Genomic DNA, 121,896 nt, shown 5'->3' on the forward strand with positions numbered 1-121,896 from the left:
ACACCAGTATGTACACACCTTCAGGATCTGTGACATCAGCAAAAGAAAAGCGCAACTCAGTCAACGGCCATTAAATTTAAACTGTAACTATGATGTTTTGATTACAAATATTTGATCTTATATGAAGGTATTTCCTTTAAACCTGCAACAAAAGTATTTTGAAGGAAGTCTTAAGTAACTACAAGATGAAAATCCACTAAATAAAATATCGGTGTCTAATTACAGCTATTTAGATGCACATGCAGAGGGCAACAAAATTAGAATGTAATGTTTTCTTTTTGAACAAGAAAAAAAAGTACAAGACTTAAGACAATTAATAGATTTACTGTCTGATACAAAAAGGATAGGCCTTTTTTGGGATCGCTTCATTCTTCACAGCTTCATTCTTTAATTTTTTTAAGGAAATATGTCTATTTTTTTAAATGCTTATTTCTCCTATCTAGACTAGAGGATATCTTATATAACAGCAATTTGAATATGTCTGAGTGAAGGGGCCCACAAAAACCTCAGGACAGATACAAAACATGCATTGGTCAAATAAAACAAGCTCTTAAAAACATCCCATCTTGACTTTCTACCATTTTATATGACAAACAGTTAACCAAGAAAATAATTGGCACATTACTTATTAACCAAACAATTGGTAGCTGGTGCTCTAAAAGAAGCTGTAACTATTGCAAAAATACCAAAACATGCAAAGCGTACAGTTTTCATGCTTCTACAAATACTCAAAATCTATTGATTATGAATACATTCCCCTGATATTAAAAATGAATGCAGCTGTTCTGGATTGTCCGTATTCATGAGCTTTGCAATGTGACCTTTAAGTGTGACTTTTGTTCCATTTTGTTTCCCACCACCATGGATAAGGCCCCACAGCAACTCGCTGCCTCTGTGAACAACAGCAAAGTGACATTTCACAGCATCGCTGCCATTTTGCCATGCAGAGAGCGTGAGGTCACATCACATGCCGGAGGCTAGACTAGGCCAAACCTCAGTCGGGGGGGAGAAGATGTCCACACACATGGAACATAAACAATCATGCATATATACAGTGTATGACAATGTCCGCATAGTAATTTAATCACTAGTGCTGTAGGTGGCTAATAATAGTTCGGCAGACTCACAGATAATTATTCTCACTAGTGTGGTCTAATTCTAAATATAGTGCACTAAACTATCCTTTACTACCCTCGTACAAAGTCACGTTGTCTATTATCATGGAAAGAAAAAAGCCTGGTAGCAAGCTGTACTGACATAATAGGACCTTATTAGATTTGATACTGAACACCAGCTGCGGCCCCTTTGAAGAATCAGTGAAATGAAGTTAGAGGAAAAACTTGCAGGCCGAAGCGACTGCAGCCTCGGGCACTGGGTCAGCCGCTGCTGTTTGTTGATGCTACGGAGGATGTGAAAGATGTCACTTTGCTGAAGTGAGCAAACATATTTAGCAAACAGTCATCCGTCTTGTCCTCACCTGGCTCAGTAACATTCCACTCAACATCCAAATGATACCGCGGAGCGCAGTGTAGCTAATGGCAACAATTTCTCAGCGATTGTCAGATGCTTCCCGTTAGGTTAGGGGGGTTTGTGTGAGCTGAAACAAATGGGCTCAAATACGGCAGAACTGTTAAGATATAAGACCACAGAGAGAGACAAAAACATTGCACTCTAACATAGGCAATGCTCTAAAATCTTCCCCATTACGGCACCTGGTTTTATATTTCATCTTTATATGCACAGGTAATGTGTCTGCATGTAGATGTTATAGTCAGAGTACAGCCGAGTTTGTTTATATCTACAGTTGTCAAGCTAAATAAGACAGAAGAGGCCATGTTTTTCACATTTAGCAAACATTGGCCAGATCCACTTACAGTAAGAAGAGTATAATGCAGTTTCTGGCATAATCGCAACCAGGAATGAGTCCTTTAAAAACCTTCCTATGACCATGTAGGAGACGAGTGCCAAGGAAAGAAAAATGCAGCAGCTGGGTAGGAATGTAAAGTGGATTCAAAAGTGCACCAAATGACAGAGAACAACAAAAAAGAGAAACAAATAAGTTGCAATTTACAGGAGTCTGATGAGACGTAATTCTTAGTTTGAGCTTATTGAAGAGGGATAAATGGGAACCATCACTCGAATGTATGAAGAAGAAAAAAGCAATTAAAAGTTTCATCTACCGAGTGGAAGGCCACTCGGTAGATGAAATGAGCCTTTGTATTGTGATGATTGTCATATTGAAGGTGAACCTACTGTAAGTAGGGGAGGGCTATAATTCTAGAAAATGCCAGTAATGAGTTCAAATTAATCACATATCCGTAATAACTCCATTTTCAGCTTTATTTTGTATTCAGAGTCGGCTTATCTTGGCAACTGGCATATATGTGAAAGCGCAGATATGTGCATTTTCACCTAAAAAACACACTGAGAGTTTATCATCAAAACCATGTATGCCATTATGTGGCCAAACTGAATGCACACAATCAATAACTCATTTGACTGCTGAATGTCTGAAAGATTTTAAGGAAAACTTGCCACTTAATAGCACATAAACAATAATGAGTTGAAAGATGACCACTCACAAAACCCACAATTCTCCACGTATTATATTGCTTGCATTGTTGTAAGTCACATGTGGCTGTATTTAACCATCCCATCCATCCATCCATCCATCATCTATCCACTGCTTAATCCTCATCAGGAACGCGGGGGTCCTATCCCAGCTGACTTGGGGCGAAGGCAGCAGTCGCTCTATTCAAGGGTTACATAGAGACAAATAATCACTCCTACGGACAATTTAAAGTTACCAATTAACTAGCATGTTTTTGGACTGTGGGAGGAAGCCAGAGTACTCAGAGAAAACCCACGCATGCACAGGGAGAACATTCAAACTCCATGCAGAAAGATCCAGTGTACCAGGAATCTTCTAGAAAATACTAACCACCAGCCCTGTATTAAACCAGCATGTTCTAAATGTTTTGTCAATACCATCAACAAGCTACTATATTTCTATATCCAGGCAGATCACACAACATCATACTCGCTTTGCAGCATGACTGACACAGACACAGACAAAAATAAGTCTGCTGCATGCTGAGAATAGAAAACTCAGTATTTTGGATAGACTGAAGGCCCAAGGTGGACTGTTCACAGCTGCTGAGCATGTTGATGAGCACCTGCAAAATACAGCAGAAGACCTAAAGACAAAGACTAAGAGAATGAAAGATGAGGTGACACATGCCAGGAGATACCTCAGTATCACTAATGTCTTCAGGGTGTTCAACGATGAAAGGACGAACAGTTTGAACTCCTGAACAGTTTGGTGATAACCTTAAGGTTCTATGAGGCAGGACCAAAGATAGGTCTGAGACTTTTGTTTGGCCATGGAGCAACTCCCCTCAGATTAGGTCCTGGATGAATGAGCATAGCCTTTCATGTGACAGACCTACAGGATGCATATTGAACCTTCTCTGGAAAAATAATGATTTTGAGCACAACTGTGGTATTCTATAAAATGCCAGTAGCCGCAGGAAGCAAGATCATACAGAAAAATAAAGCTAGGATATCTTCTTGTTCTACAAAAAGATTGATTCAAACTTATTACCGGGTGTTTTTCCTCCCAATAGTATTTATAGCCTCCCCCTACTGTAAGCAGCCAGCAGCCAGGTAGAGATTTATAGTTTTTAACAAAGCTAGCAGATGGACTCTGGACTAATCGCCTGCTTGAGACTAAAATATCTCAACAACTACTGGATGGATTTACATTAAATTATGTACTGACAGAAAGTCTTGGTGTCACTTGAGGAAAAGTTGAAGGAAATTGTTTAAGTAGATCAGCATGGTCGTTTTTTTTACTAGAGCAACGCCACTGATTGTACTTAGATTTCTTGTCTAATGCGCAGATTAGATAAAATATTAGCTGGACAAATAGACAAGCATCCTTCACATCCTCCACACACAGAAACACTCAGTGCAATAGAAAGCAATCAAGTGGTTGATGTATGGAGTTTATCAGAGAGGGAAAAATCAGAAAAGTAAAAAAGAACTGAATAACTGTGGATTGTGATGTAACTGTCTGTGTAAAAGTGGCAAATATTTGTACCTCACGCAGCAAATTTGCAGAATCATCTTCAAAATGAAGGCACTTGAAAGTCTCGAATTAATTTATGTCGTACTCCCCAAGGAGAAAATTCTCATTCAGCCTGTGTTTGGGACGGAGGCTGAGCTGAACCGTCCTGTTGCAGAGACGAGTAAAGCAACTTTCACAAGGATACTCAGCAGTTTGGGTGTCTGCAGGATTAAATTACTGCTCTCGGGTAGGATGACGACTACAATTAGACAAGTGCTGCTTTCCAATCTTACCATCTAATCAAGGGGCATTTACCTGGAATGCGAGGGGAAAGTGTTCCTCTACCAACAACTTTCTAATCCAGTCCAGTCCTTGCAGTACAAAGCCCCTGCTACTTAAACCAGCCACATGTCAAAGAAGAAGAAGAAGAAGAAGAAGTCACACGCGGTTAGGTGAAAAGTTCACATATAATTATGGAAATACTGACATGTAATATTCATTATGGTTCGTTCACAGGAAAGTTTGCTCACCCACTTTGCCGTGAGATGGGAGTCTATCTAGAGGTATTGCTTTTTTCCTGCATCATTATTATTTGCACCATTATCTCCATGCAAACAAAGCTTGCAGGGGGTCCATTTTTCATTTTAATTCTGCTGTAAAGTAGCACTGATCAGTGACCGCCGAGGCTCAACCCTTCTGCATCTTTAATGCTCTTCCTGCTTACACAGTGTCAGCGGCCATAAAACTGCACCCCAACGCTGCGAGGGTGGAGGACGGCTGACAGCAGCGCTCTATTATCAGTTCACTTTTATCCAGATCTCTGCTTTTAACATCACAAGGAAGAGGGGATTTAGTGAAAATAAGGCTGGCAAACAAGCATCAACCACCCAGTACAAGTGGCACAATAGCAACGGCAGGATAATGGTTGCTGTGTCAGTGGGAGAGCTTGCCATTAAAAATGCAGCAGCCATTTAAACAGTATGTAAAATTGAGCAGATTAAAAATATATGTGCCCCACGTCCACGAGGGCTAAAGCTTCCTCTGCTCTCTCTCTCTCTGTGCAGCAACGAAGGCGGCACATTCACAAACCAAAACGCGGCCGCACACGCACAAAACAAAAAAGGGTGATGTTTCTGAAATTGAATTTTTACGACGGCGGAACTCTTGCAAATTTAACAAAGCTCAAACTGGAGAGCACGACTTGTTGAAAAAACTATTCAGCGTCCTTTTTTCTGAAGGCTTTGAAGGCGGGACCGACTCGTTTGCAGGGAAACCAAACCGGTTGGCCTTCCCAGAGAGCTTCCCCCCTTTCATGACCTGGCTTTAAGGACTTCGCTAAAGAGACACTTGCAGACAGTGTGCGGGTTGCAGCCAAAGGGTGCGACCAAAAATACTGTTAAGATACTCTGGGAGGCTTCAGGCAAGAAACTAATGAGGATCACAGCAGCCAAACGTGAGAGCAGCCAGGGTCATCATGGACAAGTGCACTCATTATTCACAGCAGCTCGACTACAGAGAAATGACATGGACGTGGATGTAGTGGGTGCAGGAGCATCTGATATATCCAAACCAGAGGAATTAGAGCCAGTGATGCTAATCAGATGCACATTTTGTCTTATATCTCCTCATTTTCTTCCAGCTTCCTATTCTGTGTTGGTATAGAGTCTGTAAATGGGAAACAAAGAGGCTCGGACTGATCCACGCAACACTATTTCAGCGTTGTCTCTGCTTTCAAATTTGTGTACATTTGTGTTCATGCATAGGACAGATGGAATGGGGCAGTGGGAGCAAAAAGTATAGTAAATTTTGCACGTGAAAACTAAATATAGTAACTGAAGCTAGCTAAATATCAACAATCTTTCCCCAGAATCACAGATTCCACTGTTAAAGTCAGCAACTAATATAGACGCATGACTGCTAGAGGTAAGTTTTTACATCAGTATTGACTGTTGTGAAGATTTTAACCAAAATTTGTCTGACCAATATTACATCACGAAGCATTTTTTTTTTGTAGTAAAACAGTTTTTTGTGATTATCATTATTTAGCAGAATAAGGCCTTGTTTACACCAACAAAGATATTGTGCAAAACCAATATTTTCCCCGACGTTTTGAAGTCCCATTCACTTGCAAACACTGTTTTAGATGATTAACCCTCCTGTTGTCCTCATTTACGGGCACCAAAAAATATTGTTTCACTGTCTGAAAAAAATCCAAAAATTCAGCAAAAAAAAAAAAAAACCCAAATTTGGCAAGAAAATTCTTGGAAATATTTCCAAAAAGTGAGCAAAAATCTTCAAAAAAAATCCTAAAAATATCTAAAGTGATTACAGATATATCAGTAAAACTTCTAATATTTTCTTTAAGAACATTCACAAAAAAAAAATCAACCAAAATCCAGCAAAATTCATTGGATTTTGGTTGATTTTTTTGGTGAATGTTCTTAAAGAAACATTTTTAACATTTATTTTTTTCCACCAAAAAAATTCCCAAAGATTTCCCAAAAATGCTGAAAATGTGGACATCAGAAGTTTCACTGTGAAAATTCTATTTTTTTTCCCCATATTTTTAAACTATAAAACAGGTCAATTTTGACCCACAGGGCAACAAGATGGTTAAAACTGAGATTTTCCAAAACACTTGCACCCAGTAACAAGTTTACAACTCAACTTGGCATCCATGCTGCACCACTTCACCGGCACACAAAAGCCTCTCTTACTGCTTGCGTAATATTAATGGGTCCACAGAAATCAGAAATGATGAAATCCCAGTATTTTCTGCTATTTGATGTTTCATAGACATAAACTGGACTGGCATGCTTGTTAGAGTGTCTGCACTCTTTTCATGCATGTGTACAGAGATTTTTTTCGTAAAACGATGGCGGTGGAGACTGGATTTCTGTCTCTTTTTTTGTAACAGAGTGAGGAAAATCTCTGTAATAATGTATACAAGGCCTGAAACTGTCATAGCTGCGGGACTTTCAGGATCAGCTTGAAATATAAACAAAGAAGAAAAACTATTTTGGAATGTAATCAGCTAACATGCCAGCTGCAGGTGGGTGTGGGTATAACCTTTACCACGGTTAACATTATATTTTGCAATACAAACATTTGCTAATCAGCACTGAACAAAAGTTACAGCTTAATAAGAATGGTGCTACCTCTGCAGGACAAATTACAATTTTGACTGATTACAACTTATCCTAAATGGAAAACGAGTCTCTGCACAAAATTTAAAGCCAATCCATCCAACAGTTGCTGAGATATTTCCGTCTGGACCAAAGCGTTTGATTGACCGGCCAGCATTGCCAACCCTGCAGCTGCACCGCTAATGTTGCTGAAATGAATTAAGCAGTAAATCTATTATTAAAACTGTTGCACATTAATGTTCCTATAATCAAGGACTCCATTAATTGGCTTATTAGTTTAGCTCCATTGGAATGACTTTGCCAAGAAGGGAAACAACAACACGGCGTCGGGTGGTTCTGCTCTTGTTTCCTTCAGCACAGTGTTTGTGGGCTTTTTTAAGCTCTGGAAGGAGATAAAGAACAATCCCACGCAAACGCATAATCTTGTGTCACTGCAAAAAATAAGAACAATCACTCTGCTTAAGCCAAATTTAGCCGGGGGGGTAAGTCATTGCCCTCAGGTGTTGGAAGCAAATGGCTGCTTGCTTGTACACGTTCGCATGCATGCGCACAGATGTGCAGTTTCACACACAAACAAGTACATTGAAACATTCCAGATGGCCAAGCAGATTGTTTTGTGCTAATTTCCCCTGTGAAACAGAACTATCATCCATAGTGGGATCCCCTGGTTCACCCTGGTGATGCATTAAGAGTTAAACACGACAAGTATTCAACCACTAACCTATCTTTTTTAAACACAAAGACGTACTCACACATGCAGCTTTAATTCACTTACTGTTAAAGAGGATGTGACACAGGACTGTATTTATACAGAGAAACCACACCTTGTGACCAATAATTATATTTAAATGGCTTATTCAGCGCACTGTAAATAACTCAGAGCTCAAATTAAAGGAGATTTCTGTGCCTGAGATGTGTTTGGTGGTAAAATGAGCTCCAGAACTCTTTATATTTGCCACCCATCATGTTCCAAATGTGTGATTCTGATCTGATTTTTGAAAATATTTTAAATATTCTCACAATTCATACAATTTAACAGTCAGTGCTTGTGTCAATTTGGTCAAATTTACATTATACGACCAGTTGGAGGTAGAATTAGACGTTTCAAGCATGTATCCATTACCTTTAGCCTAATATTTAAGTATTTTTCTATTAGTTATGGATACTTCTCAATTTATCCATCATTTTAAGGAACTATTTTAACATTTTTATCTATCACCTGTTACAATTATAATAATTTCCTATCACTTTTAGCATTGTAATTAATCAGTTCATCTATATCTAATATTAGGAACATAGTTTAACAGTATAACTGCTGCTTTCAGCTTCAATCCAGTATTTTCAGATGACTATTTCTTACTTTTAGGTACCAATTTCAACCATTTTTTAATTGCATTTAGCTATCTGGTTAGACTTATTTGCTTTTCTGCTACCAGGTTTTCATGCCTGCATGCAGTAGTTATTAATCAAACAGGAATTTCAGATTTCTTTCAAACTAATTAAGCTAATATTTTCATCCACCCTTTAAAAACAGCAGATCTACCTCCTGAGCTACAATTACTCCTGATGGGAAATTACTGCCATAAGATGCTAAAAAGGACAGGACAGTCGGTGGTCCGGAGATGTTTGCGAGGATTGTTTCACTTCTATTCATGCTTCACCGCCACCTTAATTGTGGATTAGCCAGGATGACGACAGCTAGAGCCCCCACAGCGAGCTTTAAAACTGCTCTTATGGAAAGCGAAGGGTGACATCAAAGAGAAATGTAATCGTTTCTAAATGTGAATCCTCATATTACTTTTAAAAGAACTAAAGACAAGAAAAATGCATAATCTGCTCAGCCTCAGTCGGAAGACACAGTCTGATAATTAAAGGCTGTGTCGAGTGGTTCAAAGCCATAAAGAATATCTTTCAAACTTTTCCATTATTGCTCTCTAAACATTGTCTGCAGTATAGAAGGTCGACTGTGGTCAAACCATAGATTGTATGCTAATTTTTCCAGAAGATTGCAACATGTTAAAAGAAAACAGTGTCTTCCTTACAGTCACATGCATTATTTACCAAAGGTTTATATTAATAAAATATGTCTACATCAGCACTATAAAACATATTGCTTCTTATGGCTCTATACATACATACTTATGCAGCCATATGCAAGAATCTTTTCATAAACATTTAATTATCTATTTACAAACAGGAATTAAACTTGAAACCTCAATAACCGCACATTTATGACAAAGTGACATTTTCAAATAAATTTTCCAGCTCTGATACTAATTATTTGACTTCCTTGCCTGACCCTAATGTTTAACTGAAAAGCTTTTTTGTAATGACATGCATTGTAGCAAGAATGTCCTCTTGCCAGTCAGTTCATCAGTTTGGGCTTGACTGAAAATATAAACATAACCAGCGATTATCATGAAATGTTGTACAAACATTCATTTTCCCCAGAGGACAGATCTGACTGACACTGAGCATCCCTTGACCTTTTCTCTCACTCAACCAAGTGTTTGACGCCTTAGTGATTCATGGTGCCCCGAGGATGAATCTTGATGACTTTTGTGACTCATTGACTTTCTAAAGTGTCAGTAGCAGGTCAAAGTTAACATCCTGATGAATATCTGATGGTTTGCCATTAGGTTGGGCATTCAGGATACATTTTATGAGTTGAAACTATTCATCCTGTGCCATTATCAAGTCTAAATTTACTTTATCAGGTCCTGTGGTTTATTACCAAATAACTGCTCCACACACTGCTGTGCCTTAATACGGCCTCACAGAGACATTTGCATAGCAATACTCATGCTCTTGTTTTTGTTCTTGTTTGGGCTGCAGGCTTGAATTAAAGCAAATTTGAACAATACTCATTTTTTTTGGAAGCGTCAGAATCGCAGTTACTTTTAGTGCTAAACACGGGTTCAGGTTATTTGCTGATACTAGAATAATGAATCCACTTCTTGTCACCTGACAGCTAAGAAACTGGATTAGCATTTCTAAGGGCCACGAACCTTTTTGCCTCAACGCACTGAAGCTGCAGTCTCTCAGCTGACTGTACACGGAAAGAAAGCAAACAGTGTTGCATTGTGCGAGCTTCTGCTGTGTACCACGCAGTAACCCCAGGTCCCATACAGAGCAACGGAGCTAAATGTACGCCTGGCTGCAGCTCTGCATTGAAAAATCAGCTGACTGGAGGAAAGCAGCGTCCTGGCACACTGGCGTCTGGCACCGCACATCTGGCATTTAAAAGGCCTCGGAGCAAACAAGCTGACATTATTGTTTCGTGTGGGCTCATTCTCTATTTTCAGCCACCTGGCTTTTGATATCTGTTGTTGTCATAGCGATGAGTGACTACGAATGAGGCTTGTGTATTTATCCCGCAACCAAATGCCACTGACTCAAATTGCAAAACAATTATTGAAATACGTTTATGGGGGGAAAAAACATGTTCTCGTGGCTTTTTGTTTGTGTTTAATCAGGGTTGTAGGTGATTAAGTTAATAAAATCGCAAATGTATTAGTCCACTTTCAGCAAAAGTGCTTGACCCTATCAGCTTTTTCAGTCTTTAAAAACAAAACACAGCATGGTACAATCACCCCTTTGATCTTTAAGCAAAGATCCATATAGGCTTGGTACAGTGTCGTCACTCAAGTAGATTCATGTCCTTCAGGCACACTTGTTCCCTTCTCATTCTGCTTGAGCATCGCTGCTAAAGGCGAATGGCTTCCTGCTACTTCTCTGCCCTTCAAACTCGCTCATTTCCATGTTGTTGGAGAGGGCTACGTTTCTGCAGGTCAGGTTTAAGTACAACACGAAGCTCCGATTATTGCATAGATTAAAATCAGCAGCATGAAGGCCGTCAACACATCCTGAGGGATCTTTAGTTGGCGGGAATCTACATTATTAAGGAGGTGCGCTTTGCAAAGAAACACTGCCTACATATAACAAATGGTCTAACAAGTGAATGTGAGGGAGGCGGCCTGAATTCATGAATGAAATACTGTGACAGCCACTTGATTTCATAAACTGTTTGATGATGCATGTGCAAACTGAGAGCTACAAACCATTCTGATATACATCAAGTTCATCTATTACAAAGATAAAGCCAGGAATCGGTTGTCTTAGCTCCAAAATTGAAACCAAGCTTTGTTCGATCGCAACAAAATCTGCCCACAGGCATCTCTAAAGCTTATTATTCAACATGTTTTATCCCTTTTGTTGAATCCAAGCAAAAAGTTGTGATCTCTAGATGTGTTGGTAGCCAGAGTTTTTATTTTTATTTTGACTAAATATACACAAGTGTGGTCTCTGTCATGTCATCCTACTCTCAACAAAGATAGAAAGTCAAAAGGTATTTCCCAGAATGACTAAATAATGCATAGCTGGCCAGTCCACTAATTTCCTCTTACAAAGACACAGTCTCAAACCAGTTGTTTGTATGTTGCATTATATTAAATAAATATTTCTATCCATCATTATCAGCTGAGCCAAGAGTGATATTTTGGTGTACACAGACAGGCCATAAAACCTCGTAAAAACCCTTGTAATTTTAAATATATAATGAACCCTGCTAATTTCATATGAGAATGGAATTTGCTGACACTGGCACAAAGCGTTTGGGAGCTTGAATCCCCCCCGTTTTCACTTAGGACTGAAGTTCACCTCTGGAAAATAAAAGATAGAAAACAGAAGTGGAGCTGGTGAGGCAAGAGTGATGAGGATGGAGCGGAACAGCTCCCACAAACTGGATTTACAATGGGAGGATAGATGGTCTCCTCAGAACTATATCTGTGCTGCGTTCAGTGTTTGTGCTTAAAATGAAATGCATCTATTTCATTTTATATATACGGTTTAGTTCAACCAGCCCTTGATTTCTTATGAATGTTTTGAAAGCAGAAGTCAGTCAGATATTATTAAAAGTAATACATGAAATACTTTCCCTGCTTTAAACAATTTGAGAACAGACATACAAGACAAGCTTTCGGTTTCAGAACTCTAAGATTAAAACTGAAAAACTCCACCATCAAACAGCAGATTTCCTTTTTAATCCTGCAGTATAATTAGTTGCCATCTATGAAATGTAATCAAAGCCAATTAACTGTTAAGGTACATTCACACTGACTGGAAAATGAGTGGCTCAACAATATTGTTTCAGTAGATTTTAGAATAAAATAATGGTCAACAGTACATACACACGTGGACAAAATTGTTGGTACCCCTCAGTTAAAGAAGGAAAAACCCACAATTCTCACTGAAATCACTTGAAAGTCACAAAAGTAACAATAAATAAAAATTTATTGAAAATTAAATAATCAAAAACAGCCATTACTTTTGAATTGTTGATTAACATAATTATTTAAAAAAACAAACTAATGAAACAGGCCTGGACAAAAATGATGGTACCTCTATAAAAGATTGAAAACTATTTGACCAGAGTGACATGATTAACTCAGGTGTGTCATTTAATTGACATCACAGGTGTTTCCAAACTCATAATCAGTCAGTCTGCCTATTTAAAGGGAGACAAGTAGTCACCCTGCTGTTTGGTGAAAAGGTGTGTACCACACTGAACATGGACAACAGAAAGCGAAGGAGAGAATTGTCCCAGGACATCCGAAAAAAAATGATAGACAGACATCTTAAAGGTAAAGGCTATAAGACCATCTCTAAACAGCTTGAAGTTCCTGTGACAACAGTGGCTCATATTATTCAGAAGTTCAAGACCCACGGGACAGTAGCCAACCTCCCTGGACGTGGCCGCAAGAGGAAAACTGATGACAAATTGAAGAGACGGATCGTTGGAATTGTATCCAAAGAGCCCAGAGCAACCTCCAAAGAAATTAAAGGTGAACTCCAAGGCCAAGGTACATCAGTGTCAGATCGCACCATTCGTCGTTGTTTGAGCCAAAGTGGACTTCATGGGAGACGACCAAGGAGGACACCACTGCTGAAAAAAACTCATAAAAAAGCCAGACTGGAATTTGCAGAAATGCATGTTGACAAGCCACAAAGCTTCTGGGAGAATGTCCTTTGGACAGATGAGACCAAACTGGAGCTTTTTGGTAAGGCACATCAACTCTATGTTCATAGACTCAAAAACCAAGCATACGAAGAAAAGAACACTGTCCCTACGGTGAAACATGGAGGAGGCTCAGTAATGTTTTGGGGCTGCTTTGCTGCATCTGGCACAGGGTGTCTTGAAAGTGTGCAAGGTACGATGAAATCTGAAGACTATCAAGGCATTCTGGAGAGAAATGTGCTGCCTAGTGTCAGAAAGCTTGGTCTCAGTCGCAGGTCATGGGTCTTCCAACAGGACAACCATCCAAAACACACAGCCAAAAACACCCAAGAATGGCTGAGAGAAAAGCGTTGGACTATTCTAAAGTGGCCTTCTATGAGCCCAGATCTGAATCCCATTGAACATATGTGGAAGGAGCTGAAACATGCCATTTGGAGAAGACACCCATCAAACCTGAGACAACTGGAGCTGTTTGCTCATGAGGAGTGGGCCAAAATACCTGTTGACAGCTGCAGAACGCTCATTGACAAATACAGAAATCGTTTAATTGCAGTGATTGCCTCAAAAGGTTGTGCAACAAAATATTAAGTTATGGGTACCATCATTTTTGTCCAGCCCTATTTCATTAGTTTGTTTTTTTAAATAATTATGTTAATCAACAATTCAAAAGTGATGGCTGATTTTGATTATTTAATTTTCAATAAATTTTTATTTATTGTTACTTTTGTGACTTTCAAGTGATTTCAGTGAGAATTGTGGGTTTTTCCTTCTTTAACTGAGGGGTACCAACAATTTTGTCCACGTGTGTAGCTACTAGTTAAGAAAGAAGTGAATGCTTCTGAAAACTAGAAGGCAAACTAGAAGGTAAGAATGTTGCCGTATAAAATGAAGGCAGGTCAAAACGTTACATTTACTGCAACGGCGAAATTAAATTTGTTCATTTGTTTGGGATGCCAACAAGATTAAACTGTTAAACCCAATTTCCGTCACAAAAAGGCTCACATCGAATCAAATTTGTTCCTATTTAGTTCTTCTGCAGAATTTACTTCCCATCCACCAGCCTCCAGAGAAAAAAAATGGACAATGTGTTATGTAGTGAACCAGGTTTTGCTCAAGGTTTCTTCCCATTAAAAGGGAGTTTTTTCTTGCCACTGTTGCCTTAGGGCTTGCTCTGGGGGTTTAGGTATACGGGTTCTGTGAAGCATCTTGAGACAATTTGAATTGTAATTCGTACTATATAAATAAACTTAAATTTTTTATTGACATTTAGACAGTTTAGCACCATGAATAAAGTTACAGCATACAAAAACACTAACTTGCTAAGTTTGGCTAGTTTAGTTTAGTGCAGGACACGATTAACTGAAAAGAGAAGAATAATCAGCCCACCATTAATAACCACGATGTGCACGACTAATTTAAATATCTTTGTATTTACCTTTTGCTTACAAAGCCTGGCACACAAACATGTTACAGCAGCACAACTTAATGCGGTCCAATCTGACACACACCATCATCTTCTCCAGCTTACACGGGATACACGATGCACACCGAGGGGCCATTTTTCTCCCTTCATACGACCTGTTCCTGTAAATCTGCTCTGTTGCATTTGATTCCCACTCCAAGGCTGTTCAATAATTCAAGAAAAATCCTGTGCAGAATATGTTGCAGCGTGCAGACCATGTTCAGAAAACCTACGGATTTCCAGAAAGCTGACATACACGAGGGATTCAGAAACAGCAATAACAGGACGGCGGAACATCAGTGGGAAAACATCACAAAGCAGGGATGGGAAAGAGCTTATTAAAACACAACAAGTCTGAGAGGAGACATCGAGCAGGAAATAGTCTAAATGGTTTAGTTTCTAAAATCCCAAAGGAGGATACTGAGTGTGTAGGGAGAATGCTTTATCCCCCAAACAACTGTTTTAAATACACACTTACAGACTCTCAGGTATTTTTTTTACAAGGTCCCATGCTTTGTGCAGTAAGTAAACAAATTATCTCATGTCTGTAACATTTGGTTCAATACACTTATGAAGATGTTAGTTTTTTTGACCTGATTTAGAAAACACCTGCTGCGTTATAGACTTTGATGGATGTTTGTGTGCTGTGCCATAAAACAAACAAAAAGAAGACTCAATTCAAGCATCTTCTGCTGATTGAACTTTATATACATCATCTTTTTCACGTACAACGCACAGAATAGAACAATGACAGATTAGTTAGCAAATTTTACATTAAAAATGGAAATATAAAACAGGTCGGGAGAGGACTGCGTGTTACGGTGTGTTCTTCTGCTCATGCTGTGTAATTGTTGAAGTTTTGCAGCGTGTAGGTCGCAACCGTGTCCAACAGCCAACCACGGCTCACAACTGTGGCTTGTCTGGAGAGACCTGTGGAGTAGACAGCAGTTAGGTACGAGTAAAGGTGGAAGAAAGTATGAGCAGATGCAAGATCTAACAACACATGAGTGCAGGAATAAATCTAGAGAAAAATCATTTAGGGTTTAAAATGCTTAATAGAGGTCGACTGGTAGTTATCTCAGAGCCAGTATTGATACGGATTATTTCGAATCATGGAAGCTGATAATCGATGTTTGGAATACTATACACAAACTCCAACACAAACCTTCATTAAAATGCATTTGTGTATTTACATGTTTAGTTAAAAAAAAATCCTTCAGTGTTTACAGCCTCGTCATATGTAACCAATCAGAAAGTTCTGTAGAGCAGTGACTACAGAGAAGTCTTTAGAGACATGGGATATGTGACATGCCTGCTTCAACAATCTGCTAAAATAATGTTCTGTCATTCAGACATAAGTCATGTTTTCATTTCTGTTACTCATGACTCTGTTCAGACACACCCACCACAGTGACAAAAACAGCCATAGAGCGCACACAATATTAGTCATTCATGCGACATTGAACAGCACATCAAGCGATGAATAATACATAATAAAGCGCTAATAAACAAAAGGCTAAATCTAAATTACCAGCGAGCTAATCAAACTGCCCAAATAACTGATTGCCTAGTTTATTATGCTTACCCTAATTACTGAAAATTCTGCATTCGGTAATGATAATCTAAGTTCAGAAAAATATTCCAAAAGCTGTAAAGGAGCTCAAGATTCAACTGAAGGACAACAGGGAGGTGTCAAATGATTCAACAAAAGCCTACAAACTGTGACTCTGTGTGACTTGTCATATATCTAAAGTGATGAAAAGCACAAGTGTGACTTGCCATTTGACCAGGTATGAGCCTGTCTCCAGGTCGGGGAAAATTTATTTATTTAAAGAAATTTCCAGAGCTGCTGTTCTATTGTTCCAAGTGTGTAAATTTGCAGAAATCTCTTGCTTGTGGATCCTGCTGCTGTTGGACGCTCCAGCTGTTTAAAAAAACTCAGGAGAAAGATTCCTACAAACAGCTGGAAGCAACAAACTCAGCTTCAGCGACTGTTAATTCATTTTTGTTGAGTGTTATCAATCTAGCGTCTGTTTCATCACAGTACGTTCTATTTTTATGGACATTTCACTTATTATTGATGTCAAATTGTAGAGCAAAGTCAATGAGAGAGGTGTTTTTGACTCGGGCACATAAACTCAGGCTTTTGTGCTCTCTGTGATGTTTTTAGACCAATATTGGTGCTGAAACTCGGAAAAAGTGTTCCCCAAACCACTTTACACAGCTCCAAGTACATCACTTGTGCATGCTTATCTGTTAATGTGACTGCATGCAGTTCAGACTTGTGCTGCGTTGACAGTGATAAGAAAATGTCACGAGATACGACCTCGTAAGATTGCCACTGCAGTTTGTAGGGAAAGGTGAGCTCATTCAGACATGAAGCTCACATGTTCAGTTACTGTCAGATTAACAGACAGGAGTCTGTAACGGGTTTTATAGAGAGCAGGGGCTCCATCTGAATGACAATAGTGGATTTCTAATTTGATTTTATTGGAAATAGGTTTCAAAAAATACTGGGAGAAAAATGCTCAGTATGAGACGTGATGATTGGCAAGGTCGATAATCGGTCGACTCCTATTTTGTATTCATATGCTGTAGCTTTTACATGATATTCAGAGCTTACAGTTCTGGCAGTAAGTCAATATTCATCGTTTACAGCTAATGCATGGCTCTCGTGTTTCTCTATATTTTCCGCAAATACCATGAAAAGACCCACAATTTGTTCGTCCATCCCTAAGTACATCCCTTCTCTGTCAGTGGCACTCAGCCCCGAGTCCACTGGTACTGCTAAAGATGTGAATCTATAAAAATAAGCTGTAAAAATAAAGTTTCAATTACCTAAACTCAATAGGTGATATTGTTTTTGCTGACACAGGAGTGCAAACTGCATTTGTCTGGCACGGTTTTCGGCTGTGGATTAAAACACACTGGTGCCCTGTAGAGTATTTATGGGACCATGATGATGTATTTGGGAGTGACTCCAAGTAAACAAAGGGACGTGTCAGCCGATGCGAGCGAGGGTCGTGTTTTACTTGTTTTTCAACCACAGTGGAGCAATACTGGGGCATCCCTGTGGCTGAGGGGCTGAGATGCTTCCCACAAACCGCAACTATCCTGATTTGACTTTGGCACACTCTCTCTCGCCTTTATTTCTTCATGCATCTCTACTGATGTCTAAAGAAAGCAGAAGCTACAAAGGGAAAAAACTAGAGTAAAGAATCGATGCATTGCTGGTTTTGGGTTTCTTCGTGGGGTTTGTGACGAAAAGATGAATATACAGGAGGACATCGGCAGCCTTATTTTTTAAGTTTGTGTGGTAACAACTTAATAGTTAATAACTTAATAATATAAGTGATACAGGTCTGATCACCATTGCAGACTTGAATAATTGAGGATCACTATTATAGCAAAACAAGCAAAATCAAGTGGCAAAAGCAGGGGAATTTTAAATGCGTCAACTTAACCGACCAAGAAGATGTGCAAATATGTCAGATAAGAACAATAACCTGTGTCTCATAAAACACATTTATATATTGACACACAAATGCAAACTTGTGATTTCAATCAGTAAAGCACAAAAAGAGCACAAATGGGAGATAGAGAAGGGTAGAATGGAGGGGCTGCTCGATTACCTGGTCTATAAGGAGGACGTGGAAGAGGAAAAGCGGCATTAAATATGCAGCAGTGCAAATTAGGATGCGAGGAGGAGGGAGTGGGGGAACTCGGAGCCACTTGCTCCCTCTGTTTCAAACTGTCAGCCTCTCTCTTCTGCGGCCAACTTGTTTTGACATTCCCCCCGCTACAATCTGACATTTTCTCTTGGCCATTTTTCTGCTGCCTAACTTCCTTCACACATGCTTTCCTGGCAAGTCACTCTCCTCGCTCTTGTTGGGAACCTGTCTCATTTTGGTTGGCAGCATCTGTCATTGCCGGGGCACAAGCGCATCCAAATCTATGCACTAATGGACAGACAGGTACACTGACAAGCACAGCAGCCAAAATGTCTACGCTTGTGAGGACCGTCTGTTCACTCCATAAGAAATATGACCTTGAACAATATTATATCCGCTAACTAATACAGGATATTTAGTGTAATATGTATACACAAATGTACTGATTTTAGCACAAAGCAGCTGAAAAGGGGGATTAAATTGGTATAACCTTGCTGTGAATGTCGAGATATTTAGGGGACGACAGTTGCAACAGTGCTTTCATGGGATTTTTTTCAAACATCAAAACCTTATGTGAGAAGATAATTACAGTTTATGTATATATATTAGTGAGCTTCAACAGTGCAGAATAAAGTCATACTTTGTCATGTGCAATGTTTTAAAAAACAACTATGACCACTGATGAAAGGACATCAAGAGCAACTTCAAACATGACTTTTTTTCTCCAACTATTTAAAGACACTGATTAAATGTTCACGTTTAGACGACATTTCAGTGGGATTTCCAATATTGAAAAGTTTTATCATCTATTGTGCAAAAATAGTAGCGCATTTTAACTGCAAATCCTGCCCTCCCCACCACCAACAACAAAGTAATAAGGAAAACAATGGTCCAAGCAGTGGACACCCACAATCTTATTGTTGCTAACTGCACCCAAAGCTGGGAAGTGAACAGAAGAAGAAACACACTACAGAGTTACACTGCTTATACTGGAAGGACAGAGGCCATTTTCCACCTTCGGAGCAGCTGAACCTCTACGGCAATTTCATATATTACACATTAGACAACTGCTCCTGCTACGACGTTCCTTCAAGCTTCTTGGTGGCAGCACACCACCCATAGCTACATATTCAAATGAAATAATAAATACATCAAAATTGCATTTGTGGCTACCCCACATTTTGCTTACAAGTGCAATAAGTCTTTGGAGAAATACCTTCACACTTGTGTCCTACTAATGTTGTACACACAATTTTGTTGGTTAAAAACAGAACGAAGAGATTATTTTGACGTCGAGACAAAATATCGATCAGTTTTTAACTCAAAATCAACACTAAAATCGTGGTTGGAGGGTAATATTATACTAGATCCAGAGCTATTATGCAAAGTTCACATCCCATTATCAAACAATAATAAATACACTCTGGTCCTGCCTGTATTGGTATGAAAACTGTTAAAATGCTGGCCCTTTGCTAACATGTCATTTATTTTAACCATATCACAACAAACTGCTTAATGTAAGAAAATTCTACAAATGCAAATAAACAAACATTAGTAACTTTTCAGCATCGGAACAAACTGTTTCCTGTTAATTTAGCTGCCTTATTTGAAAACATTAGCAATTAAGGTGCCTTCTGCCTCCTACGAAACACTGTCTTACTACATACTGCAGGCAATCTTCAATAAATTATCTTAATTGCTTCAATTATTTTCCTTCAGTTATTCAAAAATAGCCTCCCGCCCTTTTGCTTCTTCATTAAGTGTTAATGCCTTTTTTAAAGAGTCTGATTGTAATATGCAAAACAAACAGACTTCATGGCAGGAAATCATTTGGTGACATCTTTTTCTTTCATTACTAACTCGCAAAATAAAATGTTCTGACTAATTTTAAAGGGATTGTGCCATTGCTAGACAATAACATGATATATAGCAATCCTACCTTAGAGAACATTATTAGCCTCTATTGGTACATGTCCCATCACACAGGGTTTCTGTGCGACTGTCCATCAGTCTGCCCCTTTGTCAGCTCCAACCTCAGGGTGAAGCTGTGCATGAATTATGTAACTAGTCCCTGCTGCTGCTGTCAGTCTAATCTGTATCTTTATTTTTTATTTTTTGCTGGATTCTTCATTGTTCCTTTGTGTCTCATTTTTGTATTACTTTGTCTCGTTTCGTGTTTCCTTTTTTTGCTCGCTTGTGTTTTTTCGTTTTATTTTTGTCATTTTGTATTTTGCTTTTGTCAGTTGTCATTTTTTCTCATTTTTTTGTTTCTTCATTTGTTGTCTAAATTTTTTGCTCTTTTTTGATTTGCTTTGTGTCATTTGTCTTATTTCTTGTCATTTTGTTTCAATAAAAAAAAAAATCTGTATCTTTATGAACCCTGTATGTGTGTCAGTACTGTGTGTGAACATGTGTGTGGGTGAGGGGGAGCGACAGAAAGTAAGTGAGAACAGCTCGAGTGTGTTCTTTTATGATGTTGTGTAAAAATAGAAGGTGATAATTAAATGTTTTCGGATGAGACTCACTGCTGTATGCAGAAGACGACTCTGATCGAGGCTGTACAATGACCAGTTGATGGGACTTCTGTGTAGCAAAAAGAAAAAAACATAAACCAGTTTAGCATTACAAAACAAACAACAATTATAACATACATCATACAGTTAGAGCCAGTGAAATTGGAAACATAGCATTCAGACTATTTGCTATGATACTTAAAATTTAGCTCAGGTGCCACCCACTCCTTTTGATCACCTTTGATATGTTTTTCAATATGAGGCTATGATAAACAATTCTTATATGAAGGAAGTTTGAAACAACAAAGTCTCTTAACAGAGTTGGCCACCCAGTCAAACTGAGCAACTGGAGGAACATGTGACCAAAAACCCGATGATCACTGTCTGAGCACCAGAGATCAGGAGTGGAGTTGGGAGGAATTTCCAGAAGGACAGCAATCACTGCAGCACTCCACCGATCTGGGCTTCATTGCGCAGTGGACAGATGGAAGCTTGTCCTCCATGAAAGACATTTAGAAGTCTGTTTGGAGTTCGTTCGAAAAAAAATAAAAACACTGCAAGAAACTAGATTCTCTGATCTGATTAAAACAGGACTGAAATGTTTGTCATGTCCCCCGGAAACCAGACACTGCTCTTTACTGGTCTAATATCATTCCAGTGATGAAACACGGTGGTGGCAGCATCATGCTCTAGGATGTTTGTCAGGAGTATAGAGAAGGGGGCTGGTCAGGGTTGAGGAAAAACTAAAGCAAAGAGATATCCAAAAAAAAAGTTCAGTAGCATAAAGGACCTTGGCTTGGGCTGATGATTTAGCATCTAAACCAAATGTTCCGAATGACCCGAAGCACACAGTCTTGGAAGGGTCTAAGGACAATTCTGTGAATGTCATTGGAGGCACAGCCAGGAGAGACCTGAAAATCGCTGCCCACTGACAGTCTCCAACCAACCAGAGGCCTGAGCTTGTTGCATCTTAACCAAGACTGTTAGTGTTATATAGAAAAGGGAAAGCTATGGGTTCATTGCTTATTATCCTTCCAGCAATGCATTTCACCAGATAGTTAAAATTACTTACTAAGAAGACACTGCTCGACATCGTACCACCAACTGTTCAGCTGTGATGTGTACTCTGCTACATGTGCTGCAGTGCTGAGATTATTGTGGAGTTGGAGCTGCTCGGCTGGACAAACTATCAATTTTCTTAAATGATCCAAACCATCTTTATCAGTATTATGTTCTGTAAAATAAAGTTTTCATATTGCCATATATTGGGCAACATGTACAGAGTTACTGATACATCTGTGACATCAAAAATAGGCCAATATTATCGAAGCAACAGAAATACTGGTCAGGTTCTACCAAGAAGACGTGAGGTACAACAGCTGCCAACAGTGCTTCAACTTAGCACTGAGTAGAGTCTGAATACTTACACTCAACAAAAATATAAACGCGACACTTTTTTTTGCTCAAAGATCTAAAACTTTTTCCACATACACAATATCACCATTTCTCTCAAATATTGTTCACAAATCTGTCTAAATCTGTGATAGTGAGCACTTCTCCTTTGCTGAGATAATCCATCCCACCTCACAGGTGTGCCATATCAAGACGCTGATTAGACACCATGATTAGTGCACAGGTGTGCCTTAGACTGCCCACAATAAAAGGCCACTCTGAAAGGTGCAGTTTGTACACAATTCTTGGAAGCTGAAAACATCCCAGTTAGCCCATGGCCAGCATACTCAACGGACATGTCACCCATTGAGCATGTTTGGGATGCTCTGGATCGGCGCAGTTCATCAGTTTTTATGAGTTCATCTCATAAAAAATGGGAGCAAAAACAAAAGTGTTGCGTTTATATTTTTGTCGAGTGTATGTCAGTTTAATTCTTCAATTTTTTTTTTTTTTTACATAAATTTGCAAACATTTCTAAAAAGCCGTTCTTGTCATTATGGTCATTATGGAGTATTGAGTGCTAGTTGAGAAGGAAAAAAGAAGGTGAATTTGAATGATTTTAGCACAAGACTGCAACATAACAAAATGCGAAAAAAGTGAAAGAGTCTGAATACTTTCTGAATGTACTGTATTTAATTTTGCCTTTTCGGCCACAATAAATGTCACATTTGCTGAGCAACACGGCATTAATGTGCAATTTTCAAAAATAAAATCAAAGCCTAGAGACAAATAAAAGGCATTAATGCAGCTTTGTGAGGCAAAGAGTTGTTGTGGGAGGCACTTCACTGACTGTTGCTTGTTTTTCTTGCAATATGTGTCCATCATGAAAATCCTAAGCATTGGAAGCATTTAAAACTGAAACAACTCATACAGGATTTAGGGAAAACGGGAATTAGATAATTAGAAAAGCCCTTGTTGACAGGTCTCCTTCTGCTTTGATAGATCAGCACTCACCTGCAAACTTAAATGCCACTTTAAAGAAGCACAGATTGCATTTTTACAATTATACTGACGAGAATGAAGGCAGCAGTGACTACTTTTTCAAGTGGCAGACGATAGATACTCTTACCTGTTTGCTGTCGAGGAAAAGTGGATCTCTAACTACAGCTGCCCCACAGAGCTCCACCATCCACTCCATTTCATCTATGATAAACACATAGAAAACTGTTGAAGGTAAACAGAAACTGTTTGGGGTACTCCAAAAAGTTATCAGCAGCTACACCTAAATTTTATTCTTTCTGCTTTCATCTCTTTAACCCTGAGGGGATACAGAGCAGACGTATTTCAAGCTCAGACTTCCTTTGATCACGGGAACGGAAAACAGGTCAATACCACTCAAAGCAATAAGTGCACAGCACTCAATCAATCAGCACACATTCAACTTGGTTTAGAAAAATGCATCTATGTGCCTGGAAATACCAAACACAGCTACAAAAAGCAAAAAATAAACAACTTCACTTGTGTGGTATCCTTTACAGGAGACACATGAGGGTCAACTTGTAGAGGCGGCATATAACCTCATCACGTATCATACAGAAACTTCTGTGGTTAAATAATGAATGAAATCTTGTTGAGTTGAAGAAAACAGACTCCATCCTCGTGTTTGTGCCATGTAAAAGAAAGTCTTTAAGCTACTCACGCTAGCTCACAGATGTCAACCCATTAGCAAAGCTTCATCGATCCAGCAGGCAGCAGGAGGATGCTGCAGGAGCACTTAAAGAGCCCCAGGAAGAAGAAAACCGAAGAATGCTGCCTTGTGAGTTCTCAAGCAATGTGCCCCCTGTGACCTTCACCGTCATTCAGCCACGTGGGAAGGGTAAAGCAAGAAGTATTTTGTATGACGGGCAACTAAACTCCTTTTAACCTTCAACTTCAAGGTTATTAACAGTTTAAATCCTGGAGACCAAAGTTCACAAACTGAGCTTTAGTTAAAAATATAAAACCATTGTATCTGTGGACAAGGGAGAACTGCAGAGGCATTTTGTCCACAAGTGAAAGCTCATTTCCGTTTTCTTTTCAGAAAAAAATAATTTCCAGGCAGCTAACTGGCTCCATAGCAACTGCTGTGCAATGTGACAACACCGCACCAAAAAACGCCTCACAGAACTCGGTAAGTCGGTATTCAGTCCACCCACGCGATGGAATCATTTGTCATTGTTCTCCAGTGAAAAAATGACTGGGGTTAAAAACAGCACAGGTTTCAAGCTAGTCTCCGTGTCAGTCAAAAGCTGTGTGTGCTACTTTAAGTGTCCTTCTTTTTATTGTCATGTTTTTCTCTTTAAAGCGAGGTGGGTGTCTATCGGAGTCCTGCAGGAGAGACATCAATAAGAAGAAACAAGTGTGGCTGAGAAAAGTAATTCTTGAGTGAAAGAAGAAGTGCAAACAGCATGACAGTAAGAATTTAATGAACAGCCATCTTATTGTTTAAAGAACATGCAAAAGGGAGTTTTTGAAACTTCATGTTTGTGATCAGTGACATCAACGAGATGTTGTAATTCCTGTGGTGTTTTTGTGCTGTGTTCTTCAGACAAACCCAACAAGACTGGACCACAGCGAGAGAGAAAACTGAAGTAATTAGCAATGTCTGCACAGTGAAAGATCAATAGGTTTATGATTTTACTGACGTTTAGCAGTCTTAGCTAACCTACACCGGTTTAAAAAATAAAAAGCAGTTTGATCCCATTGGGGTAACTTCAGATACCTGAATGAATCCTTCTGATCATAATATTTTTTTTCTAAACATCAAATTTTCAAAATGAATTCTTTTAAGTGACTAGGTCTTAATCATTTAATGCACAACATGGGACAAAAGTGACCCAAACCCAATGGAAATTGGGTGTTTCCTGACCCACACTGTGTATCAAAGAGTTAAAAGTGGATGCAAGGAATAATACACTGTAGTAGAAAAATGCCAGCGACAAATTTGCATGAAATTAGAAGCAGTGTTTGAATTTATTTCTTTGTTTCTGTATGAAATAGTGACGAAAGTGACTACATGATAACCATTTTATAGCTAATTCTAAGCTGCTGCTGTGCACCGCTAAATTACTGTTTTTATAACAGCGATGTTGTCCGACAGCCTCACAATAAACGGATAAAACAGTTGTTAATTTGGCAAAATTTCCATTTAACAAGCGCAACAGAAAGTACACATCTCACACAATTATTCTTGCCTGTCAGCTGTTGTGTAGTCAATCGTTTTCTTTTACACTGTCAATCACAGACACAGAGAGAGTCTTCTTTCTGAAAAGGGGGCGGGGACAGCAGCAGCGTAGCTACATTTAAAGCTACAGATACTAAACGGGGCTTGAACCGCGGCTATAAAGCCAATCTTGTGGTGGGCATCCAAGAAAACTTTCTGAGAATCCAGGTTAAAAGAAATCTGGCATTCTGAGAAGGACTTATGGTTTAAAAATGAAAGCAACTGCTTGCGTCTACTGTGTTTCTCTATTAAGTGATTCTCATTGTCAGAAGGTGGAGACAAAAGTACTCCATGTCAGGTTTAAAACTCCTTTTGTGATTAATTTATAGTCAACTAATATACCAAACAAAGTCTCTCTAATAGTTGAACAAGTATGGATACTTACATAATGCCAAAACAAGTCATTTCCCATGTCACATTACGTTATTGTTCAGATTTACCTGTTGTCATGTCTGTAAAAGGTCCTTGGAAGCAGATCTTGAAGCCTCTCATGAGTAGCTGAAGGCAAAAAGAACATACAAGGTAAAGATAAAATAACCTACTGTGAAATGTTTGAAAAACTCTATACAGTTTCTAAAGTCAGGCAAAAGAAGACATCTATACAGTGAATTTAACCCTCAGAGAATGTTCAGGAGCACTGTATGAGAGCAGTCATCGCTGCTATTACCATTACAGCCGAGTGTGTTTCTGAACTCTTCACCTGTGTAAGGGTTACACTGGGAGAGCTGAAACACTTCGCCAAGTGTCCCGCAATTTACAGCAGGGCTTCCTCACTTACCGTGTAAAATAAACCCTCTAGACCTTGTTCTTTTTTTTTTGCCATCGCTGTTATAGTGTAAATTCAGGGACGAGTCGAACAGAAAAAGCCACCTTCACTGTGGTAATATCGCGCTTAACACAAAGAAAAACGACCCGCTCGACACCAGGGACACATTGTTTTATTGCGCTCAAGGTCGAGAAGCTTGCTTGAAATGGGAATGTAAACTTGTTTCCTTGAACCATGGTAACCACAGAAAAGGAAATGCGCAAGTCATATCACAATCGCATAAGCAGAGTTTGGCCGGATGAAAGTGTTCAGAAGATAAATGTCCATGTGACTGGAGAAAAGAAATACTAATTTCTCTCTCCACCCTGTATGTCCATAATGATCATTAGCCAGAGGTGCTTGGTGAGATGAAAAAGTGTTTCTGTTACAGATTTTTAATTTAGACAACACCTAATGTCCTTCAGGAGGTATTAGAGTGTGATAACGTGCACACCTCTCTCTTTCTCTCACACACACACACACACACACACTCAGATTTTCTTTGAGTGATTTCCTGAGCATCAACATTCTGGTGACAGACTCCCTGCCTCTCCATTTCATCTGTTAGTCTGTTTGTCAGACCGGTGCAGGTGACAGAAAGTGAATATGAACGGGACAATCTGTCTGGCTCCATCAAAGTGCCGGTGCTGCGTTGAAGCCACTTAAATAAGCCTGAAATTACTAGCTAATTCAATTAGCAGAGGTTCTTCAAAGGCAGCGATACGGCCAACATGACATCTAGCCATTTCTAATTTTCCCCCTCAGTGGCAACAGAACCGGTCCTGCTGGCCTTACACCAAGAGGAAAATTACAATTAGGTTTCACAACAGGGCCTGAGCTAAGAGGCTGGTGCAATAGGAAGAAACAAGTTCAAGTGCTGCTTGTAATTGGGACATTTTATTTGATTTTCTTCACAGAATCAGACAGTTGTTTGCGGCCAGAAATTGTGCTCTCGCAAACAATAGAGACGGCAATAACTGTCAATAATAGCAACTGTTAATGTGTTGATTTGGCTTGCTATTCTTTCGTTTTTGTTGCTAAGAATGACTGCGTTTCAACTAGTATTAAATCAGTCAGTTCTTCAGAAACACAAATGACTGCTGTTGACATGTGTAGAGTGACTGGCTGCCTTGTGTCACTACACAAGATCTATAAACTACAGTACAGTACAGAGAGGGATGATAATCTGACAGAAAGAACTAAAGTGGAAAATAACGCCAGTCATTGTTTTAAGTCCAAAGGGTGAATGAAATGGAGCGTAAGCAGCATTTATATGGTGAGAAAGAGCAATGCCTCATCACTAGATACTGCAAAGCTGTTTTTGGCTCACAGCAGCGCTTCGTAAACAGCAGGCTTTAGGGATAAAGTCCAGTGGTATGATTGGTGAATTTTATTATTATATTGAATAGATTAGATTACATTTTTCTTGCTCATTAACAAGCATTGCTGTAAGTGCCTTGGACACATCAGAAGATAAAGCTATTGAGATCACTTATAAACATGCATGCAAAAAGGGGGAAAATTAGATAATTATTTTAAAGGACACTCTTGTATTACATCGTCTCTCTCTACTGTCCAATATAACAAAGGTAAAAATTACCAGAAATTAGGAAGGATTTTTACATTTGTGTTTCTAACGGACCCACAATTTTTCAGTGCTTTTTAAAAAAAATGGTATACAGTTGCCATGTAGGTTATCTGACAATTTTTACTTGTCTTGTTTTAATGTAGCCACACAAAAGTTTGGATTGAGACAGACAACTTTTACAACCACGATCGGCAGTTCTTTCACTCAGACACAAACATGAACTTTTTTGACACCCACTCTTACATTTACCCCAGACTGCAGAGTGGAAGAAGCTAGTAGCTTGATTTGCATTGTATAAGGTTGCTGACACATTTCATGAAAACCAGCAAACTAAAACTAAATAAATACACAAAGAGCTGAACTGGTCTTTTTTTCTGATTTTCGGACAGGTTGAAATATTTTCTTATTGTTAGCAGAAGCAACAAACCACATCATGATTGAACGTTTTGCTGAATGATGAAGAACTTAGACTATCTCTCTCTATTTTTTTTTTGTATTTTTGCCATTATTGGACAGAGACAGTGGAAAGAGGTTGGTCAGGAATTGAACCAGGGACTCACTGCTCCAAAGCATTTGCACCCACATGGCAGGGCCACCCCTTCGAGTACCGAACTTGACTGGATAAATTACTGAATTGATGTTTTTGGCTCTTAAAAAGCAATGAGCCCACCTTTTAAACATATCACAGCATCAAACTTGATCCTGTTCATTAAGTTGTGGGAAGCCAAACATATGATCAATATGTGATTTATTGTGCAGCCTTAATTTCCAAGTCACTGTCAACTAAATCTGATCAAATCACATCCACACAGCTGTAAAAAGGGCTTAAGTTTTAAACTCAAAGTAGGCTACGAGGATAATATTGTAAAGATGTTTTTTTCTAAACCTTAACTGTGATAGTTTCTTTTTTTTATTTTAATGTTAAAGAGAAAGGCATGTAGCTACTCCTGAACTTGCAAAGTGACAAGAGCACAATTTTGCCTTTTTTTTATGAAACCTTTATTCGACACGAGCTTTGGTTGGGCTTGCATTTCAGATTCCTTCTACTTATTTGGAATAAGGAATAACCAATAAATATAATAGTCAGATAATCTTTAACATCTGATTATTATATTTATGATATTTTTATAATATATCTAAATACTATTTATATTGTTGTTATTATTAAATATTAATGTTGTTGCTATTATTATTGTGTTCTATTGTTGCTTTCTTTTAATCTGCTTTTATTTCTTATTTTACTGTTTGTTTTTAACTGGAAAGCACTTTGGTCATATTGAGTGTTGTAAAGTGCTATATAAATACATTTTGATTGATTATTATGCTCTTTTTGAAAAAAAAGCCAACATATGTGGACGCCAGGTCTTAGGAGGTTAAAGCACATAAATCTGTCAAACCTGAATTTTGAAAATAAAAAAAATGAAAACAACTTTCAAAACATTATTTTAAATCCACAATATCAAGTAAATAAAATACAATGCCATTAACATTCTGGACTAAAGCTTGCATATGCTACTTACATTAATTAAACACTACATAACTGACAGTCCTGTTCAGTGCATGCGGGACTCACATTGCCGTCGTCGGTAGTACGAGCTCTCCGGGGACCCTGGTGGTTGGATCCATTCACCACATCGCCTCTCACCTCAAATGGACTCTGTTAACGAAGAAAGTGAAATGACTTCATCATGTGTACGTGAATCTGTCACAATGATGTAAAACTTTCCTGTTGTATTATCTTTTAAATAAGTCAAGCAATTATTCAGTCTCATCTAATACAGTGACTAAATGCAAATGAGTAGTCTGCCAAGAGTTATTTTAGTTTTTTCAAGAGCCAGCCATGCTTTTAAGAATACACTGAACATTCTTCACTTTGACAGTGCTCATCTTTTAATTGTAATGAGTGCATTTTTACATAGACTATATGATGCATGAAAAAGCTTATAAAGTGGCACAGATGACGGAGAAATAATTAGAAATTAATGGCGGTACGAAACAAATCCTGGCAAAGGAGTACAGCGGCATATCAAAGAACCAGATGTAGGGATTGCTAAAGCAAATGGATGACAAATAATTTATGAGGTATCACAGCAAACGGCATGGAAAGATTCATCATGCAGCCTTAATTCAACATCGAGACCGGGAGAGATGAAACTGGAAATCACCGGCGCGCAAATTCAAGGAGCACACAGGCGAGCGTACCTCATCTAAGAGTTTCTTTTGTTTGAAGCACTCAGTAATCCCTGCAGAGAGGAGAGAAGAAGAGAAACTTATGAGCTTATTGTCGCAAGCACAAACACTATTCCGGTGGCTCCTGTATTATGTAACAGTGCTTTTATTCCAGCCTGTCCCCCCACATCACGCTGTTTTGTATTTAGTCATTGTTCCTCAGCGCATCGGCGATAGCGCTCCACAATAAAGTAAAGTCATACTCACACTGGAAGCTCACCACCCACTTCCTGCCGGCAATGCCAAGGAAGTATTTCAGGGTGCGCTCACAGACCAGTTGTTCATCTGGCAGAGAAAAGAGAACAAGCAGAGATGTGTGAAAAATGTGCAAGAATACATGTATGCCCTCTCACATGCCTTGATTTAGTAACCTAGAATTTAAGTGATATAAAAAGAGGTTTAGTGTGACTGATGGCTGGATATGAAGGTTCAGAGACAGCACATTTTGATTTAAGTTCTGCTATTCTGGGGATATTTTATAAGTAAATGTAAAAATATAGATACAGGAGCCATGAAGAATGTAGTAAATGACTCTTGGGGTTTACCAAAGTGGTGGTGCTGGTATTGAAGAGATGAGTCAGAACAGGAAAAAAAAAAAAGACTTGACATGACAGTGACACAGAATGAGTGCACAGTACATTATAGTACACAGACACAAACGATCATTATGTGCAGATGAGAAGCCCTGTGTGCTGTTAGAGACGATGCCCGGAGCGGTAATGTGATGCAAAAAGAAAAAAAAAAGGGGAGGGGGGGGGAAGCACAATATATGGCTGTATCTACTGCCCACTCTTCCCAGAAATTACATTTTTACTATGTTATCACTTATATTGATTAGATTTTAATTACTTGGGTAAATCTCGGTGGTAAGGTACTGTAAAGAACTAAATGTTCTTCCGTATCATTACGTTTGCAAGTGCAGTGACACTTTCTTAAACTCACAGCTGTAAGATATTCTATAAATGCATCTTAAAACTTTTTATTTTAAGAGATTGTATTGTTGTGCTATAGTTGTAATAAAAATTAGGATTCACACCGATGCAGAAGGTGCAATTAGAAGTGACATGGACTAACGGGTAACTTACTTACTGAACAGATTTGGGATTTCTTGTACAATATCAGTGTCCTATGGATTAAAATTAAACTAACAAAGTTTATTCTGATGACTTAAAGCAAGACATTCTACATTTTCTGCTCCTGTGATTAAAAATACCTCATATAAAAGAGGCTTGTTGAATAGGTCTATTGTTAGGCAAGACTGTGACTGGATTACATCTGTCAAAAATCTTGATATGCAAGTCAAATGGTAAACAAAGACAGCAAAAGACAGCTAAGTTTAAAGTATTTCTTAGAGAGACTCATTGCAACAAACTTGTGTGATGTTGAATGAATTTCATTTTGCATTTAATAAGAAATTTAAATACACTCTTTCTGTCGTTGCGCAGTGTTGTCATATGGCACTCAAAGCACAACCACCATAAAAATTAAACATGTTAATTAAAGTCAGTCTAAGTTAGAGAATAAAACACTTTTCCCATGGTGGTGTAATAATGTGTGAAACAGAGGGTTCATTGCTGGATAGTTTTATTGTTTCAAGCCCTCCAGAAATAATCAAATGCGACAATTTGGTCACAACTCATTAAGCCTGTGACAAGGGAAGACAAAAAGTTTGTCTTCCAAGCATGAGTCAAGTGCTGGCTATTGACGTCGCTCAAAGGAAAAACATTTTGGAAGATTTCCAATTAAATCCTGCGAACAGTTATAATGCGAGACCTACTGCTCCTTTCCAACCTTTAACCATAAGGATCAAGAGACCCACCATTCCCGTGTTTTGGTTGCCTGGGAAACAGCTGCCATTTAAAAAAAAAAAAAAAAAAAAAAGACTTCTTAAACAGTGACAGTTAATATGGTGCTTTGGAGACAGCGAGCTTTGAAATTAAAAATAATCTATCAGAGAGGGTAATTAGCAACAAGCGGATGAATGGAGGAGAGAGTGTGTGGGTGAGGGAGCAACGGAGAGCTTATCTCTAAGGAGCGCTTTAGAAGACGCACAAAACAAGCTGTAACTACATGTAGAGAGAAAATGTACTTCTGCAAATGCAAATGTTCGCTCTCGAGAGAACGTGTTAAAACTAGAAGTAGAACTGGAAACAATTAAAGTGAAACTTGAGCCAATTTAATTGTTCTGTTGTGTATCAAGCAAATTTTAAACCACATATTAAAGTCTAGTGGATCAATGTATCACTTCTAGCAGTCAGTAAATGGACAGAGCATTCTTACCTGTTCGCATTATGATATGAGTCACATCTGGGGTCACCTGGGAAACCACACGGGCACCAACTCTCTTTGCAAACTTTTTCACCATTGTCTGTTGGCAAAAACATCTAATTGGCTTGTGCATTCTACAAACGACTGAGCTCAATAAAAGTATCGATCGGCTGAACAGGCACCTGCTCATTGGGGCCTAATCCAGACGACACAAGCACCAGCTTAGCTTTGCATCCATCTTTGGGAGGGCTGCTGTTTTCTTTGTCTTCTTGCTCATCTGATGGTGAACTGCAGTTCTTTAGTGCTTTGGATGCCAAAGTTGGACCCGGCATTTTGGAGCCTCCAGTGTCTTTTACACTTAACCCTGTGCAAACTGAGTGCTGCACTGCTGAGGAAAGAGACAAAAAGAGGCAGAGAATCATCAACAGTTAGACAGAACTTCATCTGGCCAGACCCATTTCTCTTTTACAAACCTCATTACCATACAGTCAGGCACCATGCAGCAGACAAATCCAAATCACAAATAGCCTTACTGTTCTCTGCGATGCCGCCATGCTTTGACAGACTGGGCTCAATGACTCCTGAGTTTGGGTCTTGTCCTGCATCTGGAACATGTTTTCTGCAAAAAAAAAAAAAAGAACAGATAAACTTTGTGAAACACTGCAGTACACTTCTCCATCAGCAGCTTCAGGGATGACCTAAACTGAGCTGCTTGACTGGGGCTAAACACATTTTTAAACTGATTCTTTAGTCCCCCTCTACTCAAAACACGTTTTGGTCAATGCTACCTCTCCTCTGTCTGACCTCCAAGTGCAGAATGATGTACTATAAGTTCAGGGTTTGACACTAGCCTGCTCTCAGATTATTCTGGTAAAAAGTTTGGAGTTTAAAGCAAGAAACTTGAAGCCTGCATTGCAGACTGAGATAGGACTTTCAGTGATATACGGTGACATCTTGTATCCAGTGGGTGAACTTTTGAAATGCAAAATATTTGCACAGGCATAGATTCTGAGCTCTTCAATAAGGAGGAAGGTGTGGATGTTATTTTTATGAATTTTCTAACCAGATGATTGAACTTTTTTAATGGAAAAATCATATCAGACACACATTATTATTCAAAGCAGGGTATTTTTATACATTTTCAAACAGGCTGGTGGGTGATGTTTAAGGCTGATCAATTTCAGATTGAATTTTCTTATGTTTAACTTCACATAGACCAGCTCAACTTGAATATTTTGCTGATGCTTATCACATCCTGTCCAAACCAACAGTCCCAGACTGGACCGGACAGCACCTGCACTGGATAGGACATAAAACACTATACAGCAGGGAAACATCAAAGGAAAGCTGTGGCCCAGGTTATATATAAATATATATTCCTTTGGCTTTAATAATTCTAGTGGAAGTTCACTTTAGGATACAGTGCAGAAAGTAATAAGAAAGTGACACACTCCACTTGTGCACAAGACATCTGAAGTGAAACAATGACTGTGATCTCTCTTCATTTTCATTGTGTGTGTTTGCATCCACATAAGATGAACTCTGCAGCCCTTTTCATACTTTCAGTAGGCAGAGCAAACTGGACAAGAAGGAACACACTGCAATTAAGTTTTATTATGTAATACTGCGCTGTAAATACTTCCCCGGTGATGCCTGAACAGGGATGTACTGCAGTTTGCAGCTTTCATCCCTTTTAAGTCTTTAGTAAGAGAAACTCATCATCATTTAGATCAAGGACACGTGACTGACCTAAATTTTACACTTTGGCCATAAAAACACATCTAGGGTTACCTTGTCTGCACATTTCTGCTCGTAATTGTGCTGCATTATGTTGTAATTGCAGGTTTATAAACTGTAGCCATGCAGCTGAATAACAGCAATTTAAACACAGAATAATTGTGTCGTTTTCAAGCAACAGAAAACATATCACAGTAAAAACACTGAGTCAGAAAGTTGATTCCAATATCACAGGCCATCATTTAGTCTGAAAAGATTACAAGCTATTCTATATCTGATATAAATAACATTTCGGAAGTTCTCTTTGCTTGTCTGTTCTTTTTTTGTTTAGGTTTTTTTTTCTTCACTCAAAGATTCCAGTATTACTGATATCTGGCAGCGTGCCTGCACTTAAAATTACCTGTCCCAAAGTGATAGCAGCTCATTGAACACTTATACTCCAGTGCCAGCTATTCTTTTCAATTCCACTATTGCATTCTTTTCTAATTTAGAACTTGTACTTGTAAGCCCCTCTGAGTTTTCATCCAACTCTTTCCACCGCTCCCTCTTTCTTCTGCCCGGAGGACAGCACTTAGAACCCTGCGAGGCGAGAGGTTGAGGGGAGGCGGCATTCAGGCGGGAGAGATAAATTACTGTGGCAACACAAGTTTCCCTCTAAGTGCTCTAAATGACATATAAGATGCAGTCAGTAATGACTTTTTTATTCTCCACAGCATAAGCAGATTCTGGGTTCATTAGCGAGATTATCCGCCTGTCCTCTTGAGATGCATCACCCTCTGAGAACAAGCCTAACAACACACACACACTCGCAAAAAATCTCTTTCAGTTACAGACTGAAAGAGACCAATTACATGCCACTTGCTCCAGTTATTGTACTGCTTAATGTGGCTGTGTTGAAATATAGCTCCATTTGAAATTTATTAACAATGTATACAACACTCTTGTGGACAGAAATGCGACGCACTGAGGCAGCTATGATTTAATTACATCTCTTATTGAAGCTTAAGTTTGAAGATTGTCACAACTATGACTTGAGGTCAGTATCAGGCCAATGTTTGGTTAACTGGCCTGCTCACTAAATAAAGAAAACCTCTTCTGCTATTATGCTATTTTCATATTCCTTGCACATTGAGTGGTCCGCTTACTTTTTTTTGTATTTAATGTTTATTCACTGGCTGGCAGAGAGTTTGCTGAAAAGATCAATAACGCTCTCATATCTGGATGGCAAATTTGAAGAAGCTGGTTAACTCAGTTTACTACAAAGAGCACAAACAGGATGAAACAGCTTTATCATCTATGATAAATCTGCATTTTTCCCCCCCCAACGCCTCAAACTGTTGCTTTAAATGTACTCACTGACAGTTACTACAAACACAAAACTAGTCAGACCAGAAAGACTAAAAGTTGCTTCAAAGCTCTCTATCACTTTTATTCAGATTGGTGAATGCAGAGGATTGCCAACATCAAGAATGTCTTCTCTGCAGGAATGCAGCTACCATGTAGAACAGTCCAATTCCTGACGATCACTTAGCTGCGATATCATCAGCTCCTCTAATCACTTCCTGCATTTCCTGCCAACTGGGACTTGCAGCAACATTGTGCAAATATTTGACCTCAAACAGCTCCAGAGTCATGTCGATGACACACTGAAATATAATAAAGAACAGCACTTCTCTCTTGCCTGTGAAAGTTGTCGACTTGCTAGTTTTCATCACGATTCAAGTCAGCCTATTTCAACAAAAGAGATAGCATCTGCTTTACTCCACCTGTAATACAACTTCCAATACTGACATCCATGAAAAAGCGTGTTGAAGTGGCAGTTCAGTGCGAGAATCACATTTTTTCGTTCTTTCTGTGCTGTGTTTGTGCTGTGATTCAACATCCTAAAGTTAGAAGGCTGAACGGCTCAAAGTAAACTAACATTATGCAAAATAGCAAGTTTTATTCAGCTGAAGCCCACATAAAATTAAGTTGCCTGTTGCTACAGACAGGAAAATTGCTGGTTTCTATTCAGAAGATGATTTTGCAACTGCGTTCCAGTACCCTTCACCACTCGAATTTAGAGGTCAGCGGAATTTAAAGCACCAGAATCCCGTAAATGCCACTTGTGGCCGCGCTGCCCCTGCTCAGCAAAAGTTAATGCTGGCCAGCTCTCACATTAGACAGGAGTTGCCTTAGCCCTGTTGCAAGCCGCTGGCACACTTGTGCATGTGAACTGTGACGTCAGCAAAGTGTCATAACCTTATATACTCGCACCTCAGGCATGCTTGACTTGCTGCTGACAAAATTACAACCTACACTGCTAAAATAGCAATAGCAGAGGCACTGTACAGAAAGCATGCCATTTAAAAAACAAACTAAATAGCTGTTCTTCTGCAACTTTCTGGAGTACATCTTTTCTTTCCAAATGTTTGCAAGAATCTCCCTCTTTGAGGTTTGTGCCTTCTGGAATCCCTATGCTCCCGCAGAGATGGATACAGATGCCTGTAGAGACAGACCTGCTCACAGATTTGTGCCTGCAGCTCATCCATTCTACAGATGTGCCACACCTGCCTTACGAAAACTAGGAGGGGCGCTACCACACGAAATGACACTAAACCACACTGTGCACAGCTACTAATGATATAACTTGCGTAAATGTAGCTCAGCTGGCATTTATTTGAGATAGGCTGTGGTTTTACGTAACGCCAATTACCACAATTCCTACCACAATTAAGCCATGAAGCTAAAATAAAGGAAAAATTTCACCTTATGGATAAAATATTTTTGTCTTTTTGTCTTGCTAAACAATTGTTTGTTCAGAGGGATGTTGACGATCACTGTGAACACAGTTTTTTCTTAGATTTAGTTTATACTTTGTGTTGATGGTTTTGGAGATTTTATTGTTGCAATGTGATGAACATTTCGTTTATGCTTTATCAATTTACATTCTGCATTTTACTCCTGTTTATATTCTTACATTTATGTCCACGTTAGCTATATTCTCAGGTTTGTGCCGTTATTTTTGAATCGAGTAAAACGTGTAATGAAATGTGCTATTTAAATCAAACTTCCAATATTTTCTTTAACATTTATGTGTTGTTCAGTGTCATGTATCACTTCTTCATTGCGTTTCATAACCAAACAACTCTTCTCTTCATAAATGTAGCAGTACATAGGAATGAATTACACATTTACTTACATAATCTCTATGCAGAAATAGAAATGTAAATTCAGTATCATTAAATAATCCACTCCTCCATGTTTTACTTACCCGTCTAACCCTTGGCCTGCGTCCTGGTCACAAGCATGAGATTTGTGAGCATCTGGGCCTGAGGACATGAAATTACCATCAAATTAAAATCCGCCTTGAATACTTGCACAAAGCCTGAGCATGAGCTGAACTAAACTAAACACTTTGGTTTGCCAAGACAGTCAAACACATTCCTTTGAAACAAGGCAAAGATACAAATAAGAGTATCTTCATTTTGATCTGCTCTTCATATTGAATTTAAACAGCGGGCAAATATTCGTGCTCAATAGCACCAAAGTCACTAATTCCACTAATAGCACGGATCATCTGCAGATTATTTTTCAATTAATTATTTTGTAAATTAAATGTCACAAAATAGAAAAAATGCCCATCTCAATTTCTTACAGCCCAAGGTGATGTCTTAAGCTTGATTGTTCTTCCAACACTCCAAGATATTCCAATTAATTTATCAGAGGAGACTAATAAAAATCAGCAAATACTTACAGTTGAGAGGCCATAAACAGGGAATATTAGCCATTTTTGCTTAAGAAATACCTTAAACAATCATTTAATGAATAAATCTTCCCAGCTCTAGAAAAAAACACACATATTTACCATCAGCTTACCTGTAGTTTTGTTGTCCTGATGGGTTTCTGAGGTGACTTCACATGCTGGACTTCCTTCTTTCTCCTGAAGCACCTCTGACACCAGAGCCATCAGCTTCTCCAGCCTCACCAGCTCATTCTTCATTTCTATCTTTTGCTAAAAGAGCAGACAACATGGTAAAGTACAGCAGCTTAAAATTCAAAATGAGTCACACAGTTGATTTAAAAAAAAAAAAAAAAAAAAAGCTGCAGCAACATTTAATGCCCCCCCCCAAAAAAAGAAGACCACCCACTGGCTGCATATTTGGAGTCTTGCACTGATGTATGAAAACAATTAACAACTGTCAGTCAGTGACAGCTACACTCATTACTAGAAGGGAATGGGTGCTTTTTGTGCCAGAGAGCAGATACTGTGCCGAACATATGGCAGAATAAGTGAGTGAGAAGACGATTGTGTAATATTTATATGAGAGAGAAGTGGCATCAGCTTTTTCAACGGAGGCTGAAAGAAAAAAAAAAAAAAAAAACAGTCTGTTGGTTTATTACTGTGGGTTTTGCTTCACTAGACTAATGCTTTCATTATTTTAATTTCTTCCTTGGAGTTTACAGTGCCAATGCATTGATTATGTATACAGACAGACAACAAAATAATAGCAGAGCTCTGTGTGTAATCCTGGGCCCTTTCTAAAGCCCAGGGCGTGAAACTTGAACTCCCCAGTCAAATACGGTCGACAGATAAAAGTGAGCGCGCTGGAAGACGGATGAGGTAGAAAACAAGAATCATCTTCTAGGCGGCATTTCCTCTAACGTAAATGAAATGCAATTTAGAAAGCTGCTGAGGGGGACATTTTTCACTGAGCGAGGTAGTCTGTCATCCAGAGGCTGACAGTTGGGTTTGGGGGAAATGCGGTGGCTGCCCTCTATGGGGCGTAAAGTGACGGTGCATCACTGGAGGCACAACGAAGACAGGTGACGCTGACCAAGCAAAATGATTCTAATGCTGGAATTAATGGAAAAATCACACTCTGGCAAGGACTGAATGTTGTTAAGACACTGAGTTGATTGCCGTTTTTTTTTTTTAAAACAAAGGCTGCATTCAAACCATACATGAAAGCAAAGAAAGAATAATTATATTTACCTGTGTAACAAGGACTTCGCTTGAGAATTGTGATGATTCAAAGGAAACACTGGTGTCATTTACTGGGACATCACCTGCAGAGAGGAAAAAATCTGATTGCTTTGTGTCCCCAATCTTTATGCTTGTATTAAAGCCCAAAGACGCACACATTCTTGCAGCAGGAAACAACACAGCAAACACATATTGTTTAGATTGGTAACAAGCCTAAAAATGAAAACCGAAGAAACTTCAGAGAATCAGCTTACATTCATCTGGTGTTCCGAACAAGTCCACAGACCCTTGGCTGGAGTGAACACTGTTGGGGCTCAACGGTTCTGCTGTATCAGCTGTAACACAAGCTTCCTCACATCTGTCAGCTTCATTAGACTCTTTCTGATCCTGATTCACAGCAGAGGGACGAGTCGGCATTCCAAAGATCTGAGTCAAAGTTGGTAATTCCTCTTTGGATCCGCTGCCGTCGGACTCGGATGAAGACTCCAGCTTCTGAGCCCTTTTCGTCTTCCTCGAGTTGGTCTTGATGGAGGAATGGCCACTCACCTCTCCGCTGCCGTGGCTGCTTGTCTTTGCTTCGTGGACTATTTCCACAGATGGAGATACCAGGTCGTCATGGATTAATGACGCCTCTGCAATCACAATATGTTCAGCTGTATTGACTGAACAGTATTTTACAGTAGCAGCTGAATTCCTCACTGAAATACTATCTCCTATCTCATTCCCTTTGCTAGCATCCCTCGCGGTGCAATCGAGCTGACTGTCTTCGATTTGAGAAGACTTTGAGGCTTCGTTTGGCTCCTCATGTTCAACTGTCGTGAACCGAAGCCCAGAATCTACTATTTGAGGGACAACAGAAAGTTGAGGACTTTCAGTATCAGATTTTGTCACTTTGTTTGGACTGAGAACACTGCTAAGACTGTTCCTGAGGTTACTGGATGCACTGTCCTGACCTGAACAGCTGCTATCAGGGATCAAGGCTTCTATCGCCACTTGATCTGGCTTCTCAGCGACTGCTTTTCTTGTTTGGATGGGTGAATCAGAAGGCGGGATTAAATCACTACAAGATGACTTTCCAGTGTCTCGTAAAGCCTCTTGGTTGGTAGTTTCAGATGTCTTTGCAACACCAGAACAATCAGGCTGGTCCTCCTCTGCTTCAGTAACAAGCACGTTTTCTTTGTCAGACTGGCGGCTCTTTTTCACATTTGGACGACCAAGATGGAAGGACTTCCTTTTGGCAGCTTTAAAGCTCCTGAGTAGCTGCTCAGTGTCCAGCTCACTGTCATTCTTTTCCTCCTCGTTTTCCATTTCAGCGCATTTAATCTCGCAAACTGAGGCTTCCAGCTGAACATTGTTTGTTATAGTATCTACTGGCCTGACATTTTCAAGAGCTGGACCTACCACAGCTGCATCAGGTGGACTTGAAGAACTTGCGACTGCAGAAACACAAACAGCAGCACTGGCTTTAGCATTTGGTGCATCAGCAATGGACTCTTTAACATTTTCTGTTGTCTTCAGAAGAGATGTTCTCTCAGCAGACTCCAAGTTTTCAATTCCTCCTATATCTTCATCATAAACGCATCCGTTTCTTTTAGCTGCCTTTGTCATGTTGTCTTTTTTAGGTAATATATCATCCAGAGTTTCACCTTTTGCATTTTCAGATTTCTTTGCAGCGCTGTTGCTTTTCTCAGGTAAATTTGCTTTCAAGTTTGATTTCTTGAAGCCCTCCTGGACTTCACCGGCAAAGAGCTGAAGTCTTCTACTTCTCCTGTTGCTCCTCATGACAGGAGTTTCTCGGTCTTCGCTGCTTGGGTAATTCTCAATTTGTACGTGCACTTCTTCTGATCTTGCTGTAGTCTTCGGACTAGTTTCTCCATTTTGAACTTCAACCAGAACAAGGGGCTTTGGCATTCTTGCAGGCTTGCGTTTATTTGACTTTTTTCCTTTCCTCTTGTCAGCTTTCTTTGGCTCAGTACATTCAGATTTTGCCATTGCTGATTCTTGCAAATCATAGTCAACATGTTGCAGAGGGTTAGGCATCCTTTTCTCTCTTTTTGTTACTGGTTGCTGTTGTTCAATATCAGACACAGGACAGAGACCTTCACCTTCATTTCTGTCATTTTCTGGGAAGTTGTTCAAATCGTCCACATGTGTGTCTGTGTTATTTTCTTCCCTAATCTCCATCTGTTCTGCTACTTTAAAAATATCACTGCTGGTGTCATTTATTTCTTCTGTCATTTGTTTATCTCCCTCTGTGTTGTTTTCACAATCAGCAGGCGTAAGATTTTCTTCCTCCATTAGTATGGAAACACTTTCATGTGTCTGTATCTCTGAAGGTGTTGGCGGCTCAACGAAAACGTTAAGTGGAAGAGAGACAGCACGGTTTCCTCTTCGCTCTCGTTTGTAGACGGCACCGAACACCTGTTCTTCAAGGGCTCTAGCTCGCTCTTCTTTCTTAGGAATCAAGTCCCTAATGTGTTGCTTGATATCTATTGTTGAAGTGGAAGAACAGCTGTCGGAGTCATCTGCGTCTTCATCTGGTTTCTCTAACTCGAGACTTCCTTCAGTTGGGACTTTCATGAGCCACTCAGCGACCTTCTCTAAACTTTTCTTCTGTTTCTGCTCAAGAATCTTGTCAGGCTCCAAATCCTTTTTCCGCTTTTTCCTTGAGGACTTTCTCAAAGGTTGGGGTTCGGTCTCATCTGAAACTAATAATGGACAAGGGTTCTCTGAGTTGACAGATTTTCTTTTGCTTCTAGTTTTGTGCGTTGATGTGGCTTTTGCCACTATGTCTAACATTTCTGTTTGCACTGGGTCCACATTATCTGTAGGGCTGGACATTTTCTTGTCAGACGGCGGAGGAGCACCACCAAGGCCGCTATCCAGACCTTCGTTTTCTGTCGCCAATGGAGCTGAATCTTCAAGATCCATGAGTCTTGCAAATCCATTCTGGGCTAAAAGGAAATGAGAAAATGACAAATAATGACAAATACTGAACCTTTAGGAATACAATATTCTTTTAAAATAGGATAAATAATGAAGTTACGCTCATTCCTATGTCATCTAATACTAAAAAGTCATTACTGGAGAAGTGCCTCAGGTGGTTTAAGTAAGAGTAAAGTGGGTTTTTTTGTCTTTGGAAAGGAAACTCAAGCAGGACAAATCTGTGCCACTTTAATATTTTGTGACCGGACTTTATCATGAAATCAAATCACAATAACAATACCAAAAGACAAAGTATCCTCCCACACAGAGGAATTTTATCTTCATCCCAAAGACTAAATCAGTAGCACTAAAATTATATTACTGAAAATTTAAGAAAAAAAGCTAATTGGCTTTGGGGCTTTATTGACTCAACCACAACAGACACTTTTGCTTATCAAACAGTCTTAAAAAAACAGGCAAATGCATAGCTTTCTGTCAGTCTGTCACATAAGACTCATTGCCTTTGCTGAACACGCATCAATATTCCTGTCTTGGACAGTCATTCTAAGCCAAGAAAACTCTGGAGAAATTCCAATTTTTCTCATGTATCCATTTCAGACTGTGCTTCAGAGCTGCAGATCCACACCAAAGTGGCATAAAACAGATTAGAAATAAACACAGCAGTTGATTTTAGGTCATATCTTGAAGAGCTATCCAAGAACTCCAGATTTTACCTTCTGCAGTTGATGAGTGGGACTGTGGAAGATCATCATGGTCTGCACTTTGCACGTTGTCCTGGCCAGTGCTGAGAGTATCTCCAGAGGATAGACTATGAGGATGTTTGGTAAGTTCATCACCTGTGACACTGGAGAAAAATACAGAATACAATAATGGAACAGACAGAGAGAATAAAGGAGCACTGCTCATAACGTTGAAGGTTAATGGGTCTTACTTTGAGTGTTTTTCTTGCTTGGGCATTCCAGTGAAGTCTGAAATTGTTAAAAATATAATGTCAGGTGATGCAACGCAATTCATTTCTGTAAGGTCATTTTAATTAGTCTGTGATGTCGTCTTACAGTTTGTGCCAGTGTCATGTTCATATGCCTGTATCATATCCTGCAATCCTGCTACAAGTCTCTGAAATCCAGGACTCTCTTGCAAGCTCCTGCAGACACACATATGAAAGTATAATGATGCAGGTATTAATAACAATTGGCTGTCAGGGACTCAAGTAAATGCTACGCTGTCATCCCACTGATTCTGTCCAACCTTTTGGTTATCTTGGCTTTACACACAGGACAGCTGGCCCTGTTTTGTTTGGAGCTGTCCAAAAGTTTCATCATACAAAATCTGGTAGAAAACAGAAAACAAATATATTATTCATGAATGCATGGTACAAACAAATAAATAAAACTGGAGTTGATTTACCAAAACGCTACAAATCATCTCAGTAAAGAGGATGCATCAGTTGCTCACTTGCAAAATTGATGGTCACACTTCGTGGATACAGGCACAGTCATTAAATCCAAGCTACAGGTGAAAGAGCACAAAAAGTCAGTTTGGAGTGTGACAGTTCTTCGAAATGAGTTTTCACTGTGCTAGAAAAAACAGATATGATTTTTTTTCTTTTTTTACTATCAACAAATCTTGTTGCAAATGACACTTACCAAATGGGACATTGTAGTGTCTCCCAGAGGACTGATATCCCCTTTTTCACATCTGCGGCCTCTGGGGTTTTCATGGTGACTTTTAAAGGCTGCAATTAAAAAATAAAAAATAAAAAATCAGAGCCCACACAGAAGCTGCAAAGGAAGTCGACATGCAAGACTAAGTGTCAATATTGCACCAATGACAGTATATAGTGAGCAATGTTGCTGGTATTTTTGCAATTGGTGCTGCTTATTCAGTAAAACATGATTCAGTGATAGGAGGTGTAGCAGCATTGCTATGCAAACACAGAAAGTATGAATCATTTGTTTGTTCTCCAAAGTTATAATATCAAAATCTCTCTCCAGTCATTGATTAAACCACTAAAACCATCTCTGTGTATCAAAGTTAAAAAATGTACTGTTTAGAAAAAAATTATGATCCTCTGAGGTAACTAGGATTGCACAGCACATGGTGTCCTAAAAATAATCTGACATCATTTCATCACCTAATAATTTGCTTAAAATTTGTTTGCTCTTTTCTGCTCTAAAAAGTGTAATCATTTATGTTTTTTCTGCTTTCAGGAATAGCCATGCTGTTTACTGCAACAGAAAAGGCGTTCTGTGTATTGAAGTATGCCCAAACTCAGTCAAATGTGAATGCGCAATGTGAATTTGTCTGAAAATTTCATAAACAAGAGCCAACAGGAAAGCAGATTTGGACATGGCATTAGAAGTTTCAAGAGGAAGGCTGTTTGGGTCAGAAAAAAAGGATCTGGGCGGCTGGTCGTTTCAGAAGTTTAAGAAGCAGTGCACACTTTGAACATCTGCAATAACTTTGAAACATTATAAAATTACCATCCCCCAGCATTTTTCATTTGAAATTTGCAGAATAAAACATTTTATGTCCAAAATAAATCCTGCTAAGTATCATTTCTCCTGACCATGTAGTCACTCCGATACGGACATCCCAAATGATGTCAATTTTTTGAGACATTTAGGACTATATATATATATATATATATATATATATTTTTTTTTTTTTTTTTTTTTTTTTAACTGGCATTGTGATATTTTCTTTCCTTGCAAAGTTATAGTGATATAGAAAGTCACAAGAATTCAGGGGGACATCACAGGAAGTCAAGTGGCTTTAATTTGTGGCGGCTTTGTGATGCAGATTTAAAGGCTCCAACAAATTAGCTGTGGTTCCCCATACATGGTACAACCAGAAACCAGTTCTTGACAAGAATAATGAGAGGGTTGGTTTCGGTCATCACCAGTACACTGCAGCTTCAAGGCTGAAATGCTCTGCCATGGCATTTTTGACTGCACATTTTGAGCATGATATTCCAGCACATAAAAAACAAAATATGATTATGTGAAAAAGGTAAAGTGATTACTATGAATCAGCTCAATCGTGCAATAAAACAATAATCTGGGCCCACCAGGAACCATGAACCACACCCACCCTATATGCTCATTATTATTAGTTCTATTTCACACTGCGCCTTTTTATGCTTTTCTAACATTACGTTTTATTGTAAATATCAACAACCTGTGCACATCTTCAACCAGCACGATTTGCACATTAATTGCAGGTTCTTTTGAACATTGTTTTTTAATCCATCTTGTATATAACATGTGTGAGCTACTAAATACCTTAAATTTCCCCAGATGGATTAATAGAGTTTCTATCTATCTATCTATCTATCCATCTATCGATGTTGATTAACTTGCATTATCTGAACCATTAACATGTGAAATACAGCATAGTGCTTTAAAATAAAACACTAAATTGGGAGTTGTGATGTACTGCTTTGTGTTTAAATCAACAAAACAAGTCTGACAGATTTTACGCACTTTCCATTATCACACACACTAACAATAGGATTTACAGACCTGAACGGATGCTGATATATACAGTAAACCAACGATGAATTAACAACTCTTTATTATGGTTATATAATGACTCACTCACTATCCACACCATGTCTTTGAAAGGTCCTATTGTTGACTGAATGGTGAACAACGCAGTCTAACCTTGACAGATCAGTTTTGAACCGTGTGTACTTCGGTCACTGCTCACACAGCTTCTATTGTTATCCTGGTAGACGTGTAAAAAAAAAAAGGAGCTACTCAGGCAAGTTTCCAGTATTCTGGAGGTCTTACCACACATGTGCTCATAAAAGGGTTACACAACACAAAATCCCACTTGCCCAGATGTGCTTTTTTGTGCATTTGGCTCCATTGACAATGACTTTCATTAATGTCAACGCTTTGTTTATGAAGTGTTTTTCGTGTCTGTCGTTAAAGTTTTGGTTAAATAACAGTAAACCAACGGGACATTAGTAATAGTAAACGTGTTAAAGCAAAGTAGAACCCGGTGAAGTTAGTGAGAAACATCCAGTGACAATATTCCTTAAATTTACTGTAACGTTATAAAGCACAGTCAATTGCTAAAGTTGGAGTTAGTTAAAGCTAAACTAGGGGCTTGCTAGCGGCTGTGATTTGTTTTGGAACGTTAACTTACGGCACTAGTTTGACACTTTCAAAATTGAGATACAAAAACGTTAAAGGAGTCCTGTTTGACCGAAAGAAGTAGGTCGTGCAAATTGGTAATTGTAAAGAAAGTAACATTTCCGAATTTACCTTGTTTTGTTACAGGTTGAAGTTATCCACACAGCAAACATCCGCTTCAGTTTTCCCGCAACTATCGTCTTCTTCTGTTGTAGTTTTACAGCTGTTTGCGTCTCATGTCACCGCGCCGCCTGCAAGTCAAGAGGATGAATTACACACAGCGGTGACTGAAACAAACAGGCTGCTTTCTGCTTTTTAAAATAGTTTGGTGTTTTTTTTCTGCACTAAAATAAATAAAAAATACATGCAAAAAGTGGTAAAGAGAGCAGTTTAAATTACATCAAACCGGCGGTGCCACAAAAAGTGTCACTGCACAGTGGCATTAACCGTGTCACTGCTCGCTGCCAGTGCCACAAATCGGACCTGCTGATCTCGTTTGTTAACTATTACTATGGTAAAGCATGAGTTTGACTCATATTTATGGTACTATAATTTGCAAATACTTATGATTTAAAGACTGGATATAGTATTGGTATGGAAAAGATGTAATGTGTTTCTTTTTGCTTGCAACCCTTGCAATCGCCATGGAGAGCATTATGACAAATTGTCTTGGCTATTATTTAATACATCATTTTCTGGAACCCTTAGTCTCTGTTGTTTGTGCTTAAAACCATAAATTCATAACAGTTAACTTTTTTCATGAATATTTCTAGTCAGTAAAATTAATATTTTTGCTATTGTAAACCAGTATGTTATCTAAACTATTTACATTGAGTCTTGATTTTAACACGTGACTTTCCCATCAACGTCATAACCGCAGTAAACAACAATAAGGAAGGGGAGTCGGAAGTCCTGAGGTGCAAAATGAAACAGTCACGCTAAAGGTGTCTGGACTGGATTATTATTTCCGACGTGGATAAATTGAAAGTATAATGCAATAACTTTTAATTTCGACAAGCGACGGTGAGTCTATTTGGTGCTTACATGTTGTGCGGTTGAATGCTGCATGTACGCTAGCTGTAAAGCTAACCATAGCTGGCCAGCTCTATAACAGATTAGCCAAACAGCTAGTTCGGTAGCGAGATCTATCGTGTAGAAGTTTATTTTTAGGCTTTCGATAACGAATGTTATGCAGCTCCAGTTCTTTTCATGCTTACAGTGTCCCGTTATTTCTCATTGTCATTCTGCAGCTAGCGATGGAGGGCTCCAAGTCGTCGAGCACAACCATGCAGGTCAGCTTCGTGTGCCAGCGATGCTGCCAGCCGCTCAAGCTAGACACATCCTTCAATGTGCTCGATCGGGTCACTATCCACGAGCTTATTGGTATGTAAACCTCTAAGGATTTGATTAACGACACAATAAGATGTAGGAAACAATGCGGTTTAGCCGTGTTGACACTGTTTTATTTGCCATGTAGTGATTCTAAGTGTGATTCTTTCTTCCTCAGCTCCACTGGTCACAGTGACCCCAAGCAAACAGGCTGACAACAGTGAGGCAGAGACAGCACCAGAGGTACGTTTTTGGTCTTCATTAATGCTAAACTGAAATCTTGTGTCTTAATATTTTACTTATCTTAGATCTCTCAGTCATACCATTAAAGAACTCCTGTGATGAAAGATTTCATTGTAATATCTGTGGTTGTTATAGACTTGGATTTGTAAAGTTTATTTCCACCCCAAATGTTCTGCTGAACACTTAAGCAGCCCATATAGAACAGGACTAGAACCAGGGATTATGCAGTCATGGTAAATTGAGCTGTCTCTGCAGTATTTTGAGCTGACAAACTGAAAGGCACATTCTGGGGACAAGTAAGCCTTTGATTAATTTAATGAGAATAGTCACAGTTTGCGATCTTTATTGTGACAGCATATCACTGGAGGTCACTGGGACTGCTGTGTTATCTACCTACTGTCATGGTTCACCCATCATCCCTGTTGTTACTGATGCTACTGTCCATGTGCATGTATAACTAATGGGATAAAACTAGTTTCCCAGACTGAAAAGATGATACAGTTACTTCAGGGAAATGGTACATTTGCATGTGGTACAAATATAATTTGATATTCAATTGATATTTGATATAATCATTTAACTTACTAAGAAAAGCAGCACACAAGGTAATCACGTAGTGCTTTGTTTATTAATGTCACATATCTTTATGTGCTTTACCTATTGCACAACATTCTGATGTGACTGGATAACACATTTTGATTCTGTGCTGAAACATGTAATCTGCGTGTTTGTAAAGGACTGAAATGAATCTTTGTTCCATTGTGACAATATTTCAAAGCATACATGAGTCTCAGAATTCTCTTCTTCTAGGAGACTTTTGTGGAAAACAAGCAAGATGGAGTGTCAAGAAAATACATCCCTCCTGCCAGGTGCGTCTTTTTATTTAGACATGTCTGTGAAGATTCTCAGTCATCCAGGTCATGGTGATCTCAGGAGCTTCAGTAAAAATCAAATGGACTTCTCTTGTGGTTTCTTGAAGATATTGTACCTCTCATCCAAGAGGCTACTTCAGTTTGAATTGACTAATGGGGGTTGCAGGTCTCATGGCTAATGTTTACATATAGGTGTTTGATAAGTGGTGTCGTAAACCCCCTCCTCTGTTTAGAGATGGCTGTTCCAATTTGACATAGATGGCGTCCTTCACTCCTCTCTCAAACCATTTATTTAGACAGCTATGCAGAACACTGATTACAATTTATGTCCTTTCAATTTTTTCTTAGTTGATATATTCTTGTGGCAAATAAGGCTGTGAATGCATTTGCCAACGCAGCATATCCGACAAAGTAGACAGAACTGCTGAATCTTGAATTCTGTCCTTCCCTTCAGAATGATGTCAACGGAGAGCGCCAACAGTTTCACGCTGATTGGAGAAGCGTCCGATGGTGGCACAATGGAAAATCTTAGCCGTAGATTGAAGGTAGTGTTTACTTTCATACTGCAAATAGATGATGTCAGTTTACTCATCATGTGACTCAGACAAGGTACATCCTCACAATAACAGATGTGGGGTTGTAGCTTCAAACAGCTTTGTTTTGTCCCTGATCCTGCCCCATCCAGGTAACCAGTGACCTGTTTGACATCATGTCCGGCCAAACAGATGTGGATCACCCGCTGTGTGAGGAATGTACCGACACTCTGCTGGACCACCTAGATACACAGCTCAACATCACAGAGAACGAATGCCAGAATTACAAGTGAGCTGGTGCACAGCAAAGTGAAATTTCTTTATGTATCAGGTTCCAAAGAGGTTTCTGAGAGACAGAAAATGCTGTAGGTGGTACCAGCCTGCCTAGTACATTGAACTACCTAACTTGAAATGTGTGTGAATGTGCTTTCAGGCAGTGTCTGGAGCTGCTGTCACACCTACAGGTGGAGGAAGAGGAAACCTTGCTGGCAGAGCTGCAGCAGCTGAAGGAGGAGGAGGAGGCTCTGGTCCAAGAGCTGGAGGCAGTGGAGGAGCAGAGGGCTGCTGTGGCCCAGGACCTGACTCAGAGCAGGGTCCACTCTCAGCAGCTGGACACTGAGGAGCTACAGTGAGTGACTTAGCAGTGACGTAGACACCCGACAGCAGAATATTAGAAATGATACAGCACCCAACAGCCCCTCCACCCCTTATTATTTGCTGCTTAAAGGTACCAAAAGGAGTACAGCGAGTTTAAACGGCAGCAGCTAGAGCTGGACGATGAGCTGAAGAGTGTCGACAACCAGATGCGTTACTGCCAGATTCAGCTGGATCGCCTGAAAAAGACCAACGTCTTCAACGCTACATTTCACATCTGGTACACACACACACACAATCACAATATGTTGGCTTAGGAATAATTTGTTTTTCTGGCCACAAATCAACCGTGGCTCTGCAAATATTTAACATCGGTCCTCGGCCCAAAATGAATCAATAGCTAATGACCGAGTGTCTGAATAGTTTCTCTTCTCTTCCAGGCACAGCGGCCAGTTTGGTACCATCAACAACTTCCGTCTTGGTCGGCTTCCCAGCGTCCCTGTGGAGTGGAATGAGATAAACGCAGCCTGGGGGCAGACGGTGCTGCTGCTGCATGCCCTGGCCAACAAAATGGGGCTGCGCTTCCAGAGGTGCACACGTGTTTTAATTCGCTCGCGTTCAGCACTGACCGTTTAGTTTAACATGTATTTTCGGTTAAATGTTCCGAGCAATGCAAATTTATTTACGTTTCTTTCTAATTTTAGAGTAGTACAATCCTTCATTATACCCTATTACCTTGCATCTCTTGTTTTTTTTTTTTTTTACTCATATTCTGACAAAATTGTTCTATGTCTTAAATATGACCTTAATTCTCTTGCCGTTGTGTTTTTATGGGTTGGCTTTATCACAAACATGCTGTATTTTTCTCTACTAGTCAACACAGCGAAGTTCAGTCTAACCGACACTTCTCTTGTCTCTTCAGATATCGCCTCGTCCCATATGGAAACCACTCATACTTGGAGTCACTGACAGACAAGTCAAAGGTAGCACATCCAGTATTCTTACACTCGGTCCTTTCATTAGTATTTGAACAGTCGTCCAGGCTACAGTTCTGCCCTTTTGTCCTGCCGTGTCTTTGTCCAGGAGCTTCCACTGTACTGCTCAGGCGGCCTGAGGTTCTTCTGGGACAATAAGTTTGATCATGCTATGGTGGCCTTTCTGGATTGTGTCCAGCAGTTCAAAGAAGAGGTGGAAAAAGGAGACACTGGCTTCTGCCTCCCATACAGGTCAGATAACTGCAGACCGGCTCCATAATAGGACGATTTTTCCGTTACATCTTCGCAGCCGTTTGAAATAAAGCTGCAATTATCCATCAAGTGTGAATGCAAATTTTAAAAAAGAATAATTGTAGAGGGGCTTTACAGAACTGACTACTTTAATCTGACTTGTGGCAAATTAGGGACATTTGGGAAACCTCTGAATGTTTAAAATAAGACTTCCAATTTGATATTTTTACAATACACATACTTGTAACCAACAGTCACATCTCAAATCTCAAGCCCACTGTATATCTGGCATCAGTCCAGCATAAAAACAGTCCACTTCACTCAGTCTGCACTGGTGCGTTACTTGTACTAAAGCCTGCACCATCGGGGAATATCACCTATTAAATCCAGGGTAAAGGAACTGGTGGATTAAAACCTTCAGAAAATCAAAGTCTTTCAAGCTGAAAGCAAGTTATAATTCTGTTTGTATGACATAATTACAGCATGCCGTGTTCAGTGAACTGTGTATACAGCACTGTATGACCTTTGGCTCAACGTTCCTAGTTGCAAAACTTTCAATATGTAGGATGTAATGAGGACTTTAGCTTTGAGAAACCACTAGTAGTACTGCTGACTTGGAGCAAATTTAAGCGTATGAGGCAGCACTTACTGTTACTTGAAGTTATATCCGTTTTCTCCTCCACCAACCAGAGTATCTTTAAAATCTCATTAGTTTGTGTTACCAGACTGGAAACAAATGTAGAAATATAGGTTAAATTTGGTCACAGACATGTGGTTAAGGACTATTTAGGCTTCTTTAAATGTGGTACAGATCTTGGATTTCTGTTGTTGCTCAATTATTTTGACATTTCAACCTCTAAATTCTACATTTGTGGAGTCAAAATACACCTAACTTGACTCTACAGGTCTCAGTAGAGGTTGGAGACTTGTCTAAACTGATGTTTTTCTCCCCCCCTTGTCTCAGGATGGATGTAGAGAAAGGCAAGATTGAAGATACAGGTGGCAATGGAGGCTCCTACTCCATCAAAACCCAGTTTAACTCTGAAGAACAGTGGACCAAGGCCCTCAAGTTCATGCTTACCAACCTGAAGTGGGGCCTGGCCTGGGTAACCTCACAGTTCTACAACAGATAAACCTGCTGGACAATGCCTTCGTATATTGACTTTACGTAGTCCTGTGTGTCTCTAATGAATGGATGTCATGTTTTTCTTGTTTGGACACTTAGCCAAAGGAAGAGAAATGGTCATGTTTGCAGGATTCTCTGTACTAAAAGCATTCAGCAGTGTCACGAGCTTCAGTCCAGATTGTGTTCCTCGTGTTACAGACGGGTCATCTGAATTCGTTTTGCTGCAAAGTGGACAAAATGATTTGTGGGCCCATTGTGGAAGAACTGTGGGCAAGCGTCACATCTGTCACTAGTTACATTTTGGTATGTGCTTCACTAATTAAAAACTGGCATTTTCTGAAAAGCTGATGTCACAAAACTATTCGCCGTTCTTCAGACTAAAATGTGCTTTAAGGTTAATTCTGCTCCAACATATTTTCAGGTAAAGCTATTCTGTCTCCTGCTGCACTGCACCTTTTGAAGTCATTTTCCACAAATATAAAAGCCGTAAGATGTGACACTCACAGTTAAGGTCGAATTTTTTATAGACTACATCCAAGTATTCAAAGTGTCAGCATTTCAGTAACGTTGAATGCGGAGGTGCACTGAAAAACCTACTTTGTGTTCATACTCTGCACCATTACATGCATTTTTCCGTTCTAGTCAATAAAATTTTTATGCAGTGAAAACTATCTGGTCAAGTTTTTTTTTTAAGATTAAATGTGTTTGATGTGTATTGGTGTAATTGCAAACACAGACACGTGGTGAAAAAAAATTATCTGCCCCCTAATTTTCCCAAATCAAGTATGACACCACAACGTTAACGAAATTTTTTTTTTTTAATGTTTTCATTAATTATTTCTGTTGAATCTTACCTCGCATCACAACAATCACTCAGAGTCAGCCCCCCCTTTAAGGTTAACAACAACATTAGAGGGGGTAAATCTCATGGAAAAATATGGACTTAATTAAAATAATGAGCTGACTTCCAGTTATCAAGTAAAATATTTAAAATAGCTCAAAACCAGACAGTCTTTCCAGAATCAGCCCTCCTCTGTGTCAAGTCACTTCTGAACCTCTAATGGTGTTGTGTCATTAAAACAGGCCTCCAACTTTGGTCATCAGTCACTCCTCAACCACTCCAAGGAGCCCTTCCTAAAAAGTTCCAGGTTCATTCCTTTAGGGATACATATTTGAAATTGACCACTCTAGTTCTGAAAAATACTTTGATAGATGATGTGTTTCAAGCAGTATGGGATGAAATTTCATTAATGTTCCTCTTCTAAAACTTCCAGAGTATAGGCAAGTGATCTTCCACACATGGCATACTTCTGAGCCTGTCAGTTGTGCAATTTTTCAGGTGCTTTTAATATCTATCATGTAAAAAAGCCCCTTGAAATGAGACAAAGTTTTTGTTAGTGCATGCATATGGGCAAATCTTTGGGTTCTACTGAGCCCACAGCCACAGGCTGGCCCTTCATTGTTACCACTTGGACAGACGGTGGTGGGCACATTTACTACTACATCACCACATCATCCACCATTTTGGTTCGTTTCACACTTTTAGGATCCCTCCAACCCATCGTGCTTCTCTGCTCTTTTGCCATCGAGAGAGCAAAGGAGGAGTTTCATCAAGCGTGTAATGTCTCCATGTGGCTTTGTCCTCCTGGGGTTTTATTCCAGTTCCTTTCAGCTTGCTTCAGTTGGAGGCACTGCTGCCGAAGCAGCTGGAGGTGGAGGGAATGGGAGGTGCCAGAGGTGTGCTGTTTCCCAGGGTTTTTCGAATGTGTGGCATTAGGAAGGGGTCACTGGCCAACTGCAGCACATCTACCCGATCCTCCTTGTGGTAAGCCAGACAACGTCGAATGAAGGCCTTTGACAGGAAAGAAGGACAAAGAAACTGACTTATTACATCTGGAACAATGTTTTTCTTTCTCGAATACTTGCCGTCCTGACAGTGTCATATTTCTGACAGGTATATTAAAACAAACTCATGCATAACTCAAAGTTAAATTCTTTCTAAAGACTAGAAATGTAAATAGCTCCAAGGGTCTGGCTGCTTAAGACACCTGTGTACTTGCAGTATACACAGCCTTATCCAATAAAACACACAGTTCTGATTTATCCCTTATCCCCTATTATCAGATCAAACAGGCTCATAAAAATATCCTGCAGGTATTCCCCTTATTGCTGTGATCCTGTTTGAGCGGGAATTAAGTGTCACAAACAGTGATACTGTTTAGATGTATTGGACTTGATGTGAGGAGTGCAGTGAATTGACAGCAGTTCAGAAGAAGTCCCACACCTTTGCTTCTGTGGTGACCACAGGTTTGGGGGGAAACTGCACCTCCGTAGCTTTTAGTATGGTGTTTTCTTGTAGGATATCCTGCTGCGACTGGTTATGACCAAACGGCTGGAAAAAGACAACACAGAGTATATTAACATTTTGTTAATGTCATTTTGTTCCAACAGAAAGTGAAATCCAGTGGTTACCTTGCGTCCATATAAGCTCTGATAGAAGATGACTCCTACTGACCAAACATCCACCTTGTTGGATATTTTCGGGGGCTCCTTGCCCACGACAAAGCACTCAGGAGGTAGATACCTGTAAGCCACATGATCACAGCATGAGACTGAATTAGATTTTCCTGTAAATGTCCTCCACCCACTTTTACACTACTTGCTGAATGGAAGGAGGATATAATTGCAGTTCACTCATTTCACTGCGCCTCCGCTACAAACTTGTGAAGCCACACTGGTTGCTTGGTTACTAAAATGCTGTGAAACGTGTGTCTGTGTACCAGTAGGTCCCTGCTCCTTGTGAGGTCAGCTCCATGCCATCTGCAGAGTTGTAGCTGTCATCATCCATGATCTTGGACAAGCCGAAGTCGGTGATCTTAATCTCTCCGCAAGCTGTGCCGTTAACCAACAAGATGTTTCCTGAGAACGGCACAAAATCAAGCAAAATGAGCTCTCGCAACACATTCCTATGGCAACCGTGATGGATCATTTAAGGAAACGGCTTTGAACCACAGAGATTACTATCCTCTGTACTATCCTCTGAGGATTGCAAAATGACAAATGAAAACTCAATGAGACTACCAGGCTTGAGGTCGTAGTGGATGATGGGAGGCCGAATCTGATTGAGGTACTTGAGGGCGTTGACGAGCTGCATCACAATAGAGCGGCCCTCTTTCTCCGTCATCAGCTTATTCTGCTTCAAGTAGAAATCCAGATCATTGCCTTCACAGTACTCCAGTACTGTGCAGAACCTGAGAGAGATAATCAGACAGATGGGTTAGTTGGGAAGGTGTTACTACAGATCACATACACACATTCACAGAAACCCAAAGATGCTTAAAAGTAGTATCAGGATATTAATGATGCCATTAGATATTTACAACCTGTGTAAACAACCAGGAGCATTATGTGCCAATGAGTCAGATTACACTGGAAATCTGCTAGATATATTTTTGTTGCATCCAGAATTCCCTTTTCAGCAAAATGGCAAATAAAAAATGCCTTCTGGATTAAATCTGCTTGATTTACAAGTGTTTCTTTAGACTTACAGCCAGGTATCTCAGCCTGTCTCTGCCCAGACTTTTCCCTCATCACCTCCATCTCCTCTACCATAAACTACAAACACCACATCAAATGACAGCTTCAGAGTCTCTTCAGTACTCCGGCTGACACCTCAGATGCTTTTCTACAGTCTAATGCTGTACAGCTGAGAGCTACTGCATCGGAACACCACAGAACAGAAAATCATTTATTAAGACTACACTTCTACATTTTTATTGGCACAACTTCATTAGCTTTATGAGGCGCGAGGCACTTACGAGTCTGTGTCGAGCGAGAAATAGTCGTAGAGTTTGACTATTCTAGGGTGGTCAAGTTCTTTGTGAATTCTGTACTCTCTACAGGCGTGTCTGAAAAGACAAATGAAAGGATCATTTAGGGTAAATCATTTAGCAATTATAAAAAAACATCTTGAAAAGGGAACATGTTTTCAGTGATGGAAGAGTGAAATGAACAGTTTCAAACTCACTTGTGGTAGTTTTCTTTCTTCTCCTCCCTCCAGTTCTTGTTGAGCTGATGAATTTTAATGGCCACATACCTCTGCTCCGTCAAATCAAAAGCCTGCAAAAAGAGCATTATACATGAACAAGAGCAATGTCAGATAAGAATACCATCACCAGGAAGTCACAATGAATTCTGTACAGAAGCTGCTTATTGCTGCAATGGCCTTCCCAAGTGTTATTCAAAAAATCCTTGCAAATGTTACAGAATTAAAGAAATAAACTGGTGCTCATGAAGAATGACAGCCAAATCCATGGCTCACGCTTACCTTGAAAACTTCACTGAAGCCACCTCTTCCGAGTAAATGTAACAGCAGGTATCGATCATTCAGCGTGGGGTGGTCTTTAAATCTGCAGAGAAACATTTCAATAAATTGCTTGACTTTATTAAGCTGTGTTTATTTAAGCGAAAAGGACACTACAGAACAGAACTTGAGTAAAGCATGTTAAACTGAGATGATACATACTGTGAGTTGTCCTCGTTGTGGATTCTCTTCAGCTCTCTAATGTGCAGGTTTCTTACCCGCTCCAAATGTTCCAGCTCTGACTGGATCTCTGCTTCTTCCTGCATACAATCGCTCAAATTCAACACCAACTCATTCCCTTTGGTAGACACGAGTCTAAAATACAAACTAGGAAACAACAGAAAGTGGGTAGTGTTGAGCAGTTACCTTTTTTAGATGACCAATTCGAAGCTTGAAAATCTCCTCTTGCTCATGATATTCTGCCAGCGACAACCTGTGTGGGATGGTGGAGCAAAAGGTCAGCATTTTGAGAACAAAAAGCAGTAAGTTTACTTCAGATAATAATAATAATTAGGTTTTCACACAGACTACGGCTACCAGGCTGACCCAACACCCTGACGAGTAGTGTTAAATCACCAAGTATCAGTTTGAGATTCTACTGATAAAAGTAGCAAAATTAAATGTCAAATTCCAAACTTAGTATTTGCAAAGACAACCACACACACTTAGATTACATACAAACAGAGGTATCTCCTGTCTGAACTGGGCAACACAATATGTCAAGGATTCATGTCACTCATTTGCAGTGCAGTAAACCACATTACAATAACTACACCTCGCCTTAGCATAAACCTTTTCCCTAGTCCATCACCTGTGTACACTGACTGATTTGCTGCTTCTGTTCTTACGTTTCACTCTCCTGGCCATTGCTTCTGCTCTTTCGTTTGTTCTGCTCCAGGTTGGGTGGGGGCGTCAGGGTCATGGCGGGAGGTTTCCTCTTCCCCAGCAGCTTCCTCTGCCTTTCGATGTCCTCCCGCTGAGAGTTGATTCGCTCTTGCTGCCTAGAACGTGCAAGAACAATCTGGTGTGAACGTTTCTGCACGACAAAACGCAAAAAAACATGTTTGTGCCTGATATGCATGCTGACTTGATGAGGTTCTGGAAGGCATATCCATCTGTCCACTGCTCGGTGAAGGACGCGCCGTGACGGACGGTGGTGAAGTGGCCCAAGCGTAGACGATCCTGCATGCTCTTGTCCCTGCAAGCCATTTTCTCCTGCTTCGACTACAAAAGAAGATGATTTATCAAAAGCGTGTACGCAATCGCAAAAAAACAACTCAGAGGATGTAAAGAACTGAGTATTCCTGCTGAGTTCCATCGTAATGAAAGAGAAACCATTAGAAAGCTACATGAGCCAAATGTTCACACATAAATGATAAACAGACAACTGTTCTGACTTTCCCAAAGAGGTCCCAACACATGACAAACAGAATCTATCAGACATATTTTCCCAGATTCCTATTCATTCCGACCTTCTCGATTAGCAGCTTCTTGCTCATGGTCACACACTTGTTCAGCCGCTCCTTGTAGCGCTCCAGAATCTTCTGCTGCTCGTCCACCTGCCGCCTCAGGTCACAGTTAGCCTGCAAACACAAACAGTATCACTCTGACAACTGATTCTTATTACGGAAAGAATGCCAGGATCCCTAAAGCGACAAGATGCAACAAACGGCAGTGTTTCAGCTGGGTTTGGTGACATTTCACCGATGCAATTTAAACAACAATGGCATTTGCAGGTTAACAAGCGTCATTCATGATGAACTGCAACCAGGTCGGTGCGGGTTAATTACTGGGATCGTCGTGACAAGTGGAAGCAAGTTTGTCTGAACTCTGAGGAGATTAGCACAGCCACATATATAATTGTTTTTAGACACACTCAATTGTGTGTGGTGTCTGCTATTGTTGGTAAATTAATGTGTAATTTAATGCATAAAATAATAAATTCTTTCATAATCCTACTCCGGATGCTTCAAATTCTCCAAACTAACATGATTTTGTCAGATTTTTAAGACAAATTTGAAGTATTTTCTTATTTTACCCTCAGTAGGTCATCTATCCTCCCTTCTTTCTTTTCCAGGTCGGAGTTCTTGTCCTTCTCCAGCGCTGTCAGTTTCAGGAGCGTCAGTTCTGACTGGAGAAGTAGAGCACACACCACAAACCAACAGTTAGCATCACATCTCCATCACTTTTAATTTACTAAAATCGACCACTGGTGTCCTGAATATTAGGTGCGAGTTCCAAATGCTGACCTTTAATTAGGCCAATTAGTGTAATTTGCAAGGATAGCTGGACGTGCGTTACTTGTACTGTGTCAGATGAACAGCAGTGTGGGTGGCAGGGCCTTTCAAAGTTTGACCTTTAATTGCTGCATCCACATCCTGGCCAACTAGTGCAGCCTTTTATTTTTGTGTGATCCCTACAAGTTTTGTCAGAAGGCGTTTTTTAAATTGGTTTGGAAACAAAGCCACTTTTCACTGGGTGAAAATAAATGGGAGCACCAAAACTGCTTCAAAAGTAAAACATCAAAAGCTGAGTAAGACTCAAAATAAAACCGGGTGTCAAGTGGTGAAGCAGGCCAGTCAGTTACCTGGATGGCTTTGTGTGAGCAGGAGTGTGTGGGGTTGGTCTTAACGGAGCTGCAAGATGAAGAGTCTGTGTGGGCTGAGCCTGTGGACGAAGGACTGCCATGCTGAAACTGAAACCCGGAGACGGGAAGAAAGCAAAACAGTAAGACTTAGGGAGTAAGAAAAGCAATTATGGAACACAGACAGCATAAAGAGATTATAGAGTAGCTAAAATGATTTCAAAATTGAGCAAATGCTGCAGTTATTCGGGCTTATAGACTTGAAATAGAATCTACAAGAATTTATAGTAACTGTTCATTCCAAAAAAATGTATTGGACAAAAACAGAAATAAAAATTTGAGTCTGCTCAAAAAAAAAAAAAGCATAAAGGTGTGTTAGTAATGAGAACAAACTGCACACAATAGTAATTATTTGTAGGAAGATAACAGGACAACTACAAAATGGTATGATATTAGTTTAGAATTTCTTACAGGAAAGGCACCTACAGAGTGGTGTAAAATCCCTCCTTTTTAGTTAATTGAAGTTGTTGTCAGGGTTGGTCTAAGAAACAAACATGACTGCATCTTTCACGATATACGATAGTTATTTCTAGGGCTGGACCCGAATATTCGTTCGCTAAGGCACTATCCGCATATTAATTTTGGTATCCGAATATTCGCTTCCCGTGTGTCGAGCCCCTCAGACGTCACGCTTCACTTCGTTGCATAAACAGAAGACAAGATGCTGAAGACCGGTGTGTGGGAATTCTTCAGTTTAACTAAAGACTAAACGAGGGCAAAATGTGGACCCGGGAGACCAGACGAACGGATCCGACTATTCGGGCCGTCTCCGCCGCCGCGCCGCCACACGAACCACACAACCGGATCCGAATATTCGGGCTGTCTCCGCGCCGCCACATCCCCCACAACCACCACCACGGGGCGGAACGAATATCCGGATATTCGTCTTTAATAGGGCCCGAATATTCGGAGGCCAGAAACCACTATTCGGGCCAGCCCTAGTCATTTCATCAAATAAATTCAGAGTTTAATTCTGGAAAAACAACTGTACATGCAATTTTCTTCCTTCCTTGCAAAATCTGCTGCACTATATAACATTATAATGTCCTATTCAGACAGACATTAGAATGTGTGGGAAAAAATGAAGCCCCTTCATTCATTTCAATGCTGGGAATCAAGTCTACTTTCTAAGTGAGCAACAGTTCATTGTTAAATAAACTCATCTGAGTGGTGAGATAACAATGAAGGTATTATCTGTCTCTCCCTATCAATAAGGAAGTCTTGGGGTAAAAGGTTGTCAAACATATGTAATGTTTCGTCTTCAGAGCGACATGTACTGCTTGTAAAAGGAAAAAAAAACCTTCAGAATTGGGGAAGGACTGAATTGTGATGATCCGTTTGGTTCTCCTCAGTATTGAGCTACAATTTCCCTGCTGAAGACATATGGGTCTTTCCAAATTCCTCTCAGGACGAGTCATAACTCACAAGATTTGCATCACAAACGATATCACTTTGTTGGTGCTGACTGAAGGCCTGCAGCTAAAAAAAAAAAAAAAATGCGCGATCGCCTTAGAAAGAGTTAAACCTGGTTCACCGTTTGCCGCATCTTTGCTACAACAAATTTGAGCTCATTTAACAGCACTGGCAGATCAAATGAATGTAAGCACACACTCCTGGTTGGTTACTTTGTAACATGAACAAAGAAAACCCACTGTTTACCTTGAAATGGTCACATGAAGACATAAAACAAACAACTTCTGTTTCATAATGTTAAATGCTCAGCAGTCGGTGTTTTTGCATCTCATTGGCTTTCAAATTCATCAGTTGCCCGAGTCAACTCATCAAACAAGCCCCATGTCTTTTAAAAACTAAAATGGTATACTAAGTATGTTTGGGGCAGAGATTTTGAAAAAGCTGGAAGTCAAAAGTTTCAATGAATCAAGTTTCAGGGTCCAACTTATCCAGCAATCAATGGTATGATTAAAACACCTAATCACTCTTCCACACAGTTTGTATTGTCCTTCTGTGCTATGAGACACCAGCATTCACTTAATGTACACCTTGAAATTTCACTGTATATGAAAGTGTGCAAAGACAATAAAGGTCTGATTGATTGACAGCCCTACAACTATAACAAATGTTCACATGTTTACTTATTCAGTGAAAATGGTTTTGTAGTTGTGATGAAAGAAGATGCCAATCTAACATTCAATGAATGAAAAAGACGGGTGAAGACATTCTTAAATACAGCTATTTTAGTGACTGATTTCTGAGCACTGTCTGACAAAACCACTACTAATTTGAAAATCTATGTGAAGATTTCCAGAATACACAATTGTTGTGTACCATTTCATGCCGTATACGTCAGGTCATTATGTAAAAACCTAAAACAAACATGGAAACACCTGAAAGGATGACAGCACTAGTAAAAACATTACCATTAACGACACTTTCCACTTGTTAGTGAGTGTATCCTATATTAAAACTTCCCAGTTAATAACTACCAAGCACTCAACTGTTTTGTTAAATGTCCTTTAAAATTAATCTAGAGAACATATTTAATTGCTTTCAGGCTGAAATGATCCAGGCAAACCAAATACATTTCTTGTAGGCCTGAAGTGATCAAAACAGAAACATAAACAGATGCACGACTCTCCCAATTCTGCCCAATTAAGAGGATAGTGACACTGTGAGAAATTAGGATGAGGACTCAAGTAACCACCAGTTAACACTGTCTAAAGATTGAACAGTTGGCAAACAAACAACAGACCAGGTGAGAGTTAATGGAGATGGAAGCTGGTGCTCACCGGAGGATTAGACAGTGAGTGCTGTGGAAAGGAGCGCACCAGCAGAGGGATGCCCCGGGCAGGACTGGTGCCAGAGCCACTGCTACTAGCAAACTGGCCACGGGGCAGTAGACAAGAGTGTAGAAACAAGACAGAGAGAAAGGGGACAGAGTGGTTATTTAGAAAAAAGTTTGATGTAGGACCATAGAGAGACAGTCAGAACATGAGTGTGAGACATCACAGTAAAGTCTGAGAGTGTTTGGAGGCAATGCACACCAAAATGGAGAGAATACAAAATGCACTCAAAGCCATATTATGTCCGTATAGTTTGTACTCACCTCAAAATAATCACTTATTTTGTGCCCTTTTCCCTTTCCTATAAGAAATGAAACGGCACAAGTGAGAAAATGGAGCCACTTGATTTGACATTACGCTCCTGAGCATTTGAATTGTGCACTTAAAGTAAAACTAACTTCTGGAATACTTGTGGCCATGAATATTTAGAGCCAAGAGGAAAGAAGTGATGAAAGTGAAGCTCAGGGCAGCTGCACATTTCTGAATATAGAGAGCCATTTCTGCCGGAGAGTGCTGATTTTGGAACCCTTTCAGTAAGTAGGCTAGACTTACCTTGACTGTTGCTGTCATAGATGTCTCCTTTTCGCTTCCTGCTTCTCTCACTGGCCTTCTTTTCTGGTGTCTGAAACGAGCAGAGAAGCTGTTTATATTCTAAGTTTAGTTTATTCCATTAAATACATGAACATAAGGGCAAACCCCCTCCTTTAAGTTGCATGGCTAGAACTGCGCTCCTCGTTAAAATTTTATTTTGTCCATAATATGAGATTTAAAACATATTCCTATTTTAGTCAAGTATTTCTGAACTATGAAAGTCAGTGCTTACTGTGGAGATTTTAATTTTGCCCTTTACAAAGCGGTTTGTTTGCCATTTTTCTGTGCCATCACCGAACAGCAAATGGGTCCAGGATCAAAACTGGGTCATGGACTCTTTCTGTCACAACTTAACATGTTTTCCCTGTGTTTGGGAGGGTTTCCTCCAGCCATGCCCCAAGCTAAACTGAAATCCACTCCAGTGTTTATTGCTCTGATCTGCTTTTAGTTTCTCTCACAATTTTTACCCATGGAACCTTCAATATATGCGAGAAATGAACTACTGAAGGCGTTTTCCAGCTTTTTTCTTTCCTAAAACTCATGCACAAAACCCCTCTTGTGTCCACAGCTAAGCAGGAACAGACAACAGTTGAATAAATCACACACTAACACTGCACAGTACCAAAGTGTCAGCAAGCATCGCTGTATGCAAAATATTTGACTCCTTGTTAAAATCACAGTGACCATCTAAAGTTGAAAAGTGTGAACATGGTCAAAGGACCTGAGGAACAACCTGTCAATTTTTATCTTGACTGACCTCTAGTTCCTTGTCACTGAGTGATCCAGCGCTGCACAGAGACTGGTTGGATGATTCGCTGTTGGCTGAACTCTGCAGGACAGAACAGAGACAACAGACAGGATTGATTAGTCGAGTGCCTCTCTTGTTAGTGCAGCTGAAATCAGAGATATTTAAATGACATGCCATATTCTGCTTTATACTGAGATGTGGATGCTGTACTCATATAAACCAAGAATTTTTTTTTAGGTCTGTTGACAGAAAATCACTAATTCATTTGCAAATTTCTACACAGCTTTCAGATGTGGCAAAGTACGGCAAACATTCAGATTTTAAATCCCTTTATGTTTATGCATGCATACTTTTTTCACTCCTTGGACCTTATCTTTGTGGCAATTTCAGCATATGCATCTTACAGTTGCAGCTAAAGAACTACTGTCACTAAGCTAAAATGCTAAGCTATGACACTACAGTTGGCGTATAATATCCATTTCCCTGTTAATCTGCAGATCTTCAGTTCACATTCAGTCGGTAGAATCAGTTGATCTCATTCATTGCCAGCTGCACTGCCTGATGAGACTAAGAAGCAACAGCAGGTTTACTAGGGCAGAAGGCTAATGCTTTGAAGGCCTGCTGGCTTTCTGCTACTCAAGGTCACACGTGCTGTCAAGAAACTCTCTCTTTCGTTACATCTGCATGTACACTACCCATGTACTTTACAATGCCTTGAATGGTACTGAAATGCAATATTTACTGCGTCAGATTACTCACATTCACGCTCTAATACCACAGTGGGCAGGCCAAATGATTTATTTCAGGGCACCATATAGGCCGGAGCATGAATAATAGTGATTGCTTTCTCAGGGGTTGCCATTTTGTCAAATGCGCACCCACACAGAGTAATACCCAGTTCAACAGCAGGGTTGCAGCATAGCACGCAGTCAATGCTGTGAGCTTCAGCTGCGGTGCCATTTCAGTGTCACTAGTCTCCAGTGAAACAAAGAGCTGCTGGCCAGCTTCTATGTCAGCCAAAACAGAGCTTGTCTTGTTTTACCTTTAGATCAGGAACAGATCACTCCACTGAAGGAAACTCCTGAATATAGAGAGCTGGCTATATATAGAAAGGATTTCCGAGTTTTTCGAGAGCTGAACAATTGCTCGTGTTTGCATTCAAAGTGTCTGTTACGAAATGGACACCCTCAAAAAAAAAAAAAAAGGCATCTACTCTTTTTAATCTCTGAAATCATTTCAGTTTTCATAAAAATGAACCATCAGTTAAGTTTTTAGGACAGAATTTCTCAACATTATATTCAAATCAAATGTCACTATAACTTATGTAAAGTCCAGCATCTGCAGATACCATCTGATCATTACTCAAGCAAAACAATTATTATGTAATTAAGATGTGCAAACCTTGGCCACACCAACTCCAGTGAACCGAGCCTCAAGCAGTTCCTGTCTGCGTGGGTCCAGGCTAATAGCCTGGCTATGAAGTCCTTCCATCATGCCTGGAAAGTGGGACACACATGATGAACAAAAGTGTAACTTATGTGGACTAGATGGGTTAGTGTCGCACAAGATGCATGTAAAATCTTAGGTCTGATTCAAGCAAATGACATAATCTAGTCAGTCTTGAGGCTTAACCAGCAAATTGTGACACTTTTAATAACAGCTACAAGGAAGCCTCGATCTATAATGGATCAGTAAATTTGGACAGTCGGCTGACAAAAGAGAACCAGTGCTCAAAAGACAGACACAAGGCAAACTTGACAAATTTACTCTGCTACTTAGAAAATTATTTCACGTGATTTCACATGACAAGGTTGTAAAAATCCATCATGAAAGAACTCCCATGTCTGCCTCTTTAGAACGCTTGCTTACACTAGTGAGTTTATGATTAACTTAATCAATGAACCAGCAGCAGAAAATTGCTTAACCCTGACAAGAATGTAAGGAAAGCCTCTGCTGTACGTATATGCCAATATTAATGTATGATCTTTCGTCAGTTTCACTGGTATAACTCCAACATGTTCAAAAGGCTGCATTTAAATTTGATGCAAAGTAATATTCAAAATGATCAATCAACTAAATGAGTAATGAGACTCATTGAATCTGGTGAGAGAAGCAACTCTCTATTGTCATTAGATAATTTGATAATCAGAAAAATATAAAGGACCAGGAAACATTTTTTTTATTGAATTTTCTTTTCATTTTTGTGGTAATCATAAATGGCAGGACAAGACTTAATTTTGTCATTAGGAATACCTGGCAGGGAGTCCATCAACTGGTGATGGATTAATCTGAGGACACACAACTGACGTTTCATAGTGTAGACAACGACTGAAAATCAATCTCACAATAACAACAGTTGAATAATACTAATTATCACCAGTTTTTTACTCAGGCAGCACCCAAAGCCCATCAACTTGTTTGTCAAAACAATGCTGGTCTGCAAACGTTACCTACACACAAAGAATATCCAGCTCCATTGCAACTTTAAAGACAAAGCAGTGGACTCAATATTATTATATTTAACCGACGTTTCAGCAAAACCGACTTAATGAAAGTTGGAAAAACCACCGTTACTATACTGTTGTTGACTGACAAGTAGATGAGGAATGCCAAACTTGGCTAACGCTAACTATGCTAATGAAAATGTTGCTGTCGTTACAAGAAAGAACAGGGAACAGTTATCATGCACTGACGACTAATTGTGTATCAATTAACACTAGAATTTGATTAATGCTAAGAGCAGCCAGCATGTTGCTGGTTACTAGCAGGTTAACTAAACTAGCTAGCATTAGCTACATTACAAGTCTCACCTGGAGAACCTTTAGCAGTTTTCACAATCCTACAAAGGATGTTGTCCGTCCATCCGGCGACTGCAAACTCCTTAGCAGCTCCCAGTCCCACACGCCTCAAATAAAGCGGTCTGAATTGAGAAATCCATTTACAATTATTTCGAATTAAGGGAAGACATTTGTTAGCTTAGCCGATGCTAGCTAAAAAGAGCAGTGTGGCTGGCTCCTGCCGGTGTCATCCGGACAGGAGGCCGTGATCCTCGGGGTTTCCTCGTCCGTGTTGGTGCCCCTGCACGGGCAAACCGGGAGCTGTCAATGCTCTGAAGCCTCCTGACAAGTGTTGTCACATTTCTGCTTCACTCGGTCTTTCTTTTGTCATTATCGAGCGTTTGCACCGGGAGTAGTCACCTTGTTAGAGTCCATTCTTTACCAGGTAGTGACAGATCATAACCCCCCGCAGCAAGGCCGCTCAGAGCTCAGGGGAGAGCTTTAAGTGATGCTTCCCAGGCGCTGCTTTAACACATAATGTGGCGCCTCAGGTCAGAACCACCCAAAAACACAGTGCAGCCAGTAGTCAGGGCTGGATCACCAACAGGGCGACATGGCAGCCTCCTCAGGGCCACAGACCTCCAGGGGCCCCACAAGCCTCGGGTTAAGTGAGAAAAGCTGACACATTTGAAATTTGGATATTTGCATCACAAAATGGTAGCGAGATGGTGTATTTATTGCGGCTTTGTGCCCTTGTTTTCTAGGGCTGTAAGGCTGTGTAGTGGTTTAGTTTTGTAACTTCCCACTTGAATGAAAAACTTTAAGTTTATGTCTATGGGTCATTACATGCCAAGTCTCTACATTTTAGAACAATTTCTGTTCCGCCATCCCAAATGTTTTATAGCATAAAATATGAATACTTAAAAATGAAGACATTTCAAAGCTTTTGGCCACATCTTTCAAAGTGGCCTTTTATTGTGGGCAGTCTAAGCCACACCTGTGCACTAATCATGGTGTCTAATCAGCATCTTGATATGGCACACCTGTGAGGTGGGATGGATTATCTCAGCAAAGGAGAAGTGCTAATCACCGTAGTTTGTCTGTGTGTGTGTGTGTGTGTGTGTGTGTGTGTGTGTGTGTGTGTGTGTGTGTGTGTGTGTGTGTGTGTCTTTTTGTCAGTTAACAGCATAACTCAAAAAGTCATGGACGGATTTTCACCAAATTTTTACAGGATGTCCGGAAGAGCACAAGTAAGAATCGATTAGATTTTGGAGGTGATCCGAATCACCGTCTGGATCCAGGAATGTTTTGAAGGTCGAAGGACAATTGAGAGATGGCCTAGCGGCCATCTCTCAATTGGACAGAGAGCTCTTCTGGACATCCTGTAAAAATTTGGTGAAAATCCGTCCATGACTTTTTGAGTTATGCTGTTAACAGACAAACAGACACACACACACAGACAGACAGACAAACGGCATGGCGGAGGTATGCGCTCTCCGAGTGCCTTTCTAGTTATCACAGATTTAGACAGATTTGTGAACAATATTTTAGAGAAATGGTGATATTGTGTATGTGGAAAAAGTTTAAGATCTTTGAGTTCATCTCATAAAAATGGGAGCAAAAAGTGTTGCATTTATATTTTTGTTGTGTGTAAGTTCTAGCACACGCTTAGATCAAATGTATGCCACTGAAATATTTTAACAAAAATGCAATTTTAATAAGTTCTATCTATTCTTTTTTAAGACAGGGAAACAGTATTTGTTGTTCCAACACATGGCATCTCTACAGCAGAATGGGCATCATGAAACAACCAAATAGGCACTGTGCTGGAAATGATAATAGGCAGACTGAGAGTGGAGCCATAGAACAGAAATTACAAGTCAGGCATGCATGTGCGACACCTAAAGTTAATGTCTCATTCTTCCTGAAGGGTTTGGCAAAAATAGAGGACATTTTTACTGTCAAATCATGGACAGATCAAAGTATCAGACGTGTCAATCCAGAGCTGTTTGAAGCAATTTTTAGACAACAAATGATGGCATGCCAACATCCAGTATGCCAACAGTGTGTTCTGTTTTTCCCATGTCATCTGTGACTTCATGTCACTTGAAAAAAAGCTGCATTTTAAGGTAGCGTTACCGTCCATATACTGGTTACACTATCTGATCTTTGTGCTTTAAAGCTACACCTGACTAGAGTGTGGATTAACTGGGGTCAATAATTTGTCATCAGTTGAACAGCTTAAAAACCTTTCATGCACAATTTCAATTAGACGATCAACGTTTTGTCTCAGACGTCAGTCCAGTCAGAAAAAGAGTAATATTTGCATGCTGCACTTTTTGTTTTTTGTTCAATGTAGATTGAATGTATCAATTTTCTAAAGTATATTTTTGACTCAATATTGTTTAACACATATCTTAGGAAAAATAGGATCTTTAAGTCCTGTTAACTTCCTTAAAGGTCACACTTTTTCTATCCTTATTTGAACTCTATATATCCTCACAAAGAGGTTAGTCACTCTCACACATGAGCACTAAGGGAGCTGAGAGATACTACTCATAAATCAGCAGGATTTATTTTTAAAGCTGTGGTGATGATGTAGGACAGTATAAATTATTAGATTTAAATGCATATGAAGTGCCTTTAGCGAACTTGCAGCCGTACAGGTTAATGCATGCACTATGTGTGTGACTTATTCTAGCATTGTATGATTGATGACGCTTTAAGTTTAACAAATCGAATCACATAAACTCCTCTTGGCTTGCTTATTTCTTAACATCGGGCTTCATGCATTAAAGTCATTCATCAGTACACATCAATCCTGATCTCTTCCACTTAAACTGCAGTTACTCTGCCCTATGCAAAGAATATAATTCACCTGGACTTGCTCATCCGGTATATTTCATAGGATGTCATTTGAGCTATTTTTGGAAGATGAACTACGCTTTGAACAAAGACCAACAAGCTGCACTTACAGTTTAAGTCCAGGAGGTGGAAGAAATGCATTGCATTCAAAGAGCTCTGCACACAGGAGTGAGAGTTTAAGAGCACACAGTAACTTACCAGCCACATTTAATTTCTCATTTCAAGCCAGTTTAATTTCTTTTGCTTGATCTTGTAATCCTATTTTGTATAATTAACACTTTAACACTGATCGTCATGAATTTGTATCATACAGCTTGCATTCAGACTGCAGCCGAGGTAGTGTATGCATTCTCCTAATTCCAGTTTGTGCATATTCAATACATACATTGGAACCTTTTGCAAACACTGGTTTCTGGTAGGACCTACATTAGTACTCTGCTAAGGAACGCCGCAGAATTATGTGACAATTGGCATATGTTTGACTGTTTTTCTGTGCGCAACGTTACTCAAAAATGGACTAACAGATTTGGATGAAATTTTCTGCGATGGTCAGAAATGACACAAGGACCAAACGATTAGATTTTGGTTTATCCGCTTATAGTCTGGATCCACAGATTTGTTAAAGATTTCTGTATCTTTGCGAGGTAGCGGTGCGGCGTCACTGTAACTAAGACAACAAGTGAACACTGCATCAGCTGCCTGCTGACGGTCAAATGATTGCGATCCTACCACAAATTGACTGCTGTGAACTCATCGGAACTTCTCTGTCGGAAATCAGACAACAACAGAGCCGCCTTGACAGAGTACTGCGCTCTCTGAGTGCTTTTGTCATTATATATCTGTTATTATTATTATTATTATATATCGATTCTATGTGCTATGAACAAATAGGCAAACTCCACTTAATTTAGCATCAGCTTGAAAGCAAAAACACAGATAATAAATTTTTTCATACAATTGTAAATGTATTCAGACGTCAAATTTTTAAATTCTTGTGAAACTCCTTGCCATGAACCCAAACATTTCTGCTATTGCATGAATTACATGAACAGTTCACGTTAAGTAATTTGCATCCTGAGTAGGCAGCAACGTGTAAAATTAAATGTTGGCAAGTTGAGATGAAGGCTTATCAAAGGCAATAATGTCACAGCAAGCAGACTTTAAGTACAATACACATAGAAGGAAAACACATCTCTGATTTTCTGAATTTGATAGTGAGTTTCATGGAGGGACGCTCAGTTTAATTTATCAGGTATTCAGCATTTAAAACAAAAATACAGCAGAAATTAGTTACTGTTGTACCTTTAAAGACAACAGTCATTTGCTTATTATGTCAAAAAAATATTACTTGCTAAATTTCAAATCATTTGCAAACCAGTGTCTCTGAATCTGTTATCTAAAATATCCATTTTGTAATAACACACGAGTTGTCTGTACTTTAACAGCTTACTCCAAAACCACACTGTGTCTTTCGAACGTCACAACTGAACTGTTTTATATCACTGCACTGACACAAACAGGAAATCCCAACATTGTGATAAGGAAATGAAGCTTGTTCTGCGTAACTTTATCTGCCCTTCAGTCCCTCCACTGACATGAAGGATCAGCCCACACTAATCACGTATTTTTTGTATGTATACATATCATTTTTCCCACTTAGGCTCAGTGGTTTACAGTCTAGGGGATTGTTTTGATTTTATAGCCAAGAAAATATTCGTCTTGCTGCCAATATTTTCCACCAGCGGTCAAAAATATTGTCAGTATTGGCAGTGACTGTAGGTACTTCTGGAGTAACTGGGATGAAAACGCGATGTTGCTGTTAATGCAATTTCTGCATGCTTTGAAGGGAGAAGTTCCATTTCCCATCAATACACATTCGAGGTAAAGCTACAGTAGCAGATATTCGGAGTCTGTGGAATCCCAAAACATATATTTCCCAATTTTGCTCACTCAGTCCACATCTTGTAGGATTTTGGTGCTTGGCAAGGATGGATACTATGGTAAGGCAAACAGTTGGGGTGAACCAAACCTTTATTCTGACCTGCACAACAAAACGAATCTCAGTCAATCACACAAAAACAGTATTTGTCAGTGTAGTATTGGTGGGTGCTTATGACAAAATCCCTGATAAAAGGTGTCCTCGGAATCATTTCTACATATTTACAAACAAATAATTATTAATTATTGTCTTGTGACAGTAGAAGCCTGCACATGATTCGTTGCCTTCTCACAAAGGATGCTTAAAAGTCCATTATTTCATCCTTTCGTCTTTGTTCAGTAGCATCAGTCTTTTCCTCTGTATGTGATGTTTGTGAAGGTAGATGTGGCTCCTTTGTAAAGAGGATTGTGCCCCTGTTGGTTTAAAAACACAAAAAGAGAAGTTTGAGTAAATTTCAAAGATCGAGACTGAATAAAAAAATAAAACACAGGAACTTTACAGGTCTAGCCATTATATTTCATCACCTATACTTGACATCCATTCATTTCTGGGGTGTTTCTTTGTACATTGCACATATTATGTTGAACGTGTGGCTTCTGTTTTCACTTCCACTCCTCAGTGAGCATCTTAAACCTACTGTGGTTCTTTGTGGTTTCAGATCTGTGGGATTCGGGTGTGTTTTTCGAGGCCACAAAGAGACCTATTACCAGTAAAGGCTGATTAGCTAATTTAAACCCAGCCCTTCCGTTGACTTTCCTTTTGTTCTGCTGGGAGGAACAGCATGCCACAAAAATAATAAAAACCATCTTAAGAGACTCGAGGCTGTGTGTGTGGCCTTTGGCGTGTGTGTGTGTGTGTTGGTGTTTGTGTATCTCAGTGTGTTCAAAGAGTATAAAGGAAGATTTCCAGGTGCCATTCTCGGAAAGGGTTTTTTAAAATTCTAATTTCAATCTAAACTAATGCTAACTCCTCCTTCTTACTTTCTAGATTAATATAAAACAATCAGCGCACTTGTAGTTTCAGAAAACACAATTTCAGATCACTTTCATGCCATGCCGTGCTAAATTCACTCACTGTGTCCCACTTGGCGCGAGCACGTTCTTCCTCAAACTTGGCAAACTCCCGCCTGTCATGGATGGTAACCAGCAGCTTCCAGATAAGCAGAGCCGCCAGGCCGAGGAACAAGATGGCTCCTGCCACCGACAGAAGTACCACCAAAATGTCTGGACCCTTGGGGCAGTCTGAGTGGAAGGAGGAAGAGATAAAGGAATGAGCAGAGTGGACACACAGAGGAAGATAAGCTGATTTCATAACCCAGTTTCCTTCCTGCCTCTTCCTTTAGTCACATGGATTTGAAGTTGCATTTGCCGCAACTCCATTCTTTGCTACATGCAGAATGCCTGTCATGCCGGTCGACATGTGGCATAGAACGGAATTGTGCGGTTCTTTTAGCTGACAGGTGGCATCAGATCTGAGAAAGTGATAGAAGAGAACAAGGACAGCACAACAGTGGTGAAGAGACTGTTAAATACCAAAAAGAGGCTAGACTGAAGTGGAAAACAGTAACATCGTACAGCCAGGCCACAAATCTCTCTCCCCTCATTGTGGTCTTGGCAAAACTCAACAGGCGTCTGATTTGCACAGTTTCAAGAGGGCGACAAGACTGACAGAACTCTCTTTTAAAGAGGCATTAACATGAACCGTTCCATCACCAGAATGGAATAACACATCACTTGTTTTGCTCTCCTGGGTCATTTTTCCCATCATTAGTTGTACCAGAAAACGTTCTCCACCAAAATATGTTTTGAGTAAACCAGTGGGAAGTAATGGGCCGAGTCATTCTTCATTCTACGCCTACATCAGTAGTTGCTTGCAGGAGGAAACAAGTCATCATCTTAACACTCTGTACTTCATTGACTGGTTTGACCTCTAGTTTCTTGGCTTTATTGGCTCTTAAAGGTGCCCCCTCGATCCCAAACATCAATCCTAATGCAAAAACTTCAAAAACTTCAATGTGGACATGAAGCCAACCTTCTGAGGCAAAGAGAATGCAAGTCAAAGGTTTCAATTATGGTTCTGTAGAAACCCTTAAAACATTTTTTTCTCGGTCACCGTCTTACTTTGTGTGTTTCGGTCAGCAAAGTTTGAACAATTTGTGTTATTGCAGATGAGAGAAAGTTGCTTTTGTCTGTGGTCTTCCTCCTCTTTTGGACTGAGCAGGACTAAACAGAAAAAACTGAATCGCCAGTTTAGAATTATGTTAATCAAAATGAGTGGTTGTTTGCTGATTCTACCCAAAACCCGATCAAATCTGATCAATCCACAACTGCACGGCCCCAATGAAGCAGACCAACTGAGTTTTAAGTACTACAATATTATAAATGTGTAGATAAACTGATTTCTGGTCACTCTTAGGCAGCAGCAACAAGTTCTGAACACTGACTTAGCAAGCTTTAAGTTTACAAAAGGAGACCTAGCAGACAGAGCAACACTAGCATTAATTTGGAGTCATCTTTTTGGCCACCTGTTGAATCAAAGTTAAATATTTAATCTATTGGAGGCTCTGCTTTTGGGAAGTGTTTGATGTTTTAGCTACTAAAAGCTCAACGTTTTCCTGCTAATTTCCAACTTTTGCTATATGATGCAAGGTAGTGTTGAATCTTTGATGAAAAGTTTGAAGAAAACTGTCCAATTGCAATCTTTTTGATGATATTGTGATTTGATTTGGGGAAAAAAGTGATTTGATTTGCCATATACTATATACACCACCAGTCAAAAGTTTGGACACACCTTCTCATTCAAGGGTTTGTATTTATTTATTTTCTACATTGTAGACTAACACTGAAGACATCAAAACTGTAAAAGAATACATGTGGAATTATGTTGTAAATGAAAAAGTGTTAATCTTCAGCATTAATCTACAAAGTAGAAAACGATACAAATAAATAAAAAAGCACTGAATGAGAAGGTGTATCCAAACTTTTGACTGGCAGTGTATATATTCTAAATCCTGCTTTAGTTCAAGATTTGCTTTGCAATAGATTTAAATATGTTATGGAGCATTGCAACTTGTGGCTGTCAGACAAGGAAGTCGTGAATTAATCTGTAAAACCATTGACACAACAGTGTAAACCCTGGGTCAGTTATTTTGTGTAAAGTACATTCAAAATTGCAGTCCTTGCAATTTTCCAATTGCATTGTTTCAAAACACGATTTCAATTAGAAACTGATTGCTAAACTTGCATCGTGGGCATTTTTCCCACAAAAAGCAGCTACAGTCTGACTGAAAAAGACACTCGAGTGGCAAGTACGAACACAAATTCTAAAATTAGAAAACCAAACAAGCTGGAAGATGCCAAAATTCTCAGTCAATAAACCTCAGAGTCAGGTGGTAATAGTCTGTGGATTTGTCACTATGTGCAAATAGCCTCACAAGCAGTCATCTGATTATCTGACACTATCAGTGACTTGTAGCTAACAGAGATAATGTTTGTTTGTTTGCACGATTGGATGCACGTCACTCGTCATTGCACGTCATTGTCTGTGCGATTGCGTGCATATATGCTTGTGGATGGTGGTGTTTGGTAACCAAGTGAGGCAACCAGGCTCAACTTTTACAGCCAACATCAAAGCTCCTCTCCTCTTCCTCTCTTCCTCATTCCTACTTTGCTCTATTTCCTGCTCCTCAGCTGACCCTTTTGATCCCTTTAACCTCGACCTTTGCAGCTCATATACACACCATGCAATAATTCTGCAACACTACCGATTAACTTCTAAATACCAAAAATGCTTATTCTCTAAAAAGGATGAGTGTTTCCCATTTTGGCTTCACCTTTTCTCATTCCTCTTCATAACACAGCTTCATGTTTCCTTTCTAAAATTGTTCCTTGCCTGTCTTTTGCTTACTTAGTTTCTTTTCTCTCCCTCTCCTGCCTTCCCTGTCGAGGATATGTAGAGTCAGCGGGTTTCAAGAGGAGCTGGGCAGCTGTTTACAACCCTCTTTGACACGGCAGGGTGTACCGTGTTCAAGGCAAATTGCGGCGTACGTCTCTGATACCCAGTTGTGCCTAAATTAAATACACACATTCATTAAAGGAAACCTGAGGACAGGCTTTCTCTGCGGGCAGTCTTGGCCATTAAAGGCTGTTTTACTGCCCAACACTCTTTCTGTTTGGCCACTTAACAAGCAGATGAAGAGCAGGCAGCAGGGAAGTGACAATTTGTACTTGGGGGAAGTGAAACACTGATTTCATGTGGCAAGGAGATGTGCTATAAGTTAAATATCACAGGTAATGTTGTCACATTGGTGGTTATGGATTTCAGCTCTTCCTTGTGTATTCTTAGCCATATTGTCAGTAAAGTAGTAATAATTGATTTTCTTGGCCACTTAAGGACCACCTGCAAACACAACTATGACTTGCAAATCTAGCAGACACAGCGCAACGTTAGAATTCATTTGGAGTCATTTTTCTAGCCCCCAAACCAATTTTAGTCTTCCATCCTTTCTAATTTTAAATTTTGATCTACTTTTCACCAGTTCTAAAAGTGAAATATTTGACTTTGTACATACTTAATGCTCCACTATGATTTCCAGCTTAAAGTCCTTTTCTGCTTGCAATTCGTTGTAACTCTTTGTGCATTTTCTTTTTTGTTACATGTGCTCTATTTTATGTCACATGTATTCACTTTATCCATTATTTAATACAAAAATATTGATGCTTTTAGCCTTATATGTCTGCTGGGTCAAGTATCTGCATCTGCATCTGATGGATCTCTCTTACCTGGCTCTTTGACAACAAACAGGATGGATTTGCCACTGGCATCCTCGTAGTACTGGAAACGTTCAACACAGTCATCCTCGTCCTTGTAAGTGCAGTTCACAGCATTTGTGTCGTGGAGCACTGTGTGAAAAATATAGAGGAAATGGTTCATCAGTTTGTCAAGGCATGTATCTAGGGCTTTGTTTTTGGTGTGAATGATAAAATAAAAGGTTTAAAATTACAGACTTATAATAAAGCTTGCTTTGAAGTTCCATTAGCAAACGTTCAGAGATGGATGTAGCTTCTGGGTCTAAAATGTAAAGAAGTACTTCAAAACTGCATTCCTATTAATGGCCAGCAGGGGGCGACTCCTCTGGATGCAAAAAGAAGTCGGAGCCCAGAAAATGACCCTACTTCTCACTTAATTTGTTTCTTTAGTGAACATTTTCCTAATGAGTTTATGGTTTTGTTCACTAGCTTCAGTTCTCCATGAATATAGCATTGGATTAATTTAGCATATTATGGTCCCACACAAAGTAAAAAAGATGATAAAATAGAGGATGTTTCAAGATAAATTGCTGCTGTATGTGCATTTGTAGTGTCCTTATGCTCTCAGTCAGATTGACTCCTTGCTTTTTATGATTGGTTTCAGGACACCAAGATCGTGACATCCATATTGAAAACTTGAGGCTTCAAAATAATAGTCCATAAACCAGACAGTCTGTGGAAATGACCAGTAGTTTATAGTGGTTGGAGTTGCAGCAAACATCCAGTAGATCTTTCATTGCAAATAACTTTACTGAGTTAGTTTACAGGCTTTACACTGTTTTAGTATTTACCATGATGGCTGATTGAAATGGTGTAACTTCATGTTTCTAACATGTCTGACTGACAATAAACCGAATTGAACTGGACTAAATCAATGAATATTACCATAGTTTTTTTACCACATAGGTAGAATCTTAGTAGTGATGGTAGTTTTTCTCAGCTGGACAACCCGAAACTCATTAACGTCTTCTCACAAATCTACACCATCTTTAAGCACCAGTGAAGTATTATTAACCATTATTAGGGGCTACTCACAGAACCTTTAAATACTGTCTTACTAGAAATAGTTTCAAACATTTGAAGTCTTGTTTTCCTGTCTGTAGTTATGGTCAGCTGAGTGTCTCACCTAATTCATCCACAAGCATGATCTCATCCTTGCAGATTCGGGAGCAGGTGTTGTCCTCAAACAGCCTGCCTCTCTTGAAGTGCTTACACTCCACACACTCTCTAAAACACATCAACCAGAGATTCAAATCATTTAAAACAACCTTCTGGACAGAATGTAACAACTCTAAAAACAGACTCGTGTGTTTTCAAGCTCACTTCTTCATGGTGCAGGCGTCGGGGCAGGTGGGGCACTTGTCACATGTTGCCCCGTAGGCTCCTGGTTGTGTGCATTCACAGGCCCCACAGATACACTGGCCTCTCCCGCTGCACAGCAGACCCAGGTTGGACATACAGGTGTCAGTCCGTCTGGAGCAGTTACAGTTCTCACCCTGCCAGTCGGGTGCACACTGGCAGAAGCCACAGTTACAGACACCGTGACCTGTAAGGGAAAAAAAGACAACATAAACAATATCCTGACAAAGCTACTACATCATACATTATTATGATTATTATAGCTTTCTTTTCCGTGAAAGGAATTGCAACACATCAGGTAAAAGGATGAAATATGAAGAGAATAAACCATTTGACAAGATAAATTTAAATTCCTTACAATTTGCAATAAATATCTTTCGTATGTTATATTAATATGAGTTTATATTTGGTTCCTATAATGTGATAAGTAGGTGTGAACTCCTCAATATCCTCTGTTCCCATTCCTTTCAGTTGCTTTATAGTGAACATAATTGTATTCCACGTTATTTTGAACAGCATTCAGAGTCAGCTTGATTGAAACATTTAATTTCAAGACTCTATTATGAAACACGCAGTATCTTTGAAAAAATTCTTAGGAACTTCAGCAGACTTTAAAATAAAGTTATGTGGGTTTGAACAATGTTTCACTGGTCAGCATGACTTTGTAATGAGTGACCGCTGCTTGTTAAGTGGTTATGACTGAGTGAACCACAAGCTTGTGTCACAGTCTTCTGTATTTTCCTGCATTTTGCTTTTAACCCTCTGAACCCCAGGCAGTTTGTGGGCGTTTTTTTTTTTTTTTGTCTCTGTTGCTTCATTGTGGATTTTTCACTTCAACATAACGTCCTGGATCTCCATGGAAACGGCACAACCATGACTAGAAGTAGAGAGAACTCAAATATGTCTTTTATGCAGTATAGCAAACTTATACTGCCATTAATAATGAGAAAAAAGTTAAGTTGAACTGGTTATTATTTTACATAAATGGAAAAAAAAGATAAATTTTTCAATGTTGACAGGTGTTACCAATATTGGAAAGACAAATGGTGGCACTACACAGCCTGCAGTTCAGCTGAAAAGTCCCTGAATTTTTATCATACGACTTTTAGTCACAGCTGGGTCACTAATAACTTCTCAGTAATGTTGAGGAGTTCAGAATTTTATGTTTTTTACCGAATCTGGTTAGTGAAAAGATTTTATTTTTGTCAATTTAAAAAAAAAAAAGCAACAAATAAAATTACTTGAATGGAAATTTTAAGCTTGGATATGGTTATGTTTTCTAATGGCACGGCATGTCACAGATGAATCATTCAAGGACTGTCTAGAAGTGGAAAATTTGTCAATTCTATTTGCTTTTAGGGTTTCTGGCTCTGATAAATGGTGTCATCTTGGTGACTATTTCTTTAAAGATCATGTTTTTCAAACCTACTGGTGGACTTAGGGGCTCAGAGGGCTGAACTCTTACATATTCAAACATGCTGTCCTTGTTAAAATCAAACTGCTATTACACGGTAATAGTAACAATGTGCTTACATTGATCTGAGTGTTACAGTTTAATGTTTTATTAGGAACAGTGAGTGTTATTTCTTCAGGAGATCTCGTGGTTTTGTACGTCTGAAGTTTTGGACAACAAACTGGAAACACTGGAAAGCAGAAGTGTTTTTTTTTCACAAGCTGCTGTACCCTGTTTCATTGTGTGCTTTGTGGTGTCTGCATTATTTCTGGCAGCATGATTCAAGCGCATGTGTTGGTGAATCTGTGCACGCTGGCTTGTTGTTATTCCTCGTATCTGTGCGTGTGAGCGCACATGCCACGAAGAGTGACAGTGCAGAAAACACTGTGGCCTATCGCCGCAAAAAACAATGCCCTGATAAACAATGAGACAGGAAGCTGCTTGGGACAGTGTGACTGGATAAAGGATGATCCATGAACAAACTGTCATTATCACTTGACCACAGGACCACTGGCTTTTAATTAGACCAGTTTGTGGTGGGAGGAAGAATGGCCCTGGCTCTGAATAAGGTATTTCAAGACAACAGCAGACCATGTTCTGCACACACATACTCTCAGAACATTTCCCGAACTCTCCCACTTGGCCCTTTTCTGACCAAAGATGGGTTTATTTTTAGCCTCATTAGACCACAACAGCCAATGAGTAAGTCGAAAGGTATTTTCATGTTGCGCTATGGGCTTTGGGGAGTACAGCAAAACATTTCTCAGCGAGAGCCGCCGAGGGGTGGCTGAGTGATATATGAGATGTGATGATGTAATGAAGGCAGAAAAACAGTCCGCTGCCAAAACATGGCATTACGCAATTAGCAGCGCTCAATTAAAAATATTCCCCGAGCAAACACAATACCTGTTTGTGTTTTAACTGCTCATATATAATAAAGAGGGATTTCCTAAATGAAGTGGAGCAATTGGAAAAGAGGCGTGTAAAATTTGACTCCATTAATCTGACATATTAATGTTAAACATAACAGTTGAGCAACAAGGGAACTGTTTATTCAGCTTCATTTTAAGAGTTCAGCGTGAGGAATGGTACCACACTCATGTCTGACTCTTTGGTAAGGATGAGGTCTGGATTAGATTAGTGTACCTAGCATGACGAGTAAAGTCTGGCCCTGCTCATAGTTGTTAGTTTTGTGTAGTTTGATTGAACAAAGGAGAAAAAACATCTTATTAAGTGATCTTTACATGTGTTGGCAGGTGCTTTTGTGTTCTTTGGACAGACTCTAGCTAGCTGTTTCCCCTGTTTTCAGTCTGCATGAGAAGCCAAGCATGGTCCATGAAGTGTGGGCAGAATAGGGAAAACTTCCCCTCATTCCTACTTTTGTTTGTTATATGTTTGTAGCGGTTCATTACCAAATGAAAGCAGATGTAAAAAGTTTGCAGTTCCCTCAACCCTCTGAACCTCAAATCCTGCCAGTAGGTTTGATAAGCATGTTATCTTTTTAGACAACTTATTAGGGCCAAAAACTGTAAATACAGACAGCATCACTGAATATTTATCTTCCTGATTGTCCTTGAACTCATCATTGGTAGAGTTTTGCTGGGAAAATGAACCAAATCTATGCTTAAAATCACGATTCTACATATCTCAGTGAAAAACCTTTCCAAAACATGAGTATGCACCGGATTAGCTTTAGTGCTTTTTGACAAAACTGAGAAACCATGAGCACTTAATCTGTGGCAAACAGTCACATGACAAAATTTCAGAGACTATTTGGCTGAACTGCAGCGTGTGTTTACACGATACAGAGAAGGGAAAACTGTGTACACTAATTAGAGAGAATGAGATCAAAATACAACATACTGAAGCAAATAAATAAATACAGCATGACCTCAAAACTAAATAAAAAGAAGAAAGTTGTCGGAAAATAAATTGAGCATGATGAAATATCTCTTTAGAGTTGATGTGCAGAGTAGATGTAGTAAAAATGCCAAAAAAAAATCAAATATATAGAGCATATTTTGCCCATTTTTTACAATATTGGTCACACTTGTTAAAAATTAGAAAATTGTTATACATGTTGATTCAGCTTTTTTTCTCTCTTTTCTTTATTAAAAATAAATGATCAAAGAAATTCAACTTTCATTTTTTTTTGTTTTTAGGATTAATGACATTTTAACTTTGTTATACGGAACAAAAAAAGACATTATTTTTAGTGCTCTGTGCTTCAAGTCATTATTGTGCTGTTTCCATAGAGATTAATATTTGATATTGTTAATATTTGATTGTAAATATCTGTTTATTATTTTTGTAGCCTAATGTACCATGGTGTTTTTACACTTAGGTGCTAAACAGAGTTGGAACTTATATTACCGGAACTCAACACTAATGTCATGGTTGTGGTATTGATCTTCTCCTCAAACTCTTGGCCAAAAAGTTGTGAATTGCTGCCAAAATGTCAAACTATGCTTTTTGATTTGAATCAGTTATGTTACAGAACTAATCATAAGGTATTAGGTGAGACGGGGGGGAATAACTGACTTGTTGAAGTCAGCTCTTCAGCAAGGAAACAAGCAATTTTCCTGTTGCGCTACAGTAGACAAATTTTTTATAAATATGTGTCTCTAATTTTGTCAAACATTCTTGCATGACTGCAGCACTGTAATGTAACTGTAATGCCTGTTGGTGATTAATGTAAACAAACTGGCTGCATTGTTCTGTATAGTGCACTATAAACAGCTAAATTCCACAAGGAAAAGTCATTCATAAGCTCTCAATTACCAGCATCCTCAGGGTACCATCATGTGTTTTGACTCCATGACATACTGTCTGTTTTGAAACGCCAAATGAGGAGGAGGATTGTGAGGTTTCGGAGTTAAACCTCTCAACAATTACCAAACACAAACTCATTCCCACTGTTTAAGAATCTCAACCACAGCAGAGAAGTCACTTCTGACTGGAGAAATCCACCATCAAACTGGAAAAAACATTTTGTGTTTGAATCCTTTTGACCTCGGTGGTACAAAAGCTTGGCTTGGCTGACACAAACACACAACCTGAGCTTACACTCACACACGGTACACACACACACACACACACCATATGTTTATTGTGAATGGAGCCCATGTCCCAGGCAGAGGGGAGAGCTGTTGTTATTGTACCTAATTCTTCCCAGATGAGGTGGGTGGCAAGTCAGTGTGGTGAACGGGACTGCCAACCACATCCCCAAAGGTACACACTTATTCTGAAACTCTAGCACAACCGTACACTATATTCATGGAATTAGTGGGCTATTTTAACCTCCTTCACCTTTCACTTGTACTCATGCAGTGTGCTGTTTGATATGAAAACAACGTCAAAGGAATAGTTCAAGTTGGCTGAAAAGATCAACGCTATCCTCGCATTTCTGCTAAATCTGAAGCTACAGAGAGCAGCAGGTCAGCTTGGCATAAAAAATCTTGAAGTTGTCCATGTGTAGGACTATTTCTCGGCTGGTGCTGAGCAATTCTAGCCTAGCCGTGCTAGACAACCCACGGCAACGAATTTAATTCTCTGCCAGGGAGGGTCTAGTTACCCTCCATAAGGCTCGAGGCTGGATTCTCCTATAACTGGCCGGACCAATCACCATGAAGTGTGGAGTCAGAAGGCGGGCGTAACGAAGTCACGACAGAGGCGTGACGATTCTGACAGAAACAACCAGCGCACAATAAACAGTTATCTTTCGACTCGGCTTTGGCCGCAGCCCTTAAAGATTTGAAGCTAAAATTCAACTTGAAAGATAAACAAAGGACGGCACTGAAGTGTTTCATTGAGAAGAAAGACGTATTTGGACTTATGCCGACGGGATATGGCAAATCCTTAATACACCAGTTGGCTCCGCGGCTCCGCTGGTTTGGAAGCTAATGGGACTTAGCCACACAATCCGCCGGTGCTCTCGGAACTACGTCAGCCTATTCGTTGCGTTGATTGGTTATATACCTACCCAATTGCTGCAGAGGGATTTGATAGACAACCTTTTAGCCCGCCTCCCTCCCTGTCGAGCTTCCCTCGACCCTTGTGCCGTCAGAAACATGGGATTTAGCATGGCTAGGCTAGAGCAATTCTGCAGTTGGCAACTTTTACCCGATGACTTTACAAAGTTACTGCACCTAAAAAAATCCCCTAAATTAAATCATTTATCAAGTCCAAAATTGCAAAAACAGAGTGAATCATCTGATTTGTAACTTTCCAGCAGTCCAGGAGCTTATCTTCTGTGATGTGTTGTTTTGTCAGGAAACTTAACCAAATCTAAGCGTAAAATTGTGATATTTCATCACTTACTTCTGCATGCCTCATTTAAAAAAATACACCTTTTGCTCTTGATTCTGTGAAGTTCCGAGGAACCAGGAAGCCATTAGTGACTCAGCTGCAACCAACATTATGTGACAGAAATTCTGGGACTTTTCAGCTGAACTGCAGAGTGTTTACCCAAGGAAAATAGGAGATGCGTATGGAAACAAGTTAATGTGAAAATGTAAGTTGTAAAATATCTATAGCATATAGAACAACCATTTTTCATTCTTTTTTGTAACACCTGGGGAAACGTGGAAACAAGTTGTACATGTTGAGTTTAGGTTTTTAACATTTCTATAAAATAATCAAAGAAATTCAACTTTTGATTTCTTTTTTGATCATTTACAGCATTAAAGCTTTGTAAGACTGCATAAAAACGGTTTTGTGTTCTCTTTGCTTCTAGTCATGGTTGTGCTTTATACTGGCCCACATGAATAAAAATGTGAGAGGAGCAAAAAACACCAGAAACTGCTTGGGGTTCAGAGACTTAAAAAGTGAACTTCATCATATACTGTCAAGAAACTTTTACATTTATAGCCAGAAAACATTAAAAATGACTATCACAATTGTGCTTTCTAATTCCTTCTTTTGTCTGACCTACAGTCCATGAATACAATCAACGTAGAGGTATTAAACATGGAAAAGTAGCAAATCCATTCATGAAAACGTTAAAACTCTCTGGTTCCAGCTTCGTCAAAGTGAAGATTTTGTGCTCTATACAATTCGAAAGTGAGTATTTTGGGATTTTCGACCGTTGATTGAAGAAAAAACATATTTGAAGAGACAAATTCGAAATTGAGAATATATTTGGCCAATTCATCCATAATGAAAATAATCAATTAAATTTTGTCAATTTAAAAATCTTATTGATTCCAGGCCTACTAATTCAGCTTCAAATCTTAGAGCAAATTGATTCCACAAGAAATATGAACCTCTTCCTCACTGTAGCTCCGAATCCTTACCTGAGCAGAGTTCTCCTTTGTAGCGCAGACAGTTGAAGTCGTCACACTCGCACAGTTTCCCCCAGACTTTTCCAAAGTCGCTGCTGTGGCAGACACACTGGCCACACACACAGTCTCCTCTTCCGCTGCAGATCGCTGACTGAGGCCCTCCGGTGCCTGCAGGTCCGCTGCAGCGGTCCTGCTCGGTGGGATTATAGTCGCCCTCTGCACACTCGCAGTGCGGCCCGAGGCGACCCGGGTAGCACTGGCAGATCCCACACTCATAGGTGCCGTTGCCTTGGCTGCATTTGGGGCTGCTGGGCTGAGCTTTGGCCTGGCACTTGCAGTCGCACTCGAAGGTGACGGTGATGGAGAGGGAGTCCTTGAAGCCCACGGGTTTGATGACAAAGGTTTTCTTTTTTTGTTTGGGGCAACCGCGAGCACGAGCCTCCACACTGAAGGAGACCTGAATAAGAGGACAGAGATGAAACTGTCAAAATTTTTAATGAAACTTTAGGCTAAAGCATGACAAAGAGATTCTGCATCCAGACTGATGTTCATTTAATAAGCGTTCAAGTTCTCAGCCTTATCTAATCAGTGTCAGCAAAAACAGCACAAAGGCAGGGAAAGCCTCCAAATGTATTTAGTCAAAGTACTTGTTCATTCACCACTGCATCCAAATCTGGTAAATGTCCAAAACTGGGCAGTTACTACATCTGGAGAAACAGCCATATATGGAAATAATAAGAGGAGCTGAGGCAGGGAGAAAGAAATGTGTGGAGGCCAGAAATGTCACCTGGAGTGAGGAGAGACCAGGGGAAAGAGCCAAAGCAGCTGAGATAAAGAGAAGGAGAAGACAATTAACTCGAATGTAGCTGGCAGAAAAAAGATGTTAAGAAAATGTCAGCTATGAAAGACAAACTCAGAGACAATACTGATCCACGTTTTCCAACATCTGCTTTTTGATAACGAGGAAAAAAAGAGGGGAAAACCAATTTTAAGGACAAGTAGATAGCAGCAATAAGGGAAACGGAAAAATACCAAAAAGACAGTGAAAAATAGCATATGGAACTAACTGGCTAGGTATTTTTGTAATCATGACGCTATTATGGTCGGCACCAAGCTCTTGATAGTGTTTTTACAGCATAGAAAAGACACATTGAGGAAGAAGTGGCAGAAAAAGTAGATTTTTTGTAACATAAAGTATAATCTGTGTAAATACAACAATAAGGCTTAGTTTTTATAGAAACACTGTCTCTGCTTGATGTTTCACATGCAAACCAATTGACTTTTACTGCAATGTATGACAAAATATGATCGAAAAAAAAGAAAAATTGGGCAATAAATAGATTTATCACATCAAACAACACCAGCAAATATTTCTTGAAGGCTGAATGCGAGAGTTTGCCTTGTAAAGATGAACAATTATGCAGCACATTTGCCAGTCTGATAAAAAGGAGCAAGAAAACAAACGTGTCAAAGATAATATTAACACTCGAAAATAAGACGTTACTCTTTCACAGACTTTATCAGACAACTGGCTGTGTGCTTTTGGACAAAAATTCCGTTTTGTTAATCACACAACAACATTGTTTTATGCAGGAAAAGGAATGTATATAATCTACGTACTGTTGCTTCTCTTTGCTAGTCTATTAATTAAAATCAGGCCAGCAAGGTCTTGCATAACTAACCGTATCTCCTATTTTGAGGCCAGAGCAGGACTTGAGGCCTGGGATGAGCTCTCCATTCAGGCAAGTGGCATTAAAGGACAGAGACAGCTCCTCTGGAACATCCTGAAGCTCCAGCTCCACCTTGGAACGGATTTTCTGACCAAACCAACAAAAGAAACCAGTTTTTAGGCAGCTTTAAAAACAGTTAATTCCCTCTTCTTTTTTAATTACAGGAAACCAATACAAGAAGTGTAAAATTACAAAAAAAACTTCTATTACAATAATGTCCATCGTCCAGTTTCTGTTCATAACACTGTTCTCTAACTGGCTATACTTATGTTTTTAAGGGCACACAGTGTAACAGGTGCTTGTACATGCGGCTGAACAAATACCAAGTTTTCAGCTCATTCGCCTGTCGTCTGCATAATAAAGTCATGCAGGGTATAAATATTGAAGTGCAGCCAGGAGTCGCCTACGTTTGGTCAACTTCACACTTCAGCCACTGTGGAATTTCTGCTAAGACTCTGGCTCCGCTGCGAGCATTACTCAGACACTGTGGGTGTGTGTCAACAAACACATGTCATCCTCTCAAACACCGTCTAGTCGAGGATGTGTGTGTGTGTGTGTGTGTGTGTGTGTGTGTGTGTGTGTGTGTGTGTGTGTGTGTGTGTGTGTGTGTGTGTGTGTGTGTGTGTGTGTAGCACTTACAGCATAGGCCTTCAGAATGAGCTGAATAACGTTGCCCGAGTCGTTGGACAGAGTTCCCACTGTGGTGCCAGGAATCAGCTCACTGTAGTTCTGCGAGACACAGAGGCAGGAAGAGAGTTGTCACCCGACACACTCTTTTGAAGGACTCTGAGGCCGAAACCATGATGCACTAAACAGAGCATCTAAAGCAATGAAAACTGAACTGACACTGAAGGTAGCAAGTCAAAAAATGCACTATAGTTTACATGTTAAACTCCAAAATGTTAAATCTCTCAGGAAAGAACAAAAATACATTTAATTCTGGACAGAACAGCCCTGCCCAGAGAGCATGGGTGCGTCTGCAAAAGGGACAAATTAGTCCTGACAACAGGAACATGACAGAGGATGGCACTAAACGGGGCCTACAGACTGCAATACCAAAGCGAGTTTGTGAAATTTGAGCAAATGCTCATTTAGCTTAGTAAAATGTGGTGACTGTTGTTGAAGGAAGATTGATGATTAGTTACTGTTATCATTAATCGTTAATATATCCTCAGGCACAAGAATGCTGCATATGTCATGAGCAAATATCCAAATGAATTCCTTGTCTAGAACACGGGTGTTAAACATGTGACCCGCAGGCCAAAAGCAGCTTCCAGAGGGTCCAGTCTGGCCTTTTTTAGTCTGACTTTGGTCGTTTGTCTCATGTTTTTTTCATTTTGTCTCTCATTTTTGTTGTTTTGTTTCCTTTTCGTCTCGCTTGTGTTGTCCATTTTTTTTGTTGCTTTGAAACTTTTTTGTCTTTTTTTGTCTCTTTTTGTTTTGCTTTGTGTTGTTTGTCTAATTTTTTTGTCATTTTGATTCTCATGTTTGTCATTTTGTGCCTCATTTTTGTAATATTTTGTCTTGTTTTTTGTCTGACTTTTGTCAATACTATATCATTCAGTTCCAGATACCTGTGACTAAATGTTGTGTTCCTTTGTAGATACTCTGATCTGGAAGTTGTAATGTGTAAATGACAAACTGAGGCATAATGTTGCTGAAATTGAATTTATTTTTCTTAAGAAATTTCACGTTCATGATATTTTGTAAGAACATAATTCTTTAAATCTGAAAATTTTCAGAATGTATTTTTTGACACTTAAACAAAGGAAACATTTGGAGTTGTGGATATTTATCAGTTCCTTGTGCTTCGATTTTACTGGTCCAGTCCACTTCAGATCAAACTAGGCTGAATGTGGCTCCTGAACTAGAATGAGTTTTGACACCCCTGGTCTAGAACATTGTGGGGAGATGATAAAATAATAAGTAATATTAACACAGTATGTCATTTTTTTCATTCTGGTGAGTTGAAATTATTTAAAAAACAAACTCTTTTAGCTGATAAAATGTTTTACTGCACATTAAAGATCCCATATTGTGTCCTTTTCCATCAAGTTAATAAAAGTCTCACATTTCTCCACTATAAGTCTTGCAAGTTGCAGTTTTTCAAGACTGTTAAGTCCCCGCCCCCTTCAGGAAGAAGACTTTCTCTCTGTCTGCAATTGACAGCGTTGAGCAGAACAATCGAGTGCCTGGCAGCGACAGACATGAACCAATGTCTGAGACTAGGACTTTCTAACGCTTCTAACTTTCTGTCGGAGGGATTATTTGACAAGGAAATGATTTATCAGACAATGTTGTGGCTACAAAATCTGTACTTTTGTGGTACAGAGCAGCAGCTTGGAAAAATCTCTGAAGTAGTTGCTGGTTGTAGCCTTAATAAGCTGCATTTCAGTCATTATTGCGTACTTATATCGTTATCTGACAATGGAAACAGACAAATAGAGAACGATAAATGGTAAAATTGTTTTTCACCATACGGGACCTTTAAAAATTCGCTTCAGATGATTTACTGACAGGAAAAGGCAGAATGAACATAAAAAGTTAAGCTAATGGCTGCTACTGGATCTATTAGGAGAAGTCAAGCTGGTTACACTGGCTCAGTAGTTTCTCAAAACCTCATGAGAAACACGTATCTAATACATCAATCATATAGTTACACAAATGTGTAAATGTCCCAAAAATGCAGAAGTGGCACACACCCAAACTCAGCCCGTTAAGCTTCAGTGTCCCACCCGCGGGACGCTTTGAGATCTGCGTAAGCATTTCCTTAAATGTCTGAAACTGCAAACGCGATTATACAAACACTATACGCCGATGGAAAGCTTAGATTCTCATGAATCTGCCGGTATAAACCACTTTCAGATGTGATTACCACAGCGGGTAATATAAACACATTTGTCCGACAAACAACGGATATCCATCCATCCTTTCTCTGTACACGGCTTCAACGTACACAGCGCGACTCACATTTCCGGGTTCATTATTACACACAGATGAAAATATTCCACAAAAAACGGCCATAATCCAACCTTGGACATCCAGACAAAACAAGCCAGTAAACTATTTTGCCCAAAACATGTCTTGAAGTCGGTATATACTCCACGAATAGGTCGTTTTCGAGGAAATGCACCTCGCGATGCGCGTCCAAAAGTCCCTGTATTTCTTGTCATATTTTTATTGACAAATGAAATATTAGCGATTTTTTTTGTACTTAAAATGGCTGGAATTGACTGCAGCTTAAAGGGTTAACAACAGTCTGATATATGTTCAACTGTTTCCATCCTGCAGCCACAACTATAAATTTCATATCAGGTCATGTAGATACACAGTTGGTTGTAACAGTGTCTCAACACTGTGTAAAAGAGATTCTTTTTGAGTTTCCATTCTTCCTCTAATGCAACATCCAAAAAATCTCCCTTTAAAACCAATGAGGTTTAGAGGACTTTAGTTAAAACACTCCCTCATGTGCAAGATGAGATGATTACAGAGTGGGACTGGTCATCATCTCAGTCGCAGTTCAAAAATGCATTTGTATTTTTGTATTGCACTGTTTAATGTGAATTTAATATGCTGCACTTAAAAGTCAGAAGCCAACTTGAATGCGTCCTGACCTGGTAGAGAGGAACCACAGGGTTGGTGACTGCAAAGATGAGGTTGATGTTGTTCTCCGACATTTTCTCTGTGATGAGAGCAAGAGATGGGTAATCCTGTGGGGCCAGACCAAACAGTGTGGTTAGAAAAACAAAGACTACAAATGATTACTTCCTCTATTACGTCTACAGGCCTACATGTTTGAATCAAGTCTTTCCTTCTCTCTAACAAGGTATCCACTAACCATGGTGGTCGACATGCTGTACATGTTGTCAGAGCTGAGGTGACACCGTCCGTCATTCGGCTGCACGATTCCAGCCAGACGACCGTCCAGAGCGACGTGAGTCTTAGCGTCTGAGGTGAAGATGAGGAGGTGGGATGCACCAGGTCGCCAGCCAATCTGCTCCTGGTTCCCATCAAACCGTAGAAGAAAACAGGGTAAGACAAAAAATTTAACTCGGTTTTTGATCAAGGGATTTTATTTCTTTTTCAGTTCATGCTGGGTTCTCGCTAACTTCAACACTGGCTGCTTCTCTTGCAAATTCAAAAAGTTTCACAGAGTGTTTATGTGTGACAGAAGAGAAAAAGAATGTAGAACAAAATCATGTGTGCGAGACGGCGAATGTGTGTTTGCACGTGTGGCCGGTTTCTTCACCTTGCACACAGCAGCCTGGATGATGGCATCAAAGCCTCCCTCGGGGGCATCTCGGTTCCTGGACACCATCTGCTTCTTTACTTCTTCTGTGAAGCGACCGACCTCCTCCGTCAGAGAGAGAACGTGTTTGTAGCCAAACTGAGGTAAGCAGGTGGTATTAATGCTGCCAAGTAAACAGAGATTTAAATGTTTAATTTAGCAGTTAACCCTCGGGATCCCGAAATCTGCTGGTGGATTTAAAAGGCATGTTACGGTTTTTGAAAAATCACCCAAATTACACCATTTGTCAGAGCAAGAAACTGTGAAATCAAAAAGGTCTAAGGGTTTTTAACTTCCTGACAGTCCTTGAAGTAATCTTGTGTGGCATGCAGTTTTGGCGGGAAAAATAACCAAATATGAGCTCTAAATCATATTTTATCAAAATCATTTCATTCTGAGTGTCTCGTTTAAATAAGGGCCCTTTGCACAAACAAAATTCTGTAAAACTTAATAAAATTATGCATTCATCGGCACACCTGAGAAACCATTAGTGACTCAACTGCAACCAACAGTCAGAAGTAACAAAAATTCACCCAAATTCGGCTGAACTGCAGGCTGTGTTTACACAGAGCAGTAATAGGACAAGTATGGGAATAAATTCTAAATGTCACTGTAATATATCGATAGTATGTAGAGTCGCCGAGTTTTGATCGGTAACACCTGTTGGCACTCCAAAAATGGTGCATATTTGGTGTTGGAAAAATAAATAATGGCATTTTTTTTATTTTTGAAAAACAATCAGAGCAATTCAACTTTTGTTTTTTCTGTTTTTGTGTTTTATGGCATTGTAGCTGTGTTATACTGCGTTGCCATGGTTGTGCCATTTCCATAGAGGGGGGTGCAGTGAAAAATGAACCCACAGGGAGTAAAAATGAACAGGAGCAAAAACACCTGTAAACTGCTTGGTGTTCTCCAATTCTTTGAACTAAATGCTAAATGTTGGACAAACATTCCACTATCACAATGCTAATGTTCAGCAGCGATAACATTTACCACATGTGCCACCACTTCACTACTACACTCAACAAAAATATAAACGCAACACTTTTGTTTTTGCTCCCATTTTTTATGAGATGAACTCAAAGATCTAAAACTTTTTCCACATACACAATATCACCATTTCTCTCAAATATTGTTCACAAATCTGTCTAAATCTGTGATAGTGAGAACTTCCCCTTTGCTGAGATAATCCATCCCACCTCACAGGTGTGCCATATCAAGATGCTGATTAGACACCATGATTAGTGCACAGGTGTGCCTTAGACTGCCCACAATAAAAGGCCACTCTGAAAGGTGCAGTTTTATCACAGCGCAATGCCACAGATGCCACAAGATTTGGAGTGTGCAATTGGCATGCTGATAGCAGGAATGTCAACCAGAGCTGTTGCTCATGTATTGAATGTTTATTTCTCTACCAAAAGTCGTCTCCAAAGGCTTTTCAGAGAATTTGGCAGTACATCCAACCAGCCTCACAACTGCAGACCACGTGTAACCACACCAGCCCACTTTTACTTCAGTAAGATTCTTCATGCAAATGTTATACTTGTAATGGAATGGTTTTTACATTAATGTATTAGTACTTTTCATTACAGTGACAGTACCATACCCAAAGTCATATGCAGTGTGGCCAAATTTAGTGAAACTGCTCTAAAAGTTCACTTCAAAGCACATTTACGAGTTTTTTCTTCCATTCTTCATTCATTTTGAAAACAATTTTCTGCAACGTGGACCACTTTTTGTCTCTCTGTTGTACACTACTAGACTGAAATTCTTCTGTTGTCTTATCTTTTATCCAAACATTCCTGGAGGCTGGATCTCAGCAGACTGTCTGTAGGCGGGAAAGTAAATGACCCCAGGAGACATTAAACCGCCAAATCAACCTCGGTGGAGCCTTTGGGTGGAGTTACAGCGGCTCACATTGCGACACTCTCACTCTAAATTACCTGCGGCTGATTCAGAGCAGCTGACCAAGCACTTGGGAGCTACTGTGAGCCTTTAACAAGTGCTGTGACTCGGAGGCTGTCTGCATTATTACCGAGCAACGCTGTGTTTAAAGATGTCCTCACAAAAATGACATCATCTGCATAATGAAGCTACTTCCCACATGCAGACATAAACAGCCACTGAAATCAACACCAGTAGGCACACGTTAGGAATGCAAAACTCTGGTAAATGTAAGAATGTAGCCACTAAAATAAACTTTCCATTACAGTGAAGTCTGGAGTCAGTTGAAGTGTTCTTGTACGGACACTGAAACAGGTTCATTATTAGAATGTATAGAATTAAGTGAGCAGGAAGGAGTAATTTTGGGGGAAAAATCACTTTAACCCTCATCAGTACACCTGGGGTCCATGCAGATCCCAGGGGTATAAAACTTGTCATATTTTTTTCTTTACAAGTTGGATTTTTCAGTCCCTTTAGGCTCAAGTGAACTGATGAAGTAGGTTTTGCCACGTGCACTGATGAAGGTTAATTTAACTAAAGACTGTATGAGCAAAGGCCACAAAATGTCAAACTATTCCATTAAATATCTTATATTTGCTTTTCATATGGTTAATGTTATATGTTGTTATATTATATGTTCCTAAATTGCAGGCAAATAGCATTGCAAAACCTTAGTACTCTGGTAGAACTGGCCAAAAACCAGGGAGTGGTTTCCCATTTACAGTACATCATTAAATCTGAACAAATGTGCTTAATATTCAACTATAAGGAGGAAATTACACTTAAAACTGTTGTAACTGTGACAATACAGTCCTATTTCCTCTTGTTCATTGCCAAATAATTCAGTTGATGGTAGTCAGCATTATTAAAAGCAGGAACTTAAACGTAATTTTCTCTTGTGTTTGTCAGCATGGCTGCTCAAGATACTCCTGACCTGACAGTGGGTACACAAGTTTAAGTTCCTCCTGCATTATTTCTTTTACCTGTAGCAGGGGTTCTTCACAGCCTCTTTGGGTGAAATGTACATATAAGGCGAGAGCGGCTTGTCCACAAACGCACCAAAGCCCATGCGCAGGTTGCTGGTGGTTCGGTTCATGGCCTCGGCCAGGCCTCTGCCCAGCGTCCTCAGGCGGAAGAGGTCATCATTCATGGAGTAGGAGAGATCCATGAGGTAGTACAGATCGACGGGGTAGTCCTCCACTTGACGCACCTTCACTGTGAAGCGCTTGGCATCATCTGAGAGGAGAACAATGCTGATGTTATTGGTCTTTTCATTCACTCACTGCTCATGCTACGCTTGGATCTAAGCAAGGAGCAAGTACCCAGCCTCATTTCCTGTTTAGCTCCCTCTAAATCGAAACAACATGTCTGATCTAAACAGTACAGAGGGGCTCACCTGGCCTGAGGGTGATGTGCAGTTTCTGTGGTTTTATCTGAGTGACCTGTGCTGCTCCTGCCGCCTTGTTGCTGAGCGGCCGGTCCTCGATCACCTGCAGTTTGCTGGTTGGAGACTCCAGAGCTGATGTTGCGCATCCTGCTGCCACCAGGTTGGCCTTCAGATCACAGCGGGATGAGTCGGCGACCCCTTGGCCAAAGTCCTGAAGGAAGAGGCAGGTCATTCTCTAGAGAGCAGCAGCTCCCAGGAACATTTGGTAGTTTGGACGTACTTGAATATGTGAATTTATGACGATACAGAAGATGCATCTGTAATAAAGACTAGAATCCAGAAACAGCTTAAGCCTGTGAAAAAACTGTGCTTAGAGGCTAATTTCACCTTAAATGTAAATGTCTATCCTCTTTGAACACCCTTAAATAGTTTGATGATTCAGCTTGGAGACCTCAGGCTGAAGTCATCCTGAAAAAGTCAAAACGTTGACTCCCAAACTGTATTTTACAACATTAAATCATTGCCCTCATGAGTTCGAATCAGGAAATATGACTTTATCCTCGTGCACCCACAGGATGTCCGTCACATAGGCAGCTGTAAGTGTCCCTGAAGCAGCTCAAAAAACTTCATCTGCATCATTCGTGTTGCTCTAACAGAGAAACAAGAAGTCCAAATCTAACTGTTCTGGATCATACAAAGAGTTTGAGGGTAGATGTGACCTGAAATAACCACTGAGAGAGTGTTCTTCTCAACCAGATTAAAAAGGGCTGATGAGGAGATTGGTACCAGTCTGCACCAAGCACGCCTGGCAGAAAACTCATTGCCTCACTGAAGTGAAGTGGAAAAGGAGCCCACCTCTTGGAAGCACCATGCGCAGCTTGGGTGAACAGCCAGACACTGCTTACATGTGCTGGCTCCTCTGGAAGTGCACACATTTGAACCTGGATCCAAGACAAGAAGAAAAAAATGTGTTTGAAATCTAGAAAGATTCAATAAGAAGAAGACAAGAACAGATGAAGTCTCTTACATCCTTGTGTGATTATAATGTGTAAAATTTGGACGTGACACTAGAGTTTTAGTTTATTTTTATTGGAAAGTTGAAGAACAAAGGCAAGTCATATATACAGAGTTTGCGTAGACCTGCATTTCGTAACGTTTTGCCAACTTCTACCACTATGCTACTTTTACCCAACAGCTGTCATTATTAAGATGTTACATGGCAAACAAGCTTGTAAAATTCAATTCAGAGCCCTTTTTGTTGATACCCCTTGTCAATTTCTATACAAACCTCTAACAAGGTTCTTTTCAATATTTCAACATCAATTCAAAACCCAGATGCATTAAGTATCCAATGATCAACAAAATGTAAACAGGAGACTTTTGTTTTTTTTCTACTTCCTGTCCTATTAATCATCTTACAACCCCAAAGATTTATGTGTGAAAGACTGTGACCCCTCAGAGAGGCCTGAACCCTCAAGGGGAAACACTGGACTAACTGAAAGCAGTGACAGAAAAAAGGATTCAGATATAGATGTAAGTACTACTACTATTTAAAATGTTCACAACCCAAAGCCCTACTGTTCACATCCTATGTAAAAGTCTGTAACTATTACCAGGAAAATGAACTTTAAGTATAAAAGCATTCATTACACACCTATACACCAATGCATTATTACTGATGAATTAAGATGCAAACACCTCTTAAATATTGCAGCAGATTGAAGTAGAGCAGCATTTTATAAACTGTCAGGTGGCTTAATTTGCTTTAAATTAACAACTGATTGTTACTGAAGTCCTTATCTGTTGTAAGATAGCTGTAGTAACTAAAAAGTACAATAATTCCCTCTAAAATTAGTGGAGCTGAAGTAGAAAACACACAAATACGATCTTTAATTACAGTATAACTACCTTACATTTTTACTTAGGTGCTTAACTAAACTGACTTAATTATTTTCCCCCCTGCCTAAATTGCTTAAACTTGCACAACCACAAATGCAGATACAGTTAAAGGATGTTTATTCATTCATTAATGCCTTGATATTATCAAATTTAATAAAGTAAATCACTCACAGCAGCCAAATACTTTTACTTTAATACTTAAGACAATTCTGTATCTTTCTTAAGTTCATTTCATAGATACAGCTATTATGACAATACTTCTTCCACCATTGTGTATAGAACACTATGTATGATAAGTTCTTCATCATTCATTTACTTGCACAACTTCTTAAAAAAATCTACAGGTACTCAGTATGATCTATCTTTAACGAAACGCATGAGAGTTGCCTGTTATTAAATGACACTGGCACCCTCAGTTGGACATCATGCTTTTCGGACCAGATCTGAGAACATCATTTTCACCTTTTTTTTTTCTTTTTTTTTTGCTGCCTCTAGATTGACGCGTTTTGGATAAAACGAGAAGAGGAAAAAAAGGAGCAGAACTCACCGCAGACTGCTGTTATTCCCGCACAGAACAAAATCCATAAGAACATGCCGTGCGTAAGGAGAGCACCCATCCTGCTCTGGGCTCTCTGAGGACGCAGCGCGCCAGTGAGCTGCCGAGTGAGTAAGAACAGAGAAGAAGGAGAAAAGAAAAAAAAAACTTTGTTCATCTGTGATCCAGACAATTCCAAATAGAGTCAAACGTCTTAAAGCCGCCTCCTCTGCTCCCCATCCACAGCTCTCCGTGTCGTAGTGCTAATGCAGGGGGCGTGGAAAGCGCAGCATCCACAGCTGCGAGTTGGAGAAGGTTTGATTTGGCTGGAGGGCGAGTTTGAGCATCAAATATGTCAGATTATTGAAGCAGCCGGAGTTTTGTTTGCTGCTCTGGTGTCTGTTGAAAAGCTGGCTTCATTGAAAATTAAAATATGATTAAAAATATACTAAAAAAACAATTATTTTAATCAAATAAAACTGAAAAAAGTGAATATTAGTGTATCTAACAGCGTGTCTAACTGGCTTAACCACCAAGTTAGGCTTCATTCAGTGACGCAAATGAGTAAAGGGCTTAATATTCACTACTTACTGCATGTAACCAAGTTTCTATGAGGTTTGTGGTAGTACACACTGCCCACTAGTGATCAATAGCTGTAGTGTCACTGTCAGCACAACACTTGCTTATTTTAATGTCAGACTTCAGCTGCAGGATTTACAGAAAAAAAAAAATCAAATATCTCTTTTTAGTGCTACAAATGACCGAATAATTTAAAAATTAGTTGAAATATGAAAACATGTCCTGAATATGTCAACAGAAGAATTAAAGTTTGTCTCATTAAAGGACCAGTATAGGATTTAGGAGGATCTATTGTCAGAAATGTAACACAAGATGCTTTCCATCATAATGTTTGCATGCATACTCATCCAAAGTTTAGGATGTTTTATTATCTTTTAAATGAGGCCTTCATATCTGCATAAAGAGTCCAAAATGTTGCGCTGCCACGTTTCTACAGCAAATCAGAATGGACAATACTGGCTTTAAAGAGGACTTTCCTGTGTTTTGCAAACACAGTAGAGTTCCTTTACACACTTAGAAACACAGGGTTATGAATCTGCAACCAGCATCTGCAACCAGATTACTCATTCTCCATATTGGATTTTTAAATATGCATTTGATTGTTGCTTTAAATAACACTGATGCTTTTAAAAACATAAAATCCAACTGAGGTTATTAGGGTCCGAGCACTGACGGTGCCGAAGGACCCTATTGAAACCTCGGGTTTCTTTTTCTTCTTCTTTACTCTTTCCCGTCTTTTCAAACTCCACTTTGGCGGCCTAAACATACCCCAAAACGCATCAAACTTTGCATGCACATCCAGAATTGGTGAAAAATTTGATATTTTATGTCAGTTGCGCCCATGTGTGGCAAAATGGCTCCATAGCGCCCCCTGTAAAATTGAAAAAGTGGTCATTAATGCTGATATACAGTCATAGCGCCACCTTGTGGCTAGACAGTAAATAGTGTATAAGTGGCCTATACATGCTCTAATCTGACTGAAATTTTACATGAGTGATCAGAGTTTGGTCCTGATGTCATCAATAGATCAATATAGAGTCAGAGTCATAGCACCACCTGGTGGATGGACAACAAATGCTGTGTAACTGCCCCATACGTGCGTCAATCTGCCCGAAATTTTACATGTGTGATCAGAGTCCAGCCATGATGATATCCACAGCCTGAAATACACTCTCGGTCTCAGCGCCACCTGGTGGGCATGTGTGGATTCGCCGACCAGCAACGATGCGAGGACCCATCCAATGCTGCTTGCAGCTTTAATTTAGATTTCTTCCTCCAAAAGTTCCACAGACTCAAAATACAGATGATTATTGGGAAGAATATTGATGTAAAACCTTATTGCACACTTTCTTTTCTGTAGGTTTTTTTCTTTTATTGTGTCTACAGTGAGCTCTCCACTGCTTCTCCTTGCTCGTCCTCTGGACTTCAATAGATTTAATCTGATTAATGCACAGGTCAATTGTAATTGAATGAAAGAAGGTAACCTAAAGCACAGGTCAAACATAGTTTTTGTTCATGTTGTAAATGCAAAATATCAACTAGCTTTAACATCGTTATTACTCAAAAATATAGTTACATATAACAATAACTTATAGATGTATTATTCTAAACATTTATATGTGCTAATTAAACAAAACATAGGCTAGTATTCCATAACAAAATCAACCATTGTCCATGGTTGTAGTGTCATATATGTCCACCAGGTGTCATTTTCTTACAATATGTGGCCTTCAGAGCCACTGAGAGCATCTGACTGAGTGAATGATGCATCTACATGTGAGAATCAGACACATTCTCTTGCAGGTTTTCAGCTTCATTTTCAGACTTGGAATTTTAGTTTCAGCAAAGACGATCATGAACACTTAATGCATGTTTGTTGACTTGATGCTGCTGCAGAGGAATGCACACATAGATTAGCTTGTCGAGAGGAAACACTGTACAGTTTTTACGGCTTTCACGAAATTAAAACACCACAGTACTGCTTACAGCCACTCAAGGTTGCAATTCAAGTTCAGCTTCTCTCACTCAGGTTTTATGCGTGTTGTTACGACGTCAAGAGTTTGTAAGAATTCAGGGTCACAATCCTATTATCTCTGCAGCAGAGGGATGTTTCGCAACATTTGATTTTTGCCGGACACTTGTGACTTAATCGCATTTTTCTGGGGCTGTTTCAGCCAGCTGGGAGTTACATATAAGCATTGTTGGAGTGGAGAGTGGAGCTTTGAGGCATACCATGTGCAAACAATGAAGCAGAAGAAACACAATCACTTGCAGAGACTGCTCCAATGCATTCACTTTAGCTCGTTAATTAGAAAAGCATTGACGTCATGTGATGTGAGACGGTTTCAGGTTTACAATATGAGAAAAATCAGTAACAGAATAGCACATTACTATGCACTGAAACCACTGTGATTGCCTTTGCCTAAAATTGTCTCTTTTTCATCCTTTTTCTGCTGCTTTCTCTCCATCCCTGTCCTTCCTCTCTTCCTCTCCTTTGACTCTTCTCCTTCCTGTTGCCTCCTGTTGCTTAATTTTCCATCTGCAGCTCTTTCTCTCACTTCACCTTTGCCTTTCCTTCTCGCTTTTCTGAAGCTTCCATGAGCAGTTGCACAACATTGTGCGAGGAAAAGGCTACACTTTTCTCCTGCAGGTTTGATTGACAGCACCCCTTGCACATTCTGCAGCATATATGTGTGTATTTGTGGAGGGGGGGGGGGCATGTGCCTTGGCATCAACCTGAGCCTTTCAGAAGTTTAATTGCAGCATTTGGTCCTTCTTCTCAGGGCCACAAGAGCATGTGTGGGTATGTTTTCTTATGTGTGTGTGTGTGAGCGCGCGCTTTGGGAAAACCGAGCAACAAAACCAGTCCAAAGGTTGCGAAAGAGCTTTCACACTGATTCATCTGAGGAGCGCAGGCCCACATGCATGCACACACACACTCAGACACACACACACACTCAGACACAGGGGTTGTGTGTTGACTTAAGAGTTAATGAATGGATGATTGAGGGCTGCAGGGGTTGGGGAAAGCAGTGCCGTGGAAACAACCCCTCTTTCCCAGGAAAGGGAGCACAGAACAAGAAGTTAAAGACAAAGAAAGGGATAGAAAATGAGTGTCTCAGAGACAGAAAGAAATTCAGATTGTGTGTGTGCAGAGAGCCCAGGGGGGGACTACTTGAAGCAGAAGAAGCATTCGAAAGCGCTAATAAAGCAAGTAGCATGTACTTGACAAGGACCCAAAGGGAAAGAGAGGGAGAGAAGCAGCTGTTGGAGGAGGAGAGTGAGACAAAGAAGGAGCGGGGGGCTGTCCTTACTTGCTCTTCACTGTGAGGACTGTATGTGGGAGGAGGCAGAGCTGGAGAAAGAAGGGGTACAAGAAAGGAAAAGAGCAAGCAGGGACTGAGCAGTATGTTTAGTGTGTAAAGAGGCAGATCCATCTGCTACTGAGTGTTTTGTATAGTTGTGTAGGCAGCCTCTTCACCGGCCTCTCCTGTGCTTGCACAACCTGGGCTGAGGGGGACCATGCAGCAGTGGTGGACTCTTCCCTGGCTCTGTGCTCTCCTGCTGGGGCTGATGGGACTCCGGGTGTCCGGCTCAGACTTCCAGCATCACCGGTATGAGGACATGGTACGAGCCCTGTTTGCAGTGCAGAACGAATGCCCCTACATCACACGCATATACAGCATCGGGCGCAGCGTGGAGGGGCGCCACCTCTATGTGCTGGAGTTCAGTGATAACCCAGGCATCCATGAAGCATGTGAGTAAACACCTGATTCATTATTTGGCCAGTGGAGGAAAAAGAAATGTTGGCTGGGTTTTATTCTGTAAATGAAAAGTGTGTTAAATCAAGCTGCATGTTGGAAAGAGTAGGGAGTTATTCATAAAGAGTGCAGCAACTGAATTCCGACTTGACAAACAAACTTGACACAATGATCTAGCGGTGCAGCAAATGCATTTTAATGGACTGTGTGCGATTTCAAATGCACAGGCCATGTCACTGGCTGCTCATTTGTTCAGTACTTCTCGCTGCTGGGAGTGAGAACATAGCTGGCAGGAGACAGAGCAGTCTGTGGGGGCTCTGGTTTTGTCCCGAGGAGATGAAATGCAAGCTTTTTTGGCTTTTTGAAGCTGAATCACTGTGTGGCTCAACAGTGGAGACAAAAAAACAAGGAGAGATCCCAAGCTGGCTCCTTTGCAAAACATCGGTGACCGTAAGCTGTGGAAAATCCAAATTGAAAAAGTAAAGGCAAAAGTGAAAGAAATGAGTCAACATCTGTGATTCATTTCAAATTTTTTGCCATCCAACCACTGACAAAGTGCGGGGTGTTATTCAAAGCTGAGCAGATGACAGAGAGGTTCACTTTGAGTCAACAAAGCTTTAACCCTGAACCCACTATTTCAAAAGCTCGGCTTGTTTTTCTCCCCTCCTCTCCTAACCACTCAATCAGCTCTTCAGGTGTTTATTTTTGCATATGGCTTGCAAATTGAAAACCATCACCTCATTATGTCTGATGTTTGCATTGGAAATGAGCCAGATGGTGATATCATATGTAAGTGATCTGGAAGATTTTTCCATTCTTGCAATTTTAATAGAAGGAAAAAAAAAACAGGATGACTGCAGGGAATGCTTTTTTGGCTGTGGCTGAGCTTGCATTTTTTTTTTTTTTGCACAAGTAGGGGCTTCCTTCAGTAGAATAGAAGGATGTGTGCCTTTCTGTTGCAAGGTGACCAAGGGTGAAAAACAGGAACTGTACACTTCACGAGGCGGGGTGTGTGTGTGTGGGGGGGGGGGGGGGGGGGGGGGTGTAAGTGACCTGAGGTCTTGTCTGGGTCAACTATCCTGCACCCTTTAGGAAGTTCATGTCTTTCACATGCTGCTGAGTGTGTTTAAAGCTGCACACTAGAGCCAGCAGTGTTTTCTGAACTCCAGGCCAGTTGGCGCCATGTTAAAGAAAAGGAGGTGAATTGCAGTGGCCAAGCTGCCATTTGGATGCCTGAAGCAATTAGTGAAGGGGGTTGATAAATTGGGAAGTATCCACTTGACCTCACAATAGCCAACTCTTCCAAAAAAAAGCCAACAATTTACTTTTTCTTTTTAACAACAGAAGTGCAAACTGTTACAAACTGAAAAGCTGCCGTTTCGGTGCAAAATCATGTTCAGCTGTTCAGCCAGTGTTCAGCAGTAGCTAAAGTTTGGGGGTTTCTCTCAGCACCGCAGCAGTGATTAATGGAGGGACCCGTGGGAGGAGAGAACACGATACAGAGAGGGAGACTGTTTGGATTGGTGGCTCACCCAATCAGTGACAGATGCCCATGAGAATGCCACATGACCTTCCCCAAATCATTCCTAAGCGCACTCACTCCCAGGCGCTGACATTTTTCAGGAAATATCCTTATCAGGAGATTGCAGTTATGCAAAACACGGTCACAATGTTCCTCCTTGAAATAAAAAGCCAATAAATAAATAGGAGTAGTTTTGCTGCTCCATCCTCACTCCGTCTAATATGACCAGTAGCTCACTGTAGCAATTGTCACGCTGCATTGAAGTCACATTAGAATCAGTAAAAGTTATTTTGTGGATCCAGAAAGAGGTGTTTGACGTACTGTTTTAAAGTTTGGCAAGTTTACCAAGTGAAATATATCTGACAGTGTGGATAGAAAGAGGTGAGTTTAGCTTTGCATCCTTCTTCTGTCTCTGCTTGAGGCCGTTAAAACAACACACTTAAATCTGCAATGGATTGTAAGTGGTTCAATTGCATTGTGGGTATAGGTGACAAGTTTTGACAAGGAAAAACAATGCATACTAAAAAAAAAGATGATATATCTGGCATTTAAAAACAAGAATAGTGGGTCTGCAGTGTTTTCACAGAGTCTTAAATCTGTTGATATTGCAGTGTAATTGACTTGCCACCACTATACTATATTTAGCATTTAATACATAAACATTTCAGTGCTTTTATCACAAAAGTGCAAGAACTAAGCACAGCTCCCTTACTTGTTTCACTCCAGAAGCTGACCAGAAGCTGTTGACCAAATTTACATCCCGCAACATTATGTAACTCACTGAAAAATGAATAAGAAATAAGCACTGAAACATGAAAAAGACAGCCTAGCTAATGAGCGTACAGTATTCCTATTTGGTGAGTGCTCTCATATATATACCGGGCTTTGCAAAAGTTCTGTTACACTCGGTTTCATGATCTTTATAGACGTTTACATGTCGGAGTGAAAAATTCCATTAAATAAACTGAAAGTTCTACCTCATAGGCAGGTGTCCTTAATACAAATTTTTTTCTCCGGTGAAGTTGTATCAAGATGGAAATCAAAAGAGTTGAGATATCTGCTCTCCTTTGTGCTGAACATCAGCCGGATGACCGTCCACAGAGTCGTGGAGAGGCTAAAGAATGGTGAAGATCTTTCAGGTCTTCACCATTCTTGAAAGATCATCTGAAAGATCTTCACCATTCTTGAGCCTCTCCACGACTCTGTGGACGGTCATCCGGCTGATGTTCAGCTGCTTGGCTCTGTCAGACTTGTTGTGGCCAGCATGAAGGAGAGCAGATATCTCAACTCTTTTGACTTCCATCTTGACAATTTCACCGGAGAAAAAAAATTGTATTAAGGACACCTGCCTACAAGGTAGAACTTTCAGTTTATTTAATGGAATTTTTCACTCCGACATGTAAACGTCTCTAAAGATCATGAAACCGTGTAACAGAACTTTTGCAAAGCCTGGTATATGTGTTCACTCAGGCAGTCATTATAAATGTCCCGCTTGGCAGCTCTATGCAGCTTTTTAACTTCTTGCCCCGCTTCCACTTCTCCACTTCCTCCCCAGTGGAGCCCGAGTTCAAGTACGTGGGCAACATGCACGGCAACGAGGTGCTCGGCCGGGAGCTTCTCATTAAGTTCTCACAGTTCCTGTGCGAGGAGTATCGGGCCGGAAACCAGCGGATCATGAGGCTGATCCATGACACGCGCATCCACATCCTGCCCTCCATGAACCCTGATGGCTATGAGGTGGCTGCCAGACAGGTAATGTACACCCCGGGCATGCTTTTATGTGCCAAAAAACAGAAAAACCAGAGAAAATCCCCCACAGAAGACACCTCTGGCTGTTTTCTTAAGCAGTCATCCCCCTACTTATGGAGAAAAAATGTCTACATTTTTCCCTGATTGTGCTCTCACCAGTGTAAATATTAGAAATGTTGAAGTCACTGGGTGAAATGAAACACCTACAAGTTAAAGCAACACATATGAGTCCTTTTTTAATGTGTGTGTGACTAAAGGAAGCAACAAAGAGTCGCTAATGCTGCAAATGTCTATAATAACCCCATCTATCAGCTCTCTGCTAAAGCCCCCTGCTTTCCATCAGGGTTAATTATGGACCGTGAAACAACAATCACATGCAACCTTCAGCAACAAAAACACATACACGTGCACACAACCTCTCTGAGACTAATTATATATCCTGAAGTGACCAGTTGCACATGGCAGTCCCTCTCTTTGCCAATCAGACGACACATGCGCGCTGCACTGTAATTTGTTGCATCAACAGATGTTTGGGTGCAGCAGCATCTGGACAACAATGGCGAGGCTGTTTCGTTTTCCAGCATCCTGGATGACATAGTGTTAGCTACGGGTACTAATTTCACTTTTGAGGAAAAGCAAAAACAAAACAGAAAGTCTTTTCATGCCCGCGACATCAGAAAATGTTTAGAGTGCCAGTGTCATTCAGCTCTGTCAGGTGGATTACAGTGACATACTGTGAATCCCAGATGACAGTATTTTTGAATGATTGTGTTTGTTTTCTGAATATACTGCTGTCACGTCAAAGAAGAACGTCTTTATAAAGATGGAAGCAAAACATTTTTTCAAGTGCCACTCAAAGATTAAAGGCCTTTTTAACAATTGCAAACAAAAAAGGAAATCACAAGGCTCTTTAACAAGTCGATGCTCAGCAGGAATAATATTTGCTGTCTCAGTTTAGAATGTGCAAAAGTGTGCAAACATTTTCTAATTTGCATATGCAAAGTAAAGCTGAGGTAAATGAAAGGTAATTGGTTCTGCAGGTATTTTATCGTAAACCAAAGTATAGAAAAAGTTAACATTTTGTTCTAATAATGACAAAAGATACAAAATTAAGGGATCATCAAAGTCCTCGGGATTCTATGGAGAACTTCAATCCGAAGACATTTCACTCAAAGTACAAATATAAAGCCATTAAGTATATAAAAATACTTCGATGTTGTGTCAGACATGCAATATTAAAAGCCTTTTATTGTGGCAGGAACTCAGCCCTTGTCTTGGATTTTTTTTTGTTCGCTTCGTCTTCACGTTTTAAAATCCTTTGGGAATCATATTAATAAATCATTGTGGCTTAAATGCTTTGACCGAGAAGAATCTCTCGGAAAATATTTCACTGTTGTTGCCTTATGTATGGCCCCTGCAGGTTGGGGAATAATAAGTCAGTTTTCCTCTACTGCTTCCAGGCAATCATAGCGTGAAATCTTATGTCAGAAGCCAAAATCATTCAATCACTCCTAAACTAAAGTTACCCCAAAAAAGCCTGGCATTTTTTTTTTGTCTGTGGGTTAACAGGGTCCAGAGTTCAACGGCTACCTGGTAGGTCGAGGAAACTCCAGAGAAATCGATCTGAACCGCAACTTTCCAGACCTGAACGCCCTCATGTACTACTACGAGAAAACCAACGGGCGAAACCACCACCTGCCACTGCCGGACAACTGGGAGCATCAGGTCAGTGCTGCTGGATACACACCGAGGAATCTGTGTGTCAAGTCTCTGAGCAAAATGTGGATGTATGAGCACAAGCCTATGTGGGTCAGAGTCGGAGTGAGGAAGATGGATGAGCACATTTCTCATGCTTGTGTGAGCAGTGTTTGAATATGGAGCTGAATAATGAGCAACTGGAACAGAGCTCCGTAGTTATCTTGGCTTTAGCTTTGTTGACATGAAGAAATTGGTTCGGATCAGATTCCGGTACCAGTTTCGCTTCAGCTAAATTAATAGAAAATGTCCATAAATTCAAACAGTAAGCAGCAAATCCCTCGAAAGGGTGTCTGTTTCATGCTGCGAATGTTTGCGTGCGCTTTTACAGTCTGACGCATTTGGATGGATGCGTTTGCTTGTGTTACTCGAGAGCTTATTTCTCCACGTATAAACTGTGCTTTCCTTCATCGGGATCAGATGGAGGTCGCTCACAGGTGGGCAAAACGGCAGCTTCAGTCTTTCCAGCTCAAACTGGAGCAGAAGAATCTTCAAAAATAGGTCCAAGATCCCAATTTTATCCACGATACAGTCAGAAGTGTGTCTTTTTGTGTGTGTTTTTAATGCAGGAGCTCACTAAATGCTTATAAAAAGTGAGGAACAGAGCTCCTTTCATGCCTTCTCACTCCAGAAGTCATAACACCTGATAAGATATATGCGGTGTATATGAAAACTTTCAGCCTCAGCCTAAACATTTTTGTCTCTTCATCACCACCATGAGAAGTTGAGCTGACCTGCTCCGCTGCCTCAGAATGTAACTGTTACCTGCTACCCTGAGGTACTGGCCGACTCTCTGCATAGCTTACAAACCTGTGATTTCATTCAAAATCATCTGCTCGTTGCCAAGTCAGTCAAAAGCACAGGCACTTTTTTTTCCTTTTTAAATAATAGCTACTTTTACCCCTTCACTCTTTTCCAAGGGGGTAGTGAACAACTAAAGAGGCTCTGGTTGTGGATATTTTTCTCGCTCTGAGACGACTGAAGCCCACTCCACTTACACAGGGAATAAACTGTGGCTCGATATTTCAGAGTAAATAGCATGGTTGAGAATGGCTGTGGGAGAGACATGGCTCGGTTCTGGCTGATTGAACGGCCTATTTTAAGTCACTGAAGTGTAAAATGAACAGAAGAGGGAAATATGAGAGCATGTGCTGTCAAACTATTGCTAACAGTCTGCCAAGGAGTACATTGTAAGTATTAAGGTCAGATCCTCGGGGGTGTCTCGTCTGCAGTCGTTCTTATCTCCAACCAGACACTGAAATGGCTTCTGTTTGTGATTAGTTCCTTGAGTTTTTCTTCTATATTGGTTTCTCCTTTTGAGGACATTAAATGTTATTACTGCAGGATACTGTGACATTTCTGCAAATATAATGAAAAAAAAATCCTTCCAAAGATCAAATATATTTATAAAGGTGTTTATTTCCACCTCATTCAAACAATATTGACTAGATTTACCATATGTATGAGTGCCAATGCATTAATAATGTTCACAGCCGTGTAGTTAATATGTACTAACTCAGTCTTATGTAACTGTTATCCGTCGGTTTGATATTACATTATCAAAAACAGATAAAGATGTAATACAAACATTGTATTTCGAATGAAAAAGTAGTAATATAATCTACTTTTTCATACTTTTAAAAATACACTCTGTTTTTATTTTAATACTTTAAAATATAATCTACTTGTTGTTAGTAGTAATATAATCTTATCAGTAATATAAAGGTCGCATTATTAAAAGTCTAATATAGTGCCTCTTTTCAGCAAATTAATGGAAATGTCACATCTCCCCAGAAAATGTCATTTGGTTTTTCAGCTCAAAGCTGTATTGTATGTACTGTATTGCAGTACATACTAGTCCATCTGCTGACAGTCAGACAAAGAGGGGGTCAATGTATATGACAAATACACACAGCGATGCATATTGCGAAGTTGCAGCTGAGTCCGTTTTCTTTTGGATGTAATCAGTACAGGAATTCCAAAACTTAACCAATCTACAACTAGAGTCAGGCAAAAAGGACATAGTGTCCTTAAACAATAGACAGGAAACTGTATCGAGGACGGATACTCTAAAAAAGGAAGGAAAGAATGATTTCTCTTTTCTCAAAATAACCGCTTGACTGTTAAAGCAGTTTTTGATGAGGTGTGACTTCAGTGAAGAACTCATATTAGTACTGTTTCTTTTTACATTTCAGTATATTATTGCCATGTAAAATGAAAAGCATTTTATTAATGTTTTTTTCCTATTTGCTAGGCTTTAATTGAAAATGTGTCGGTAAACCAAAACGGTGAATCCTTCTATTTGGGGGCTGGTGAGCTCCACACATGACTGCCTCCTGACAGGGAAACACAAAAGAGTAACTGTGTCACTGTTACAGCTACTTCATTCATGCTGGTCAGGATTACATTCTCACTGACTACATGAAGCCACAAGCCCAGTGCTCGCCTGCAGGCCCAGCCATGCTGCATTTACCGGTGGAGCCAAGTGATTCATTCAGAGGAATGAGTGTAATGAAAAATCGTCACTTTTTCCTTCATCCTGGAGCAGTGCTGCACAAAACATGGCGAAGTAAGACAGCAAAAATGTGAGAAATATACTTTTGGGCCTGTAGGATAAACCTTAACACCTTAGTTTGCTGACAAATATAAAGGTGTAGTGATGCCCAGGGTGTTACTGCTTTTATTCTCAATTCTGCTAACAAGCAAAAAAGCCATCTTTCACAATAAATGTTGTTTACATAGCATTTTTCTTAACAAAGTTACATTCATGAAAATAAAGAAGTAAAATCCAGGACTAAAAGATCAAACTACACGAGCCCAGAGAACGTAAAAGCTGTAAAATCAATCAAAATCCAATAAATACTAATCAAAAGTGCAAATGAAAACATGCATCAAACTGTCTCACAAGCTTTCACAAAGAGGAAAGGTTTAAGAAGAGACTGCAAAAAAGGTGGAGATTTAGTGAGTTTAGAAGGCAGGGAGTTTCAGAGCACGAAGGATCTAATTGCAAAAGCCTGATTACTGTTTATCACAAACAGTTATTTTATTTTCTTTATTGTTAACTCCACGAAAGAATCAGTTTTTAAAGAAATGTTCCATACAGCAGAGTTTGTTGTTAAAGTATTAACACAGCCTCTGAAACAAAAGCCCACCATGAAGCACACCCATCCACTATTAACTGAGGATATCCCTGATTCAGTGTGAAAACTAACTTCAAATTGTCTAAATGATCCGTCATGTGTGAATGGGACAGTATGCTCTGCAGTTATCTGAGTTTTATAGCACAGAGACATGCATGTGTGTCCTTCATATGTAACCCTACACCGTGGCGACAGCTTTAACTTCAAAGGTTGGTGTATATAAAGATCCACAGATAATAAATACCTGCCAACACCCAAAACAGAAATCCTGCTTCTTGGTTACAGCTGCTGTGTTCAAGGTCACTGATCGGACTGCTTATTCTTAAACAGCCAGACTGTGTTTATTGTCCTACATACCGTATTCAAGGAGAGGTATTACTCTTTGTCTCCAAACATGATATACGGTCGAGCATGTGTGATGATAGTTAGCACTGACAGGGAAAATAAATTACAGCCCAAAGTGGAATTTAAAGGTTTAAGAGTGTGCATTGGGGAGGCCATCTGGCTAAGGCTGAACCTACTCGTGCAGAATTGGATGAATTAATTAACAAGAAGACGGCCTTCTGTAACCTCAAAAACAGCCGAGGGTGTGCAAACCAATGTTACTGTTGTTTGCATATTGTTGATTTTTCCATCAGAGTAACTGCTGTTTCCATCGTAGCAGCTTTTCTTAGCTCTTGCCCAATCTTGTAAAAGCCCTTAAATGCCTCACAAATAGAAAAGGAGGATTCTTTAACCAAATACTAACCATGTCTGGCTCTTTTAGAGGCCAGATAACATGAGATAAGGATAAGAGGAAGGGTGGAGAATCTTGAGAAAGATTTTTTGCCTAATGATTAACCTGCATGCCTTACAGTGAATAAGAGAGAGAAAATATGTGCATATGGCAAAGCAGAGAAAACTAGTATTTGTCCAGATAACCAGCCAAACAGAGGAGCCTGTGGTTTTGAGTGAAAAGAAAACCAGATGTCAGTCCACTGATGTTGTTTGGAATAAGTCTGGGGTGAAGTGAAGACAGTCTGTAATGCTTAAGTGTAAGTTAATAGACAATATACAGGCAGTTTGACAGGCTGCTAAATGACATTGGCTCGCATATTTTAAGGAATTGGAAAGAATCAATGAACTGAATGTGGATGAAATACTTCAAATGATTTTACAAAAATAAATCGTACATTTGATGGAGAACTTCCTATAAAAACTGCACTGCAAAAAGTAGTTACATTAGTGTGCCTGTGTCTGCATTAATATATAACTCAATTTATTTCAATTCAATTTTATTTACATAGCACCAATTACAGTCAAATTGTCTCAAGACGCTTTACAGAACCCATATGCCTGACCCCCAGAGCAAGCCCAAAGGCGACAGAGGCAAAGGAAAAACACCCTTTTAACAGGGAAACATCTTTTTAACAGGGATCCATGTATCTTGTGCAATGTCCTCCAACCCCAAGACTTACTTTCTTTTCAACTTTGTCTCTGAATATCCTCCCCAGGTCGAACCAGAGACTTTGGCGGTCATCAAATGGATGCAAAACTACAACTTTGTTCTGTCGGCGAACCTCCACGGAGGAGCTGTGGTGGCCAATTACCCCTTCGACAAGTCAAGAGACCCCCGCATCCGAGGAAGGACCACTTATGCAGCCACTCCAGATGACAAAATCTTCAGAAAGGTGTGCAGCCGATTAAAAATTCTCTCCAGATGTTGCACACGTTTGATCTCACCACTGTCTGCTGAGCGTGTTCAAGCATGTGGATGCGTGAGCCCATGTGTGTTTTCTGTGTGACGACAGTTGGCGAGGACCTACTCGTACGCTCACAGCTGGATGCACAAAGGCTGGAACTGCGGAGACTTCTTTGATGAGGGTATCACCAATGGAGCCAGCTGGTACTCTCTGTCCAAAGGTATCCAAATCTAAAGGCTCAAGAGACCCCACTGTATTTATGAAACTTTTCCTGAGTTTGTTTGTGTCCAGTTGGGTCACCGAATCAACCACATGGGGGGAAATTCATTAGCATTGTTCAGTGGTATATCAAGCTATCTTTACTTTGTTATTGCGACTGGATTTCAAGAATTAATGTGTTTTGCTAAATGTAGTTATTGTAGGTATCAGGCCAGAAATACTAATTGATTTGTGCCTCCAGAGAAGCATTGATCACCAATATTCCAGCTTGCACCGGCACACAATGTAAACACTGACTCAGTAAAAGAGATGGAAGTATGTAGCACAACCCAGATATAGCCACAGCTGATGAACACGGGTCAACTACCTGAATGTGAAGAACCATAAAGCACAACTCTGACTCGCTACCACCTCGTACAAAACGGATTGTTCCCTGTTGGCATGTAAAGCTGCCATGTGCTGAAGGACGTCCATTATCATCCCAAAGAAAGACAAGGCCACCTGCCTGAATGATGGAAGGCTCTGGCATCGACTTCAGCGTGAATGAAATGCTTTCGCTGGCCTGCAAGGCACGCTGTCCCAGTGTCGTCATGAAATCGCTGAGGCCTCTGTTGCCTTTAACCTCTTCACCTCCTGCGCACTAACATCTGCACTCAGTGACTCTCCGGTTTAACTCAAGTCTGTAAATGACGCCATTAGCCACCATCAGAAGGCAGTTTGCCACAAACAGGGGAGTAATACTGCCATGGACAACCTCAAAGACTGACAGTGGTGACGACTTTTGAGATTTTAACAAAGCCGGAGAGTTAAATCATGAGGTTCAGCTGTCTCCAACACCACAGTAGTTTATTCTTGTTTTTTATTCTAACATTTAAATCTACAGAAATGCTTTCTCTGCTGACTAATTAAACTAACACCGAATGCATGTTTTCATCATCCATCCTCTGCCTTCTCTGTGTTGTTTGGCAATCTGACAACACTTTTGAGCCAAAATAAAAGGAAATACAGCAGAAATCACTTATACAGAAGTCCCCTTAGTCATCCTATTAGTGGCCCACAACCTCAAAAATACTTTCACTTAAAGTTAAACAACTTGTCACGGCAAATCAAGTTGATCAGAGTGATAGTCTTTATCCTGATGGGAGTCACCCTTGAATGGGGTCACTAACTGATTTAATGAGTATGAAAATGTGAATTCTCGGTCACTAAAACGCACCCAAACGGAACACCTGTGGGGGAGTTTGATTACATTAGATAGTGCTCTACACCAGCATCATCTAAACACCAAATAAGGGAATATGAGTTGGAAAAATGCTGCTTCGTCCCTCTAGTAGTTTTCCAGAAATGTGGAGAATCAAAACTAAGGTGTATTGAGGCTGGATACATGTGGTGGCCCAGCAGCTTGCTAAGACGCTTTTTATCGACTTTTCCTTTAATTTGTCATCCATCTGAACATGTGTGTTGTTAGCTTAATAACCTTTTTAGCTCTCTAACTGAGATTTTACTGTTTATTCAGTAAACTTTCATCCATTAAGTGTCACATTTTGTCTTATGACCCTTTCGTCTGCACCTGATACACTTATTTTATCATGTAAATGACTTAAACGTCTCATCCAAACAACAGATTTGCTTTCCTCTAGTATGAAACTAAAAACAGTGGACATTATAGCTTTATTTTGGCATTCCACTGAGGGTTAGGATCAATACAATTTTCTCAACAAGCAAATTAGGAGTTATACAAGCTCTGGCACCAACAGTAAACTCCTCATCCTCCCCTGTTTGGTTTACGCGTTGGGAGCCTTCATCTTAAGATTTTGATGAATGCATCCAGTAATATTTTGCCACAGAGTTCCTGGAAGCTGCAAAACACCAAGTTCTACAAACTGCCTGGGCATGTATTCAATTTGGGCTGGGATAATCTGTAAGTGCAGCAGAAACAATACTCAGTCTTTGATGTGTAAGTCCTGGTCTGGGCTGGTCTGGATTCTTCTTTGGAATGTGTTTGGCTGAGTAATGCAAGTCTTTGAATTGGATGAAAACACCCACAGTTTCATTTAGTAGGGGCATGTCATGTTTATTTTAACAGCTACTTTATGCTCCAAGTGTTATGTCATGGTCTGTGAGGTTATACTTGAACCTTCCCTCCCAATGCTGGCCTCATATGCATTTGGTCTTTGATGGAAAGTAGGGTGGTATTGTAAAATTTTGCAAAGCTGCATAACCCAAAAAATCCATCTTAAAGGCTTATGAGGGAAGTAAATTTTATTCTCACTCATGAATCACTCATTAAAACTCTCTTTATGAGGCCAACTGAGGTCAATTTTAACCACTTCTAATTTTTAAAAAATGCACCCAGTTGCACATCAGTGCTTTCATTTCACATTTCAGACATACTGTGTGTGTTTCAGGCATGCAGGACTTCAACTACCTGTACACAAACTGCTTCGAGATCACTCTGGAGCTGAGCTGCGCTAAGTTTCCTCCGGCGTCAGCACTGCCCAGAGAATGGCTGGGCAACCGAGAAGCCCTGGTTTCATACCTGGAACAGGTCAGAATGCACGCATACACTCACAATTTGGCAAACTACAGTTATGTCAATAAAGGATTTCAATTTTACAACTTAATGCACACATACACACACAGAGCTACACACAAAAACTCCAACTGCCAACAGTCAGGAGTCTAATACTTTGGCTTCTTGTAAACATTGGCAGGGGTTTCCAGGATAAAGTGAGCAGCGTGAAATTCGGTGTAATACAAGCAAACTGACTTTTACCTTCATGTCACGCCTGAAAAGAAGCTTTGTTTTGAAGACAAAGTGTCCTTCAGCTGACAGCGATAAAAAAAACAGGGATATTTTGCTACTAATAGTGTTTCTGGAGCCAGAAGAGAGGGATCAGGGAGGCATGTCTCCACAGCACTGATTAAACAAACCAAACTGAAGATACTGGTTTGGTTTTGCTTTTTTCTGCATGTTTGTTAAAGCCTACTGAGACTGAGGAAGGTCACTCAGGTCTCAGATTTTGGGAAAATAGCTTTGGAAATAACATTTATGACCTGATATGACTTGCAATCAGTGCTGTGTTCTGTTGCAACGCTGAAAAGCACTACGATTTCTTCATGTAGCCCAGATATTTTCCATTTTTCAGTTAGCTCAGGAACTTTAGGGTGTCATAGCATGGAAAAAAGGGATACTAACTCAAATCTTTCTCCTTTTTTAGGTGCATCATGGGATAAAAGGCATGGTGTATGATGAGAACAACAATCCTATTGGAAACGCTGAAATCTCAGTCTCTGGCATCAACCACGACGTGACCAGCGGTGAGAGTCCCTTAGAACACAAAAATGATTTTACTCTGTATTCTCTTCATCCCCTGACTCCAGAGTGGAAAAGGTATGCAAGTTAGATTTGTGGAAAATGATCTGCCTCTTGAAGAGCATCCATTATTATTCATTCCAAGGAGAGACAAGGCCATCTGCATGAATGATGGCAGCAAACTCAGCAAGGGCCACCTTGACTGTCTAGGAACTGTTGGAAAAATGTAACATTTTGGAATGAAAGTCGGCACTTCTTTGCACTTATTGGCAAAAAGACTCTACAGACTGTGGGGGGAAACAACTAAATTTCAAACTCTTTGTAGGCCAAACGCATCGAGGCCACTATGGATTCCTCAGCCTGTTTCTTAGACAAGAAATGCAGTCAGTCCTCACATTGGAATGGAACAAGACCTCCTCTGCTGGTCTGTGATGGAAATGCTCTTAAAAAGCAGGACTGGGTTGCCAGTGAAATCACAATGTGAGGGATAACCTCCTTAAACAGCATTTATTTTTGACAGTTTGGTCAATACTTGTACAATACTTTTGTCACTGAAATAGGAAATGCTCTTTGAAGATGCATTTTTACATTGTTTTTTTTTGCACCAAATTACTTTTGTAATATTGAATACGATCTTCTATTTTTAAATGTCAGCTTTGATTCCCAAATGTTTCCCTGTGGTTGTTCTCAAGGCAGTAAATATGTCTTGTGTTCACTCAACTTTAGGTACTCAAGTAAACAAAATCCTTTGAATCTTATGAATTAAGCACAAATATGAGATGTCTGACTTACTGAAATGCATTTGAGAGAGAAATATTGAACAATTGTATTCGTATTTCGTAAAATCGCACAGCACAAAAATCAGTACTTTCGTTGTATATTAAGATTTTAAAAACCTGCAAATGAACACATTAAATATGATGTTTTGTTGTACAGTAAACTGAATAATGTAGCAGTGTATAAAACCTCTATGATCTGGTAAAACATTAATATATTGTTCACATTATTGCACCACTACTACTATAATAAACATCTAAATTAATATTAAATAATTTTATAACTCGAACAGAAGGCAGTTGTTTCAGAATAATGTGTGCTTTTATTTTGATACAAAGTACATTTGTGCTGATAATACATGCTTCCATTATTAGAAATACTATATATTTTTATAAATACTTGCCTTGTGGATCGATAAAGCATTTCTATTTTGGATTGTGTTACAGAGCATGTTACCAATGATATTTTTTCTTTTGCATTAGGAATACGTTATGCATTGAAATTATATTTAAAACAGATGAATTGAATGCATCAGCTTTTCATGCTTTTTTTTAAAAAACATTTTTGTGCTTCTCCAGGAGTGGATGGTGACTATTTCAGACTCCTGCTACCAGGAACCTACACCGTGACAGCCTCTGCATCAGGTTACCTCCCGTCTACCAGCACTGTCACAGTGGGACCCGCTGAGGCCATACAGGTTCGTCTCTTCATGTGCGATTAAGAAATGAATGCATATGTTGAATGCATGTGAGGAATGTACTTTTTTAGAAGAAAACTCAGGCCACAAACCATCCAGATGTGCTTTTCCAGAACCGGATGAAGCTTGTGATTAATGTTTGTATGTCTGTCTCTTCTTACGGGTTGCAAATATGCTCTCTCACTTTTTTTTTAAACAATTCTCTTCTCTTTACAGCTTCATTTTTACTTGAAAACAGCACCGAAACAAAACCTGAAAGGAAAGCCCCACCATGGAAAGAAGAACCTCTCGTCTCCGAAGGCTCCCTTGAAGCTCGGCCCGAGATGAGACATGGACAATAAACTGAGACGTCACACAAAACACACGTACACTGAAGATGTCACACAAAACACACACTCACGTACACGTACAAATTATGGAAATGAAAAATGACCATAATATACCTTTGTAGTCCTAGGGTTATATATGTCAAACCTGTCTGTTTGTTTGTTAATAAGTATAAACTGTGTGTCTGTGTTAAGGAATTGGTGCAAGCCTGGTGTATTTATGTAACAGTGTTGATTTGTATGAACACAGCTACCCTGTATTTGTAAAGGACTTTTTTTTGTTGCTTTGATTACTATAATTTGATGACAGCTGAAAGTGGAAATAAAAGAATGTTTTTACTGTCATTATTTGCCAGCTCTGTACACTGTTTCTCCTTTTTCCTCTCTTGTTGTTCTTTAAGGCACTTAAATATGAACAACAATAATTCTTTAGCCGTTTTTAATGGTATTTTCATTGTAATATAAAGAGGCAGACGCAAAGCATCACATGCAAATAACAAAATATAAGAACAAAAACCAACAGAATAAAAAAAAATAAAACAAAACCTGTTAATAAATTCTATGGTGGACCTATTGTGTTGAAGTAGATGTCAATTATCACGTTTAGTGGCTTAAAAAGTCTCTTACAGATTGTCTTTTACCAGAAAGAAATTACTCAAAGCCCACAAATCGTAACTGGAAGTTGAGGAACCCACAGCCAGACATTTCCATTTGTTAAACTAAATGAAACACTACGTTTATGAGATAATTAACCCCTTTATCCTGATCCAAAAGAAATAAAATTGTTGCTGGAACTGACTATCAATTCAACAAGAAAACAGCCAAAAAAAGAGTAAAACAGAAAGAACATCACTGAAGATGTAAAGCAGAATCGGGTACATAGTTCTAGTTCAAATTTAAACAACAAATACTCTTGTAAAGCTTTCATTGCTGTGTGGAATTCCAAGCTTCAAACTTATAATAAAAATACTTTGACACTAAACATTGAATATAATATATTCATATCTAACATTTGCATCTTTCTTTTGATATTTGAAAAAAAAGAACATGATATTTTTAGATTCAATGCACTGAAAAAAGAAAGTTAACACTGCATACATGTACTGAGCACATTATATCAAATATAAACACTGAGTTGGGAGTGTCAGCATATAATATAACCTATATCATTAGTTCAATGAACATTTCAGTGAAAATCTACATTACTAAGTTTAAAAACTACATGACGTTTCAGATTTCACACTTTTGGTCATCTGGAAATAATACACAGCCTCGTGATAAAATGTCTCAGCTTTCAAGCTACAAACAATAGATGTCGCTGTTGCACAAGAGAAAGATGCAAAGCATGTCCATCTGTGTCCTAGAACTGATAACTGATCATGATTCATTTAATATTCAGTCAGAAAAATCTGTTTTGGTGCAGCTAAACCAGCTATGATCAAGTTTTGGAATCAAAAAATTGGAATATGTTTTCCACTGGTCATCATCAAACCCACTTCCAGTTACTTCATCTGCTCAAATGCTTGTTACTGTTGTTCAACTTTAGTCTTTTTATTAGAGCTACAGTGATTAAAAAAGATTTATTTAGTGGCCCCTTGGATTAATTCAGCAAGATGCAAAGAGTTTCAAACGGGTGTCGATTTATTCTCTCTCGACAAACACCACGTATCACATACACCGTGAAAACTACAGAATAAAACAGGAGAATGCAAAATTCCTCACTATAGTTTCACAAATCATTCAGATACAAATCATGTTCACATATTAATCATGTTTAGAACCAATGCAAATAAATATAACTCACCAGATAATAATGCATATTTAACATTTTCATACCTCATTCCGCTCTCCAAGGGCGCTAATTTAAGTGTTAGCCATCAGAAGACTATAATTTACAATTTATCTGACATTTACAACGATGAAGTAAGTAAACAATTCATCTTTCATGTATTTTTTCAAGCATAAATGCACAGAAGTATCTCGTGGTTGCTTTTTCAGTGTGAAGATGTGGTGGTTTATCCTCATAGTGAATTGAAAATAAAATTCGGCGTTTGATAATGTTAAAACCTGCTCAAGGATGTTGTGGTGGCCTTTTTCTGGTGCTTTCCGATGCTTTATTAATCAAAAAATGAACTGATTGAGGAAAAAAATAGCAGGTTGTTTGCAATAAAGTGATTGTTCGTTACAGCTCCTCTTTTCCTGCTCTTCAATCTGAGGAACAGTTCAGTAGAGCTGTTTCATTTGTAGCACTTTTTTAAAACATGTAGTATCTTCATATACCTTTATTAGAATGTCAGGATATTTTCTTGTTTGATGCCACAGAGATCAGTTCTGGATACATGTGGAAGTGGAAGATGCATTTGATTGCATCTCGGAACAACACCCACAATCCTGCTGACGCCATTCTTCTATTTATTGGAAGTTCAAATGAGCAGGACATTGAAGCAGTTTGGAAAAAAAGAGCAAGATGCAAGAAACAATCTCAAAACAGATGAGATGTACAGAACAAACTGAAGTGACAAGAGTGAGTTTCAACATCCTGGAGGTGGCACCAGAGACACTAACCTGACACCAGCAAGAACAAAGTGAACTAAAATGAACAGAGAATTCTACTGCAGGCCTATTAAAGCTTTGATTCGATCTAATTTTCAAAATGTAGACGCCAAACTGTTTAAACAGTTAGGATTTCTACAGCTTGTGAGCAGCACATTTTGTACATTTTGTTTCGTTGACTAGAGAACAATCCTCTAAAGTGAAAAACAAAAGTTCTTTACAAGCTTCAACTCTGTTCATAGTGGACTGAACTCTTAAACAAGTCATCTCTCAGCTTGTTTTTTCCCTGTGCCATTCACAGCCACTACAGAATGCAACAACAGCTGGCTTCTGATGAACAGGAAAGAGGAAAAGCGCACGTCACTGGGCACCGGGTGAACTTATGACAGTGATCCTGAAGTTCCACTAAAACAAACAAGGAGCCGCAGACACATTATTCAATATGAGGCAACACTAAGTACACAAAAAGCCACTTTTCTAGCACCAACCACCTGCACCAGTATGGCCAAACAATACAGCCGCACTGCTACTAGTATTATGAGCAGTAGTGATGCAAATTAAAGTTTTACAGCTGCATTTTTAAACATTATCTTATGCTTATCTTTAGCTTCTAATCTCGTATCTCCACCTATTTATATAAGGGTGTGTTAAATTTCAGCCACAAGCTTCACTGGAGTCACGTTTTATAACCTTTATGATCATTAGTTCATAAAGTAGTAAGTAATGGTGAGAGACTGCATTGTAGATGAGAGCATTTTAAAGATCAGACTTAAAAAATTCAAATGTTTTTTAGGAGAGAGAAAATTTTATTAATCCCACAGGGGGAGAACATTAGTGTTGGTAGAGCAACGAAGGGGATAGTACAAATATTTAAGCAACATCAGTGGAAAATAAGAAAAAGCACTAGCTCTGATCATCAAAATTCCTCTTGTTTCATGAATAGAAATACCCATAAGGAAGTATCAATATTGCACTGATTTTTATCTATCCTGCTCATATTTGTCTGTAAGTAGAAAATAAAAGTCTTGCATATATCCTAGTATAGGCAGAAAAAATGATTTTGGACAGGGTTTTTATATGTGCAAAATATTCATAATCTACAGTTGTGAGTGTGTTGATGTTCTGATAATATCAAACAAAAATGAAAGATTTTTACTTGCATCCGGCAGGAAAGCACAATTATTTTTTTTTACCATACACAGCATTAAAGCCATTGTCATCATAAAACTGAGTCACAATAATCTTTAATTCATCCAGTTCCAGACATCTGACCTATCAACCCGTAACTACAATAACGGAGCACAGTCGTTTTCATTTATTTGCCTACTTCGTCACAGCTGATGTTTCTCAGAGAAAACACAATAGGATGGTTGTGCGGCGGCCAGTGTGTTCCCTGCATCCAGCGCATTATAGTGACGCTCAATTGGCGGCAAATACTGAAAAAGACAGCAATAGACCCACATACTGCCCTCGGATGAAAGTGGCCACTGTGACGGGAGACAAAGGTGGCATTTCATACACAGTCACTGATCTGGAGGGTTCCCAGCTGTAGCATGGATGAGTGTGTGCATGTGTCGGTGTGCACTTGTGTAGACTTGGCGAAATGTGTCGTCAATGAAGCCCACTTGAGGTCGGACAGTTCCAAGCATCTCCTATACTGATGTACCCACGTTGATTGACTCAGAGTTGATGGAGAAGTTCTGTGACACTGGCGGACCAGGACTTTTAGGAAGTTATAGGACAGCTACTCATTGATTTAGTGAGGTAATTCTAAAAGCTTACTCCGGCTTCCTCCTACAGTCCAAAAATATGCTGAGGTAATTGACTATTCTAAATTGCCCGTAGGTGTGAATGCGAGTGTGATTGTTCGTCTGTATATGTAGCCCTGTGACAGACTGGCGACCTGTCCAGGGTGTCCCCTGCCTTCGCCCGAGTCAGCTGGGATAGGCTCCAGCACCCCCCGTGACCCTAGTGAGGATAAAGCGGTGTATAGAGAATGGATGGATGGATTCTAAAAGCTAAAAAATATATTTCATAGCGGCTTAGCTTTGGCCAAATGCCCCATATACAGTTTATGAGATTTGTTGCAGTGCTTCTCCATATATGAAATAATGTTTTTCTGTATTGTCTGTGTTAGATATAGTGGAATTAGTAAGGGAATAAAAAATGACACTAATATGAGCAGTTATTGATATCCATCCTCCATCCATCCTCCATACACCGCTTTATCCTCACTAGGGTCGCGGGGGGTGCTGGAGCCTATCCCAGCTGACTCGGGCGAAGGCAGGGGACACCCTGGACAGGTCGCCAGTCTGTCGCAGGGCTACATATACAGACGAACAATCACACTCACGGGCAATTTAGAGTCAGTTATTGATATAAAGATTGCAAATATAAGTTACACATCTTTTGAGACTGATTTAGATAGACTGGTTTGTTGATGAACTGACTGATTGAATGCACTCTACAAGGGCATTTGGAGCTTCATTGGAGCACAATATGAGCTCAGAGGGATATAGATGGTAGATAAGATGACTTTTCACCAAAAAGTTAATTCTTTCTGGTGCTGACTCAATGACTCGGTATAAATACAAGTTTAACAGATGCATAAAAACAGGACACTGACATGCGATGTTTTGTAGGTGTAGTAGTTTCATATTTAAGTAGCATTAAAGCAAATATTTACCATATCAACACTCTACCTGTTGAGTATTCTTCAGCACTATAAAACTATAGCTATAATACTGAACTTGTGTTGCATTTGGGTTTGTGTGCCCCTGAGTCCAGTCGTGTCATGTAGGATATACACAAGCATGTGGCATACTTTTATATTTACAGCCACATTTTTTTCTCTCAGATGCGTGAAACCACTTCCTGTCTTGCTCTCGTTGCCTTCACTGGGTGTGCTGGTTTGGTTTAGACATGAGGAAGAATCATTTCTTGAAATGCTTAAATTGGGTTTAAAGCATGTAGTAAGAGTGATCAAATACAGGAAAATCAGCTGTGTCTCTGTGAGTGACTGTTAAAACTACACTAATCAGTTCTAATTTAATCTTCAATATATGTTATATTCACGCTTAAAACCTGCATAGGATCGGTAATATTTTCAAACTGCCCCATGACCAACACCATTAATGGTATAATGGTGACCCAGTACAACCTACCTGTGACAGACAGCAAGTCCGATTTGTGGCACTGGCAGCCAGCAGTGACACTTTTTGTGGCACCGCTGCGGTGCCACGGTTAATGCCACTGTGCAGTGACACTTTCTGTGGCACTGCGCCGGATGCCACGGTTAATGCCACTGTGCAGTGACAGTTTTTGTGGCACCGCCGCAGTGCCACAGTTAATGCCACTGTTTGGGCGAGATGCCACTGCCGCAGCGGCATTTCCAGTGGCCTCTGGAGATGCCAGCAGAGATTCCACGGTTAATGCCACTGTTTAGGGAACATGCCACGGTTAATACCAGTACTTTTACCGCTGTTTAGGCGAGATGCCACGGTTAATGTCACTGTTTAGTGGTTGGTAACTGGCGGCCCGCGGGCCAAAACTGGCCCGTCAGGAATAATATCTGGCCCGCCAGATGATTTTGAAAATTTGATTTGGCACGGAGCCAAGCCAGTCCGTCGCCGCAACACGAAACTCGCGTGGTCGGCTGCTGCCGGGCATTTCCGCGTTTGCGCTACTGGTCGGACACGGTTGTACCAGCCAGATTTCACTGAGCAACAGTGTGTGCAAAACATGTGTGTGTCTCGGGAGTCATTTTTAATACATCTGTGATCAGAATTGAGACGTGTGTCCCAAGCAGCAGCGATCAGCTGTAGAAGCTCCGCTGCTCGCGGTATCGCCCCTCCCCCCCGCCCCCCGCTCGCGGAATCGGAGCGCACCCCCTCGCAGGTTGGCCCGCTGTTCGATTCTTTACAAACATTTTGTCCCGAAGCCACATCTACTTGCCGACCCCTGCCCTAAACAGTGACATTAACCGTGGCACCTCTGCTGGCATCTCCAGAGGCCACTGGAAATGCGGCTGCGGCAGTGGCATCTCGCCCACACAGTGGCATTAACCGTGGCACGGCAGCGGTGCCACAAAAAGTGTCACTGCACAGTGGCATTAACCGTGGCACCGCGGCGGTGCCACAAAAAGTGTCACTGCTAGCTGCCAGTGCCACAAATCGGTCTTGCCCCTACTGGAGACTGTTGCAAACCAACTGCCCGAAGACACAGTTTAAAAAACAAACTACTGGCCCATGCAAGGTGAGAGAGTAGTTGTCT

At 39.9% G+C, this 121,896-nt stretch overlaps 5 protein-coding genes across 8 annotated transcripts; 2 read left to right on the forward strand and 3 right to left on the reverse strand.

The window, feature by feature from the left end:
• Positions 1 to 15,380: 15,380 nt before the first annotated feature.
• On the reverse strand, positions 15,381 to 47,523 carry LOC110959318 (BRCA1 DNA repair associated). Of its 2 annotated transcripts, none has more exons than XM_051939346.1 (22): positions 47,430 to 47,523; positions 46,345 to 46,463; positions 43,717 to 43,805; positions 43,526 to 43,579; positions 43,319 to 43,399; positions 43,126 to 43,214; positions 43,002 to 43,038; positions 42,784 to 42,914; positions 39,379 to 42,078; positions 39,134 to 39,207; positions 38,017 to 38,152; positions 37,412 to 37,469; positions 32,955 to 33,040; positions 32,604 to 32,806; positions 32,434 to 32,521; positions 30,361 to 30,438; positions 30,127 to 30,167; positions 29,498 to 29,581; positions 25,972 to 26,029; positions 23,399 to 23,472; positions 20,890 to 20,947; positions 15,381 to 15,623 (listed from the first exon to the last, which is right to left on the reverse strand). In XM_051939346.1, the coding sequence occupies exons 3-22, from the start codon at positions 43,788 to 43,790 to the stop codon at positions 15,529 to 15,531; spliced, it is 4,299 nt and encodes a 1,432-aa protein (XP_051795306.1). In that variant the 5' UTR covers positions 43,791 to 43,805; positions 46,345 to 46,463; positions 47,430 to 47,523; the 3' UTR covers positions 15,381 to 15,528. The 2 variants fall into 2 exon arrangements, with proteins under 2 accessions (XP_051795306.1, XP_022061818.2); XM_022206126.2 differs by having other exon boundaries at positions 32,604 to 32,809.
• becn1 (beclin 1, autophagy related) lies at positions 47,079 to 52,803 on the forward strand. Its single transcript, XM_022206129.2, has 12 exons — positions 47,079 to 47,235; positions 47,463 to 47,595; positions 47,720 to 47,784; positions 48,595 to 48,653; positions 49,111 to 49,201; positions 49,342 to 49,478; positions 49,623 to 49,817; positions 49,917 to 50,063; positions 50,224 to 50,373; positions 50,706 to 50,766; positions 50,867 to 51,009; positions 51,974 to 52,803. Exons 2-12 carry the CDS (start codon positions 47,469 to 47,471, stop codon positions 52,140 to 52,142), a joined length of 1,344 nt encoding a protein of 447 aa, XP_022061821.1. The 5' UTR covers positions 47,079 to 47,235; positions 47,463 to 47,468; the 3' UTR covers positions 52,143 to 52,803.
• Positions 52,804 to 52,934: 131 nt separating this feature from the next.
• Positions 52,935 to 66,637, reverse strand: LOC110959319 (serine/threonine-protein kinase tousled-like 2). Of its 2 annotated transcripts, XM_022206127.2 has the most exons (21): positions 66,093 to 66,637; positions 64,684 to 64,778; positions 63,292 to 63,363; positions 62,496 to 62,565; positions 62,207 to 62,244; positions 61,890 to 61,982; positions 59,086 to 59,193; positions 58,537 to 58,629; positions 57,971 to 58,081; positions 57,586 to 57,722; positions 57,347 to 57,499; positions 56,865 to 56,931; positions 56,661 to 56,758; positions 56,463 to 56,544; positions 56,163 to 56,254; positions 55,954 to 56,043; positions 55,217 to 55,386; positions 54,916 to 55,054; positions 54,608 to 54,719; positions 54,420 to 54,527; positions 52,935 to 53,987 (listed from the first exon to the last, which is right to left on the reverse strand). In XM_022206127.2, the coding sequence occupies exons 2-21, from the start codon at positions 64,774 to 64,776 to the stop codon at positions 53,814 to 53,816; spliced, it is 2,100 nt and encodes a 699-aa protein (XP_022061819.1). In that variant the 5' UTR covers positions 64,777 to 64,778; positions 66,093 to 66,637; the 3' UTR covers positions 52,935 to 53,813. The 2 variants fall into 2 exon arrangements, with proteins under 2 accessions (XP_022061819.1, XP_022061820.1); XM_022206128.2 differs by lacking the exon at positions 61,890 to 61,982 and having other exon boundaries at positions 66,093 to 66,636.
• Positions 66,638 to 70,937: 4,300 nt separating this feature from the next.
• Positions 70,938 to 95,817, reverse strand: itgb3b (integrin beta 3b). 2 transcript variants are annotated; one of them, XM_022206130.2, is made up of 15 exons: positions 95,561 to 95,811; positions 93,970 to 94,055; positions 93,124 to 93,325; positions 92,711 to 92,963; positions 89,745 to 89,907; positions 89,334 to 89,495; positions 89,110 to 89,205; positions 86,135 to 86,224; positions 85,448 to 85,582; positions 83,778 to 84,222; positions 76,995 to 77,217; positions 76,798 to 76,898; positions 75,645 to 75,764; positions 71,938 to 72,104; positions 70,938 to 71,276 (listed from the first exon to the last, which is right to left on the reverse strand). In XM_022206130.2, the coding sequence occupies exons 1-15, from the start codon at positions 95,724 to 95,726 to the stop codon at positions 71,208 to 71,210; spliced, it is 2,478 nt and encodes an 825-aa protein (XP_022061822.2). In that variant the 5' UTR covers positions 95,727 to 95,811; the 3' UTR covers positions 70,938 to 71,207. The 2 variants fall into 2 exon arrangements, 1 of the variants encoding a protein (XP_022061822.2); XR_007938152.1 differs by lacking the exons at positions 70,938 to 71,276; positions 71,938 to 72,104 and adding an exon at positions 84,553 to 84,590 and having other exon boundaries at positions 75,717 to 75,764; positions 95,561 to 95,817.
• A 3,555-nt stretch (positions 95,818 to 99,372) lies between these two features.
• Positions 99,373 to 115,416, forward strand: cpn1 (carboxypeptidase N, polypeptide 1). The gene is made up of 9 exons (XM_022206131.2): positions 99,373 to 99,884; positions 102,966 to 103,162; positions 104,729 to 104,884; positions 109,548 to 109,724; positions 109,845 to 109,956; positions 112,364 to 112,503; positions 113,177 to 113,276; positions 114,627 to 114,745; positions 114,962 to 115,416. The coding sequence occupies exons 1-9, from the start codon at positions 99,650 to 99,652 to the stop codon at positions 115,070 to 115,072; spliced, it is 1,347 nt and encodes a 448-aa protein (XP_022061823.1). The 5' UTR covers positions 99,373 to 99,649; the 3' UTR covers positions 115,073 to 115,416.
• Positions 115,417 to 121,896: the final 6,480 nt, after the last annotated feature.

The sequence above is a fragment of the Acanthochromis polyacanthus genome, chromosome 19 (assembly GCF_021347895.1).
Source record: "Acanthochromis polyacanthus isolate Apoly-LR-REF ecotype Palm Island chromosome 19, KAUST_Apoly_ChrSc, whole genome shotgun sequence".
Lineage (NCBI taxonomy): Eukaryota > Metazoa > Chordata > Actinopteri > Pomacentridae > Acanthochromis > Acanthochromis polyacanthus.

Bases quoted from the DNA above. Each gene is read 5' to 3' on its own strand.
- LOC110959318 (XM_022206126.2), bottom strand. From the start codon at position 43,790: ATGAAAACCCCAGAGGCCGCAGATGTGAAAAAGGGGATATCAGTCCTC. The intron at 32,522-32,603 runs GTGCCTGTTCAG...TTTTGCCAACAG, and splicing joins GATTAGGCCCCAATGAGCAG to ACAATGGTGAAAAAGTTTGC. The intron at 23,473-25,971 runs GTAAATCTGAAC...TGTTTATCATAG, and splicing joins TTTTACAGACATGACAACAG to ATGAAATGGAGTGGATGGTG.
- becn1 (XM_022206129.2), top strand. From the start codon at position 47,469: ATGGAGGGCTCCAAGTCGTCGAGCACAACCATGCAGGTCAGCTTCGTG. The intron at 49,202-49,341 runs GTAGTGTTTACT...TGCCCCATCCAG, and splicing joins ATCTTAGCCGTAGATTGAAG to GTAACCAGTGACCTGTTTGA. The intron at 51,010-51,973 runs GTCAGATAACTG...CCCTTGTCTCAG, and splicing joins GGCTTCTGCCTCCCATACAG to GATGGATGTAGAGAAAGGCA.
- LOC110959319 (XM_022206127.2), bottom strand. From the start codon at position 64,776: ATGATGGAAGGACTTCATAGCCAGGCTATTAGCCTGGACCCACGCAGA. The intron at 63,364-64,683 runs GTTTGCACATCT...TCTGTCCTGCAG, and splicing joins CTGGAGTTGGTGTGGCCAAG to AGTTCAGCCAACAGCGAATC. The intron at 56,759-56,864 runs GTAACTGCTCAA...GATTGTATGCAG, and splicing joins GAATTGGTCATCTAAAAAAG to GAAGAAGCAGAGATCCAGTC.
- itgb3b (XM_022206130.2), bottom strand. From the start codon at position 95,726: ATGAACAAAGTTTTTTTTTTCTTTTCTCCTTCTTCTCTGTTCTTACTC. The intron at 94,056-95,560 runs GTGAGTTCTGCT...TCTTGGATCCAG, and splicing joins GGGAATAACAGCAGTCTGCG to GTTCAAATGTGTGCACTTCC. The intron at 92,964-93,123 runs GTGAGCCCCTCT...TTCTCCTCTCAG, and splicing joins GCACATCACCCTCAGGCCAG to ATGATGCCAAGCGCTTCACA.
- cpn1 (XM_022206131.2), top strand. From the start codon at position 99,650: ATGCAGCAGTGGTGGACTCTTCCCTGGCTCTGTGCTCTCCTGCTGGGG. The intron at 104,885-109,547 runs GTCAGTGCTGCT...TATCCTCCCCAG, and splicing joins CGGACAACTGGGAGCATCAG to GTCGAACCAGAGACTTTGGC. The intron at 114,746-114,961 runs GTTCGTCTCTTC...TTCTCTTTACAG, and splicing joins GACCCGCTGAGGCCATACAG to CTTCATTTTTACTTGAAAAC.